General features: G+C 39.2%; 1 protein-coding gene and 1 long non-coding RNA gene across 2 annotated transcripts; one reads left to right on the plus strand and one right to left on the minus strand.

Annotated features, from left to right (window-relative positions):
* The first annotated feature begins 356 nt into the window (after positions 1-356).
* LOC132984582 (uncharacterized) lies at positions 357-76,506 on the plus strand. Its single transcript, XR_009674978.1, has 3 exons — positions 357-490; positions 1,154-1,312; positions 76,449-76,506. It is a non-coding gene; the product is annotated as an uncharacterized LOC132984582 (long non-coding RNA).
* syndig1l (synapse differentiation inducing 1-like) lies at positions 23,728-63,862 on the minus strand. The gene is made up of 4 exons (XM_061052371.1): positions 63,500-63,862; positions 55,232-55,904; positions 34,664-34,801; positions 23,728-27,073 (listed from the first exon to the last, which is right to left on the minus strand). Exons 2-4 carry the CDS (start codon positions 55,751-55,753, stop codon positions 26,915-26,917), a joined length of 819 nt encoding a protein of 272 aa, XP_060908354.1. The 5' UTR covers positions 55,754-55,904; positions 63,500-63,862; the 3' UTR covers positions 23,728-26,914.
* Positions 76,507-144,179: the final 67,673 nt, after the last annotated feature.

The raw sequence follows: 144,179 nt of genomic DNA on the forward strand, positions 1-144,179 counted from the left end.
CTGTTTACAGCCTCACTTTTTTCTCCCAGTGAATATTAGAAGAAAAACATGAGAAACATATAAGAAAACTTAGAGACTGAGTGAGGCTGAATTGAGAATCTACTTTTTGTCTCTTGAGGTGAAGAAGTGAACGATTTGAGCAGTAAATATTTCCTCTGGGAAGTGTCCAAAACTTTTTTTTGTCTCTGTTCTTAAGTTTAATATTTAATTATTTTTACTGTTTACTTCCTGTTTTATTTTGGCACTTAAGCTTCCTTCCTGCCTTTGTGTGTTTTCCCACCTTTGTGATTGAGTGCCTGATTGTTTTCCCCTGTGTCTGATTAGTCTCACCTGTGTGTTCAGTCTTTGTCCTCCACTCTCTGTGCTGGTTCATCGTGAAACATTGGATGTCGTCTTCATGGTACTCTTCAGTGTTTTCATGTTGGTTTTCTGGATCTTTAAATTATTTGGGATTTTTATTTATCATCTGCTGCCTGTGAGCTGAACTACAGTAAGCCTTTTGTTTGTTTAAATACACCTGACCGTTTGCTTTTGGGTCTCCTCCTTCTGTGTTGATTCCTTTATTTGAAGCCCACTAGTGATATTACATAAGCAGTAGTAAAACGGTGGATGAGGGAATGGTCTTGGACCAGTATGTCTGGTGTCCAAACTGATTTTTAGTTATGGTATATTAGTGCAGGTTCCCCACTAAATTAATGGTTTGAGGGGTTTCTTTCCTGATTCCAGTAGTCTGCATGTGGAAGTGCCATTTGGGAAGATACAGCAAACCAAGTTTTTCAGCAAATATGTGTTAATTAGATTCAAATTGTTCTTGATAAGCAGGTACCTGCTTCAGATATTAGTATATGAACGTGAAAACACACAGTTAGTGGTGTGAAAGGTTAAATTTGGCTGTATAATGTCAAGCTCTTTTAGAGATTAGAAGACTAGGAAGGCCTTTTTGTGAGGGCTGCACATTTTCCACAAGTTTATACGTTTAATGACAACTATTTTGTCATTAGATCTTTGATTGTTTACAGAGATTTTTAGGACTGGCTACTTTCCCCTGCTTTATATGTTTACATTGACCATCTTTAAAAAAAAAAAAAATTGTCATGACACATGGAAATTTAAAGCGGAACGTTTTAGTTCCAAAATGTTATTTCCGTTACAGCCGCTATGGGAGCCATAATGAGAATGATCTGAAGAGTGTGAAATGAGCCACATATTGTTTACTGCATTATAGGCAGGCCAGGAGCTGTTTCCCCCTCCAAGGTCCACTGTTGATAACAGTCTGTTATTGTGGTCCGTTGTTTAACAGTCAATAGAGCAGGTAAGTGGCAATGACTCGATGCATAATGCCAGCTGAGCTACTCTATGGCCAGTATCCCCTACACACTTTCCTCCTTCCTTCCATATTGACACATTCTTATAGCAATTACCCAGATAAAACAAATGTGCTCACAGCCTAGTCAAAATGATTACCTTCTACAATATCTCAAGGAACTTATCTATGGACACATCATTCTGCAGAGTCCAAGAAATGTTCATAATTGAGCCAAGGAGACAAAATTCTCGTGACATTTCAGTCTTAAGATTAATACAGTAGTCAAAAGATGTAGCTTGTAGCTTTTTTGTCTAGTTAGCACAAAAGGGGTAGCTGTTTCGGATCAGTCTTTGAAAAGATCATGCACTATGGTTGACTCGGGGAGAAAGAAAGGATGAAAGGATTTTAATTGTTATCTCCTTTTGTGAATGGAGAAATATAAGCTTGCTCTATTTCCACATTGTATATTTAAGTAAAAATCAATCTGAGCTGATTCATAAAAACCTACAGTAATTTGATGCATGGAGTTATTAAGTTCTTCATATACTTTTACTTTAGAAAAATCACCACTGCTCTCACTAGCGCACCTCTGCCAACCCTTTTCTGAGACCAGCTTTCTGCGAGCAAACAGCTGCCCCAGAGTGACTCCCTGAGAGAGAATTGTCTCCTCCCTGGGTGAAATGGTTTTCTCTCATCTTCATCAAAGAGGTAGCACATCTAAGCTTTGATTTTTACGGCAAGCCAACTGTACCAAATGCACATACGAAGCCTGCAATCACAGCTACCACTCTAAAGAGTAGGATCAGTGTCTGTGTAGTCTTGTATAGTTGGCTGGTAGATTAGACGTTCAGAGATCACCAGCAGAGGAACAGAATAGAGATGAGGCTTCTTATCAAACCATGCAATTAAAAAAGAAAAAGAAAAAGACAGGAACTTTTGATTTGATAGAGGAAAAGGTAGAGCTTGATTAACCTTAGAAGGAAAAAAACGTTAAACCATTTGCAGACTGGTGTAACCAGGGATAAGCCCCTGTTTGAGGGCAGCGAGAGAGTCAGCTAATAAAATGCATTTTAATCTAGATTTATCATGATTTTCCTCAGGGCTAATATTATTTGTACTTGCATACACTTGTAGCCCTAACACGCATTCATTTTGCTTTACTCATATGCAGTAGATCTTTTACTTTGTTTTGCACATTTTTCAAAATTGCCTTGACAATAAAAACATTCTTTATAACATTAGTAGATAATTTCTAAAGGGCTTCATCTTCAAAGGTTCAGATTATAACTCAATACACATCATGAAATAATTAAAGTTTCAGTCTATAGGTTGGTGGATGTTTAAGGCTTTGCGCAAGCACAGCTTTCAGCTAAAGGATAATTTAGCATGCTAACATGCTCACAATGAAAGGCTTTTATCTTGCAGTTATGTTAACCTTATAACAAGACACATTTATCTTGTGTATCTACAATGGCATTAAATAGTCGTGTGTTTTATGTTAACCACCTTAGTTTAGCTTTTAAACAAGCTAACATTTGTTAGCTAGTAGTTAGATGATGCGGTTAGAAACATTATTAGTTTATTAAGTGTTCATGAAAAGATGAATAGTAAATGGATCAAAGTGTTTCGACCTACCCTGCTTCGGACATGAGTGTTCACTCGATCCACATAATGAGACATTTCACTATTTTTTATTTATCTATTGACATAAATGCAGTTCTGTAAATGTGATGAGCTGAACAATGCATTTATTTAGCAGAGATTGGCATAGAACTACACATTTAAACGATGTGAGGGTGGCTTGGCATGCATGGATGTTAAAATGCCAAATGAATATGCAGGTTTGAGTAGAGCTGGTGTTTGTGCACTGTGCAGGATTTGAAATGATGCCTGTGCTGCCAACAGCTCTGAATGCCTGCATGAGCCCTACAGGCCCCATAGGCCACTGAGCTGGCTAAGCTGAGGCAAATATGGAGGTAGTGGCCCTGCTGGGATTATAATGGCAGCGTTTTTGATTATATTTTAATGAGATTATAATTAAATATTCGTGTCAATGTGTCTCAGTAATTGTCCCAGTGGCTTTCAAACTATATGGCTGCTCAGAGACATGTCAGAGCTGTGCTGAATAATCAGAATCCGGATGTATGAGTAGAGAAATCAAAGACAGTTGTTTACTAAGGATAGTCTTCTGTTTGCCTCTAAACTCCTAGAGCTCCTTTTTAAACTGAAAAGCAAACTTAGATCAGATCGGAAACCACCAAGGGGATCTTATTGTCTGAAACTCTGAGTTGGGCTTTTCTCGTGAGATGTCTTTTCTGTGATCCATCTGTTCTTTGTGTATCAGGATCATCTGAGGAAATCTGCAACTCGGCTTCATTAGGCTGTGTATTTTAAATAAGTATTCATTTATGCCAAACCTATGATTCAGGCCACTAAAGTGGGAGATGTCAGAAAACTGAAAAATCCTTTTTATTGTATTAAAATTATTTGATTACAGGCAATGAGATTAAACCACCTTACATATCCTTTAATTAGTTTTCAGAAAACTTGGACTGTTTGTTCACTAGCCGACGGGGCCAAAAGGCTCTAAAGGCCAGTAAGATTTCTTTCAGGACAGCTGTTGGTTCTGAGCGTCTGCGACAACATGGCTGAGATTTGTGGTGTCCTGCTGTGGTCTAGCTATCTGCCACAAGAGTTGTGTGTGGTTGAAGAGGTCATTGACCCTCTGACTCTGCCACTAAATCCACAGCTGAGATTACCGGCCTCCGATATCAGGCCCGAATGAGCCGCAGTTGAAGATTGCACATAAATCTCTGTGAGAAAATAATAAAAGGCTTGTTCTTCTCATCCCAAAGCTTTTTATCTCAGGGCCTGGAAAACACCCACACCATCACACCGCTGCACTGACACGCACATATACTTACATGCCAAGAATCAAGAACAGCTCGTGTTAAACGCACACGCACAGTGGGGGCTTATTGGGCTGCTGCATCTTTGCCGTGATAAAAACTCTAACAATAAAAATATATACAGTATTAAAAAGAAGTAAACAGTTTTAGACACATTTTTAACCAACAAAAATTCTGCCACAAAATCGAATTTGAGCATGTTCATCATCAGGATAAATTACATGAATCAGTGCACCGCAAAGGGGAAAAGTGATGTCTGTTAGCTGTTAATTTTTTATCCAAGTCTATGCCATCTGGAAAGCTACTGAGCAAATATTTTAAATAGTGAATCTAAGAAATGACAAAGTAAAGAAGCTCAACCCAACCTCACTCCTATCATCGGTGTCTCATGAAGTTGTCACGCTTTTGAAGAGCATGCACCGAAGGCATGCACTGCTGAGAAGGTCCTGAAGATAAGCCTGTAAAGCTTCACAAATGAAAGCCTGAGCAGAACTTGATGCTGAGTATATTGCCATATCACAGCTGTGCTCAGGATCACACAGACATGCATGCACACACACTTGACTGGCCAGTATGTGCCACTTGCAGCTGCATGAATCACACTGCATTGCAGCTGCACTCTTCACATATACAAGCCTACTCATGCATAAATATCACCTGGTTGCAGTCGGACATGCATACAGTATCTATTTAAACTGCAAAAGGCTGTGAAAGGTGTTGAAAATGCAAAGGAGAGAAATTGGCAGACGTTTCAGTAAAAACGATCTATACATGCAAAAGGATCACCTCGGATGAAAAGGTTGGCAAACAGTTTCCCATTTTCACATCCAGCAGAAACGCCTTCGCCATATGTACCATATGAAACCACTGAGGGAAATATCTTGCCCTTTAACTACTAAATGCTCTATTTTTAACAGTGCGTTGCTATCAATGTCTTTCTGGCTTTTGGTGCTGGACAGGTCGCACTTTAAGAAACTTTACAGCTGTGTCCATGTGGCTGTTAAAACACGGCCATGTGAAAGTGAATCAGAACTATGAACTTTGGACTTGGAACATCAAAAAGATGGCACAAAAGGTGTTCTCTGTAGGGGATAAGCGGAGGCATGCAGTGGCTTATTTCTGTATATTTGTCATAATTCTGCCTTCACAATATACATTAGTCTGGTGATCCATTGTCATTATAAGAATAATGATTTGTTCTGCCTTAAATGTCACAGGAAACGTTGCACTACATTAGTGGATAAAGGTACAATGCAGGAAGGCATTCAACGCTATTTTTAATTGTAGCATTCAAAAAAATATGTAGGAGTGATTGTAGATACAAAATGATGCTCTTTTAGAAAATGAACAAAAAGCAGACGAGGCAGTTTTATTTGTGTATCACATTTCACACACTGAGGCATATCAAAGTGCTTCTTCAATCAATCGGTCTTTATTTGTATCGCAACAAATCATTCAACAAGTGTTACCTCAAGACACTTTAAAAATAGAGCATGTCTAGAGAAGGAGTAGAAGATTATGAATGTATTCAAATATTCATTTAAAAAAAGTGTAGACAAGAGGTGTGTAGTTAAAAACTATTAAACTGCACCCAAAAACGAATTTCCAAACTCGGAATACTTGATAACCTCCTGGGGTGTATAAAGACACTGTTAATGTGTTTAATTCAAACACACACAGTGTGCTGACTTATTTCCTAAGCCTTATGTGGGTGGAAGTCAATCTGCTATTGTGAAGCTTCTGTTTCCATTTGAAACCAGGGAGGGCATGAAACTATGACATTGTGCTACTTCTAAAATTAAAGGAGCCTTTTATAACAGCACGATCTCCACATGAAATGTAATGTCTGCGTGCTCATATGAACATTTATCTTCGTGAGTGTGTGTCGGGTTCACAAATCGACATGTTTTTTTTTTTTTTTTTTTTCAAACAACATCAGCAGCCACCTCGTCCTCCCCCCGGCCCCCCTTCTATGTGTGCTCAGAGTCTATTGGGATCCAACAGAGTCAACAGATCCAGACAGATCTCCTCCCTGTGAGTCTGTCTGCTGGCTAATCCTCACACTTCCCATCCCTCCTTCCTAGTTAGATACGGAGTGAATGAAATGAACACGCACATCCCAGTCGATGCAGGCGCCTACCATTTGAAAGCGCGAGGCATCAAAGCGAGGCCCCTCTCTGCTCCTCCCACACTTTGAGGCTGAAGAGAGAGGTAGGGGAGGGGGCAAGGCGAGTCTCCCATGGGCTGCTGCTCAAATGATAGATTTGTACTGAAAGTGCTTCATGCTAGGAAGAGGCTGAAGGATATATTTCATCAGCAACAAAATGCATCAGTGCTTTATTCCCCAAATATGATCCCTGCTGTCACTTAAATAATGGAAGACCTCTGCAGGGCTCCAAGTCCCTCCTGATAATGAAGCACTGAAAAATACTCCAATACAATTATTTGGAAGGGACATTCAACACATAGTGACTACGTAGAAACTTAGAAATATCTTAACCAACAAAACCACTGCATTTAACCTCTTTATTTGACTGGTACGTCCTTATGTAAAATGTATATTTTAATGCATGTTAATGGATAAAAAGGATCTCTTGCCAACACAAAAAAACAGCTAAATGAACTAGTCCTCTAACTTCACTCAATCAAACCTGTCTTCATGTGTCCAAAAGAGTTGGTCAATGAGCTGAAACCAAAGAGAAAAATGGATCCTCATGGAGTGAGGATAAAATAATTGTCTGAGCCTTGTGCCTGTATAAGCACACATGTTGAAATACTTAGAAGGAGATTCTATAGGATGTCAATGTTTTAAGCTTGACTGCTTGTATGCCGGACTCCCAGATTTGCCTCATAGATGGTTATCTTTTAATGCACATTTTAGTGTTTTTGTAAAATGTATTTTGTGTCCCTGCCTGTGACTTTGTATTTTTGCTGCTGACTGTCTTGGCCAGGTCTCCCTTGGAAAAGAGCTTTTTAATCTCATAGGGATCAACCTGGTTAAATAGAGTCCACTCATATGTTTTCCATGATTCACACTCCCTGTTCCCTCATGTTGTCTGAAATACCTTGTTTAATGAGTTGCTAATTCTGACCAGAAATAAATAATTGTAAATTAAAATGTTATTCCTTCGGTACAAATCCAACAATTGAGGCAAAATTGCCAGCTATTACTTTATTAATCACCCAAACTCTCACCTGATGAAGACCATGGAGAGGATCGTCCTCAACAACCTCCGCCCCCTGTTGACTTCAAATCTGGATCCTATGCAGTTCGCCTACCAGCCAAACATCGGGGTGGATGACGCCGTCATCTACCTGCTGCAGAGATCCTGGACTCACCTGGAGAACACCGGCAGCACTGTGAGGGTCATGTTCTTTGACTTCTCCAGTGCCTTCAACACCATCCAGCCTGCACTGCTCAGGGGGAAGCTAGAGAGGGCGGGAGTGGACTGTCACCTGGCTGCATGGACAACGGACTACCTCACCAAGAGACCACAGTACGTGAGGCTTCAGGACTGTGAGTCTGACATGGTGGTCTGCAGTACGGGGGCTCCGCAGGGGACAGTTCTCTCCCCTTTTCTCTTCACCCTGTACACCTCGGACTTCTGTTACAACTCTGGGAGCTGCCACCTGCAGAAGTTCTCCGATGACACAGCCATCGTGGGGTGTGTGTCTAAGGGGAGCGAACAGGAGTACAGGCAGGTGATCATGGACTCTGTCGACTGGAGTGAGCTCAACCACCTTCAGCTCAACGCCAGCAAGACAAAGGAGATGGTGATTGACTTCTGCACCCCAGACTACACCGGTGAACATCCAGGGCTCGGACATCGAGAGGGTGGAGACGTACAAATACCTGGGTGTTCACCTCAACAATAAACTGGACTGGTCACACAACACCGATGTCCTGTACAAGAAGGGCCAATGTCGACTACACCTGCTGAGACGACTGAGGTCCTTTGGAGTGTGCAGGACTCTGCTAAGGACTTTTTATGACACTGTGGTGGCGTCTGCACTTTTCTATGCAGTGGTCTGCTGGGGAGGAGGGGGGCACAGAGAGAGACAGGAAGAGACTGAACAGACTGGTCAGGAGGGCCAGTTCTGTCTTGGACTGTCCTCTGGACTCTGTAGAGGAGGTGGGTGAGAGGAGGACGTTAGTGAAGCTGACATCCATCATGGACAACCCCTCTCACCCTCTGCATGACACTGCGGGGGCCCTGAGCAGCTCCTTCAGCAGCAGACTCAGACACCCACCCTGCAAGACAGAGCACTACTGCAGGTCGTTCATCCCATCTGCAGTCAGACTGTTTAATCAGACTCTTTAACAGCATCACCACCTCATGACTCATAAGTAATGCTACACACTGTGTGTTTTTTTAATAACAATAACTCTTTCAAGTGTAGTTACTGTGTAATTTTCCATTATTATATTTTTTTATTTAACTGATGTAAATATGTTTGATTTGATTTTTAACTTCTATTTTTATTTTTAAGAATTATATTCCCGTCCCCTGTTTTCTGGAACTGCTGTAATGCACAAATTTCCCCCACGGGGGATCAATAAAGTTTATCTTTGTCTTTATCTTTAGAATCAAATGATCCACATTTATATTAGATTTGATTCATATTGAATGATTTAGTCAATCTCGAGCCCTATTCAGACTGCAGTTTCAAGCTGCTATATTCAAGCCCTTGTGACGTTTCGCCTTCAATCTAATTGTCGTAAAGGTGTGATGAGGGAACGAAGTCTTCGGAGGTAGTAACAGGCATTAAAGAGGCGAGATGGGATCAGCTGAGCCAGCGGGGGAGTACAGCACTGTGTGCAGACATGTCTGACTGTGTGTGTACGTGGAGTTTTTACTGTGCTGTGCTTCCTCAACGCCCAAACACACTTTGAATACACAGACGGGGACACCAAAATCACGCCCTTGAGGAATCAATATGAATGAACAAAGACGTGATGAGCTGTTACGGCACTTTGTGTGGAAAAAGCAGTCTGAAAAGGGCTATTGATATGGAGCAGGTTACTCTAGGAAGAAGTGTGTCCTCCATGAAATAACTGTGATGTTAAACAGAGGTGTGACACTTCTCAACCGGCTTCTTTCTTCATGTATTTGTTGTTTCCTGTTTTTAATTTGACACCCATACTTCCCTCTTGTATCCAAAGCTTTTCTACCAGCCATTGTTTGTTTTCATCTCCAAGATTGGTCTCACATGACCTCCTCTCACCAGTAGATTTTAGCCTTTGTCTTCCTTTGTTTCTAAACCAGTTCCTCTCCATACCTTTACCCAACAAACTTGAGTTTTCTCCTAGTGCGTCAGTTTTAATATGGATCATGTCTCCTTATGGATTTTCATTTCCAACTGCTCCCTCTTGGACTACATCACATCGACAGTAAGGCTTTAGTTTTGAACCTTTTTGTTGGAAGATTTTCTTTGAATAACACTTGCGCCAACTGGTATTTCTGTTTCAGCATTTGCACCAAACTCTATTTGTGGTTGGGTACCCAAGCTGCCCGCTCTGCTGTTGCATGGTTCAGAACTGTCCAGTTCACCTTTTAAGATGGTTTTATGTAGTAGTGTCATTTCTTATTCTGTTCAACACCTGTAAGTTCATAATGTTTGTCTTGTGTGTACCTTGGCATGTATAACATACAGCATATCTGAGAAGCTCACAGCAGCTGTCTATCTGTACAAACAAAAACTCACAAGGTATGAGAAGGCTTTACAAAGCCAGGAGGTTGGGCTTCCTGCCGAGTCTTCAGGAATTATATGGCAACATGTGTTGCTAGGTCTGAGTCTTTGTCTTGCTCTGTAATCTCCTTATCTGTTCAAATTCAGGTGATCTTTGGGAGAGGCCTTTACAAGTTATGATGTTATGCCCCCTGAAAAATAAGGGATACATGATCATGAGACTAAAACATTAATATTTCCTCAGCAATCTTGTATAATTAAGGACATTTTTTTGTCTAAGGAGATTTTTTCCCTGTACGTGCTGGAGACAGAAAAAAATCTCAGACTATCAGGCTAAGAACGCAAATAAAACTCTACTGAAGTTTAGAATAGACAAAGAATCAAGTAAGCTACATATAATAGACACTTTTCAAGCATTTTATCCTGGAGAAACAAATTCAACCTGAACAAACTGCTTTTCGTTCATCATTTTGATTTTCCGTCTTTCTGGAATGCGCTAGAAATGATCGCTCTGACCTCTTTTCAACAAACAAGGATTTTGAAAGTTTACAAACTGCGTCATGTTGTTGTTATATCCGCAACTTAAGACCCATTAATTGGGAGTAAATCACGAGAAAATCTTCATCTTTCTTATTCGGGCTCATACTGCTGAAGTAATGCAGGGTGAAGCCTTTCTGTGACTTACTTTCGATGGTTGAACTGAGACTCACAGGTGATCCCTTAAGGGGTTCAGTTGCAGACATATCTGGATGGGCACTTTTTACTTCACTTTTGATCTGAACTCAGTTGCCACGTTGTTAATTGGACTGTATACAATGCAGCGCACGGAACAGGAAGTTTTGGCTGGAAGTCAAAAAAGACTAACTGCTGGCTACACCTGAAATACCGAGAAGTTCACTGTCACTCCCAGAGGCTACATTGTTGTGAGACTGAGCTGAATTGGCAGAGACAGATTATAAATTGACATTGATAGTTGTACTCAGACCTCTTAAATTATTTAATTTTTTTAAAGTACCACAGATTGTCATTTTAGACCATGCATTTCCCATGCAACTTGTTACAAACCATTAGAGTATTATCTTTTGACTTTCTTATAACATTTAACCACAGTGGTACTGTAAACATTATGGTAGGAAGATATCTTCAGATTGTTCCAGCTTTAGTCAATTAGCTGATGTGAAGATAGATTGGACTGATTAGACATGTTGTCATTCAGGGTCCACATTCATCCCAAGACATGAGCACACTTACAGAGTCTATGCAGTATAAGACACAATCTAATCTGTTGTGGCTGCTGTTGTGTATGATCACAGGCCCTCAGTTTGTTGGTGTAGAAAAGGGTTAGGAGCTAGTTTGTCTGATTTACTTTGCAAGTAGAAATGTCTGCAGCCTGACATTTTTTTGTTCATTTACTGCATATTGTGGCTGTGAAATAAAAGTCTGCAGATAGAGCAATATGTTTTACAATATATATATAAATAAAGTATACACTGGAAAAGTCAAATTTACTAAAAACATTACCATTACATTTATGAAAGAAATAAACCCAGCATGCCATTGATTGATTTATTCATCACAAGAAATAACCAAAGATAATTTAATGACACTTCTGCGTGTTGATATTAGCAGAATCACAAAAGAGCATCAGCGCTGATCATATCTCCCTTGTTTTTAAATGATGTGTTATGTCTCTTTTGCTATTAGATGTGTAAAAATGTGAATAAGTCAGTTCCCATTTAAATAATTTCCCGGGGCATTAATAGATGAAATTTCTAGATTGTATTGAAGCAAAAGCAATTATTGTAGCACAGTGTGATGTCAAAAAAAAAAGAAAGTGTTCAAACAGTTCAAGTTATTTTGCATTCAAATGAGAGAGAGACGCTGCAGGGCAGCCGGCAGACGCACATTGTAAACATTAAAACAAAACAGAAGAGACAAAAACACAAGATTAGGGATGTGAAAACAAACTGTCTTAAGTTGAGAAATACTTGAAGCGGTTATCTTTGGCTTCTTAGGGTTCATGTCTGTTTTTCCAACTGTTTCAAAAAAGAGCTTGCAGAGCATTGAGAGCGGAGCTGGTGTTTGAAAAAAAAATGAAAGCAAAATGAAAGGGTTTGGAGGGAGGGGATGGGATTTGCCTCTTTTCTCTCACTCTGATTAATTAGTTCCAAGTTATCCATGAAAGTAATACACTGATAAGGCCAGGAACAAACACAAGCCAATTACTAGCATTTTCCTGCAAGCTCCTGAACACCCGCAGCACTGATGGAAAACATTTAAGGCTTGTGGGCTGATTGGACAGGTGTTGTGGTTGTTTGCTAGTGCTCTCTAGCTCACGGCACATCTTTTCATTACCAAACCGAGTGCACACCCTTATCAAGCTGTTCTCATCGATGATGGGAGATGAGACCTCGCATAAAAAAGCCGTCTACAACAACAGCTGTGATTGAGGGAAACCTTGGGACCTGAGTTGCATCTCAAGCACCAAATAAAAACACACACTCATAGCAAGGCTAACATTTCCATATCAATTATAATTCTCTTCAGTATCTAGTTGCATATAGATTACAAAAGCTTGTCCTTTTTTTTATTGCTCTATACTGCTGCGATCCTGCTGCTGCAAAATCATCAATACATTGATTCAGCTGCTACCATGCCTGTCAAGCACTCTTTGGCCCAGGGTCAGACTTTTTCTACAATAACTAAAACAGCTGGATGTTTCTGACCAGAGCAAAATTAAGAATTGATTAGCAGTTGGTTGGTCTGCTAATGCATCCTGTCTTAAACCACATGGTTTCAATCCTTACTTTAGATGTCCTTTAGCCCTTTTGACAACCCTCAAACCCTACAGAGTCTAAGAAAGAAAACACAGCTGTTGCCATTCTATATTTAAAATACTATCCCTTTGATCACATTCATGCTGCTGCCATTTCGCTCAGTCGATAGGCTGGAAGTCGTTAAACGCTAATCACTGGCACCAGAATTATCAAAAAGTTACCTTCACACCCAGAGGCTAATCATCAACAGAAGATAAATAAATAAATCCAATAGGAATCTGACTAATAAGAAAAATAAATGTGTAATTTCACCTCTACCAGAAAAACAGAAATCAATAAGACAAGGTAGTGAGAATCTGTGGAGACAGCAGGCAATGTAAGATAAAACAACTTATTTGATAACTCATTGGCAACAATTAGTAAAAGCTAATATCAGCATTCAACCCCTGTCTTGCAAACATTACAGTAAATTAGTGTTATTCAAAACAACTGTAACATCAAGGTATTTATGCTTCTCTATTATAGAGCTTTTAGCTAGATAAACTGTTAGCTTGTAGGTCAAGCTTATATTAGCTTGCCCTACATATTTAGAAAGCTGAAGTGCAAAACTTCTAGTATCTTACCCTCACGTCACACATACTGTGCGTGCTGCGGTCCATCGGCGCCACGGTTTTGCGCGACGGACGTCACGCGTTTCTGGAGCGTCAGCGCAGTGGAGCGCAAGATAGAACTACAGGAATAAAGAGAAGAACGTGCAAACATGTTGCTATGTTTTTCTAAGGATTATTTGTTGTTTGTCCGGTGCCTGCATTGACGTAATGTCGATAAAGGGAAAATTTGTAGTCCGTATATTGTGTTTTATTTTGAAATTGGATGCTCTGTGCATTTCCTTGTCTGACTTCCTGTCTGGGTTTTCATATTCTGTCTGGCTTGATGCGAACCTGCAGCGTATTCCGTCGAAAATAGACTTGCGGCGTATTTGAAACGCAGCAGAGCGTAGTGGCACTGCTGGCACGCTCTGGAGACGGACCGCAGCGCCCGCTGTGTGAACACAATGATTGACTAGAATGGCAGCGAACTACGCCATAGTGCGAGGCACTGACGGACCGCGACGTGCACGGAGTATGTGTGAATTGGGGGTAAGAATGATGTTAAAGAGCCCATATTATGCCCTTTCTGGGGTTCGTATATTTAATCTATGTACCTACTTTTGTACGTTCACAATAGCTAAAGTTCGAAAAAAGTGTCTGTTTTCATGAACTGCTCCTCCTTGCTCCCTCTCCGCTCTAAGTCCGTCAGCTACGCTTTGCTGAGCCCACACTGTTAGACCCCACGTGGGCCAAGTCTGCTCTGATTGGTCTGCCGATCTGCTCTGTCGTTATTGGTCAGTTGCTCAGCACGCTTCTCAGAAATTTCAACATGAGCTGCAGGGCTTGCCACAACGAGCCAATGGGCTTAGATCAGTGATCTCACACTGACAATGACGCCACACTGACAAATTTTTATCGAGGGGGGCTAGAACCGAGCGTTACATGCGGCTAATGCTACAGCTAACAGGAGGAGGAAGGAGAAGCTGCGTTTCCGCGGACTTGGAATTTTTGCACATAGATGTGACTAAACATGCACAGGACACTTGGAAAACACACCAAAGGGCATATAAAACCAGAAAAAGCATAATATGGGACCTTTAAGGGCTTTTCCAATCATATCATGAAACACTATGGAACAGAAATGTTAATTAGGAAGAGGTTGAGCGGCCGTCTAATAGGATATTAAATATGGGGTTTTATCTTGAAATACAGCTCACTTTCCCATTGGATAACCACTATCGATTGTCTTGTCAGCTGCTGATCAATCACAAAGTGGTAAAATTCTAATTTTTAAGACTTGCAAACTAGCTGTGCGACATTTCAGCTTCCCACACTGAGCATGAGGGAAATGGCTTCAAGATGAATACAGTGAAAAAAGTCAGAGCGCCTCCTTTAATGCAGGTGGATCAAAACACCTGACATTTAAAGAGCAGATATAATCTCGTCCTTGTCATTATTATCATCCGTTCTTGTAAAACATTATAATCAGGCACACTCGTGCACCCAGCCATCAGCCTGTTTTGCTCATTTAAAAGCATCTTTTTATTTCTTCCTGTTGTCTAGGTGCGTATGTTCCCAAGACATCACTGACGCGTGTCTACAGCAGGTCTCTTCCTTCATTGCTCGGGGTAAAGGAAGTATGTCAACAAGAAGGATTAATTTGTCACCTGGAGTCGAGACTCGTAAACTTTGCCCTACCCTGGGGATGTCAACAAAGCCTTCGAGCAGACCGGCCAGCCATTAGATGGGGCTGTCATCGGCAGATAATTGACTGTCAATTAAGGACATAGACAACAACGTGGGAGTCAGCAGGAAGGCAGTAAATCACTACCTGTCCGTCAGACGGCCTCGCCTGCCCCTGACTTGTCTTCATTCCCTTCACTCTCTGCCTATGCGTCTATTTTTCTCTTGGACATTCGCTCGGTTCCTTTTGAAGTAACCTGCTCTTTCACTTTCTCTTGTATTGTCTCTTGCCAACCTTCCTGATGGTGTTCACAAAATGTACAGCAACGTTTTGTGTCTTCTCTCGACCTTTCTGAGGAGTGATCGCTCCAATCGCCATGTCAAGCCAACTGAGTGAATGGTCCCTTTTTCTTCTTTTTTTTTAAAGGTCTTCCCATCACCAGCTGACTGTCGCCACTCACGTCTTCCTTTCTTTAAAGGCCAGGTTACACGTATTGACACGTGTACATAGATAATCCTCTTTTATCTCATCAACGTGAGATCTGAATGTGTTGTTGTGGAAACTGCATTTTTCTTGGTAAGCTCTATTGAGTTGGTGGCTTTTGGCTGTGCTTAGGAGAACAAACACAATGCTGGAATGCAGTCTTAAGTTAAAGAGCTTTCCAATTAGAGCAGCTTAACAAATTTGCAGTACAGTTGTTGTTCCCCAGAAATGAAGTTTAACCAGATATTAAGCTTTTTTTTGTCGTTTTCATTATTATTTGACCAAAATGAAGCACTGCTGTAAATCATAGAAGCACTGTTAGCCAATCAGACTGTTGCCTTCAGCTGTGAATATTGAGTTTCAATCAAGCACACCCAAGGAATCTCTTGATTCTTGGGCCGTTGCTGAGAGAACAACATAAAAAGTAAGAAATCTCACCTAAAGCTTACAGGACATACATATCTGATGAGATAATGGATGTGACTATCTGAAACTTGCAGACACTGCAGGGGTGGACTCTCGTTTAAAATGAGAAACTATAAGTCAGGTACAGCAGAAGTTGAGTGGCAGCGGCAGGGGATGTTCCTACAGAGCTGGGTTTGTTGTCGAAGGTAAAGACAGTAGCGAGTGTGTTTCTGTGTGTGGGTGGCTGGTGCATTATTCAAAGTGTTATGGTCTCAGTTTCATGTTGCAGACAGTATAACTGCATGCCATACTGTAAGGCCGCATCTAGTCCGCAGGGAGAACTGTGGTAAATCTCGCTCTGAGATGCAGTTAAGTAAATCAAGCATGAGAACAAGGAAGACAGGGAAGTGTAGATGAAACTCGTATGAGGAATCGGTGTGATTGTTTGGCCGGAGTGAAAAATAGTGGTCAGATTTATCACTCGAGAGCAACTGCTTGTCATCAGTCTTCCACTGATTGACATTTTAAGACCATTTTATGGTTTAAAGATTATATCACACATTGCATTGTCAATTAATGTCTGTGTTGGTTCTCTGTCATCCAAGTCATGGTAAATTGAAGCTTGATGCCAAGGCAACCGGACTTGGTTGAAGATCTTGAAGACGTTTCACCTCTCCTCGAAAAAGGCTTTTTCAGTTCTAAACTAACTGGTGGATGGAGCTAGAAATGTAATCGTCTGTGGATCATTAGCATGCTAATGATCAAGGATGGTCACATTGGAGTTGTAAGCCGAGTCGTTGACCTCGTTTCACTTAGAGTTGTTAACACCCCCAGTCGGCTGTAGGTTTATAGGGTCACATTTTCTAAGGTGGGACTGGGGCTTCAGTTGTTTTAAGAGAGAATTTAAAACAGCATTGTAGATTGGTGCTAGACGGTTTCCTCAGACCCCCACCTGTGTGGCTTCCATGGCCAGGAAGTGCACCCTGTCATCTTTAAGGTTGTCCTTGTCCTTCAAATGAAAGTGGACAGCAGAATTCTGTCCTGAAGAGCTGACTCTCCTTAGCATGCTAAGGCAGACAGCATATCTCCTGCTGGCTATGTTAGTTTATAAACTGAACCGCCAATAATTATAAAATACATGTACAGATACGTAAAGTCGCACAAGAACAGGAAAAAGAACAAAATAACTGACATCACTCAGTTTGGAGTCATTTACCTGCAACCTTGACATTCAAAAGTCATTTTTGCCTCGAGATATTCAATCCCTCTCAATTAACATGTGCAAATTGACACTATACAGTAATAAAAGCAATGGATGCCCATATTACCCCTGCAGTGTTTCACTGCTTGAGGCTAACCACTGACTTTGGCTCTACCTTACCTCTGCCAGTGTGAAAGGTCTGAGCCCCCTTTTAACTGCTGTGCTGATTCCTTTTTAATGTTTCTCTTAATGAAGTAGCATTTCTAATTCCACATGTGACACAGTAAGACTGGTGCGTCTGTCGCCCAAACCGGCATGAAAAGCTTTCATTTCATGGACACAAGGATGAGTCTAAATCCTGAGCTTTTTATCACCCATGTGGGGGGAAAAAAAGGCGCTTTGAAGGCAGTTCCTGAGGACCAGCATCTGTCACCAAACACCTGCAGCTCATCTCCGAGCAGGTTGCTTTGAGTTGTTCATTTTTTTTTATGTTTCATCCCCTCCCCATCCTGCCCTCTCTTTGTCCTGGGGACCAAAGCTTTTGAATTCATGGACAGTCGTGACTCCTCGGAAATGTTTATTAGACACACACACACACACACACGCACACACACACGCACACACACACACACACACACACACACACACACACACACACACACACACACACACACACACACACACACTATGGGGGAAACAGCAGATTTGTTTTCACTTTTTCTAAAACATGAGCTGATGTGCTTTTGCCACAGGCAACAGATTTAAATAGGTGTGTATTTTTCCTGGATGGTTGTACGCAGTGGTGATGAAAGAATGTTAATCATCTGTTTTTGAGGAATGGATAATCTAAATATGTTTTAATGTGCACTCCTGTTGTAAGACACATTACGACTTTTTGTTATTTAAACTGAGATGAGAAATGTAGAGTTATTAAAAGTTTTCTTTTTTCCCCCACATGTTGTGTTGTAGTAGCTTAATGGTATGTCCTTTTTAGGGCACACTCACCCTAGACAATACATTCCATGCCCAAGCACACTTGAGCCCAAAAGTCCAGTGTGTTTCACTAACGTTACTGCTCCATACCATGCTCCCTTGCGTGGATACAAGAGGTGGGCTTTGGCAGGGTACGGACGCTCATGCACGAGCACAAAGGTACGCAAAGTGGACATGATGAATAGCCTAATGAATGCGACAGTTCCTCTCGACAATAATTTTAAATGATGGCGGCAAAAGGTCCACATTGGTCCGATGCAGAGGTTGAGTGTTTATTTGAAATTTAGGCAGATGGGAATATTCAGAGTCAGCTGGATAAAATCCACAAAAACAAGGAGGTCTTTGGTAAAATCTGTGACGTGATGATGTATGTACAAGAGGTAACCATGCTAGTGCCCGGTTAGGACTGGAGCAATGTTGATAGGCTGAAAGATAGTACATTTTAATAAGTTGTCTTCGCTGTAGATGCAATTAAGTGTATTTTGTTACCTTTGGCCAGTGTTAGGCAAGCTGTTCACTCCTGCAAAGCAATAGTTTCACAAATGTGCCATTCTAACGGCTTGAAGGCACAGGCTGAATAATAAACTGCTATGAATTTGTTATTCACAGTGATAACTGCTTTGTTGTTTTTTTTTGCCTTATCTTATCTCCCCCAAAAAGGAAATGTTCTCCTCGGCTGCCCAGCTGTTGCCTCTGACCGGCTTTGAATAGCTGTACATACAGAGATTTCTCTGTACTATCTCATGTTTCCCCCCCTGACTCTGCTTTCCTTTGTTTGCTTTTGAGTTGATAAATAGATCTTTACAGAGGTATCTGGCGCTCTCCTGAGGGCTTCAAAATCCATAAAATTAGTTCAATCTCGGCCCCTCTTTCCCCTTTGCTCACAGACAAACTGACGAGTGCAGCAGCAAGATAAAAGCCGGAGTTATGTGAAAGCATTATTATGTGAGCACACTTTCATTGCATTTGAAAGGGCTTTCCTGGAAATGCTCTGCCTATACAGTTTGAGAGGTGTGCAGAGTCATGGATGAGAGAGAGAGATTTCCCTTTATGTGAGAGGTTCTTAGTCAGACCTGCATTATTCACCAGCTTTAACAGCCTGTAGAAATACTGCTGCTGCAAGGTAAACATTGTTTCTGATGCTATACTGAGAAAGAGACTGTAAACATGTGCAAATTACTCTACAATTTAATTCAAGAGATCGTTTGAACATGCAATGGAAAAGTCCATTCCCAATATAGCTTCCACATGATTTATTATGCAACCTCTGTAAACACATGCTGCACGTGAATACACAATCTGTAGGCAAGGGACAAACCTTTTGGTGTCTGACTACAAACAGAAATGAGAACACTTCCGAGTGGTATTGTTCATTAGCAATCAGCAAGTTTTTCACTGTAGGCATGATAACGTTCAGTTTGAAATTGGAATTGTTCAAAACAGCAAAAGGATCACTAAATTGGATAAGGTTATCTCGTCTTGGTTTTCATCTGGTTGGAACCCCTAAGTTTGTGTTGTTAAAAAACCTTGGAGTTTGACTTGAATCATTTTGATCCTGAATACAGTCAGGATTTTCCTGATCAAGGCACGGGGCATGGATTCTGTCCGGATAACAAAAACATTTTTTACAATGATGTTGATATTTAGAGATAAAAAAAATGTATATTTTGCATTTGATTAGACTAAATATTAAGTACTTCACATGTCTTTCAGTTCCCACTATTTCTCATGAATATCTGACCAAAACATGATTATCTGGACAATACAGAACAGTCCTGTAATCAGTGTTATTCAGCAGGGACACATCTTTCTCCACTTCACTGAGAGATAAGTCAAAGCAAATACACACACACACACACACACACACACACACACACACACACACACACACACACACACACATGCAATACCCAGTCTAAATATAAAGGCTGGATATTAAAGGATAGGCAAGGTACCTACTCAGTGTGGAGATGGAAATCTGTTTTTTTACCAGAGGTTTTCTTTCCACCGGATTGCTTTTGTGTTCTACAGCCGTAGCCTTTGGGACTGCTGTGGAAATGGAGCCTAAAGAGCCTGAGGCCTGGCTAGTCCTGTCAACTGAGATGAGAACATTTAGCAAGCATAATATACATTTGCTGTTTTGTTTTTCTACTGGTTTTCAAGCTTTGGAAAAATGTACCTTTTAGCAAATCTTTGCATTTCAGATTCACAAGATGAGGTCAAGACCAGCAGTTTTAATTATCGCCCGAGTCATTTTAATAAAATGACCCCCCCCCCCCCCCAAAAAAAAACAATTCTACTCCCAAATCTCAAATCCACATGAACAGGTATGTACATATTAAAATGATTCACATTGTTTCTTATATTCTGGCTCTGGGGAGTGACCTGAGTGGGAGGAGGATGCTTGTTTGTTTCCTACTTTCAATTTTTCTCAGCCTCCTCACTGCTATAAAATCCTTATAGGTTTTCTTACAATATATCTCCCCAAATAAATATCAAAATAAGTCAAAGAACTTTAGAATCTTCAGATTACTGAGTGTATCCCATGAATCTCTACCAGGAAGGGAATCCTCGCAAATTTACAAAAAAAAAGACCTTTAACATTCGTTAAAAATGATGACTCTTTCAACTCCCGTCTTCATTTTCTGGTGTTAAAAGGGTGTCAGCTCCATGTCAGTTGGAATTGAACAGAGTCAATGTCTACAGCAGTAAGAAAAATCAAAAGCAAGAAAAACAGAAGTGTGAAAAATGAGGCTGTTTGCGTTCACACATAGCCTAAAGACCCTCCTGGTAGCCAAATCTCCGGAGTTTTTCAGGAGATTTCCTTATGTGTGAAAAGGGTTATGCAGACTTTTTACAACGCAGCTGGTATAGGAAAAGTCTGCATAAAGTTGAGCTGAGTAAATTTTCTATTTGCATACATGCCCCTCACCTAGACCATGTCTGTGAATTGTGTAAGAGTTAAGTGAATGTGTGAAGGAGGCAAAAGAGTGACATTTGCTGTGCTTAAATTAAAACCTAAATTGTACCTCATCCACCTGGGAACAACACTTCTGCAAGTTGTAAAACTCTACTGACTTGCATTTTTTGTCATGTGTGGGTTAGTGTGAGATTGTGAAGTGGAGGTTTCCAGGAGATTGCACCACCCTTGAGTGAAATACAATAACCAATCTTGAAAACTGTGCTTGCATGAAAATACCTTAGTTTCGTGTTGTGGCTTCCAGTTAGAGACACGAGTTGAGAGATTAAATCACGACTGATATCTCTCCCTCGATAATCTTTGGCATGATCCACTAATGCAGGCGAGAAATAGCTGTTGAAATGATGAAATCTGACTCATCCACAGATGAGAAGAGCTGGGGGAGTCAGACTTTAAGCATTTTTATTTTAGTCAAATGTAAAAAAAGCAAATGATTATGATGATTCTATTTGTTACTTTATTATGACAGACCCATTCCTGATCAACTTCACAAATCAGTCTTAAGGAGATTAATTAAATCCCTTATGCACAAATATAAAAGAACACCAGAGGATGAGCACATTTTTTTTCTGCTCCTTGTCTTGTATGCTCAGTTTTTTCATTGAACGCTGAGAAAAACAACTCTTCTTTTGATCTTAGTGCTTATTAATTCTATCTGCCTGTGTGTCTGGCATCAAACATAGCCTGTTTAGCATACTGTGGTGAAAAGAGTGGAGTGTTCACTTTGTTTTTGTATCATACGAGCGTGTTCACCCCAGATGACTAGGAAAGCATCTCAACATTGTCCAAGTTGCTGTGTATTAACCGACAAAGACATGAGCTTGTGACTGACTCTTGTAGTGAGAGCTCTTTTACAGCTGGTGCTGCAGACACACCCACTGTCATTATGCACACTGGCACAACCCAGCCACCTTAAACCTCTAAAAGCTCAGGATCAGCTCTCACACAGAAGGAATCAGCTGCCTGTAGGTTTTAGTTCCAGTCTATATAGGGCGATTCTATAAAGACGATATGTTGTTGACCAGTGATGAGGATGTGTTGCTATATTGAAGGTGAACAAAAGCTACATGAAGTCCTTGATAAATGGCACAAATACAAATATAACACAAATAAAAATGTTTGTGATGGAAAATAGGGACATAGTAAGATTTAGATACCGAATAAACTGGTAAAATAACTAGCTAAAAAAAACAGTTACATACTGTATTATAGCACTGAATAAAATAAACTGTTGAAATAACATAACTGTTGAAAAAAACTAAATATTGAATATCAGTTTAACCTTTAAAAAAAACAGAAAGCAATGAACAGTTAAATGATTTATCTGTACTTCATTGTTGTTTTTCAAGCCTAACCATAGTGTTGGGCTCTAGCCTGAACAGGCTCCTTGCCCTTCTTCTGTATTCACAGTCCTACTTATAACATCTCTCTTCAGACTCTCCTTTCTGTTTTTCCCTTGTCTCTTTTCACATGTGGGTGGGTATGATGGGTGGTTGGAGCCTGCATTAAGCGGGTTGGCTCTGGGACCCAGAAACTCACTGTCCAGCCTTCAGAGGTATCCTGGGACTAACTGGACGAGACACCTCTTGAATGGAGGTTCCCATTTGACAACCCGGTGATGTTGTCATCACAAACTGGCAGCTCTCATAAACAGATGCTGTTTGGGTGCGATGGCAACTAAGGGCCTTTTCATTTTTTTTATTACACATACTTTACTCATCCCTGAGAGAAATTCTGGATTACACTCTGTTATTGAAAGACATGCTTTACCCACACACAGTTTTGAAAATTTAAAAAAGAAAAGAAAACCCCAAAGTCATGAACAATGGTAAAAAAAAAAAAAAATCAAAAGCAAGTAGCAATAAAAAAATGTTTAGTTTATAAAACTGGCAGTTTAATGTAATGAATAAAAAAATAATATCCACTAAAAGTATTGAAACAGTTGAAATAATAATCTCATTTTAAGATAATACAGTTTAAATAGCTTGATCTAAAAGTATTAGATGAAATAGTTAGCTCAAAGTAATTGGTTGAAACAGATTGAGACAGTTAGCTAGAGGTAATGAATACAAATTTGAAAAGTTTGAAAGTAATGTGTAAAGTGTTCACATAGTAAGCTAATAGTAAAGGTTGAAAAAGTTAAGTCCAGTTCATAATTCATTCATAGGAAAATGTTTGGGTGGAGTCCATCGAAGGCTTACTCGATCGTCTCTGAAGTATGTTACACCAAATACGGCAAATAATTGTTGATCCTCGTTTTTTTAGATAAGAAGCCTTATATCTCCATACAAACCCTACGAACTAATAACCATAACCTGCCCCGTAAGACTGAATGAATGAGACTACCCTGATAGTATAAATACACATAGTGAAATGTCAGTTTGTCCTGTGCGTGTATTGTTCAGTGTGTGGAATGGTGAGTTGAGTGTGGCTGTGCATTCACGCTCGGTGACTGTGATGGTGACAACACAAAGAAAAGTGTACTTCAAGCACTCGGCTATATGAGAACACTGCAGCTACAAATTTCAGAGCTGCTCCTCCATCGCTTTCTGGCGAAACCACCTACACTCCATGACTCAGTGTGTGTTTGCCTGTGCTTTAAGGACAACTGAAGCATCTCAATTACTCAGTCAGTTCTCTCAGGATGTGAAGGGTTTGGAATCCGAGTGTACAGCTCAACGTTACATAAACCACAGAGAAAAACAATCTTTGCTTTTAAGAAAGGCCGTCCTTCCTTTCTGATTTATTGTCATTACATTTGAACATGTCTTTATTTGCACTATGTACATGTTGCCTTCACACAAGATAGGAAAAAATATCCCAAAACATAACAAAAAAAGATGTTATCTTCTTTAATCCGACATACAGGGAGCATAATCACCCTGGCATTGAGGAATGCATTCAGCAAACATCATTGTTGGGTGAATGTGTACATCAGCTCATCACAATGAGAAGAAAATAACAGCATTGAAAACCCTTATACTGCTGTAACACATTGCACGGTTGCCAGGTTGCCAAAGAAGCTGGATAGAAACACATTGTTTGATTGACACGCTACATAACACAAAGCATGTTCATCATTATCAGCAATAATACGCTCTCCAAGTGATGAAATGAGTTTTTCAGTATAGTTACAGTGATGGTCGTGATGTGTATGAGCGCTGACGTAGTTGCTCACGAGCTACCACAGGAACATGTGGTGAAGAAGGATCACATGTTATAAGGCCAAAGAATAAAAGTGAAATAACAACGTTCAAATGACCAGGACCCAGTTGTTTTAACCCCCCCAGTTTAAATTAAAACCTCAAGATTTGAAATCAGGTTGTTCAGAAGAAGGAAAAAAGATAACAGAATTGAATAGGATCAGTTAATCTTGTTTTATATTGGATATAACCTCCAATTTGTGTTTTTTAAAACATCGGATGGGGTTGGGATTATTCTGATTCAATAAACAAAAATAGGGTGGTAAAAAAAATACAGGAATTTTCTTCCCATAAGGATGAATCAAAAAGATGTGAAGCAAATAATATTTGATTTCGAGCAGATTTTAGAGGATCTTTTGGTTTGAGTGGGTTTTTGCTCCCGCTATGGACAACGTATGTCGGGTGAAGTCCTCTTTAAAGCGTTGGTAATCCAGATTTCTTTTATTGCTTCAAAGTTTGGATCTGGAAAAGGTTGAGCCAATCCAGTTGTTCTTTGAAAGCCTGTGGACAAAATGGCACTGGATTAACTGATCCTGGACAGACAAAGAAATGGATTTCCACACGTTTGAATAACTGGGCTTTGTATTCTATGAATCTTAGGGTAGGATTTAAAACAAATTCCAACAAATCAATAAAAATTCAGTTTATGATTATCCAAGTGCCTTGAATTAAAACACAGCAGGATGTTCACCTCTCCAGGCAGCCAAAAACAAAATCTAAAATCTGCAGTTTAATTTAACTGCGATGCACTGGAAACTTCCTGATCGGGGGAGAACACGAACAATGTTCACTCTTCATTAGCACAACAGATCAAACTTGCATGTTTGTCTTTTTTCATAAAGCAGAGGATGGGAAAATGGATTGTTTACTTGCAGGGTGTGACAGCGACTAGCGACGCCAAAAAGTGTCTTATTAGTGAAATGAATGCGGTTGTGCTATTTTCGGGGCAAAGCTCCAGAGAGTACACATTCCTTCTGTAAAAAGCCATTACGCCGAGCTAATTGTGCACCATAAATGTCAGGTATGACTAATGCGGGACAAGTGCAGAGAAACTAAGTGTAAAATGTCACCCCGCTAGGCTTCTCTGCTTGAAGTAGAATCTAACTATTCATTATCTATGATTCAAAACTACAATCAGAGTGATTTAAGAAGCCCTTCATACTGAGAGTAAATGTCTCTGTAGTGCCTTTCTATAACTTGTATTCCTTAAATCATGGGGAACAAACTAAAGTTACAATGAAGTGTTGTCTTTTTCAATAGCTGATTTTGGGAACGTAGGCTAAAGTATTTTGCAAAATACAAGCCCCTTCCCCGCCTTATCAATTTTAACTGAGGCTTTTTTATGATCTAAGAAAAACATTTTCTAAACCTGCTCAATCATGTGTAGCAGAACACTCCTCCCCTGAAAAGAATAATTGATCACAGCTAAAACCTAAACTGTCAGACTGCAACACTTTGTTTATGTGGAGCCCCAGAGGGTATGCAAGGCCTGCCTTTTAATGACATTATCTACCTGATTTATAACTTCCTCTCCTATTGTTAACGGCTGATGTTTCATTTCATTGTGTAACCAAATGCTATGCTTTCAGGGGAGAGAAACTGCACACCATATCCCCAGGTTTTTTTTTTTTTTTTGACCATATGTCCACTGGATTCCTGTGCTTTATTTCAAAGGCTTTAAATGAACATTATAATGTGTGAAGATTACGCTGGCTTTGGACTGGAGGGAACATAACAAGACAAACATAAAGAAAGGAACCACATTTTCATGGACATAGGCAAACCATATCAGGCATGAGCAGGTTGTGTGTGATTTCAGGACACGTCTTTGAGGGATGGACGTCAGAGGGAAAATTCAGGTCCGAGTCTCCGTTGAGGTCCTTTAAATTCATGCCAGTGCACATTGTTCAATGAGAAATGAACAGCATTTGATTGTTTTGATGGTTCTTCTCCTTCAGAAGTGCATTCTTCATTGATCAAGATTACTGGATTTATTTTTTTTAAGTGTTTCCCAGGAAATAAAAGCAGTCCTTTGTTATGATTTAAGAAGCTGTGCGGCAGTCAGCCCAGGGACAAATGCAGTCTCGGTGTTTTGAGTTGATACGGGAAGCTCACGGTCTATTAAAGACGGCCCTGTGTGGCAAACTGTGACAGGAAGAGACAGGACTCCACAGAGAGGCTACGATTTCAACTGGAGCGCAAAGAACAACAACAAGGACTTGGTTTGAGAGTGATTTTGTGTTGCTTTCTAACCTTCCTCAACCTTTGCTTTTTAACAAATGCTAAAGAGTTATTGTCTCAGTCTGTTCTCCTTGATTCTTCTGCCAGGGATTTGGACGATGGAAATCCAGCCAAAGTTAATGGGATGCAAACTGGACTCCAACATGGAATACTTGCATTACTTAAACTGTTTCTCTGTATCAACAAAAAACTTTGTCTATCCCCAATTCCCAGTCTTCTCACCCCCCAGCTTGACCCCTCTCCAGTCAGTGCGTCTAATCTTGGCTGACAGAAGGCCTGCAGGGAGAGAAAGCTGGAAAGAAAAGAAAGGTGGAGGAGAAAACTGTACATCCCCGAAAAAAAAAAACTTTCCCTCGAAGTCGGCTGGAGCAATGCCGTTCCCAAGAGAGGGAGTTGTTCTCCTTCCTATGGGCTCCCCGGAGGTGTGTGTCGAGGGGAAGGTGCAGAAGTGCTATATGTGTCCTGGTTTTGAAAGGTAGGCGATGAGAGCTACCACCACTCCCACGTACACGCCGGTGCCTATAGTGATGGAGAGGGCGGCGAGGAACAGAGCTCGTCGAGAGGCGATGTTGGCCAGAGGGAAGTCACCTTTGTTCACTGCCTTGGTGGTCTGAAGGGGAGAAAAATGTAAGAGAAGAAGAAAGTCAGACCGTTTAGAAGCACCTCAAGAGAAATAGTGACCCATTTTTCTAAGGAACCATAATTCGGAAGCTGTCTGTTATTTCTGTGGCAGTGTGAATAAAAAAAAAAAAAGGAAATGCAATTGGAGGATGGGCCAATTGACTGAGCGGGAAGGCTTCACCCAGGAGATCTCATCATGCATAGCAGGACTAAAAAATGTAATTAGTGTGAAAATGTCAAGGAGCAAAGGTTACGGTCATTTTATCTGCTAGCACTGAGTGATAAATGACATGTCAGGGAAGCAGATTTATCATAATCCCCCTTAAACAAACCTCAAGAAAAGGTCCAAATAAACGAGTTTTGTTTATAGAACCGTATTTGAAAAAGAGATCACATAAGAACTGTGCCTAAAGGTTAAAGCTAAACATTTAAAAACCTATATAGGTCATTAAATAGCTCGTTCATGTTATCTCATTGCTTTGTTGTAGAGGGTTTTTGAAAAAAAAAATTTCTCTTCAGACAACAACCCCCCCTCAGCCTGACCCAGTTACTGTGTATTTAAGGTTATAGTGCATTCTAACAACCCTCTATAGGCACATATAGATCCTCTCTGGTGCTGTGCCAACCTTTCTGCTTAAATAACACTTGTTTCCCCACACAGGGAGTAACCACTTAGTCTAGTTCTAGTTTCCTATTCATCAACAGCAAGTTAAAGCAGTACATTTTACACATGTCTTTTCTCAATAAAACATCCGTCTTGAAATTGTAAATAGTTAGTTTTGCCCTTTAACAGGTCTTTGTCTGCATGGAGTCTACAGATGACTGGTTTGACTCAGTGGAAGCCCACAAAAACAAAACATTGTTTCTTTATCATGTGAACTCTCTGAACTTAAAAAAACTTATAAAAGCATCGACCGCATCGAGCTCGTCAATTAGACGAGACGCACCATGTTTTCCTCCTTTGCTCCTTTAAGTCAGTGGCCCTCTTGCCCTGCTGTTTTCCTCCTCTGATGGCTCTCCTAAGACTTGTCTGTGCTTCAAAGAGGCACAAAGACACACTTGCACAAGCTACACAACACAGACATCACTCTGAACATAGAACAACCCACACTAAATGAAGACAAACTCACTTTATTTTATTTTCATTTTATCATGTCAAAGTTTAGTAGATCATTTATAAATGGATTGAAAATACTATTTGATCATCAAGGATGTAGAATATCTCATTTTTATTGATGCTAACTAAATAAGTAGTCAATGATTGTATGTAGTATGTTTAAAAAAATGATTTAAATAAGCAGGAATTTAAGTTGTGATTGTATCTTTCGTACGTTCTGGTTGTATATTACTTGGCTGACAAACAGGACAGTAAATAGTGGTTGAATAAGACTTTCTTTTGTATATTGAGCATATTGTTGATGTGCTTATAGAGCTGTTAGTGCTGTCTATCCTCTAGCTATCCAACTTGCCTGCCAATGGAGTATAGGTAAAGGGGAGAGAGATGTCGACTTGGATTTTCTGTTTTCATTTATAGCTGAATAGAGGTCAGCACTGAAGCAGAAAAGACACACACACAGACACACACAGCAGTAAAAAGTTTTACAGCACTTGAACGTTGTATAAGCTTTTCTATTTGCCATCTCCATTGTTCCCTCTCCAAAAGTAATTTCCATTTTACTCCAAATGCCACCCTAAATGAATCTATTATTTCTAATTAATGAGACTCACTGGCGTAAACAACTTATTCTGCTGAGTCAGAATTATAATTTATTGTACCTCTTACACAATGACATAAATGCATCCCAGCACATTTAAGGATGTCCTGTTGAGTTAATGACCTTCATTATTATGTTGCATTCATTCAAATGATTAAGGAGCTGATGTGTAATTCATATGAATGTGATGAGGCTGGCTTCAAGGTCAGTTTTATACCTCCAACTACGAGTCCAAGGTCACCTTTTAAAAAAAAATATGTACCATTCTTTTTGGAAGTGAGCTTTAACACATCTTTTCATCTTTTACATCTCTTATTCATGTCTGAGTTTTTTCGAGGTTACGCCTTGCAGTTCGGTGCATCATCTGCATAGAAGCGGATTTCCTATCTAACAGCGGTATTGAATGAAAAACCAACACTGAAGCAAGACTTAAATTCTAAACCTTTGACTTTTCTCACAAGCACTTAGCCTGTGGATAAAAGTGGCTTCAATTTGGTTCCATTTTTGGATTCCCAACCTTAGTCATCATAACAGAATAAAAATGGAGGAGGATTCAAGGAGTCAAGCTATTACTCTTCCTCACTGAGAGGAGCCAGCTGGTTCTGGTACCAAGCCTCGCTGCTGCTTTCTTCGAATGTGTGCTTTGTGTCGCTAACTGAAGTGAAAGCCTGAGGTAAATGTAACACTCACTGAGACCAAAACTCCCTGTTGGAGCACATTCCCCTTGAGGAGCTGAAAGACGTCACGTTACCTCATTTGACATTGAGATCCCGAACCAGAAGAGCAGCTAATAAAAACTGATGTTTAATGTTTTCTGTGCTTCAGAAAGGCTTAAATCACATAGGAGTGTAACAGCGAGTCTTCGGACATCAAGTCTGTAACCCAAAAAAGTCTATATTAAAAAAAGGAAAGGTAAATTGCAGCCCACATACAGGTCAGCCTTTTTAAATAAATGTGCCAGCCTTTTGCCTTCTATACAGATGTTTTTGTTTATTATGAATATATATTAACTCTCACCTTTTCAGCCATACACTGTACCTAGTATTATGAAAAATAACCCCTTCACATTTGCGCTACAGAGACAGATCATCCCCATCAGACAGAAAAATCCAGAATGATGACCCAAATAGTAATTATTATCATCTTCATGGGATGTCACTGAAGTCATTTTCAACAAGTCATTATAAAAAAAAGTACGTGTGAAACAAAATGTAACAGCTTTTTCCTATAAAACTGTAGCAGGAGCCACAGCTATGTCCCTCATTTGATGGACACTGGAAGGCACCTCATTCTAATGTTTTATTTTTGAGTTCTCTATCATCTTGTTCAATTATATATAATTAAAGTACAAATATTTGTGGATCCATTTTGGGCAACTTGGGACACCAGAGGGCAAATCAATCCAAAGAACAAGAGACCTGTTAAAAGAAAGTCATTCTATACTTAAGGGCTTGTGTTTCCAAGTGTATGTCCAAATAAGAAATATTAGTGAAGGAATTTTTTTTAAAGTGACACAGGTGGATGATAAATACATTATAGACGGATTATTCTTAAAGCAAATATTTCTTGTGTGTTCCCAAGTGAAATGATCCTTAATGTCATCCCAAAGTCAGTAGTGCTCCATGTGTAGCCTTAGTATGCAAGTTGAATTAGCAGAACATTGTCAATGTGTTTTGAGGATTAATGTGCACAGTAAGCATTAATTGTGTATTTCATATTGAAGTATGCATGCGTGGTTATAGCATGTATCATTCTAACTTCTCCAGATATACTAATATGTTTTGTTTTTTCTCTATTTCTGCATCTAGGGTTTTCATTTTCTGTACCAGTGTAACCAGTTCCTGATTGCAATGTTGCATTCTTTTTTTTTTTTTTAGTATTTGGACAATTTTAATTCAATTAAATAGTTTCTCTTTACCAGAAAAAAAACACCTCTGCATCTCTAACCACAGCACATCTAAACAAAAAACATTTTTTTCTTCAATTACAACTGAAAAAAGAGAGGTCATTCCATTTTTGGAAGATTAGCACCGAGAAGCTTTTAGAAGACCACGTCTGTGAGACAAAGAGAGCCTGCAAGAGAAAGAGTCTTCAGCCAAACGCCTCAAAAGGTCAAGAAGTAAATCAAGACAAAGCACTTGTAATCAAGACAGCTTCCATGTCAATACAGTAATTATTGAAACAAAAGCAGCATTATGGAGGCCTTCTGGGAAATCAGGTTTGCTTTCCAAACTTGACAGAACACATTCTCCTTTTGAGGATGTATTACTCCCACTAGCAAGGTCCTTCTGAGGAGAATATCCTGAATAGAGTCATAATGTGACAGCGGACAGTTTTATTCTTCCCATCACTGGCAGGAAACAGCGCTGAAGTACACACGCTTGTTATTTAATTCCTCCTGCCAAAGCATTTGTAATTGATTTATCCGTCTTTTTCTCCCTTTCACACGAGTAATTAAATTAAAGCGCGTCATGGCTCTCCTTGAGGAACACGAAAATGAAATATAATAAGTCCACAATGTGCACTAAAGAGATGAAGGTGTGCCTATGTGGTTCTCCGTATAATGCACAATATACGTCAATGTGGGGATCTTTTCCTTGACTTCCCTTGAGAGGGAAACGGTTAGAAGCATTAAGGCTTTATCTCCACAACCTTGACAAAATGATTGAAATGTGGTGTCATAGAGAAAAAAAGATAACATCTCAGACTTAGCTGCATGGAGAGTTATTGGATGTGCTCATGGAAGTCAATTCAGTCCCCTTAGCAGGTTTTTCTTTCGCAATAAACAACACATTAAGCCCCGAATCTCTGCGCCTCTCTCTCTCGCTCGCCGTCTCTCAACCCGCTTCAAACAGACAGGCGTGCAAATATATATAAACCATTCCACAATAATTAGCTCATTCATTTCCATCCATTATGATGACTTGTTTGCCGTGAGATAACTTGAGGGGAGTCTTATTTGCATAATCTTGAAAAGAATCGCTTGCCGCTCCTCAACTCTGCATTTTCCAGCACAGATGTCTTGGAGCTGAGAGAAACATTTATCAGCATCTCCAAAACAAAACACTCACCCTATTAGTGGCAATAATTGAAACTCAATTCTGTTTCCCAATCAAATGCTCCGAGCTCATTTTCCCCGGATACTCACGCTATTTTAGTCATTAGCAGTTTTGTGTGTTTGCGTGCGCGTGTGGGTGGGTGGGTGGTAAACGCTGAATTCTAACACTGTAAAGCACTATTTACCATAAAGACGTTACACAAAATTAAAGATGTAGATTTTGGCAAATAGGATATAAGCAATTAAAAGCAGAAGATAAATGTGCGCCTGTCGGTGTGTCTGTTTGTATGTGTGTGTGTGTGTTCATGCCCTCACTCATTGTGTTCTCTCCTTGGGAAGCTATTACCCATCTCTCTGTTTGACTACGACTGACCTTCCAGTGGGACTAAACAAAAACACTATTGATCTGCCGTCCTCAGACTCCATTACAGTCGCTAACCTGTTTGTTTGTAAAATGTCCTCGGAGTGAGTGACAACGCTGACGTGTGATCATTTCTAAACTTTTCTCCTTGGCTTGTCCTGCTGCTCTTGTCTAATCGTATTATGCATGAGTACAAAAGGCAGAGAGGACTAACAACTAAAAACGATGAAGATGAGCATAATGGGCTGAAGTTTTGAGGATGGTAAGCCCGAGGTACATACATGAGTACAGAAAAGTATTCATACATAATCTGTCTTTTTGGGCAGGTTTACAAAAAATCCCTATATGACCTAAAAGAAATTGTCAATACTGCATGCGTTGTTTGGCCGATCCCCCTAATATTTGGCTAAATATACATACTTAAATGGGGTAGCAAATTGCGCTATAAAAATAACAAATTAAGTGTATTTTTTTTAAATGTCAGAGGTTAGAAGGTGAAGATGAATATGGCTAATGCTAGGTGATACTCCCTCGCCCTCAAAATTTGGCTTCTCAAAACTCTCTCTCTATAGTTCCTGCTATTTTTTCACTTGCTTTTAAATAATTGAAGCATTCCTATGGTATAATGAGCTTTCATTCTGTAATAGTATTCATGTCAAATAGTAAAAGAAAGATCTTTGATCAGGCTTTATTTTTGCTCTGTAGCTCAGCACAGATATCTATGCTCTGCTTTTACTACGGACAGTGCAGAAGGATGGAAGTTAACACAGATAATTCAATCCCAAACTGTGTTCTAATAAAAATGTACATTATCCTCATGCTAACTCCTACAGAATTAATTCATTTAGTCAGAGGGCTCCCTGTGCGACTGAATGAAACCAAGACCAGTGAAGTGGGTTATTGAGCCATAAAATGAAGCGATCCCAGACTCCCACCATATCTTTTCCTGACAGCTCTTCTGGACGGTACCTTCTAAAGGACGGAGATTGGCAGGAAAGTCATCCATCCCTAAACGCAGCCATCACTTCCCCATAATTACCCAGGAAGAATCAAATTAGCTCCTGACAAGATAATTCACTGACTGCCTTAATCTGCTGCCGACTGCTCACGCCAACAGATAAGATGGCTAAATGTTTTTTGATATTTCAAAATGCAGGACGATTAACTGGAAAGCTCACGAATCTCCTGCATATGTGTGTACAGTGTGTATTTACTTGCACTCTGAATACAAACACTGCATAGCCTATACTGTATGTGTGTGCTACACATGGCCTCTAAGAGAGACAGAATTGATTAGCAGCAGGGCACATAGCGATCCCTTCTGCTCTTTGACTGACACACCACCACCGGAGATGTTTTCTAACAGTATTGAAAAGAGGGAGGTAGTCCAGCTGGAATCAATTAGACAGCCAATAAGTGCTGTTTGCCATTTTCTTCGGCTGAGAACATATTGGAAAAGCTTCAAAGTAGCAGGATTGCGTTTGTCCTGTCTGTCAAATTGCACTCTAAAACCATACAACTACTCTTTCTACACTCATGCACTTTTATCTTCACATCAAAATACAATTTCTCTGGCAAAGCAATACTAATTTCAATAGCCTTGATTTTGTGAATTTGCAAATTTGGATGCCAATCTCTCACCCATACAGGGATTAACCATGCAGGTAGCGTTTTTAAACGATCAAATCTTTAAACCACAAATTGGATTCTTTTTAATAACCGTTTTAGATTTAACATTCAAAGCTGTGTTTGTTGATAAATGGCAGGGAGATGAAAAAAACCCTGAAAAACAGCTTCTTTTAAGATAGTTTAAGCAGAAAAACTATGCTAAAGTCATCAAAACAAAGACTTTTCAGAGATTTTTTTGTAGTACGACTTAGAGAATTGTCAAATAATATACCTTCCGGACCATAGCCCTTTCAAGGCTGTTAAAAGTGTGTGAAAGCTCATCACCTTTAATTTGTCGCCACACCTGTAATTGGGTTCATCTTTAATCCCCCTGAAAAACACCACTAGTTCAAAGTCGGTCTCTCATCTCAGAACACTTCCGATGTTAGACTTCCTTGAAAACTCTTCCGAGAGGTGTCTAAGCCTGTTTGCAGGGCATCAAGCAGCCATTACAGATCGGCCTTGAGTTATTGATGGGTAGCTCAGTAAAAAGTGGCCTTGCGTTGGCAGCAGGACAGTCAGCTGTCAGTTCTTTTTTATGTGTGATAGCCCTTAATCTGCCGGTGATGAGTCACACAAAGAGCTGGGTCTGTGAGAGTGTATCCGTGTGTTCCCATGCCAGTAAATTCATCGAAAATCATTTGTTTGGGTGGGAGGAAAGACGCACCTGTTTTGTAAGACCTTGACGAAGAACCACTACATCATTTAAAAGCATGTGTGAAAGACAGAATGCATTTGTTTATATATAAATAAAGATATTTGTGTACGTGTTCTCACCCCCTGTGAGAAGTAGAACGCTGCAATCCCCAGAGGCCAGAAACAGCAGAGCATGGAGAAGATGGCCAGGCCCAGGTGGTCTCGAGGAGGGACGACGATGAAGTTGTCCTCGCTCTCGCTGTCGCTGGAGCAGTCCGTCTGCACAGAGAACGGAAACAGGGTCAGAACACACGCCCAGTTTGTACCTTATACATCGGAATAAGGGGTGATGTAGTAGAAGTGCAGTTCAAGTTAAAGATGACATTCATTCATAAAACTATGCTACCATTCAATTTAAGACTATTTCTTCAACAGATTAACTTGACTTGAATTAACTTGACTTCCAAACCTTAAAGTGTAATGCAAAACGTTTTATCTAAGACTGAAAGCACTCCAAAGTTTATACTTCATATTTGGCTACAGCCAGCAAGGAGTTAGCTTTGGCTACATTTGTATAATTGTAGGAAAATACCTCACCTTGTTTTGTCAAAGGTAATGCAAACCCAGCAAAAATGAACCTCTAAAACATACTCTATCCTATGTTCCATCTTATTCATTAAGTCGTTTGCATGTGGTTATTACTGAGCTGTAGAAAGGAACATATTTTTATTTAATTACCCATTGGCAGAGCCAGGCTAGCTGTTAATCAGTTTCCAGTCTGTGGGTTAGCTTAGCTTACTTGCTAAAGCTTAATGTTTTGCTTGCAAACATGTGGGTTATATACAGTATTCTTATCTAGGTATTTGAAAAAATCATTAGTCATTAGGTAAATTCTCCAGTTTTGTTCTTCCCTTCATATCAATCCATGTAAACATCTTGTTTCTATACGGTGAAAGCTGCAGACGGTAGTCTTAAGCTTAACATGAATACTGTAAACTTTTGAAAATATGCTAGAATCAGTTTTAGTGCTAGGTCTTAGCAAGAAAAGGAAAAAGTATATTTTTCACTTTGTCACCTCATTACAGTAAATAATAATAATAATTTAAAAAAGTATATATATAGATATATATATATGAAAATAATTGCTATCAGCATATACAGTATACATAAGTTTGTTTCAACAGGTCAACGCATTCCTTTATTGGGCTGCTTAGTAAGTCTGTAGACAGACAAGTGAATCGAGAGAGATTTCAAGGTAACAGATGATAAAAACACCACTCCTCCCCTGTACAACAACCTGTGTGCAGGTATAGAGGTGATTTCTAAGTCGACTGGGAGGAGAAAGAATCTGCAGTCAGTGAGAAGGAAAAAGACATTTGTGTAATGGGAAACAAAACACAGACGAGTCACTGCTTCCTCATAATGTCACAGCTCGTATTCATGAACTTTTGGTGATGGCCCATTACTTTCTCATTAGTTCGGAGATATGCAGATTCCTACATTTTGGCATCTAAACAACAGATGGCATTAGAAAAAAGCCACGGTTGAGAGTACTCTCCATTTCAGATATAAAACCGTTATGAATCTAACACACCTCTTCCCTCAAGCTTTTATGAAACTATTTCACGCTCCATGCAACATTCCTCACATGGAACTGAAACACCTCTCGGCAAAAAAGAATAGACGTCCAAACATCTGCATACTGTTAGGAGGGTTAAACACTCTCGGGCCTCATGCTAGGCAGACCTTATCCATATTAAGAGTCTTTTTTTTTTTATGACCGTACTTTGCCAAACAACCTTCAACATACATAAACTGTGCATGTCCCCCCACGACAAAGGAAAGACAAAGAACAGAGATTTATTTTCCTCTGAGCCTGTAATGAAAAGAAACCACAGATTGAGGCCATGGTTTCAATGCGAGCCATTAAGCTGCATCCTTCACACATCATCCTGTTTGAAGGATGATCCAGCATGAGGGTGGAACACGACAAATAAATGAAAGGAATCAAGGCTAACAATATACTGTTGTGTCAAAGAAATTGAGTTTAATATTAAGCTTAATATTGCGATCATGAAAGGGGAGAAATCAGTCATAGCAGAAAGGCAAATGTGGTAGCGAGCTTTCGTCAGATAAAAACATTCAAGATAATAATCTGACAAAGAAAATTCTTTCCCTACATTTTCTTTGAACATTTGGACCTTGTGCCTTCATGTTTTCTTTATTCTTGGAGGATTTATACCACTTAATCCCTTCCTTTTTCTGTTGATGCGCTGGACCCTAATGAATTTAGACTTTACTTTCAAGGATTACATATTCTCTCTCTACCACTGTTTGATATCAAACAGGAAAATATAGAACCACAGTTTTTGATAATACGAGACCTTCAGAGTGAATGCATCATGTCCTGAGGTTCAGTGTGTTGGCCTCAAGACTGGAGTGGGCGTACCCACAGCTTTGTTACTAGACGGAGCCGTTGGTTTTTCAGAAGTTGGTGTTGTTGCTCTAAAAATGAAGACATTTCAGTCTCTCTTTCATTGGGCTCATGATTCCCTTAAGTCTGGAGGTTGTTGGTGTTTTTTTTGAAGGAAGTTTATTCTGTTTTTTTCCACAGCGTGGACTGAACCCTTTTCAAATGATGGATCATTTCTGGCTATTGTTTGAATTAATTCATATTAAAATCAACAATAGCTACAGCCAGTACTCTTTTTCTTTGCAGCAGGAAAGCCAAGGATCCTGTTTTGTTTATCATAATGTTGTACGTTTGTTTATGGTGACATCTTCACCAAACATCTGGAACAAGGTTGATCATTTGCAAAAAGCAGAGCCTGGCAGGAAACTAATACAAGTTGTTGCTTTCATGGTCCTGTTTTATTCATCACCTAAAACAATCATGTTAGCTAGAACATTACATGAAAACGTATGTAATCTTAAGGTTTTAAAGATTTTAGGGGTATGACACATTCAAAGATACACCAGAAAATGACATCACCGTGAGGACAAAATACCAAAGACGGCACTGTATGTATATTGCAGGTGAAACTTCTGAAAAAATGTTTCTGTAATTAGGAAGTGCAAATAATGAATGGAGTGTAATGGATTTACATATTTGATGTTGTGAATTGTTTTGCATTGGCATTTTCTATGTTTATTCAGCAAAATCTGATGGAAAAAAAATCTGCTTAGTATTTTTATTTGAGATAACTTATGTTTTATTGACTATCATAACCTTCTGGCTTAGGCCATTCACATTCTGGGCATCTGAAAATAGTCATGACAATTATTATTCAGCAAAATATAAATGTAGGAACAGGTGGGGGACATTTTTGGCAGACTTGTAATTGTAAGATGATACCATGTTTGAACAAAGAAGGACAATGCAGACTTCCTGTCTTTGTTTACACCTGGAGTTTATTTATTTCAGGGAGAAGATTACAGTACATTGTTGGTTCTATTCAAAGTTGAATGGGTGTTGGGAATGCATTCGCTTTGAGGGTTGAGGCAGGTTTCATTTAGTTTTAATAACATGCAGCTCTTATAGTCATGCTGCCTGATGGATGAAGGGGATTAGAAGGTGGATGGTGGAAATGTGTGGGGGCCCAGCTCACTAATGATAGGGGCAACAGTGGATTTATATAATCCAAAAATAGACTTCTGCAGGACAAAACTAGTTTAATAAAATACAAAAGTGTTTGAGCAAGCAAAACCTTCCTAAATGATGTCTGCAACACAAGACAACACCACTCTGTGCTGTCAGGCTTTCTAATGAATCTGTTCAAAGCTGTGAACACGGGGCCCTGTCATGATGATCGATACATTCTCATTCTCTTCATAATGTAATGCTGAGGGAAAAAAAGGTCATAATACATGAGCATAATGCATGCTACAGTCTGCATAATGTCATGCTGCCTTCATGGCCTAAAGCAAGTGCTGCAATCTCTGCAGAGCCAGGCCTGCTCCACTTTGTGCCTCCGAGCTCACGGACAATATCTGTACTGCCTCCTGGCTGTTTGGGGAATGAAAACACACATCATCATCCAGGGATCCCGGCTGTTTGGTTGGCTTAGGTTTATCAGGGAAGAGAGGAATTAAATGGGCGAAGAGGAAGTCAGTCAAGCAAGCTAACAAATATGTCAACTGGGGGAAGGTGTGCTTGAAGCCTCTTGTACAAGCGGATACATTGGAGGGTCATTAATCAAAACCTTTCAAATGACAACATGAGGGACAAAGCGGATTAAAGCAGGCCCCCAATCCCTCCGCTAAGCCGTCTCATGCAACAATAATAAGATTATGATCAGACATCAATCTTTCATATTTTCTCAAAAATGAAACGCAAAGAACAAGGGCTACGACCATTGCACACACAAAAAAAACTTCTCGATCACTGACAGGCTGAGAAGCTGTAAAGTAAACACAAGTTTGTTTACCATTTTTGTCTGACTTTAAATGAGTGTGTGTGTGTGTGTGTGCACTTGTCGTCATTTGTCCCCCCCCCCCTCTCTCCTTTACGAGAAATACCTAATGACTATGCATGCCGGTGCTACTATCAGAGCGCAGATATGTCTCGCGGGGCGTAAATCCTGTCAACATGAGGCAACAGGCTGACAGGTAATGAAGAGCTAATGGATGGTTTCAGCACTCTGCCATGACAGCAGAACCAAGAGGAGGGCTTGTGTAATTTATTTGTTGCCAAATTGCCTACGCAACACACAGGAAATGTGCCCCTGTCCACTTTTTTTAACCCCTGCAATCCATCCCCTGTTGACACATTTCTTTGTGTGCGCAGATCATGTCAAGTGAAAGTTGTGTCATTAATCCTGGAAGGAAGGTAATTCTGTGAAGATGGCCTGAAGTGCTTGTCTAATATACCGTAGACATTTATTTTATTTTATTTTAGATGCACCAAAATCTCCAACAATGTAAATAAAGCATCACAAAGGAAGTGGCAGATTCTGTTTATTTTTTACCCAACTGGGACACTGACTAATGCAGGGCTAGCATGAAGTTTCACACACACACACACACACACACACACACACACACACACACACACACACACACACACACACACACACACACACACACACACACACACACACACACACACAAACACACACACGGACACACGGCTCAAGATAATATATTTAGCCATTCTGTCTTATCTAATCATATCTACTTTACTTCCATTAAAGTCTCTAAAAGATGTATTTATTGTACTTTAAAAGTATCACAACAGAGTGGCAACATTTAAATCTTCCATGCTTACTTCTTCAAGGACTCAAAGACGTCACAATTGAAAGTGTAAACAAAATGATATATGTGCCCCATTAAAATGCAAAGAAAGCTAAGCCCAAGTGGTTGATTTTAACACAAGTCCCATCTCTGACAAAGCAAAGGTTCCAACATAGTTTAGGATTTTGGGGTTATCCCTGAAGTAGCCAATCAGACATCAAGGGTTTGCCTGGGATACCCCCTGGATCAGCCACTGTACACAAGTCTATGATCAGGGTTTGAACATAGCAGTAAAATACAACAGAATTATCAGTCAACAAAGCCGGCAAAAAGACATGAATCTGAATAGAGGATTCTAAAAGCACATTAATAGTATATTTGTTGAATTTCAACTGTTTAAATAATGTAGTAAAATAACTTTTTGCAGATTCTGTCATATTAGTATTTCACTGTTTCAGCTTAACTAAAGCAGACATTTTTTTTTAAGCTCATTGTCCTTCTGGTAATCAAACTCAAACTGTCACATTTCCTCTTTCACGTTTATTTGATTTGCTATGTTTGCAGATTTGTTTCATAAGTGCTGACTTGTTGAAGTAGATGCCACAGAGTAAACATATTTGTACTATACATTGCTCTGCTAGATTAATACAACCAACGCAATCAATAAGTCCAGACATAAACTATAAAATCAGAGGTCACATCCTGGAATATGAAGTCTGCTTTTGGATCTGATCAATGCGGCTGCTAGTCGTTATTTATAAAAGAGAGAAAAGGAGAAACAAGAGAACACAAAATAACAGGATGAAATAAACTGACCACTCTAAATTAAATAAAAAACCCAGAATTGTTTCATAAAGCAAAACCCAGAAGTCATGATTACATAAATGAATTGCTTTGCATTGCAGCTAGACAAAGGTGAAATACAAATAGGGGTCTGGCTGCAGAAACTACTCCACAACCAAAGGGAATTCAATTACTTGGCTGAATGCATAAGCAAAGTTAATGAGCAAAGCCATAAAAGATGCAATACAGCACAAAAAAAAAATTTCAGCACATTTACAGTCATGCCTGATACAGAGTAAAAAAAACACAAAAACTATACCTGATGTTATGATTGCTTTTGCAACATTGTTTTCTGTGTGAGTGAAACATTTAAACGAAAAAGGGAGCAGGCAGAAGTCATTATGTGTGCCCTCATAATGCTACCCTCTCACTTAATTAGATTTCTACAAAAGGCGGAGCATGTTTGCTTTGCATAAGAGTCATCAATGGGTCATTTGTCCTTCCTGTCTGTCGCCAGGCGGTTCTAGCCAAGACAATATTCAGTCGCACCCTCTGCATCCTAATGCAGCATCAGTGCAATATACGTGTGTGTACCCGTGCTCCAGATGGTTGTGCTTCGTTATAGGAGCCAGTGGCCACAGATGGTTTTGACTTGAGTTTTTGTAATTTATCAGGCAGCAGGATAGAGAGCCACCAAAGGGTGCAGCATGTGGAAAAAAATACAAGCATTTTGATAAGACTGTCTAATAAGACTATGTGGTTCATAAAGAGCCAAGGGTTAAGAGGTCTCCCACACTCACTCAGGAATCTCAGATGGACCCTCAGACACAGAGAGTGTGATCACAATGATAAGAGTCTTATCAAGATGCAGTCCTCTCCAACATGTATTAAAGTCATGAGGGGAGGGGGGATTGTAGTACAAGTGGGGATTTAATGAACAAAATATTTGTTGTTTTTCTCCTCCCTTCTGTCCCAGTAGCCACTTGTGTGGTTTGTAATTTAGCACAGTGTAATGAGGCTATGACAAGGAAACACTACACATCACACTTAGTATTCACATGGAGTTCTGTAAACAGGTGGAAATGCAAGAGCACAACTGTCGCATGGCAAAGACATCCGAAAGAACAAGACTAAAATGTTCTCAAAAGAAACCAGAATATCTCTCACATATTTCATTACATTCATAGATGTTCTGATATTTGCCTTTTTTCACAATTCACATATTAAAAGCAGAAATTGACATGTTTTAATAACATGCAGCTGGTTCAAAAAACAATATGTCTGATAAGCTCATGTCTCAATCTGCACACTGTTCAGGGGTGTTTTTTTTGGGTAACTCATCTGTTTTGATTTTATGAAGCATAAGCATTATTCATAATAAGGCACATAAATGACCTGATTGACAAGCAGGCACGCTGTAACTGTTTGTTAAGAGACTTGAAACCCGCCTCAGCTCCAGCTCTCAGCCTGTCGATAGAGTGACTGAAAGTTAGGTTGAGAAAGCATTACCAGTATGGCGACCACCATCCATGGGACTCCAAAGCCCCTGCAGTGAAAGATGGGTGACGTCACTCAGGCTTCGTCCATTATTATCTATGATCAGTACACAATTTTGCCATAATTGTTTTTGCAAGTGGCAGCCATAATAAATCAATATGCTGTTTAGATATTTTAGAGAAGAAGAAACAAACCAATTTTGGCAGGATTACAAATAGTGCTATCAGATGGGTTTACTGACTGACATGCTCACAATACCTGGTACTGAATTTTTCAATTAAAAATATCAAAACAGCTTTAATATACTTTAATATAAATGTGTCTCTTTTTAAACATTAAATTCAGCCAAAAACACTTTCTAATAACTTAAAGGCTTTATATGCGATTTTTCACACTTAAATGTAATATAAATCAAGTATATCCTCTGAAAATAACTCTGTGAGTCATGACTGTCTACAATGGGTGTAACACCCGAGTCCCACTGTCTGTGATGCTTTCAGAGTTATATCTTCAGATTGTTGACATGCTGACTCCTCCCCTCGCGAATAAAAGTTGTTTAATTGAGGGACTAGAGAAAAGAAGAATAACATACTGTGCTCACTGCTTAACTGCGTTTCTAGATCAAAGCTCATTTCAGGTAAATTTACAAGCAGTGTGAAGATACGAGCATAATAAAGATCGCTAGCATTAGCATGCTAACACAACAATGCACTGCGGGTTGCTTTGGTTTAATGCTGGTGCTCAAGGGCGACATCTGCTGGATCACAAAATCGCATATAAAGCCTTTAAAATAGAAAAAACAAATGTGAAAATAGAAAAAGGTTACAAGAGTAGATTTAAACTGTAATCCATATGTCGGCACAGAGGTCCGACTTTATAGTTGCAAAAATCAAATAAATAATATTGTTAGAGCCAAAATGCATTTTTTTATGGGTCGCATTTTTTCTCAGCACGAAACCTTTGGTTGCAGATTGTTTGTATTTAAGCATGTAATTCCAACACTGAACCGCGGGCGGGTAGACCCTTGGCTTATGGTGGGCAGAAAGACAAGGCTCTAGGGGCCTGATTTACTAAGATCCAAATTAAAGAGTACTAAATTGCGTGTTCGTTTCAACAAATTGCACGTTTGGTTGGTGGGCGTTTTGCGGGTGATCTACTGGTTTTGACACCAGGTGCAAACCTTGTGGAGGCGGTACTATTTAAGTTGGGTTTTTGCGTGTTCTACTGGTTTACGTCATGGAGAGTTTGGACGGAAAGCAGGATGACTGCAAGCGCAAAGTAGGTATCAGTGGAAGAGCCATTAAACGTACAGTATTTTCGAGTTATAGCAAATAAAACTGAATATTACAAAAAGAAAATTTGGCTTAGAAGAAAACCTCGGCATTAAACAGGGCCTCTCTTTTCTTCCCTGCATCTTTTGAATGAATTGTCATACATTGCGCAGGAGGTGCGAGCTGTCTCCTCTGTGGCGCCCAGGCGCGACACTCTGCATATTGTTGCGCACAAGACAGCTGAAATTCTTTAGAATGCAGAGGCTGTGAATATTCATGTAGTTATATATATAGTTAAATCATGGTGGTTCCTGCTGTCATTCCAAACATATTAACATGCTTAACGCGATCTGTATGCCTTCTTGGATTGTGCTTATGTCTCCTCCTAACTACAATAACAGCAGCCTGTTGTGCATAACGCTGGTCTCCTGGGTTAGCACGTTCCTTTCAAAGGTGTTAAATACAGACACCGTCACAATCACCGCAAATTTTGCCGGGCTTGGTAAATCACAATGCGTGTACTTGCTTCAGTTCTTTGCATTTTCTCCTCCCAGTATTTTGCATACTCGGGCAGAACCGCCCCATATTGCATATGCATTAGGGCAAACATACTAAATGGACAATGTGTGTTGTTTTGCTCATATGAAAGATGCAATCCTCACTGCGCTCCGTAAGTAGATCAGATAGCACTTTTTTTGCTGGTGGCATCAATCATCGTCTATTGTATTGTAAATTGTTTTGGATAAGTGGAATCCTCATATCACTGACATTATCATTATTGGAAAAGTTGAATAAATGGATCGACATATCCAAAATGATGACATGAATTCGACATTAAATTTGTTCAAGAACACACGTCTGAACTTGATCCAATTCACTCCTCATCCCTCAGTGGCCTGTTAAGGACAATATTAAGTGTGTTTGAAATACGTCATATCAAGCATAGTGTTGCAGATGGTACCGGATAGAATAATCAAAATAAGCTTTGATATACGGTATTTATGCCCAACTCAAGCCATCGCCTTTCCACACAACAGAAAAATCATCAATGCTCTATACTTCAGGGATTTCTTCAATAGCATTAGCAAAACCTACACCATCCTACATGTTGATAAAGTGCTCCTCTGACTGAGACGGCAGCTCCATTAGACTCAAGCTGCTAACATCTATAATTTAGCAGGCCCTCCATAAGCCTGAGCATATAGACATTTAATACAATATTATAAGTCTGCGTTATATATTCACACCCCGTGAGAAGGTGACCTGGCAGACTAGTGTGGCTAAGAGGCTGAAGAGCTCCAAGGTATAACTGCCCACTGATTATATGTACATCCCCTCCCTTTAGTTTTTTTTTAAAGGTAAATCCATTTTAATCCAACAGACTGCTGACAAATCTAAACATGTCTGTTCCTCTAGAACAGCTCCGATTTGCAACATGTAATCACCTTCAAAGGGCTGATACTCCTGAAGACCCACTGAACTAGAGAAGCATCTCTCTCATTATTCAGTTTTCAATACACTGAGCAGCCATTGAGACACTAAAGAGTCACCAGTGAAGCCTGGCAGAGAGATAACACTCTTCTTCATGTCTTCTTTGGTAACTTGAATTGCATGAAAAAAATAGGGGGAATAAATCAAAAATTATTTATTTGCCAAAACTCTTTTTCCTTACATCAGTCATTCTAGCCCGGAATTTTACATTTCAAATTATGAACACAAGGATGGGACAGCATGTCACAAAATAAAGGTTCCATGCAGCAAACCTCATTAACTGTTTGATGATGGTAAATTGTAACGTACAGTATGGTAACACATTTAGATTCACATGGATCCAAACACACAGTGCATTACAGCCAGTTATCAGTATCGCTTAAAGAGGGCAGGATGGTAAATAATGTTAGGTTTACTGAAAATTTAGAGGTGAAAAGGTTGTAAGGTGTTGCATATTACTGTTAACTAAACTCATTTAAAGGACTATTTCTGGAATATGAATTATTGAAAGAAGATTCACCCTAATAGAAGATTCTTGTAATGTTTTTTTCTCTAGTGGTTATTTTAAATAATGATCAGTTAACTGGTGCAACAAAAATGTATGGATTCCAACAAGTCATTCTGTTAGAGAGAGCTAGCAGGCTCTAATTCTGTGTTTTCAGATTTGTGTTTAGTTTGGGGCTACTTGTACCTTTAAGTCTCCACTGTATCATTGAACTACTTCAACAATGCAACATGTTGTGCGTCTTAATTCAACATGCAAAATATGATCCCAGAGAAGTCTTGGGTTGTCAGTATAATTTGTCAGAACTTTTTGATGGATGTTTAAAAAGCATTAGCACCATTCCCCCTGGTCGGGATGTTGGATGTGGAACGGGGTTTTGTGCCCGACCAGTTCTTTCATTTTCTTAAACAGTCTATTCGATATTAACACCCACTTCCCTGCCAGCTGTGTGTGGAGGTGTAACAGCAGCCTCAGATCATACTTCTTATTCTAGCTGTATTTTCATTATTGACACAACCAATGGATTCTAGGAGAGAAATATGCATTAAGATTTCAGATGCAGACCTTCTAAAATGAGTTATAAACACTGGATTACTAAAAAACAGAATACCTGCTACAGATGCTATCTCCCACTCACACTGGGCAGACAGAAGGAGAGCGGAGACAACCAATCAACCCTGTATCAATCACTGTAATTGTGACAGAAATCCCTCACCAGTTTCCCTGGGAACATTGCCAACTCTGTGTGCACGGTTAAAGAGCTGCTGCTGGTGTTTACACTGAAGTCTCTGCAGTGGTGGGCGGATGAGTTTTTCCTCCACCACTCTGTTGAATATTCACAGTACAATGAGTGATAAACTGTCTAAATGTGACGGCTGTAAATCTGGAATTAAACACATTTAGAGGCTGAACTGCCTGATCCTCCTTTGCACCATTATCATGGATTGATTCTCATATTAAACCTCCTAGTTTAATGTGATGTTTTCTTTAATATTATTTTTGGTGGGTATTTTGTTTTTATTGGATAGAAGATTTGCATGTCAATGGGCATTTCCTTTATGCAGGAAAACAGTCTGTGTGGGGCAAAAGAGGTGACACACAACACATCATATTACAATCCCAGAACCCTTATGGACACCAAATGATGATTTAGCTAGTTTATTGACAGAGATCTGCACGAAAATGCAGCTAACTTTTCGCTCTAAGATATCTTATCTCCACTCATTTTGATCCTCAAGATCATTTGTGATCTGACATGCATGGAAAAAGTACTTCTTGGCCGGTATCATTTATCACCAACTGCTGGTTAAACCGGAAACCCTGAAAAGATGGCCATCACTCCCAGAGGCTATGATGTTCTCAGATCATGCCAGATAAGTTCCAAGATTGACAGCGCCAATCATGTAACCTACAAGCTAAAAAAATGTCTCCACTGTTCTTAGTAAATCTATTCATCCCAAATAGTTAATAGTCATTAATGACAGCACTCAGGTTGATGGAGTGTTTAGGGCTCGGACCTCTCTCCTGCAGCTTGTTAAAAAATGGGAGATCAATTAAATGGACATGTTCATAGCATTGCACCAAAATAGATGAATGAATGAAGAAATGAAATTCTTGCCAATGCTGCTATGTATGAATTTGAATTTTGCCGGCCATTCAAGTAAAACGAAATAATGTCCTACTAAATTATATATAAGCTTTACAAAGACTATACTTGTACAAATAAACGTAAGAAATTCTGCAGGGCTAGAACAGTGCAGACACACTACTACTCTCAAGGCCGCATTTGTGTAAGTATTCATATGATTATATCAATACTGTTAAAAATAAATCTTATCTAAGAAAAAGATTGAGAACCACAGCTATATGAGATCTAACAGCAGCTCTGGATAATGTTGGTTACTCCGTTCAGATCACCCCTCAATGTGTGGGCTGCATGAGATCCGTGGATCATTCACTGTATACATGGAAAGTAAATGTGTGTGTTTGTGTCAGTCAGGTGTATATCTTGGGTCTCATTTTTGCATGCCCTGAAATACTTTGAATACGATATTAAGAGAAGAAATTCTGGACTTCACTATTTTCTAAACCCTGGTAACGGCCCTGCTTGGAGGATTCTTTCGTCTTTTTTTGTCTGTATTTGATTTTCAGAATTGTTTAATCACCTTTTATCCATTCTGGGATCAGGGATAAGGAAACAAGGATAAGACACAAGGGTTATTTCACCTTGGTAGGTTTACAGAATTTATTCAGCAATTTATATGGTTATGTCCTTGGATATACCACAATTTCCAGTGAGTGTAGTTTAGGATTTCCATAACTCAGACCGACACACCAAACCATTGGAAAAATATCCTCAGTTAGGAGAGAAGAGCATGCTTTAAATCCATTGGACAGACCCGCTTACAGCTGAATTGAAGTGATCCGAGAGACCGGTTTGTCATTTACTGCTTAATGAGAAATGGGGATACCTCTGAAAGATTTCACTGGAATATATGACACAGGCTCATATCGGGTGCTGGACCCTTCTGAAAGGAACGATATGTGTGCAGTGAACTGCAGAATGGCTACATTTTACATTTAATGAAGACATGAGCGCTCATGTCCCCTCAGATTTAGTAAGAACAGATAACGCCTGCAATAAACCTGGTCTGATCTAAACTGCTGCAGAGGTGAGGTAGAGGGCAGTCAGAAATATTCTTATTTTAAAACTAATCATTTTATTGATTTCATACCCAAGCCCATGATTTAAACATGCCACTGACTGTGCTGAAAGCGTTCAATCAGAGAAACAAAAAGAGGCCATTTTTATTGAAATGTGCACATGGGGCAGGATTGCCACATGCTCAAGTTATTATCTGACTAACAAATGTTCTGATAAATGCAGATTTCTTGCACTGGGGATGGTGTAACAGATGGTAGACAAATAGAAAAAAGCCGGTTTCATCCCTCAAGTGCTTTTTTCATGCAGGTGATTTTTTTTCATGGATAAATGCATAAACCCCAGTCTCATCAGCTGGGGTGCTTTAATCTCAAAAGTTATAACCCTTCCTCTACCAAAATATCAAACCCAATATTTAAGACAAGCATTGCTGATATCAATCCTACGTTTGTTTGTAAAATGCATTTCACCTACATCTCTGTTTTTAGTTTGTATGTTCAGAGGTGAACTCTGTCATTCCAGAAATCCAGAGAAGAATGTGGTCAAGTGTGAGGCATTTCCAATAGAGCCAGACTAACAAAGGGTTTCGTGGATTTTGACTGATATTAAATATCAATACTGCGGGTGATGCATTAATAAATTATATTGCTTATAATTATATACTTTACACCCATTCACAATAATATGGCACGAGCTGCTTTCTTAAATATTTGATATTAAACACAAATAGCATATTATATTTAGCATTTTAATTCTCTGCTAACAAATTATATTATGGATCATTGTCTGATAGACAATAGAGTGTTTAAAATAACATTGTTTGGGTACAGTCTACTATTCAACCATGTGATGTAGCCATGAGCATTGTTTTCTGCATTATTTCTTTAAAAAACACAAACAATACTGTCAACACACAAAAACAGAAAACGTATACGCATACACTTCATGTAGCAGCCCGACATCACCGGACCAAACTTTGATGTCGTTATATTGAATGACACGGAAGAGGATTAGGGCCACTGAGGTTCTGACTTTTTTTTTTTTTTTTTTTTTTACAATTCTGACATTAATCTCAGAATTCTGACTGTTTTTCTCAGAATTCTGAGAAAAAAAAAGTCAGCAGCCCAAAAAAAGTCAGCAGCCCAAAAAAATGCTTTTCAGTAGCCCTAATCCTCTTCTGTAGAATAAAGACTTCTTAATTGAAATAAAACTGAGCCTGTACTTTTTTTTAAATTTCTGAATTTACAATAAAAGAAAAAAATAGAAATAAAAATGAATCTTAATTTTTCTAGAAATGGTGTTGTTGGTCAAAAACAATAATACAGAACATGATTGTACTCTTGGAATACTGAGAGGAATCATTGGGCCAAACAAATACTACTACTTTTGAGTTCAATCAACTCAGTATTTAGTTTAATAAGCATCCCAACAGATTGGCTGCAGACGGCTGTTCAACAGTCTGGTTCTGCTCAAGGTTTCTGTCCGACTTGCCACTGTTACTTTGCTAAGTGTTGCAAAGAGCTGCAAAGAGTTGTGCTCATGGTGGATACATGTTGGTTCTCTGTAAATACTATAACAGACTATATTCAAGATCTGCTCTTTATGTTAATCGGTGCTATGTAAGTCTAATTGATTAATTTATGTATTTTTATTTTTATATAAAGTAAGTAAAATTAACTCCTTTCTTTCTTTACTTCTAGCACATTGTTGTATTCTTATCAACTCACCGAAAACATAATGGTTGTTTTTCCAAGGGGAACCAAATTAAATATTTTAAAATGTTTTTATTTTTATTTGTTTACTTTGTCTGTAAACTCAAGGTAAATCGATTCCTGCTGGTTCAGTAACCTCATTGAGTTCCTGAATCCGAGGCTTCCACAACTAATAACAAATGAATGGTTTTTAAAAAATGGATAAACCTTGCCCTTCCTTTTTTTCAACCATTTTCTTGGCAGTCTCCTCTGTTGTAAGATGCACTCACTTTGTCCTATGAGTCCAAATATAGAAGAACATGATCTAACTTCTGTCACTCACAGACGATCAGGTTCAAAGAGACAAGCAGGCAGCATACTGTCTTCTCACAGCCAGAGCTGTTTCTCTGCAGCAATGCATCAAATGTCCAACTAATCAAAAAAGACTGAGACATCACTTTAAGGTCATTTGCAAGTTTTGCAAGTTTTCTGACAACTCCGACACCAAGACCAGAAAAATGCCTGCATTCCATCGTACACTCTCTTTAGTATGACAAAAGCGGACAGTTGTATGTTCTGTTGTTGATTTTTTTTTTCCCTCATCACAAACACAACCTTTTTACCCTTTTACCACTTGGCAGACCCCCAGTGCTCACTGTACATTTGTTCAAGCTTGAGCTGATAAGAAGAGACCAGATTTTCTGGGTTGTCCAGCAAAGAGGTCTCAAACATTGCAAGTGTTCAGCTCTGTGTTCGCTGGTCAGCCCGATGGCAGATTTTGTTTAAGCTTTAATCTTCTTCATCAGGGCAGAGTGCACTGATGTGACCCTGCAGCTGAGAGGGATCCAGTGTCTTGCTTTTGGTCACTTCAGCAGGCCTAATGCTTATCATCATGGAGCCTCTTTGTTCTGCTTCTGTTTCCCTGATATTCTGCTCAAACGTCAACACAAGTTATTAAAGAAAGGGAGGAGAGGAAGAGAGAAAAACTGTCATAATTGTTAGGATGCACAAACACATGATTTATCAACTAACAAAGGAAGTTGTTCTTTTGAGATTGAAGGCACGAAAAGCCTCATAACAAACAGAATTAATTGAGCAGAAATCTATTGAATCAAAACAACAATTTGTAATTAGATGTTTTCGGTGCACAGACAAAAGTCGTTTTTTTCCTTTCAGCTACTCAACTTTAAAGTAAGATTAAACTTATCCTCTTTTGAGGCTTTTATTAATTAACAAACCCATTACATTTTCTTAGATCTCCTTTTCTACAGTTTATCCTTTTTCATTTTGTTTTAGACGAGTTCTGCCAAACCCTCTGCTTTTATATTGTTTAAGTTAAAGTCAGGGCGCCTGTAGGCTAAGGGTTAATGCGCTCGCCCCATATACGCATGCTGAAGTCCTCAAAGCAGACAGCACACGTTCAAATCCGACCTGTGGCTCCTTTCCCGCAGGTCATTCCCTACTTTCTCTCTCCCCGGTTTCTGACTGTCCTGTCTTTAAAAGAGGGCATAAAGGCCTCAAAAATGAACCTTAAAAAAAAAAGAGGCAAAGCAAAACGAGAGCATCTTGTTACCACATGGAGTAGATGACCTTTAACGAGTTTTTGAGGATTTAAAGCTTATTATTTAATTCCAGTATCGTACCTAACAGCTGGTGAGTAGTGGCGTTCTTCCATAGCAGGCTGTACCTCTAAAAATCCTTCTGTCACTTTATGAAGCCAAGTCTAACAGAGGCCATGTCAACAAATAATAAATCTGGTACCTATAATATACCAGGAGCAGATTACATCTTGTATTATATTGACAAATGTTCTGCTCTAGAGAGAGACGTGTTTTGGATTCTGGAAAAATGTGCAAATCTCTATGAAGTCTCAGTTTGTATTCAACTTTTTGGAACTGTCACTGTTATTTTCTCATCTACTTAAAAAGTAATGATGAAAACATCTCAGACAAACAATATAATATGCATTAATAATGGCTGTTTCATTCCACATTGCAGAGAATTTTTGATGATTATGGATTAGTCCTCAAACAAGATTGAATCAGGCAACTGGATCAGTGAGGAACATAATTGAAAGGGACACAAACTTTTTTTTCCCCGGAGAGTTTTGTGCTGAATCAAGAAAAAAACATTACACCTTACTGATTCATTTTATTAAATCAATACAATTCATTAAGGAGAAGCTGCATATAAAGAAAAAAACGGAGAGGATAGACGGAGATTTAAACACAGAAAGACGTGGAGTGTGAGAAAGGAGCATCAGCTCAGTGTCTTAAAGATGTCCCTATAGGCCTTGTTAGAACAAATTCATGCAGCTGACTTTCAGCTAGAAGCCAATTTAACACAATGCTCATATATGTAGAGTCAGTTATACAGTTATTAATGTGGAATATCTTACCTCATCTGAGGAAAACCAGATCATAAACTTATCTCATTTACTTATTTTGTACCTTCAAGGTCTCCATTCCGTTACACTTCAGCAGACATCACATTAGACTGAATAAAAACAATATATGCACAAATGTACTTTACTCACACAAGCAAATGATGTAATCATAGTGATTACATCACTGATGTCAGTGATTAAAATGCCGGTGTGAACATGTTTTAGTGTCAATGTGAAGACATCTTTGAGCAGTGCTTTATAAGTTAAATGCGATGTGCACGGTCAAAAAGCAAAAAAAAAAAAGCAATAGCTTTAAAAATATCATTAATTACAGTGTGATACAAAATGCTAGAAATGTAGCCCTCTTATGTGACATGCACCGGAGCTAACAGTTCTTTAAAGTAACACCAAGCCACCTACAACTCATCAATCAAAATAAAAGACATTAGACGTCATGCCATGCAAAAGAGAGTTTCTCTTTTCGCTGTTATTGAAGGAAGAGAGACGCTCTCTATTCCTAAAGGAGATAGTTTTCTCAAATCTTTCTCTCAAACAATGCAGACAGACACTCGCACACACACAACTGCTGTGTAACTCTAAAATACTGAACAGTTTAGATTACACCAGAAAATAGCCTGTCATGTACCATCCTTTTGTCACACTCCAAAACTCATCCCCCTGTGAGGAAGCCTTTACTATCTAAACCAGTATGTCTTTCTTTCTGTCTTTGTACCTCCACAATAAAGAGAAAAACTGTTTGAAGAACAACTGAATGTAGTGTTGTAGTACTAGACTCACACACGCCCCAATGTGCTGAATAGACGATGTCTATTTGCATTGGAAGAAACATAAACTTAGTTGAACTTCAACACATACATTCATGCAGAACCACATTCAAGTTGAATTTACATTTAATATTAGATGGAAATGAATTCAATTAGAAGAACATATCATTAACCTTGCATTACTGTTGTGTAATTAAGAGCATAACAAGTCCATAATGACACTTTCTGACTTACACAACTGATAGGTTTACCCATCCTGTATCATTTAAACAACTATTAAAAATGTCATTTCTTTTATAACCAACAGCAGCCTCAGGGTGTTTAGAATTGAAACCAATGCCCTCAGATAGTACAGAGGCCACAGGAATGAGGGGATCAGTTGTTTTAAGCTATGTCCGGTATGTCTTGTTCACCCGCCGCTCTCTCACCAGAGATTTGGTCAAGCAGGTGGTGAGTTTGCTGTATACCTCCCACAAGTTCTCTAAGATCAATGCACAAGTCTGAATCTCTATCTGTAGAACAAATGATGATTAACTCAGTCATTCACCAGCAAATCAGCCAGAAGCACAGACTGTAAGCTGCTTTCTTCTTTGAGTCTGCTAACCCGCTCGCTCCTCTCCTAAATATTAAATATGCTCATTTCTGTCTCAAGAAAACAAACATGGAGGAGGCCAAATGCCAAACTCCAATCAAGGCAGTTAACAGACCAATGGGTGACATCATGCTGGCTATGCTCACCATGCTTGCACACGCTGGCATGTGGGCAAAAAATACACTTTTCTGCTACAAGTTTGATGCTATTCATCTAATTAACAGTTGATCACAGTAATGTTTAAAGACATTCAACAGAATTAAGCACAGAGCAGGAGGCTAAATATTGCACAAATCCAATGGTTCATAAGATAAACAATTTTTACAAGAGAGGTAATTATTTAAAGGCAGCTTAAGGACACACATCTCAGATAACATAACTTTTGTTTGTTTACAAGACAACTCCACAGGGACACCTTAAAGCTAATTAGTGTTGAAACCAAAGGAAACCACAAAACTACATTTTGCCCCAACCTGCTAATGTATAATGCCTTGGGGGAGAATTAAAAGGAAAGAGTGTAAACACTGAAAATAATTTTTACATGCTAACTGAAAATTCAGTCTCAGGTTGCATAATAAATACATGAAGAGCTGAGCTGCCTGTAGCAGAAGAGCTTTCCTTTATGAGGTCTTTGCATTGTGTCAGACTGTGGGCAGGGGGGTGGAGCTGCACTTTGTGGTGTCAATGGTCTGCTGCTGGGAGGCTCCATAATGAGTCCCACTGTGTATATTCCTTTTTATATCTGAAAAAACAGCCGTGGGGCTTGATGATGCTTTCTGATGTACTTGTTCATTTGTGAACAGGAAGTGTGTGGAAATATATGAACAGTATGGTTATGTGCACACTTAACCTTTGAACGGCTATCGGGAGCCCTCAGTTGGAGCATTACTTTGTTTCTAACTCACCTGATATCATGTTTAGTGCTTCTACAGAGGAGAAAAAATACATTGGAACAAAAAGAGCAGCTGGAAAATGTTTGCTCTCTAGCATTTGCATATCCCCTTTATCTTACCGCAGCAAGCATGTTTCTGGTCTATATTTTTATTCACAATGTGAAAACCAACTTTCTCTCTGAACACTAAAGCCACCTATATGTACCCATGTCACGTTGCGTCTCAGCAGCTACATGTTTATCACAGAAATCCAGGTTAATTCTGGTGGACTTGCGGGTGTGTGGCAGTCAGTCCATTAGGTCTTGCAGGCCACTGGTCGAACTCAAAACCCTATTCCGCCCGCCCAATCCCCTAAATCCTCTGGAGTGCTTTGTACTATTGGCGATGCCAGTTGAGAGTGAAAATACTGTGGCTAATGCTGTAGCACTGTAGCACCTAATATCCCCAGCTGTGGCGGGCATGGGCGGTTTATTATTATCTAACGAATGAATTTTTAGAGTCAGGAATTGAGGCCAAGGTCAGTGGATTGTATGGGATTTGTGGTCAGTTAAATGCCAGTCTGATTCAGGCACTGAGCCCAAACATGTGACGATACATGTGTGCAAACAAACACAGCGGGGAAACAAACGTTCACATAAAATGCACAACAGGTACCCCCCTGGTTTAGAGGAAAACATTACAATCACAAAAGTTTCTCCATGACCCAGGAGAAACTTAAAATGTAATTAAATTCACCTGTATGGGTTTCTTTAGAGAGTTTGAGCGTCCTTGACAGTCCATGCAATGTTATGGATGATGATGCAAGCATCCAGCTCTCGGTTACGACCGCATGCGTAACAGGTTATTTAAATCGGATCTTATCAGCCTCTAATTGAAGCCTTCCTGCATCATTCCTTTGATCTAAAGCCTTTTCTCTCTTACCTCATACTCCACATACTCCTCCTCCTCCACCTCGTAGGAAACGGTTTGGATCTTGACGTGTTCGCCATCTTCCAGCAGCTTGGCCTGGGGATCCTCCGTGCCAGGCGTGTCAGCCCCTGCCGTGTTGGATGCCTCCTTCGCCTTCTTCTCTGTGAAGGTGGTCTCGCAGCACTCGCTTTTGTATTCCTTAGCTTTGATGCTGCTGCTGTCCTCCTTGTACAGGATAAAATTTGGCCTGTAGAACGCCTCCACCGCCAGATGCAGAGAGGTGGCGTCCAAAAGCTGCTGGGATTTTATCTTCCCATTGGTGTTACAGCTCCCTACGCTCCCTACGTTGCCATTACTCACTTTTCCTCCCCCCTCACCTACACCTCCTCCTCCTCCTCCTCCTCCTCCTCCAGCAAAGTAATTGATAATATTTTCCTGGTACTGGTTATTTGGGAAGTCGCCCCCATAACCGTTGACCATGTGCTTACTGTTTTTGTCCAACAATGGGTTCTGGAGCTCACTGAGATTCTCCATAATAACCAAGGCCTAAAGATGAACGGGTGGTGCTTCTCTGTGATGTTAGGTCGTTAGATTTAAAGTTTCAGGTGGAATAAGACAGGATGTACTTCTCAGTGGCACTGCTGATGTCAATTAAAGTGTGTGGATGGCATTCAGCAGTGGGAATCTGGAGGGGAAACAGAAAAAGACAAATTTCAGGGTCAATTTATGAACTTGAGTAAAAATGTTATTTGACATATACCAGCAAGTAACAGTTTACCCAACACTTGCTCACATAAGATCAAAGTTGAGCCGTCGTTCCTGCGGCTGCTACAACTTTTACAGCATCTTGCCTGTCAAGCGCTGCACCCACAGATGATTTAATTAAGTTGAAATTGCTTCCTCACTCTGGATACAGTTACACACACACACACACGCACACATGCACACGCACACACATGCACACACACACACACACACATGCACACACACACACACAAGCTTAGATACCAGAGTAATGACAGCGATGCATCAAAGCACGCCCCTTCACATTAATATAATTTGCTTGTTGTTAATATTACACAAAGCTCACAGGGCAGGAATGTGTCATATCTGTATGAATTAATTTATGCTGACATTAGTTTGACAGGTTGCGTGTCACATTTCTTTTGTGAAGAAAAGACAAAAGTCAAAGTCAAGACTTGACTTTAACCATTTTGAAAAATAGGATAAATCTGCAACATACAGCAATGTGCTTGTTAAGGGTGCATCTCACTTTTCAAGGGAACTGGAGGTACTGCTGTGATTGGTTTGATTGATATTCTCCCAAAACACCCATATAAATGATAACTAAGTAAGTAATAGAATGTTTTGGGTCGTATACACTGCACAAAGATAGCAAAGCATTTAACCATCAAAAAAAGGGGTTGGACACACCCTACTGTAAATGTACTAAAGCTCACACTTGTTTAGACCATGTGCAACAGGCTGAAAAGAGCCCTAACAACGTCTTTCAGACTGATTTTTATATTATCATTAATTCCCAAAAGAAGTCAATCATAAGAAGGTAATCTGCTTCTTTTAGAATTTAAATATTTATGGCCATTACTCACTTCCAGAATTTAGCACCCTCTGAATGAGATTATCACACTCAAAAAAAAGAAATTGGGGCTGTTTGCCAAAAAGCTTCCAACTATAAATAAGAATACAAAGGGGGGGATCAAGCATATCATTTGCTATTTTTCAAACAGCAATTCCAACAAAACTGGCATTTAAAATGCATAAAAACCCCATTTACAATAATGTTAACAATGTCACTGTATGACACACGACAAACGTTTTCATCATAGAGTACAAGACTGACCGGCCAGAGAAGCTGCATCAGTTTGGATCTCATGCACACCAGTTCCCTCTATCCCCCTGCTCTACACATACAGAATGTATCAGGCACACATAATGACGTAACTGTCGGACCTTAGACCACTTTCCTAAACTATAGATCAAATACGACCTACATGGCTTTTTTCCACAAAGGTGGATACTGTTTGGTGAACACAAACAGCAAGACCACTTCTAATTTCTAACCATCAGTGTGTTTGTGCCCTGTTTAAGATTTATTTTTGGGCTTTTTGGGCCTTTGTTTGAGAGATAGGACAGTGGATAGAGTTGGAAATCAGGGAGAGAGAGAGTGGGGAATGACATGCGGGAAAGGAGCCACAGGTCAGATTTGAACCTGGGCCGCCCGCTTGGAAGACTGCAGCTTCCATACAAGGGGCGCGCGCATTAACCACTGCGCCACCAGCGCCCTAGATGTGTTGTCTATTAATCCCAGTTTGCTCGCTATCCGGTAACCATTTTTTCATCTCCACTTGTCAGTGACAGTTAAAGCTGTTTCATTGGAGCTAATGCCAACATACCCGACTTGTTTAGCCAAAGCTGGTGCCATCGAACTCAAATATTATTTTTGCTAGCAATGGCTAACATTAGCCAAACTAAACTATATCTGTAGCTCCAAAATAACATGTGCTGGGTTTTGTTCAGGTGTTTTTTTTGAAAGGTGTTCAGTTTAACTCAACACAGACTGGGCTGAACAAAAGATGAGATTTCATGGTTAAAACTTCAAACTATTCTATACAGGCCTTTGGGTAGAAATATTTGTCAAAAAATTTTGACACATAAAAACACACCAACAAGTGAAAATTGTGCAATTGAGAGTGCAAAGGTGTTGAGATAACAATTGTTATAGATCAGGCATATAAAACATAATGAAACACAACCATACAAAAAGACACCAACTGGCACAGGTAAGCCATCATTGATGAATCCCTCTTATACTCATGCTAACTCAGCAGTGAAAGGTAAATAGTTGCTCTGGGGGATGCTAAAACATAGAGCTGATTATTAATAGTCTTAAATTAGCTCTGGAATGACGATCTTCTTTACGTTTAACTAAAATACAGTTTTACAATCAAATTATTCACTTAACCTCCAAGCTATTTCCCCTAAAAAAAACCTGAACTCTCTGCTTCTCCATTGTCACCCTTAACCTCTGTCTGATTAATCAGCGTTTAAAAAAAGGAACTAAACCAAAGCAGATTATTTCACTGGTCTTGATCCCAATGATGTTTGGCTCAGTAAGTGCACTACTGTCAAATCAAATAGATTGTATTTCCAATTGAAGAAGACAAGATTATGCATAATGGAATATAGCATGTTAGAATGGGATATGGATGATAGTTTGTTAGTTAGTTAGTTTCGGGTTCTAAGGATAATAATTGTACATAAATCTTCTCACGGATGATTTATGTGTTTTCTTTATCATTTCGTTTATCTCGCTCCACAACATCTGCTTATTTATAACAAGCTCACAAATAAATCTAAAATGTTGCTAATGTATAAGGTCAGACACTCGTTTGAAGAAAAAAAAGGAATGCAGTATCTACAAGAGTTCTTCCATTTTCAATAAATCATCATCTCTTTCTCTCTCTCATTTCCCCTAACGTAGGGTTCATGTTTGCCACACTTCATGTTTTCTGCCCCATGAATAAAATACGAGCCTCATGCTCCCAGGCTTCCTCAAGCGCAGTAAGCACCGGACAGTCTGCAAAGTTTTCACGGTCCCTCCCCCGTTAGACTTCATGCGTCTGAATATGCTGACACCGTTCTTCCACACCAGAGCGCCCTTTGGTCCACATGTAGCCCTGGGGTTCGCAAACTCATGCAGTTTTTTTTATTAATTGACTAAAATCGTGTGTACTTACAAATTCTCATGAAAAAGTAAATACCAGCAGGTGCTGAGGTTGCGGTCTAGTAAGGATGCTGCATGCACTGCTAGTTTTCTGGTTTTCAAGGGAAGGATGGCCTCTGGCGTCTGGCTTACTGGTATTTAAGGTGAGCCAGACGCCAGAATGCCGCCTTAAAATACTCGTACCTACCAACACCAAGTGATCATTTGTAGCTGAAAATTAGCTGCGACCTCCTGGGTGGGTTTGATGAATAATGAAAACTGATTTACAGGACATGAACTGACTTCACTTTTAAAATAAATTTGTACTGCTTTCAATTTATCGGTTCCAACTGGGTGCAAAGACCACTCTTACGTAATTTTCCCTTGAGTCTCTGATGTTTTTTTTTAAATGTCAGAAAGCATTTTTTTCCAAATCAAAGGAAAGCTACTTAAGTTAAAGGGGCTACAAATAGCATTTTAACATCAATAAATCACTACTTCATTAATACTGAAGCTCCAATGTCATTAGCATAATCCAAGAGACAGTTAGCAAGAGGACAAGCTACTTCTGAAGCTTCTACGCCGCAGTATAGATTTGGAAGTGGGATAACTCAGTTAAAAGAGGCACAGCCTTAAAACTAAAAGATAAAAACAGCATGTTGCTATTCCAAAGTGTCTCACAGCGGCTGATTGAAGAGGCTTGAATAAAACAGATTCTAATAATCTCACTCTCTCTGACTTCGTTTTAGATACAAAGGCTGCCAGGTAAAATTTAAATAACGTTTTTAGTAAGTTCCTCCACTTTTTTTAACATGCTATTCATGACTTCACTCCTCCATACACCACAGATCTTTAAATTTATATTCCAGCCAGATTACTGAGATCGTTTGAAGTGTCTCTTTGTAACTGGCCCGAGTCTGTCCCTTTAAGTGTGTGGCTGATGGGTAATGTATGCCATACCATGTTTTGAGTTGATGCTCCACTCCAGTATAGGTACGAGTATGTATATGTCTCGTGTGTCTGTGAATATAGAAACACGGTTTGGAAGTTTATACTCAGTCACCTTTACTATTTTGCATGCCAAATTAGCCTGGACTTCGTAACCTGCATTAAACGAGCCAAGCATCGGTCCTTTACTTCACTAAGGGACGACGGAGCTGACAGAGGTAACATCTTTTAATCGTTCCTCACATGTTCCACTAAACTAAAGCACTGTCGAGTCAGCCTTTTGTTCTTCATCTCCCTGAACAGAACTCACTGCCTATGAATGTAAAGCTGGCAATCTCTTTTGGTATTATTAAAGAAATGAAGACCAACATTTTTTATCTGGCTTTTAATTTGGCTTTTTACAATTTTACATTCCTTTAATTTACTGATATCAGTTCCTGCTTTTCATTGTAGTATTTTTTTTTATTGTTTATTTACTTTAGAATTATTTTTATTTTACCTTTCTCTTCTTGATTTAGTCATTTATAATTTCATCCATTTTCGTCTATTTCTGTCTTTATGTCCAGTCAGTTTTTTGTCCTTTGGACATCATGTTTGTGAGTATATGATAGGTGTTAGATAAATAAAGCTGAAAGGGGCTTAGTCCAGTTAAAAATAGCATCTGCATTGACTAAGAGAACTACTTCAATATCACTTTTCTATGAATTTGTTTGAATTCCCCATAGTTATCGGATGTGGCAGTTTCAAGTCCTTCTAGGATAATTTGGCAGCATTTAAAACTTTTTTTCCCCCTTATTCTTCTCCTCCTCAGGGGTAAAACATCTAGTGCTGTGCATTGGTTATTCTGATGTAGACTGGGATGGACCAGACCAATTGAAAAGTACGTAATTTTGAAAAAGAATGAATAGATATCGGTATCCTCTGCATAAAATTAGAACGCAGTACCAGATGATGTCCTTGACAAAACAATAACAGGTGTTGTCATAGCATTTCCTGTTTCTTCTGCTGTAACACTTCTCTACAGCACAAAAGCTACAAGCTAGCAGCGGATTACTTCTGGTGTCATTACTTGCGGCTGCTCTGTTAAATCTTTTTGGTGTTGTCATGCTTCCAAATAAGTTGCTGCTGCTGCATGATGGTGGTGCAGGGTAGGCTTTGCTCTGGTTAATGGGAATGTAAGTGTGTATAAGCCGTTTTAGTCCAAGCTGAGTAATGTAGGACACTTCAGAACCAGAGAGGATGAATGTCATTGAATAACCACTGCTGTGTGTGTTTGTGTGTGTGTGCAACATTTGTTTGTGGGCGTTTGTGGTCTGTGCATGTGTGGCTGTGAGTAAATATACATGTCTACGAGTAGGTGGAGTTGTTTGGGAGAGAACCAGAGTGTTGGGAAGAGAGAAGAGAGATCATACTGATACGCGATTCTCTGGTTGAGTGCGTTTAAGGCTTGCTGGAAGACAGCAGTGGCCGGGAGGTATGAAGAGCTGGGAGGTACCGCTGAAAGCAAATGAGGCAGAGCAAAGGCTGTTGCGAGGAAAACAATTCAGCATTGCACAAGCACAAGGCCGATGTGCTGCAGTAAAGGAAAGCCCAAAGGTGTTTGACAAGGGGTCTAACAGATTAGCAAACAACCTGTAAGCATCCAGGTGCACGAGGATAAGAATGAGACATTGCTAACATGCCAGCCATGCTGATGTGTCTGTTCTCTGCAACCCCATTAGACTCCAGTCAGCACACTTTATTTCCCTTTGTCAGCCCATTGCCAATCAACCTCAGACCTCTGACCCTGAAGCAGAGAGTGGGTATTATCTGCCAGGCCTCGAGGCCAGCGGGGCAGGATGCAGCTGAATACCAATGTGTCTTATCTGTCGGCCATGTTTACCCACCCATTCCATCCAGCTTCTGTCTCTTACAGCTTTTCCTGGATATTTCAGTACGGTGCGCTCGACAACAACAACTTCATCTTCCTGTAATTTGATTTTGAAAGCAGTTGCTGGCCTATAATATGCATAATAAGGGAACGCCAGGTAGTTATAGATGATCACGGATACAGATTATGCGTGCATGGCAGAAAAAATCCCAATGCACATTTGTCAGTGAACCCTTCCTCTGGCCTCTGCACATGAAAGTCCACTGACAGATTCAAAGCAACGGAAACGGATAAAGTGAGTAATGGGCTTAAAAGCGTATTGACTGATCCTTTTATGGACTATTATCATCAAAGGAGACTGTGTAAAAATGTCATAATCCACTTGAAATTAATCTGAATCCTGCTCCTGTGTCAGCAGTTGCCACTGATACGCTGTCCCTGCTCTGTCTGCACGTCTATCTAAAGCTGATAAAACATAAACCCTGAGCAAAAGGAAGCTCCAGCTCTCCTTACATGGACCCTTGCGTCCTTGTCTCCTCTCGTGTACTGCCACACTCTTATCACCCAGTTTAGTGTTTTCCACACCTCTGTCAGATGATTCAAAGTGTTCATTGATGTGTGAATCCTCCATTGAAAACCTCAGCCACATGTGTTTAAATAATTCAATGGGACGTTGCTGTCAATAGCAGCCATGTAGACTATTACTGCTGTGGTTTGTTGTTAGAGAGAGGAAGGCACTGGGAAAGTTGTCTTCATTTTGTATTTATGGGAACACACAGGATTTAGATTGAGATTTTTGTCTTTGACAATTTGTTTCTGAAAGTATTTATTTGTTGATGGATAGATAGAAATGAGGGAAAAAAAACAGTGCTACGCAGTTAAGTTATTTTGTGGAATAATTTGAAGCTGTTTTTCAAATACCCCACTGTAGCAGTGAGTTTAAAAGCAGCCTCTCCCTGGGTAAGGTTTGTTTAGTCTATTAGGACTGCAGTTCAAGCAGCGATTAGACCTGACATCACTGGTACCAACCCAATTGTTGCAGGCAACAGGGATAGATCAGAGGGAGAAGGTGGAGATTGATAGCTGTGTGTGTGACTCTGTGGGTTTGTTGGAAAGGGTTTCAGCTCCTTTATGCATGCCTTCATTTTTCCAAAACTGCAAAATCTACAACCTGTCACAACCTTAATCAATCACTTAATTGAATGCATAGACTAAGATAATGCTTACAAAATACCATCAACCACTCCTTTTCCTCCTCTTTTTTTCCCCTTGGTCTTTGTTTACAAGGTGAAAACTGATCCTGACAGCACTCTCCGGCTACACATGGAGTGTGTTCACACATTTCTGAACACATACAAAAAGGCACTCATAAAGCAGAGCACACAGAGTGACAAGATGACTTCATTTCATTCTCCAGTCACAACACACACACACACACACAAAGAAGGGGAGATGGATTGATTCTCCATAGGACGCAGGTGGGAACTGTGTGCAGAGTTCTTCATCAACAACCGCACAAGACATACATTGCATTGCGACACTTTACTCTGGTTAATTCCGTTGGATGCTGAACATTTTGTTTAAACACATTTTACTAAAAATAATTTTCACCATTTCGACCATTATGATGATACGTTGAGCAGCTTTAAAACAATTACACGCGGTCAAAAAAAAAAAAAGCAAACACTGAACAAAAATGTGCAGTTTCTACCTTTAAATGGATGAATTTCTTTCTTACCTTTGAGTTCTTGACAATCCAGATATTGTTTGAAAGAAGCAAACACTCGCTTGTTTCCGTTTGTGCATTATGGCTGGGCTGCTGAAGGTGTCGCCCAGGGAAAAAGACATTTCTCCGACTTTCTCATTTTCATGAAATAGCCAATCATTTCTGGCGAACAGGTCTCCTCTCGACAGATGAAAAAAAAAAAACAACCCACCGCCGTCACAGCTCGTAATCTCTCTCCCCTATAAACACGAAGGTCTCCCCTCCCCAATAAACCGTTTACCTTGAGAGACGACTGAAATGTAGTCACCCTCAGAAAGTTAAAACAGCCTCAGTGGAAAGAGAGAGAGAGAGAGAGAGAGAGATGCGTCCTGGTGCGGGGAGGTTCACAGAGAGAGGCGCGGATGGAGAGAGGAGGAGTGCACTCCGATACGCTTCACGACGCGCGTAAAAATGAGAAAACAGCGTCCACTCTCATTCAATGCTTGTGTTTACTTTGACTGAATACTACTTTGAAAGAGGAGGTTAATCTTAGACTGGATTTTTGTTTTTCTTCAGAAAATATTCCCCAGGCTGCAGTATCCAAAGCCCCATCACGTAGAACGAGTCAATTACTGCCCGAGATCTAAATCCATCATTAAAACATGAATCGGAACCTTACAGAAGGCAGCATTAAGAGTTCCTTTCTTTGAATGCCTCTACAATTCCACTAATGTCTGTCGTGAGCGTTTGATTAGGCCTGCGTGACCACCCAACAATATTAAAGCACTTGCTGACATTTTGTGGCATACAAACTCGTCTCTTAACTTTTTGAGGACACTGAGGGAGAGCCAAAATAATGACATTTAAAGGACCCCTAAATCCATTTTCTTAACCAGCTTCTAAGCGTTACTTTGACAACTTTGGAACCATTTTGCTCATTTGACAAGAGAGATTTCTGTAGTTTCTGCTCACACTGGTTTGAAGGCAGGACTGTAGTGGTGACGTCACATGCTTTTGTCATATCAGATCATTCTCTCCTGGCTCCTAAACATTACCATGCCATTTGGTCAAACCACACCACCACAGGCCTGTTGATGCAGACAGGAAGATGCGCTGCTTGTCAACAGACAAGGCAGGCAACTGCTTGTGGCCCCAGGCCAGTAAGGGGACCCCAAGGGCTGACAGACTCTAAACTGTCATTGCCAATTTTGACAGTAGGAAACCTCCCCATCTGACAGCGATTACTCTTGTTGCTCTGCTTAGCATCTCATGCATTATTCCTGGGAAAACCAAAGTTTGTCAATAAAAACCACTGAAGGAAAATAAAGATGAATTATCTGTCTGGTAGTGAAAAATAAAGAGGAACAGCATTGGGAGACTGGCAGACATAATGGTGGTTGGAGGGGCCCCTAATTAGTTTTTGCCTAGGGCCCCAACAGACTCTAGAATCTTCTCTGTAGACAGGTTAAGTTGAACTGAAGAAATGTTAACAAGGAATGTTTTATTTTGAAGGGAATTTTTCATATTGTTACATATTTGGCAGCAAAAGTTTTAAGTTATCCAGAAAACCAATCAGTCGGTAATTTGGCTATAATATCATGAAAACATCAACACAACTGCCGGCTGTGACATTGCCCCTCAGCCTCCTTTTATCAGTAAAACTGCAGAGTCTGATTAATAAAAAATAAAAAAAAGAACTGAAAACGGCTGCCATTATCCTCTGCCAGTACCTGATAATTATACACCCTCCTTATAGAACAGACCCCACAATTTAGACAGACTGTAATCAACTTTCCATTAGTAATCCAGAGTGGTCCTCTTGACCCTACCTTATTTGGCAACCTCATCAAGCCTGATACATGACAGGAGTAAATTATGATAACATATCATTATGTACATTTTATGAATTTGAAAATTGTTTCATGAGCAAGTATGGATATTTCCTTTGCTGGACCTGTACCAAAAATGTCTTACTGTGTGACCCATAATTGTTCACAAGACCAATAAAATCAGAATTTAGAAATGTGAACGAGACAGTTTGACCCTGAAAACTAGGGCAAAGAAATGTTATCACTTAAATGGTAATAAAGTAAAAAAAAAAACACATCTTTGTCTGCAGGACCTAACTTGTTTGTTTATGTACTTTACAAAAAATCTATGAACTCTAATCAACCTTGACCTTTGAAGAAAAAATAACAATTTTGAGCACCGTTGCTTCAAATTTAAAGCGAAAGTACGTCAGTCTTTTCTATGTATTCCAATTTCCTTGGCTTGGTGTTGTTTTTATATTAACTTAAAATGCTAATGTATTAAATCACTCTCAGCATGTTGTACAACAAGCAGCCCTTGTCACTCTAATGTAATTAAGCAGATTACTTATATGTATACAGAGTTTCTTGGAGACAGTGTCGACAACAAACAAAGAGAGAAAACAAAACACCGACACATCAGGATGTGAGAATAAAGAACCAAACCTCATGTTCTATGTTGAAATGTTTTTACCCTTGTTTAGAAGTTCAAATGAGGCCAATCATATCGCACAAGACAGAAAATATTCCCCAGTTATCTCCCATAGAATTTAGACTGATAGGGAATTCTATTAGCGCTGTGTGGAAATGAAAACCGAGGAGTGCAGCAGTTTCCTGTGCTGAAGGACTCTGCTCCATAAATGTAGTGTCACTTTCACTGCAGTCATTTCACTGGCGTTTATATATTTAGAAATGTGATGTGATTATAATAAGCTCTGCCTGACATCACTGCAGTGGAATGATTTCATGCAGTTGAAAACATGCTGTATGTCTACATTTTTTGATGATGTTGAATATAAGGAGAAATATAAAATAAATATATATTGAAAGGCTATAGCTCTTAAATAGCTCTGGATTATGCTTCAGCTATTAAATGAAGGTGACTTTTTTAAAGGTTAAGACAGCCTTGATGGGGTTAATGTGTGGTTCAAGTACCTCGTTCAAGTGGATGAACTTCAAAGGTAGCAAAGAACATGGTCTGAAATCCCCCTATCATTATCTAGGATCTGAATCTCCTCTAACAGCTCGCAAGTGGAGTCCTGACCACAATCTTGCCATTTTGATCTTCCATGAAAAAGCTCCTACGAGTGATCCACAGTACTGACACTTTCCCCTTCTTTTCAAGTACAACATGTTGTGCTTTTTGAGCTTGAACTTGTACACTACATGAAGCAAGGTGGGGAAAAAAAGGTCAACAAATAGCCAGAGAGTAAGAGGGTCAGAAATAGTCTTGTAGCAGCATTGATCATATTTGAGGATGACCAGGGGAAGGCTGGGTGACAAGAGTGTTGGCACAAAGGGAGGTGGCTCTGACAGGCTGTGTAATAGCCATCGCTGCTCCCTACTCCATTTCAACATGTTTCCCCGTAAGGTGTCTGTTCCTACCTTGCTGAGTTCTCGTTCCCTCAAAAGTTCAAGTTTTTTTTTTCATATTGTCGTCTACTGTCTTCTTTTTCTCCCCTCGATAACTCGATATCACTGCAATCATATCTGACAAATAGATTCCGATCTACTGGCCGGCTGCACTCTGGACCACATCAGAAACCCATCAATCATAGATATCATGCACATCTTTCTCTCTTTGTGTTGAGCCCAGTTTGACCACAAAATCGGCTCTCACACCAAGGAATTTAGCCGAATCCTCCCCTCTGCTTTTCAGAGGAGGTCATTCAGCTCGGCAGGTCTGTCTTGCATCAGAGATGAGCCGCGAGATCCAATTTGTTTGTGCTGAGATGACTCCAATTCCTTTGCCACAGAACATTAAGGCTGCAAATTAATATCCCTGGGCTCAGCGGCTCACAGCTCTGTTTGGAGACAGGAGGCAGGCACACTGGGGGAAATGGCAGATGCATGGAGAGAATTCTTTAAGACCCCGAGGTACCTTGTCTTTTTAAGCCCTTTGTCTCTCCCTTCACCTTTTTTCTTGAATTTTTTTCCCTCATGGTTTCATCTTTTCACCTAAAGAGACCTTCTCCCGATTGAGATTAGGAGGTATAGAGCTCATCTAAGGTGTCGTGCTCTGAGTAACAACACCTGCAGTCACTCTTCAGTCACCTCTCGGCAGACATTCACAGAGACGATCAGATGGGAATACAAATATGCAGTAAAGTGAGAAAAAGTTTGGAGAAGACCTAACTTCTAGCCTAGCTGGATGATGGAAAAAGTCTCGATTTGCCTTCCAGAAAATCTTTAACTCATACATTTATATGATATATTTTGTTTGTTGAAGCCTAAGTATCAAAACAGATTTTTCTATGTGGTGCATGCAAAGAAATATTTTCACACACCCGATGGCTAACCACCACGTACGTTTGCATGCGTGAGAGGAAATAAATCTCCATGCCAGCAGGCAGCAGTAGTCCGCTGTTATGATATGAGAGACTCATTTTCACATTCATATTATAGGTAGCCTACTAATCGAGAATAATACTTACTTACTTACTGCCCTTTATGCCTACTGGCATGTAGGGCAGCAACAAAGGATCTCCACTCCTGTCTGTTTTGGGCGAGCTTTTGGATAGAACTCCAGGTCTGCTTCATGTCTTTCAGTTCTTTCTCCACTGTTCGACGCCAGGTTTCTTTGGGTCGTCCTCTCTTTCGTTTGCCTTCAGGTGTCCAGTGTAGGGCGGTTCTAGTAATGTAATCCTGTTCTTTTCGCATGATGTGTCCAATCCATCTCCACCGCCTTCTTTTTATGATGGTCTCTATACTTTCTTGGTTGGTCCGAGCAAGTAATTGCTGGTTGGAGATGGTGTTAGGCCAGAAGATACGTAGGATTTTTCTGAGGTTTCTTGTGTGGAATGCCGAGAGCTTGGAAAGGTCTTTCTCTGTCATCCTCCAGCATTCAGAGCTGTATAGTAAGGTGGAGAGAACACAGCTCTGGTACAACTTGAGTTTGGTGTTGATGCTGTACTTCGTGGACTTCCACACATTGTTCATCATTCTGAATGTGTTTCTTGCCTTGTTGAGTCGGCTTTTGATGTCATTGCCTGTTCCTCCATCATATCTAACAGTGCTTCCTAGATATGAAAACTCTTCTGTTGTGGGTATATTTACTCCATTTATTTGTATAGGTGGGGGATTTTGTGTGTTTAAGGTCATCACCTCTGTTTTCTTCAGGCTTATGTTCAGTCCTATTTGTTGTGCAAATCTGTTGACACAGGATGTTTTTTCTTGCATATGTTGGTGGGTATGGGAAACCAGTGCCAAGTCGTCTGCAAAGTCTAGGTCTTCAAGTGTTGTAAATAGTGTCCATCTGATGCCTCTAGGTTGATCTTCGGTTGTTCTTCGCATCACCCAGTCTATGACAGTATTGAAGAGTAATTCTGACATCACGCATCCTTGCCTCACTCCAGTCTTGACTTCAAAAGTGTGGTTGCTGTTTCCTACTTGGCATGTGAAGTTGGTGTAAAAACCCTTCATGATGAGAATGATTTCTTGTGGAATCCCATACAAACGTAGACTGCGCCATAAACTGTCCCTGTGGATGCTGTCAAATGCTTTCTCGAAGTCTACAAAGTTGATATATAGCTGTCTTTGCCATTCTGTGCACTGCTCTATGATGTTGCGCAGAGTAAAAATCTGGTCGGCACACCCTCTTCCTTTCCGAAATCCTCCTTGCTCTCTTCTGAGCTGCTTGTCTATTGCATCTGAAATTCTTTGTATGATGATTTTTGCAAGTATTTTGCTTGGAATTGACAAAAGGGTAATTCCACGCCAGTTGTCACAGTTTTTTAGGGAACCTTTCTTGGGGATCTTTACGATTACACCCTTTGACCATATATGAAACTTCCTAACTGCCAATTAGAGAGATTCCTCTCACCGACCGCGATCAACATGTCGATTGGCCAAAAAGAGGCCGGCAGGTTGCGACCAAACAGGCTAAACTACAAAGACTAGGGCGACGACCGATCACCGATGGTCCAACTAGGGCAGACGGCCGACGATCTCCTTGGTGTGTCAGGGCCATTAGGTCTCCTCTGGTGGTCTTTCCAGCCAAGAAATATTCTGCCCCCTAAACTACCGTAAATCAGAAAATAGACTTTTTTTTTTTTACTGATAAAACAAGCAAATGTTAGCTCATTCCCTTCGGAAGTGTCTGTAGTAGTTATTACTTTCAAACAAAGCCAAGCTGGATATTTATCCTGCCTCCAGTCTTAATAAAGCAAATCTAGTCAGCTTTTAGGCTGTTCATCAGCCCAGCTGTTGCAGCTATAGTTAAGCAAAGATGTAATATTAATATCATTATTCCTTCCTTACAACAAGGATGCTAATGATGGCCTCCCACAATATCTGTCAGGCAACACACAAAACAAACAAACGAGATACCACAGCTGTTATTGTCTTATAATACACTGAGAAAATTATTTTTGTGCTATACTAAATAAATGATGTGAATCATATTGTATAGATGGCCAAAGTTACAGTGAGTCAGTCAGAAATCATGTTGAATTCCAACAGAATGTATTCCTGACCCTCAGGCTAAAGCGTTGTCTCATGGCAATAATTGCAAGGTGGGTAGAGTCCAACCTTTGCTGCGTGTGTTTAATGCGCCTATTGCAGAGGAGCTGAAGGTTTGCATGCAGCATACTAAACACAGCCAGCACAAGGTAAACAAAAAGACATGTTTTTGTGGGCTCCCTCTGCCTTAAAGCCTTAAAGCCTTCCGCTGAAGGTTAGATCAGTAGGTAAGAACATCAGTCACATATACTGGATAGCATGCAGCCTATACACCCGGTGCTGCTGCTGTTTCTTAGAAAATTTCAAGCCAGAAAGAGACAAAGAATCAGTGCCTGCTTGCTTAACATCAACATCCTTCTGAATTCGGCAGACAAAGAAAACATTTTATTTTAAATTGTCGTTTAATCTTTTGATTTGAGCCTGAATGAAAGCACAGCAGTGATATAAATGAAACACCTTTCATTTTTGGAGATGGCTGTTACTTCACTTACACATTCATTATTTCATTAGATGTGACCAGTCAGAATGAGAGAAGTTCACAGCAGCATCTTCAGACGATGCTTTGTGCTCTCTGCATCACATGAAATGGAAAGTAAAAAAAACGCTCCAAAAAATAATCAAGCTGGAAGAGCAACCATTCTTCATCCTGAACACAAAATGCTTTAAAGGCACATTGAAGTTTTTTGTAATGATTTATTTTTCTGTTGAATATGAAGAGAAGAGCAGATTATTGGACAGAAGCAATGAGACTGTCAAAACAGAGACATATCTTCTCTCTAGTGCTTTGCCTTTTTTCTTCAAATACATGGCTACAGTTTGATCTAGAAGCCTCAATAATGCTTCTTTTCTTGCCCATACTCTTGTCAAACATGACTTGTTTGTAAGCTTGTCAGTATATGTCTGCTAATAGTCACTGACATTTTACTAATTAGCCTCCCTTTGAATCAATCAGGCCTCTCATTTTAATAATGTCTCGTCTTTTCTGTTGAGATTGACATTTGACTCACTTATTGACTTTACAAATTATGCAGTAAATGTTCATTTTCTCCCAGAGATCCGTTTGTTTATCGTCTGATAGGTTGCTTAAAACCTTTCACTGGTCTGTGTAGAGTTTGATAACCATCACACATCAGTATAAGTACTGTGTCTTAGTCCTATTAAGAGTGGTAATTACTCACTTGTGCATTTAAAGCTAATGTTAAATTCCTTTTACCATAACCTGGTTTCATACTGCAACTTTATTTTTTCTTCTGAAATTGTACCACATGAAGGAGTTATCCACTGCTGATAACCACATTAGAGGTAGGCTTTAAGGAGTTTGATTTCTTCTTTAAAACGGTTCGGATTAAGGACTTCTGGTGCATTTAAGTGGAAGTAGATATAGAAAGAAGAAAAAACAGCACAGTTTAATCAGGCATGCAGACCTTCTGAGTCTGAGATTAATCCTCAACCATAGTGAGTTGCTTATCAGAACATGGTTTCAGTCGGTTCTACTGTGCATAGTAATTCTTCACTGTCAGTTATTTTAATGAACTCTTTTCAAGGTAAAATAATTATTCAACCACAAAAAAAAAATCAAAGAAAGTGAATAAAGTGAACACGGTGTGTTACTCTCAAGACAGGTTCAGAGTGTTATTGTTAGTGGTAAGCAGGCAGTGGACTGTGGTCAGGGAAAATTATGCTGCTCAGGAAAAAGAACCTTAGACTTTATAAATGATGGCTGTAGCCACAGTGATGTCATCCATTGCTTTTCTGACTGTGTGTTATGAGTGCCATGAGTTTTCTGGAGCCATAAGTGCCCATATTTTGAGGAGAGGGTTACGCTAGAGAAAGCGAGGGTTTGACAAAGAAGAAGTTATCAAAGCTCAACAGACTATACCCCTGGCCAATTTATTAACTACTTAATTACTTAATTCAACTTTGTGTTTCCAACAGAATGAGATTCTATTTTTGGTGGTGACGGACTTCTTGTGTCTGACTATTTATCAAAGACGCTTGTGTAGCAGATTCGACACAAGCTTTTCCTTATCTGCTTTGAAAGAGAGGTGGTTGACCAACATGTAACTTTAAATACCTTCTTGTCACTATTATCCTCTGCAATTACTCCAGTGTCAGTGCCTCGGAGTCTTCGGACTTCAAGGCATCATAAGATCTTGAGCTGGCATGGATGCATTGCACCCTACTTCCTTTGCCTTGATTGCATTTCATATTACGATCATGATCTCATAAAGATCTTGTAATTATGAGATCTGTATCTCATAATTACAAGGAAAAATCTCATTATTATGAGATCCTGATCTTGTGATTGCAAGATAAAGGGTCCAGTTTTGTATTTTCTGTGGTGAATTCAATGTGCTTCCGTATTTGAACCAGGCTGTTAACATGTTTATTTTTGCTGTAAAATGGTTATTATAACATGGGGCCCAATGAGGATGTATCATTATTATTATTATTACGTTTTTTGGGGCTTTTGGAGAACTGCAGGGTTTTATTTGCACTTTAGCATTGGCGTCATTTTCTAACACCATAAGTTGAGACGAACATACAACACAGGGAAGTCCATTTTATGATGGCAACAGACAGAAAACACAAGGTGAAGTTGGCCTAAAGGTGGTTGTTTAAATGCCAATTTACTGTGCATATTGGTCTGAATGGTAATTGGCCTGCATTTTCACCGATAATACGCCATACAAGATACAGTGCAAAACACTATGACAGTTCTTTGGGAATAGATCCCACTGATGACTGCTCTCAGCTCATCCTCCTCTTTGATCAGAACCCTCTCCATCTCTATTGCATCACTGCCAGCCTTTGGGTGTCCTATTAAGCATCCCTCTCTGGTTCTTTGATTTCACCACCTGCCTGCGCTTGTTTGTGCTGCGCCCGACCACGACTGTTTCAGCCACCCACCAGCCAGCCTCACCCTTTGTGTGTCCATGGATTACCCCTAAAGACTGCGTCATAATCACACTCCCAGCCCGACCGAGGAATCTGAACAACAAACAGAGCCATTGGTGTTTGAAAAAGAATTTCTCAAACATATGCTCGGGTCTGCATGGCTGTAGCAGCTCAGTCCCTGCCGCAATTAATTAAACTAAATGTAATTATCATAATGAAAATATATGGCATAGACAGTGGCACAGCTGGGTAGACTGTGCCTCTCTTATTATTATATTCTAAGTCATCCATTTTTTTTAAATTTGCCACGGTCTCTTTAATCCAGGGGAGATAGCTTTCAATTTCTTTAGAGGGATGGAAAAGCTGCTTCTTCAGTGGTTCAGAATCAAACCCTGTATACACTTGCCTCTCTCATCCAGCATGGTATCACAAAAAGCAGGCTGTCTCTGTGAATTCCAGGCCTAATTTCACCATCCTTTCGTAATCAGTCAAGCCTCCTGAGGTTGTCTCTGACTTGATCCTGGAAACGTGATTGGCAACTGTTTAATGAGGACCTGTGTACCTTTGATTATAGTCCCTACTAATGAACAGGCACAGCATGTCAGTTTTGCCCTATTAGCAGGGAATACAGTCCGTGGATAATCAGTAGAGCAGCATGTCCAAATGCCAGTCAAAGGGCACCCTAGACATTTCATGCAGCTTCCTAAGGAACATTCTCACCCACAGTTCAAACTTTTAGATGTTATTTCCCCAGATTAAGGCCATCTGCTCTGTGTAAATGCCTGGAACATATGCTGTGATATTATTATTGTTTTTATTGATGCTTGCACAACTAAACCCCACACATCAACAACTTTGCTGACTTCTTCCTTCTTTTTTTCCCCTGTCTTGTCTTTTCTTTCCTTTGATCATCTGTGATATACAGGTTTGTATTTTATCTTGCACTAGAGAAGGCAGGGCAGAAGCTGTTGAAGAAGAAGTTTTTGTTTAGCAGTGGTCTGAGTAGTCCGGACAGGTTGATGTTTAGATTGGAGTTATTTTAAGGATATTGTTATGAGTAAATATAATAGGGCTGTCGAGAGATTACATTTTAGTTAACTGTGATTAATTGCATTTCGATTGGATGTTTGCAATTCCATTACATGCATTTATGAATAAAAATTGATGAGACTTTTTCTTGAAATGTTTGTACTGTCTTAAGCTGAGAGTGCTTTACTTGCTGTTTGAAATTAACCCTACTTTTATTTTGAAACAAAAGTAAGGACCTTCTGGTAGATGGAAGGTAGAAGCATTTATTCAAACATGGGCAAATAAACTTGTTACAGATCAAAAACTAAAGGAAAACGGCTCAAAGGAACAGTAAAAAAAGTGAAATGTTGTATGTCATGAGGTGGATACTTCTTTTGACTCTTTAACTGAGCTGTCTACAAGTTTTTTAAGTGAATTCAGCCATTCAGTGATGCAGCAGGGTCGTTCTTTTCCATCACTGTGACAACAGGAAGACTCTCTGGAGGCTTTTCTATAGTGTGCGTTAAGGGACAAAAGAGCAAGAGATTAATCACAATTCTAAAAATAATGCATTAATGGCCTTGAGTAAGTGTGATTAACTAGTTAAAGCTGACAGCCCTAAAATATAATCATATTAAGGGTTCTTTCTCTAAAATGTTTCACTCCTGACCAAAATGCCATAAATAACACCAATATTATTGCAAAAATAATCAACCTAATATCCTTAAATGTTTTGTTGTTAACTAACAGCTTGATAATCTAAGTAGATTTTTTGTGTTCAATCACATTGGGCTCAAAGGCATACTGGACATCTAAAAGTTGTTGATAACTTCTCACCACTTACTCCTCTGATGCCTTGCTTTAGGTTCTCCTTAACCCCTTTTTTCTACATAATCAGTGTCAGTGTCAGCAAGAGAGAATTGCTGTGATTTTAGTCCTACACTAAAAGAGGTAGGGACAATTTTGACTAAAAATACCATAAAGAGGTAACAATATCCATTTCAGTGTGTTTCATAACCAGCTAAAAACTCCTCAAAGGAGCAATACGTTCCTATTGAATCCATATAATGGCATAATTTGTTTCCTTGTATGCAGATGACACTTGGTTGTATTTGTCCTTATCATCTCTCATGTGTGTTACCTGTTTGCTTTTAGAGGTTGCCTGCTTCCTTCTTCCAGGATTATACTCTTTGCTTCAAACACAATGTTTTACCTCTTAACCATTGTTCTAATAATTGATAAACTTAACTATGATCTTGCTCTTCTTTTCCTTTTCTTTAAACAAATAAGCCTTTTTTTGCAATCAACACTTAAATTTAGAAGAGATTAAAACAGGACGTTTCCAGCATTTAGTTTCTTTTTTATAATCTTAGTGCATTTTGCTGAACAACTGTGCCTACTGAATAAAAGTTACCTCACATTCTATGTGACCTTGAAATAAAATCACACCTAATTCATTTTACATTAAGAAACAAACTTCACAATTTTGTAAAGGGCAGAAATGTTTTGGTTTAAATATACCTACATATTTTCGTGATGAATAAAAAATAGCTCTCTTACTGGCAAAGCACACCTGCCTTACTTTTCAGAACGTCAGTTATTGAACTTGCCGTCATTGTGGGCAGAGATCAGAGGAAACATCTAGATAAGCCGGAAAGTAAAATGAGGGACTGTAGGAGGAAAATTCACAGCTGAGTGCTGGAGGAGGCAGAGGAGTCTAATCACAGGCCAAGTCTGAGCTCTGAAACACACACACACACACACACACACACACACACACACACACACACACACACACACACACACACATACGCACACACACACACACACACACACACACCTGAATAGACAAGAATTACTACAAAGCAAAGCACATAATCATGATCATATTTCATTGGTCTCGAGCTTCAACTGCTCCTAGTGCCGAGCTCAATTTGACATTGGTACAAAATGTATGTATTAGTTTAATTTATAGATGGTAACATTTTAACCCACATATTCATATGACACCTGAAGTAGCTACATCTTTAAATACAAGTCATTAATAATGTATTTTATCTACACATCATACTGCCATAGATAACGTCCAATATTACAAACTTTGAAAGGCATGTCTTTAGTTATCCATTGATGTTACTTCTATACTGTTAGGTAATGCTGGCAAAAAGCAGATGAAAGTATATTACAGTTTTTATTTCATTTCTTTTTAAGAGTTTGCCTTTATATAAAAAGATTTGTTAACAATTAATGACTTTGCTAAAAACCAATTTGTTTAATATGGCAGAGTTATCACCCTCATTTCTATTCAAATTTCACAACCCATTCAGTCATAAAGTGCATTTATCTCTTTGCTCCGCTGGGTCCACACAGTTACCAGAGTTATAACGGCACGTCCTCACAACTGAATGATATCAAATATGGGGTTGATAGGAGCCAATGTGATTGTATACATATGCTTCTTATTAAAGCCCCAATTCAATTAAAGCCTCATTTATCATGCTCTCATATTGTCTAATCTCTTTGTGAAAGATATAGACAGCTAAAGGGGGTTAGGTATGGAGTAATGACTCTCTTTTCTCACTTTGCAGAAAGTGATGACACCCTCCAGCTCCTGAGATTATGACTGAATGACTCAGCCGGAGGTGAGTTTTAGTTCTTAAACTTAACTTGGAGTCACTACAGCGTGCGATGGAATCTGGCTGTCAAGGCCTTTTCTCTATAAATTCAATTAAAATGTCAGACTTTGTGTTGGCCCATGCATAACGCCAGGGTGTATTATATATTTTCCAGTCAGAGGAGTGGAGTGAGTGTGGGGTTGGGTTGGGGTGGATGGAGATTCAAGTGGTTGCCCTGTGAGTAAATTACTTTTTCCACAAAACAGCTTGCAACAAAGTCCACAGAAATGCTCAGAAATGAGGGAACAGCAGCCATCTAGTTTAATGAAAGTTTGCCTGAGCTCAACTTGCAATACAGTTTTTTTTAACTTAAGCGTATTCAAAAGAAGGCCCGCATTAATTAAGATTTACGAGTTCTCAAAGAGTAGATTATTTACTGGAACAAAAGGCATACAGTCTTTGGAGCTATTGATCAAAGCTTTAGGTATTTCTTAGAGTATTTTAATGTCATAATCTATCATAAGCATGTTTATTCCACTCCTTTACACCGATATAAAAGACTAGCATATAAAAATATAGGCGGACTTTAGATATAGACAGATGTAAAAATAAATATATATATAGAAAGATGTATTTACTTGGGACAGGCTTACTCAGTTGTGCTCATTCTGATTGCTGTTTGGTCAACATCATGATTACACAGAAATCACACAAGACATTTCATCAGAAAACCCATCCTTGATTATAAAGTCTGAATGTGCTCTCAAACTAAATCAATTTATTTTTCTTTTTACATTTCATCTTCGGTTCAGTAGACAGACAAAGACAAACCCCGTCTCATTGTGAATATTATAAATCTGCCAGATCTTACAGACGTGCATTGATTAATACAGCTGCCAAACCATTAGACCTGTCATGGTGCAGATTTATTCATCTGTTTTTTGTTTTTTTCTTCTGATAACAGTCAGATGGTATAAGTATTCCAGATGCAACCGGCTCCAGGTATGTCATAGATAATCATAATCATGATCCAACATTCTTTCTGACAACACATACACAGAATGACTCGCATTCTGATGGTGTATGAGAGAGCTGGATATATATCCATACAAGTCTGAGTCAATATCCAGAGCAGCCCTTAAAACCAAGGGTTTTTTCTTAACTATTTGATAAAGGTTTTATGTGTTACAGTTTAATTTGCAATTTGGATACATGTGCTTTCCCAAAATATTAAAATCTGAAAAAAGCTTCAAGTACGTCTCTAGTAGCATACCTGGAGCATTCAAGATTTAAGATTGCATTTATTTGTCATTTTATTGTTATGTTTCTGCATACATAAAAAAACAAAATGCTGTTTGATGATGTCCTCTGGTTTTTTGTTTTGTCTTGGTCAGGTGATATGAATGGTCAGAAAGTCCGCTTGTGGTTACTGTTGTAGGCATTAGACAGGTCACACAAGGGCCTGTGGCCTAGTGGTTTGCACGCCCCTGTACGGACGGCCCGGGTTTTCGATTTCCAAATCTGTTGACTTTCCTGTCTCTCAAATGTCATAGTAGGGCATAGAAAGCCCAAAATTGATAAATAAAAATAAATAAAAAAACGGTCAAACTAAGCTTTGGCATTAATCCAGGAGGTTAAGTGTTGACTTCTTCGGGAGGTTGACCTCACATTCAGTCAAATAGCTTGTAAAAAGCTTTGTACGTATGTAAAGCATGTTGTTACGTAACATATGTACCCTGGTTCGGGACTTTAGGACTTCAGTTAAGTGACAACGTATAGTTACTATAGTAGATACCCCAAGCCATGATCTCTTTCCAGAACTAAATCAAGTTCAGTTTTAGTTTCCTATCATAATCATCATGCTGGCCCAACAGTAAAAAAAATAAAAAAAAATAAAAAAAGAGTGACATATATTTCTCAGCAACCTTTATTTACACCGTGTAAATGGACACTGAATAATTACTTTTGAATACATGTACTGTTTATTTTGAATTTCTTACCAAATTTTGCCTTTTGAATGTTCCTAGAACAGAGGCTTGTACCGTCCAAAACCTTACAGTTTTCCTAGAAAATCCTCTTCTATCAGACCATTTCCTTATTACTTTCGACTTTGTCCTACCAGAATTATCTCTGCTTAATAAAAATGTGCTCTCTAGAAGTTTGTCTGATAGTGCTGTAGCTAGATTTAAGGAAGCTATTTCAGCTGCTTTTGATTTAGTACCGTGTTTCAACCCAGTTGGAAACTCTTGTGATAGCTTTAGTCCCTCTCAGCTAGTTCAGTTTGTTGATAGTGCAGTGGATTCGCTGAGAGTTACTCTTGATTCGATTGCTCCCCTAAAACAGACGGTTATCAAACGGCAGAGAATAGCTCCATGGTTCAACTCAGAAACCCGTACTCTAAAACAATCGTCGCAAAATTTTGAAAGAATATGGCGCTCGACCAAAATGGTAGAATCTCATTTATTCTGGCAGGATAGTCATAGAAAATATATGAAGGCTCTACGTCACGCTCGAGCTGCCTACTACTCCTCTCTAATCGAGGAAAACAAAGGCAATCCTAGATACCTTTTCAGCACAGTAGCCAGGCTGACAGAGAGTCATAGCTCCATTGAGCCTTGTATTCCTTTAGCCCTCAGCAGTAATGATTTCCTTAGCTTTTTCAACAACAAAATTCTAGACATCAGAGACAAAATTGGTAACCTCCTGCCCTTACCTGGTGCAGATACGTCTGATACGGCAGAAACAGTTCCAGGACCAGATATTAGTCTAGACTGTTTTTCTCCAATCAACCTTTCAGAGCTAAATTCAATTATTTCTGCATCGAAACCGTCAACCTGTCTTTTAGACCCAATCCCAACCAAGCTGTTTAAGGAAGTCTTTCCCTTAGTTAGCAACTCTATATTAGATATGATCAATTCGTCTTTACTGACAGGCTATGTACCACAGTCATTTAAAGTAGCGGTAATCAAACCTCTACTCAAAAAACCTACTCTAGAGTCAGGAACTCTAGCTAACTATAGGCCTATATCCAACCTTCCTTTTATCTCAAAGAGCCTGGAGAAAGTGGTAGCTAATCAGCTGTGTGACTTTCTCCATGACAACAGTTTATTTGAGGAGTTTCAGTCAGGATTTAGAGTCCACCATAGCACTGAGACTGCACTAGTTAAAGTTACAAACGATCTACTTCTAGCTTCAGACAGGGGACTTCTCTCTGTGCTCGTCTTGTTAGATCTTAGTGCTGCTTTTGACACCATTGACCATCAGATCCTACTATACAGACTAGAACATTTACTTTTATTACTTTGAATTACTTATTGAATTACAGGGACTGCTTTAAGTTGGTTTGAATCCTACTTATCAGACCGATCTCAGTTTGTACATGTTAATGATGAGTCCTCTATGCACTCCAAAGTTAGCCATGGAGTGCCACAAGGTTCAGTGCTTGGACCAATTCTCTTTACATTATATATGCTTCCTCTGGGAAATATTATGAGGAAACACTCCATACAGTTTCATTGTTATGCAGATGATACTCAGCTTTATGTATCAATGAAGCCCGATGGCACCAGTCAGTTATGTCAGCTAGAAACGTGCCTTAAGGACGTTAGGACCTGGATGGCCAGAAATGTTTTACTACTGCTACTTAACTCAGACAAGACTGAAGTTATTGTGCTAGGCCCTAAAAACCTCAGAGAGACTTTTTCTAGTGATTTGACTGTCCTTAGTGACATCAGCCTGGCATCTAGCACCACTGTTAGGAATCTAGGAGTTCTATTTGATCAAGATATGTCCTTTAGCTCTCACATCAGGCAAATTTCAAGAACAGCCTATTTTCACCTTCGTAATATATCCAAGATCAGGAATATCCTGTCGCAAAATGATGCAGAAAAACTAGTTCATGCATTTGTTACCCCCAGATTGGATTATTGTAATTCTCTTTTGTCAGGGTGCTCTGGTAAGTCTCTAAAGACTCTTCAACTAGTCCAGAACGCTGCAGCTCGTGTACTGACCAGAACTAGGAAAAGGGACCACATTACTCCTGTGTTGGCTTCTCTGCACTGGCTCCCTATACAGTCTAGAATAGAATTCAAGATCCTTCTTCTCACTTACAAAGCTCTAAATGGCCAGGCAACATCTTATCTTAAGGAGCTACTAGTGCCATACTGCCCCTCGAGAACATTACGGTCCCAGAATGCAGGCCTACTAGTGGTACCTACAGTCTCTAAGTGTACTATGGGAGGTAAAGCCTTCAGTTATCGGGCTCCTCTCCTCTGGAATCGTTTTCCAGCCGGGGTCCGGGAGGCAGACACAGTCTGTATTTTTAAGAATAGACGTAAAACTTTCCTTTTTGATGAATCTTATAGTTAGGGCTGGTGCTGGTGTAGACCAGCTCTTAGATATGCTGCTATAGGCTTAGACTACCGGGGGAACTGGCACCTTGTGCTCCTCTCTCTCTCTCTCTCTCTCTGTGCATATACAGTACATCATATTACTGCATGTATCTATCTGTAAATCTCAGTCACTAACCACCTACTTTCCTGGGAGCTCTTGAGCTCTCTTAGGCTCCTCAAGATCGTTGGTTGACGGCCTGCCAGAACAACAGAGTTGACGCTCTACAAATAAAAATTGATTGATTGATTGTTTGATACCGTCGATATATTTGAAGCGTAGGACCACTGTGAGTTGGGAACATGAACATGTGTCATTGACATTCATAAAAACCTTAAAAATAACACCAATATGGCCACAAATAACATGTTGTTTGTATTAAATATGACTGACAGTAGTAGATAGATTCTGTTCCATTTATTTAGTTATAAGGGTTAGTGTTAGTCTGTCTAGTTCTTCCATTCTGTAGACTTAATGAAGCCATATTACTTTACAAGTACATTCAGTGTTGCATATATTGCTGTGCAGTAGTTTTTGTGCCATGCATGCTTGTGAAGAATACATTGGGTTTAAGCTTTCTGAGTGTGTTCATATTTTTCAGGCACTGCAGCCTGATCTCTAGCATTTTCCCAAATCAGCACAATATTGATATGAGCAATCCGGCCAAAAATAGCATGATGTTTGTTTGTTTCAGTACACAACAACGCCCCACTCTGCTCCTGCCTTCCAAAATTCCTCATCCCTGAGCAAGTAGAGGCAATTTTCACTCCATTATTCTGTGAAAGGCTGAACAGGCTAAATGAAGAACAAGCCAAGCCATTTAAACGGCTTCACATGTAAGGCTATTTTTGAAACTGCACAACAGTGTGGACAAAATTGGCTTTTTAAGTCAGCCTGTTATTGCCTCTCCCTGCATTTGAACACTGTTTATAGACGCTAGAAATGTATATGAGGTTCAGTGTGTTGGGTTTTCTCACTCTCTATGGCCTCAATAACCACAATAGGCAGTAAAAAATATCCCATAAATTCTGACTTTCGAGGGTGACAGATAGAGATTGACAGCATCTGTTAGGATCAGCTTAGAATAGGACATTATGAGAGGCAACATATTTGGCATCAGGGTTTGATGTGTTTTGTTTTCCCTCCTGTCTGGGTCCTTGTGTCTTGCAGAGGCTGCCAATCTTTAAGAGAGGCCTTTTCTTTTGTAAACAGACATTTCTCTAAGGAATTGCTTCTGATTCATGCTATTTGAACAGTCACTCACCTGACAGTGATGTCACACTTCTTCTTTGTCTCTGTCTTGTTCCCAACACCAATCCAAATTATTATGAACATATTGGAACGTTTTGATAATGCAGTGCATGCAGATGAATGCAGATGCAGATGATGCATAGTAGAATGACTTGTAATGTTATTAATTGGTGATCTTCTTTCATTCTTTGTGTCCCTGCCAAATTAAGCATCACCATTAGAGCACAATAAATATTGAGTATTAATTGCCATGAAACTGGTCTTCAGCTGAATGCTCTATGATCGGGATCTTTTTCGTGGGTGATCATAACAGCTTTATTTTTCAGCCTTATATGTTAAACCCCCCTACATATTTTTTTATTTTCCAAAGCAAAATTATTCTAAAGCCAAACTAGACAACCAAGAGACCCTTTGAGTATAATGTTAATTTCCATGTTGTGAGTATTGACAGACTTATGCAGAAAAGAATGAGCCTCCAGTTTTCCTTGTCTAGAAATAAGACAGGAGTCTCTGAGCAGAGAGAGAAAATTAGGAGAGAAAATGTCAACTTCTGTTGTGTGCTACATTTGAAATGCACCAGAAATGTGAAGGTGAGGCTGGATCACGCTGATGCACACCCCTTGCAAACCCCTTATCCCCCCGCAAGACAGACACACATGCACACAAATACACATAAATGTGACGTAATAAACTTTAATTTTTTCTTCAAACTGTGGTAATTTAAAAAAAAAAAATGGAACCATTATTTTAATTGTTTTGAGAGAGTTTTACAGAATTCAGTAAGTCAATTTTAAAGGTAATGCAGTAATTAGCTACCGAAGAGGTACAGTTTGCCTGCAATTTTAAGCTGTTGCTTTCCATTAAAATGTAATTATCAAAGAGATATGCTAATCAACCAGTTTGCTAATTATGACACAACTCTCAATGTTAAGTGATAGTGGGAAAGAAACTTATTTAAATAAACACCCCATCCACATAAAAGGTTAGTCACCTTCATTAAAGCAACAAGTTATGAACGAGGTTATTTTCCCATTTGGACAGCTCGCCGATTGTTTTAATTGTTATATTAACATGAAGATGACAGATGGCCATGACACAGCTGACTTAGATATTTTGATGATTCAACGGTGAACTCTCATAGGACTCATGAAGCTGTTACAGACAGACATTATGATTAACATCTTTGTTAACAAATCACAAAAGTGATTTCCTATTGGGATAAAAAATGAATTTAAAAGATCAAGGAATTTGATGGTTGTGTGCACACAAAGGTCAGAAGAATTGACATTTTGCTAGATTCCTCTTACGCCAAGGTTCCATATCACAGACAGGCAGTGGTTTATTTATAGTGATAACAGATTATTGGTGCTTTCCTTCTATCTGTTGGTCCATCTGTGGATCAATTGCACAGGACATCCTCCCACTGTGTCTTTAATATACCCGGAGGCTTTAAATGTCTGCCGGGGCAGATAGCAAGAAATTCGACAAAGCTTACAAATCATGTTTAATGAAGGGTTGTGCTCCTCTCCTGCATACGCATCTTTTACTTTTTCATATCCACCTCCTATAATGATTTATGAAAATAAATGGAACAGAGATGAGTTGTCTGTATGCCTCTGTTACTATGTCTAAGTCCCTCACAACCACCCTCTTCTTTAATGTGATCTGGTATTAAAGGTGAAATTCAAGCAAGAAGAACAATTGTGTTTTTCTTTAAGGATTTCAAGCTTTTGTTATAAAGGCAGCACACTCTGAAATCTCTGACACTCTAAAAAACTTAAATCAATGGGTTGCTGTCATTTGCCTCTGAGACAGGCTGCATTATTGTTGGCATGATAACACAGAGCCTCTGGCGGATATTATTATTTGCAGAGAAAAGTGTGCAATTACTCATTAATCCATCTTACAGAGGTTTCATTTAAGCGTTAGAAAGAAAAACAAATCAAGGAACAAACTTGTAAGAGGCAATGAAAGATCATGAGGAAAATATCTCAGTGATTTTATGATATGTTGTATAACGCACTGTAAAGTAATCAAGAGGCCTTTTTAATCCTCAATCCTTACGCATGCCTCTGAGCCAGGGGTGTTGTAGAATTCAAATGCATTCATTGGGGTCAAAAGCGTCTGTTTTCCTTTGATATCACGCTCAAGTTCAGCTCAAATTCTGACAAAATATAATAGTTTGCATTTTGAAGGAAATCTGACGCATGTAATATTCATCTCGATTAATAAACCACTACAGAGACGACAGATTGTGGAAAATGTTCAAGTGACAGAGGTTGCTAATTGGTTATGAACATAGTATAACCTACTAGCAACAGCCAGGCTACGTCTAATGTTAGCAATAAACCGTAAACAGTTACAAACAGAGGTTGGGAGGCTTAAAATCAGGTTTCTAAAATGCCCAAAAGGTAAAAGTGAATTTCCCCCAAGAAGATGCTGTATGTTGTTCCAAGAGTCCGGTGCAGAATAAGAAAAAGCAGAATTTCCCATTTCCGATCTGACTCAAGGAACATTCAGCAGTAAACGTCTTGAGGAACATGTCTGGTAATGCCCAGTCGAAAGATGGAAAACTATTTATACTATTTACTATTTATATTCTCTGACTCTCTCAATCATTAGCCCATTTCTGGCAACTATCTTGATATCATTTTCGTTAACTTCTCTCTCGAGAAAAGCATACATTTAGTTTTGTCAGCATTGAGTACTAATCGCAGGTCATTTAGGGTATCCTGCAGTACATTAAAAGACTGCTGCAAATTTGTGGCTGCAAGATGTACGAGTCAGCCGCACAATATAGAACTGTATCATCAGCATAAAGATGGGCATCACAGTTGGATAGAGATGAGACAACATTGTTTATGTATATAGTAAATAAAACCGGGCCTAAAATTGAACCTTGTGGAACATCTTTTGTTACTGTTAAAAGATCGGAACAGTAGCTTCCTAATTTTACAGATTGTTGTCTATCAGAGAGATAACTCCTGAACCAATTACATGCATTTTCACTGAAACCAATATTACACAGCCTTTGCAGGAGCAGGGAATGATTCACACAATCAGATGCCTTAGTTAAATCAACAAATAGTGAATGTGTTGTTAGTAGTTGGCAATAAATATAATGTATTCACTTGATATGGTCCACTGTCCCTCCAGATTGTCAGTCATCATTCTCTCTAATGGTGGCCTTTTAATTGAAAAGCTGTGAAATGATAACAGTTTCTCTACTTTTATACATCTTACAACCTTGAACATGGCAGTTTGGCATTATTAAAGCATTTGAGCTTCCTATAACGTAAGTGTGAAATCAGAGAAAATTGGCCGCCATGTGAATATTGTAAATAGGACACATACTTGATGCACTTGCAATGTCTCAGAAAACCTTAAAGGGAACAAAGAACTACTGAGAAGGATTAAATGAATGTCTTACAAATGAACTCCAATCACACAAAGGCATTTTAAAACACTGTTCTTGGACAAGAAAACTTGCCATGTTTTATGTTTCACAAACTTTATATCAGAGATACAATAAATAAAAAAGACAAGATCGACACTTTTGGAATTGTACTATTGATACTGATAAAGCAGGATTAACGGTTTTTATGTGTGCATTGGTTTTTGCTATCTGAACTGTTGGTCTGCTTATGCCAGGCGTTTGCAGAGAAGTGACACTCTGTACTCAGCTTCTAATGAGCGTGCGCGCTATTGGACGCTGCACCGATTCTCCATCAAAGAGAATGATCATCAGTGGTGCACACTTCATTTACTTCCTCATTTCTCTTCCTTATATTCCCTTTGCTGCCCTCTCACTTGCTCACTTTCCATTTGCTCTCACCCCTCTTGTTCCTTCCTCCCTCTCCTCCTCCTCTACCTTCCTGCAGCTGCATTAGGACCACTCTAATCTGTGTTTGCAGGGTGTAAAGGGATGTTCAATGGCTTTTTCTCGTTTCCTGGCTGAGAGGGCTGTGTAATGTGCTAATGGACTCTGCGGCTGCTCCGGCCCACTGACCCCTGTGGGTAGAGCATGCGGAGTCAGGGCTCCCGGATGACACTCCTCCCTCTTCTTACTATCTGAGCCAGACAAAGTATAGCTTCACAGAAATCTTTTTTATAGTCGCTCACAGACTGGCCATCCACTTCTAAGCCTCCCAGGTGAGGGATGTGAACTCTCTCTGCTGAATGTGCCACTAATAGGTTTGGATAGACACGCTCTTTGACATAAAACTGTTGAGTACTTGTACATTATCAGCAGCTTCGTGGCTCTATAGCAGGCTATTTTGTTATGCTTGATATTTTTAGGAACAAAAGACAGATGTGTGCTGAAAGGGAGAAGGATTGTTTTTTTTAGATGTATTAACCCATTAACCCAGAATATTTCTTCTCTAGTGGCTTTTATTAATGTTCATCAATGACACAAAACTGGCACAATTATTCATAATTGATCAAACTTTGTGTTTATTTTTGTTAAATTACTCAATCATTATCATACAGAAATCTTGTATTTTGTGGGACAGAATGATAAAATGATTATTAATGGATAACCCTGACATATTAATGATGCAACGGATTCTCAATGAACAATTGTCTTGGAAGAATACGCAGGACACAAACACGAGACTGCACATTATATGAGAATCACTTTCATTTAGATATTAGAAGCAGCCCGGTTCTTCTACAGGACCTCATACTTTCTTACAGATGTGATGGTTTCTGAGAGAGGTATGAAATTCATAGATTGCTGAGCATGACGAGTGTCATGATTTTTACCTGCCTTATGTGTTAATCCTTTCTACCCAAGAGTAACTTTACATCCATGTGGGCTAACCAAGAGGTTAAGCAGTATGCAGTGCACACTGAATGTGTTTTGTGTCACATAGCCAGACAAGTCGGACTAAAGTGCTAATTGTAAATTGAAAAATGTAAGCCTGTAAATTGCTCAGTAGAGAAACACAAAACAAAAGATTGCACCTGTATTTTTAAAAAGCTACATTTTCTTGACTTGAATCAGAGAAGATGCATTCTGTTATTTAAAACCATGCTATAGGATTTCATTAATTTATTCTAGTTACAATCTAAATGTAGAAAATAATTGGGAGTAAAAACCAGATTAAAACAAATTAAATTATCTCATTGTTTTCAACCTCTACTTTATCACTGTTACTAAATAAATGTGACATTGTGGCAAAACCATCACAATACAGAATGTGTTGCAGTTTTGAAAAGTAAACTTGTTAGTACTAAAACAAAAATAAATCAAGAGGAGGTTTTTTAATTGCAAATATCACTCAACAAGACATTTAAATGGATTAAACTCTTAAGGAAAAGACAAACACCCTTCAAACAAATCAACCGAAGCACCACACTTAAGGTTTTATTTGTATGTCTTTGAAAACCTTTGCTCATTAAACTCGAGAATGTGTTGTAAACAATTCCACAAAAAGCTAATTTTCCAGGTTCTGACTAAAACCTGTGGGACTTGAAGAATTAGATAGAATGATTCAAGTGTTTATCTCACTTCCAGAGTGGCGGAGAAGATCAACCAAGTCTGTACTCGGAGTGTAATTTCAGTGTCAGAGGGATCTCTGATAATTAATCTGAGGGCAGAGTGATTAACTGAGTCCAGGGATTTGAGAGTGGAAACAAGAGCATGTGTGTCGATTATATCCACTTAATCTGGGATTTCTGCTCTTACTGTACTTTTCCTCAAATTCAACGGGGAGGCTGGATCTGTTTTTGGACAAAAGTTTCTGTTCAGAAAACTGATTTGAGATTTCCTATATGGTACCAGGATATTTACACTCTGTGGTACTTTCAGTATATAGACTAAAGAAGTCCTTCAAAAACCCATACAAGGAATCAAGGCCTGGGGCGCTGGTGGCGCAGTGGTTGGTGCGCGCGCTCCATGTATGGAGGCTGTGGTCCTCAGAGCAGGCGGCCCAGGTTCAAATCCGACCTGTGGCTCCTTTACCGCATCCAGCCCCACTCTCTCTCTGATTTCTGACTCTATCCACTGTCCTATCGCTCGAATAAAGGCACAAAAAGCCAAAAAAAAATCTTTAAAAAAAAAAAAAATAAAATAATAATCAAGGCCTCAAATTCCCAAACGCCTTTAAAATCCACCGACCTCAAAATTCCTGCTTATAAACAAATAGACCCCAAACATGATTGAAGTATCTCCTCCAGTGAAATAAATCAGTTTCTAGAGAGCTTGCACACGTCTGCAGTCCTGTCATCGATAGAGCAGGGGAAAATAACCTATCTGTACCAAAAAAGTAATGATGGATCATTACAGTGACCTGCACCCAGTTAAAGTTTTATTGTTGGAAAAATGCTTGCTGAAATGAAATGTAGGTGTTCTTTCACCTTTACAGCTTCCTCTAATGTCCTCATCACCTATAAAGAGCTGATGGAAACCATCATCACACTTCAGAGCTGGATTTCTGGCTGACTGTGCATTTAACCTTGGAACATCCTATCAGGACATTAAAAAGTACCTGCAGCTGTACTCATGCAGGTAGATCATCATTTTTAAGTTCCCAAACTACCCTGAAGAATGTCCAAACTATTTAAGCTCATTCCTAAAGCCACCCTGGTGACCACATGCAGACCAGAGAAGCAAACAGGGTGCTGGCAAACAGGAGCGGTGTGGCATTTTGAAAGATGGATGTTGAAACGATGATGATTATTTTTTCCATTCCCACCCCATCACAGCATAATGTAATCAATAATACTGACCATAGAGACAGTGTAGAACATGTAGAAAGTATCCCAAATGAATCATGAAAGCAGATCTACAGTTCACATTTCATCAGTTTTGGCCTTATGTAATTTTAAAATTCTTTACATTCATCTGAGTGGATTTTTAACATAGGTAGTGTGGTTTATTAAATCACAGTGAGCTTATAAATCTGCTCTTCCCAAAGTACCACATTCAGGCAAATTTTTTGGGGGAATAAATCCCAACAGTTATCTACTTCTCATGAGGTCATCATATTTTTCCTTTACAAGAATAACAGTACCGAACACACTGTCCAGAGTTTTTGATGATTTTTGGGAGGATAATTGTCTGCCACAGATCCTGCTGCTGCAGCAGCCACAGACTAACCATCAGTTAAAAATATATGAAGTTCACATCAGGACAAACAAACCCAGCTCTGTGTTGCAGGCCTCTTCTAGTTTACAACCATGAAGCATGAGGTCTTGACAGGCAGTAAACTCAGCAGTATTTTTGTCAAACTGCAGAAATATCAACTTCACTTCAGCACCACGGACAGCAAACACTACAAGTCTGAATTAAATCAGTATACAAGACTATTATACAACAACAAAAACACTGTATTTGACTTCAGTGGTGTCATCTTTCTGGTTATGCAAGGCTGTATTTTGTCTCTCACAGGTGCTTATTTGTATAGCTCTGTGAAGACTAAATTACACTATTTAAGTGTAATTAAAAGGCTTCTGATGCACTGACGTTGCCCAAACACAAAACTAAATACATGCTGTGGATGTCCACTCCTCTGTTTTATAGGCTTACTCTTGTGTATAACCCTAAATAATCATCAGAAAACACTGAAAAAGGATTTACCTTAACAAATCTGTCATTTCATTCGTTATATTTTCCTCCAGTTTACAGTTGTTAAGTCGTTTACTGCCCCTGCTTCCTTCACTAATTCAAAAACAGGACAAAGATCAATGTCAACATCATTTGCAACTTGAAGAACATACTTATTCATGTTAGACTTAATTAGTTTGTAACAGGTCCGTCAAAAACCAAAACATAAAAAAAAAGGCTGCAAAGCCACCTCAAACACTTAGCTGATGACGCAATGTCATCTGGCTTTACTGAATATAACCGTATGTTTTCAAGGCAGGATTTTTATTTTTATTTTTTTGATGTAAAAGGAAAATGAGAGAATAGAACATGATCTCATGTGTTCCTTTATGGTCTCCTTGGTGAGTGTGGGCACAATAACATCCAGCAAATCAAATGTCCCTCTTCCCCTTTGACTTGGACTTTTTCATTATCTCAGGCGACTGCGATTGAGCCCTCGGGGCTCTTTGCTTTACTCTGGCAGACATTAAAAGTGGCACCCAGCAGAACATTTTCTTCCTTTGAACTTCTCTCATTGACCTTGAGAGATAAACACATTTAAATTTTAAATGTGACAAATACGTTGACAATTAAAACTCTCATTTAAGCTCGTAATACATAATTCAAAAAAAGATTAAGCAGTACATTGTGGAAAAAAATACAAACTGACACAGTAAACAAGATGACTTCAGGGGGAGGGAAATATGTGCTCGAATAAAAACAAACCAACCATGAATGACTTATCTTGTTGTTCCATTAATTTCCTACAGAAAACTTTTATCTGCACTCAAATATGTATAAGTAACAAATGTATGAACTACACTTAAAAATGTGTGTGCCTCAATGCTGTTAAGAAAACTGTAAACTGAGGAAGTTTGATTTCAACCACAATGACAGAGTTAAGAAGGAAACCTGCATATTTTACACACCAAAAGCCAACGTTACTTAAATAGGTTTTCTATTTCTTTATCCAGTTCAGGATTAAGTCACGCTTAAAAAACTACAACAAGCTAAAGCCATCTCATAAAGTTGAGCTTAAATCTCGATAGATTTATGTTAAAGTCAGGCTAATAATCAAGCTAATAATACAGCTCAAGTCTAAAATCCAATAGATCTTGTTAAATCTGAAGCTGAATATTCAGATGAAATCAAGCTAAAATTAAAGTAAATGATGGGCTTAGTTAAAGCTAAAGTCAAGACAACAATCGAATCAAAAATCTAAACAAATTCAGGCTTGCTAGTCTTTCATTAAAATCAAAGTAACTCAAATTGAATACAAGCTAAAATTCAAGCTAAAGCAGGCTACAATCTAGCTAGCCTTGCTACAAAAATCTGGCTGAAGGACGTACTAAAGTCAAGTAATGTATGGCTCTAAATTATGTAACATCAGGTTAAGATCAAGCATTATAAATACTTAACAAATAATGACCTCTTTATGTTCTCGTGACATGTTTTACTATTTAGTGACTTGTTTATATTGTTGTTGACTTGACACTTTTTTTCTGCAATAGAAGCTACTGAGCATCAGTCAAGGATCATGGCTGCATTTTTCAGTGCCTCATACCCTCTTTCCTTTTGACCGCATTAGCTTTGTACATGTGTTGTGTCTCTTGTCTTTCTCTGTACTTTTTATGACTTGCTGCAAATCAAATTACCATTCAGGGACAAATAAAGTTGAAGCCTAAATTCAATCAGCTGAAGTCATTCTAAAATTAAAGTTAATAATGAAGCTAAAATCCTTTAAATGAAATTTAGCAATAAAAGAACAAGCTTTGAAACAAGCTGAAGCTAACCAAGCTAAAGTCGACCTAAAATACTCTGGCAAAAATGAAGCTGAAGTTCATCTAAAGCTGAGGTTCATATCCCACAGCAGTGAGAACGAGAAGGCAGACTGTAATGGTATGTTCCAAGTAGTTTCAAACAATCAGCTACAACCATGTGACTATATCACAGCCGCTGAGAGACCATCGTTACATAAATAAGATTCTATTAAAGGATGACCTTTACGCATTATTTTACCTTCACCTGACACCTCGTGGGAACTAACTGGAAAATGCAAACCTGTACTGTAGTTTCTGCGTCGTCCTCTTCAAAGTCACTTTTCACTCCCTGAAGCTGTTGTGTATCGAGCCTCCAGAGAGGCTCCCAGAGGTCTGTCTGCCCACAAAATCACCTGCTCCCCTGGGGGAGGAAGCAGAGCAGTTGCAGAAGAAAGGAGCCTGATCTCTGTCTTTTTCCACACTCGACAAACTCTGAATTTTGTTTGTGAGCCAGCTGAGCTTCATTAATGACATGAACCCTGGTTTGTATTTCAAAGCCTCTCGACAGACAGTGTGGCGTCCAATACGTACTGAAGAAGTATTCATTTTCTGCTTTTGATCATCGCTCTCAGCATTTTCATGCCCTCAGCTATTCATGCAAATTCACAACAAGTTGTATTATTTGCATTTCCAGATGGATCCCACATCTGTGATTAATGTAGGCTGTAAAGAGTTTGCTTCAAATGTTTGAATCATTTTGTGATCTTGGGTATTTATGCTGTTTATATCACCCCAAATCTTGAAATTACATCATGTCATATCAATTGAAACCCAAGCCAGAAATGTACTAATTAAATAACCAGGAATAGAATATAAATCTTACTTATATTATCTCATTTATGAGCCTTTTTTAACCTTGTGATAGGAAAATTATTTTTTACTGTCGAGGACATGTTTTACTCACAGCTCGCGTGAGAAATGCAACAATAATTTAATAAGTAATATTCTTGTTTTGTCTATACCGCGTGCATGGAGGTTTCTTATAAATAGCCAAATATCAAAGATACCCAGACCTGAAGTTTCCTTGACATTACTGTTGTGCAACGGGTTGAAATGTATGACAAAAAATAAAAATTAAAAATGTTTTCCAGCGCAACCTATGGAAGGGTTTACAACATACTTTGGAATCAGTCTTTACAAACTCACATTGTGCTGCCATTCATTGTTAAAAATCAACTTTACTTTTCTATGAATTTAAGAGGGCATCATGGGAATAAGAAAATATGTATATGTACTGTATATCAAGGAAAAGTAATAATAAAAAAAAAACCTTATAGACATAACATAAAATAAAGTGTAACCCTTAATATAAAGCCTTTGTTATATAATAACACACACTGACTTAAATAATGCACACTGACTTTATTCTGTGGTTTATATTAAAGAAACAGGCTCAGCATTCAAATAAAATAAAAACTTCTGCTAATCAACTTTTATCTTGCGGTCATCTCTGAAACAAGCTTTTACTCTTTTTTTAAGATGAAGCATCATCTTCCTCCCTAGTTTCCCCTCCGTCCTGTCTCTAAAAAGAGGGCCTCAGGGAACCACTGGAGGTGTGAGCGGGTCCTTTTAGAGGAGAAAATGGAGTTCACACAAACCAGCTGTCGTTTAAATTCTCTGAGGATCCGGCAAGAGATACTTTAAAAGTAGAACATGCACCTACAACTTTTATCAGAGGACGACATCTTTATTGAACAAGGATTTTCTGATAGCTTTTAAAGCATGGCTGACAAACAGGGAGGATGTTAAATACTAATCATATTCACTTGTTTCAAATAATATGTTAAGACAAACAGATTTTTTTAGAGCCTTCTTTCTGTTATGAAGTTGTGATTTGTCTGTATACTTTGTCATCCAAACAATGCACACATGTATCTTTTTAGATCCTCCAGAGGATGAAGTCTCTTCATGAAGGTTTTCTTTTTGAGGGAGAGCAACAGAGAATGTTAAAAACACATGTAATAGTTGAAATGAAAGACATTCCTCTTTACTTAAGAGAGGGAGAGTTGAATAAAAGATGCCGTTGGGAGGAATTATTGAAGTGGTATTATTTTCTGTTTTTGAGCTTAAAAAGATATCGCAGCCTGTGCATTTATCGAGACCATCTTTGCTTTTGGACTGTCTTGTTCAACATATCTTAACTTTATGAAAATGTGATAAATACTCAACATACTCATTTAATATAATAGCCTTAAGGTGAGTATTTACTATGAAATATATTGATAATGTAAATAGAAGATCATGTTAGATTAGCCATGCTTCCTAATAATAATTTTAAACAACAACAAAAAAAGAAACATTACAAACCCATGCTCTTCATTTTTGTCCTTCACATCTTTTGCCTGTAATGTTAATGGTGATAGTTGAAGTTGTGCAGAAGAAACCTGTAAAGCAGATTTTCAATCTGAAATACACCTCTGGACTTAATAAGGACAAATTTCCACATTTTCCCATTGATGTTGCCTGTTCATTCACTTTCAGAGAGGCTTTTTGAAAATGTTGAGGAGACTGAAAAATAAATTAAAACCTCCCTCAGTTGATTTGTTTGAAGGATGTTTGTCTTTGTCTTTAGAATTTCCTTTAATCCTCTTAAAATGTGTTGAGTGATATTTTCAAATAAAAACACCTCCTCTTAATTTTTCTTCTTTTTTTTAGTACCTTCAAATTTACTTCTCAAAACTGCAACCCATTCTGTATTCTTTTGGTTTTGCCACAGTGTCACGTTTTTTAAGTCACTGCTGCCTGGTCTGACAGTGATAAAGTGCAGGTTGAAAAACCACCAAGAGGCACTTTTAACAGGTGGATATGAGGTCCAACTAAAGAGGAATACAAAGAAGTTCAATGAGCGGCCTCAGACAGCTCAGACTTCTTTGAAAATATGAAAAGAAATTGTTTCTGCTTTCTAAAAAAAATAATCCTGTAACACCACTTTTGGTCCTCCAAATATAAGGCTTAGTGCCAGAATTGAAATGAAATAAATCTTATCCTCTAGGTCAGTGGTTCTCAACTGGTCTATTGTAAGGACCACCAACTCCTTCATGAAAATCGTGACCCAAATTTCTGATATTTTTTTCAACCAATCAGATTCATTGAATGAAAATAACGCAGTTTGGACCTCAAATGATACAGAATATGTGAAGGATTTAAGAGGAGGAACAAAACCAACATGTTTAAAATGAACTTCCTAGACTTTTTACACTTTCTTTTTCCTTTGACATGTTCTCAACCCACTGTAAAAAGCTCCACAACTGCAACCCACTTTTGGGTCCCGATCCATCAGTTGAGAACCACTGGATATGATTTAAATCATATCCTGGGTGGGCCCATTCACTGGACACCAGAGAGCCGCTACAACAATGGCGGAAAGTTTTGAAGAAAAGTTAATAAATCAAGTCTTCAACTACCCGCACTATTTGCCCTTGCATATAGCAACAAACATGCGTGCCAAACTAGCTTGCGACAAATCATCTCTAGTTTGGTGTTTTATGCAGTCTGATTTATGTGGTGCTCCCTCTAGAGGAATCCTCCAGTAACACGAGCTGTACATGTGTGAATGTATGAGAACATGTACGTTCAAGACACAGCAGGTTGTCTACGCAAACGCATGGTTCAAAAGCAATTACATGTGAGCCTCTAGGGTTTGAGTTAAGAAAACAGTCGACTTTGGTCCATCCTTCAAATCAAGTTCCTTGTTAGCTTTGACAAAGTACTGTACATAGGACATTAACATAGCATGTACAGTACTTCTCATGCTTAAGACTACATCCTCAAACACACATTAAGAGACAGTCAGTGTGACTGCAGCACCTGATGTTCAGGTGATGGGACTGACAGGCTGGTACGCCCCGGTGAGAGCCAACAGTGACAGCTTGATTGACTAGACGGGGGATGTAAATGAGCCTCTTGCGTGGCCCGAGAGTGTTAAGTGGCAGATTCATCCCTGCTGTCAGTTCCTTCTCAACCTCTCCTTCTTAATGCAATTAGAGACTTTAATTAACCCCGAGATGCTTCCTCCCATGGCTCTTTAACATCAGTGTCGCAGGCAACAAAACTGACAGACATACACTCTATACTTTTTCTTTGTTCAGTGTGTGTGAAGTCTTTACATAACCTCTCTGTTTGTTTCTCTTCTTCTTTCTCTGCACGTGTTTTCGTCACTCACTCAATCTTATATCTAATTCATGTGATCTGCCCTTGAATTCTTTGCCTGCTGAGTCCACCCTGTGGTAAGGTGCAACTTCATTTTGAAACAGGAGTACACTCTGGTGCCTGGATGGAGGGTGGGAAGTGGGGGGTTTTTTTTCTCCGGTGTTGGACTAACTGTATTTAAATAGCCTTAAAATATAAAGTAAGAGACATTTCAATCTTATTTAAACATACTTACTTGGTAAACGTCAAGCCTAGGCAGGTAAAAGCGCCTGTGCAGCTGTAATTGATGTGACTTTCCTAGAATAGAGTTCTTCTGTTCTATAATCACCTGGCACCTGTGATTGATTCCTCTGTGCTTTCCTGCTTCGACTGCTGGTAACACCCTCAACACCTGTCATACCCATCAGAACATTTCTGCCCACTTGTTAGTCTCCTAATGCTGATAAGATACAGCAGTTAAGTGTCATTGTAATCAAAGGAAAGATTGACTTAAGATTGTTTTTGTTGTCACTACCAGAACTTTAGTTTGAGAAGCGTTTGATCAATCTCAAAGACAATCTCAGTTTGTTGTCATGGGCAGTCAGCATGGTGCTGTCAAATTTGGGCCCATGTTGCTTTTCACATGATGCATTAAATGAAAGAACCCTGTGATGCACTGTGTCCATTTCTCAGCGACACAATATTTGCCTCACTATCATCACAACAACATACATTTACTGTGTAGGATATGTTGAGAAGACGATGAAAAAAGGATGAGGAAGACGTAGAAGATATTTTTAATCTAACTCTGATACGAGGTCAAACATTTAGGATAGTTTAAAACATTCAGAACTTATTGATTACCAAATCCGATAACAAGTCCTCTTAATAGGACTGCATACCACATACATTGTCCACAGGGGGCGCTAAAAGTTCTTCCAGTTACATTCAATAAGATCCTTTATGTTTGATATTCAGCTATTTGATTAATTGCTATGTTCTCTCCTATAACTGTAGCAAAATAACCATTAAGTGTGATATATATTTTAAAAATGTAAGTATCAACATCATTAAAAAAAAATATTATGACATTTTAGTTTTTCCTGAAATCCTGCCTGAATCCAGCCCTGTACACAGAAGACACCATAATCTGCCCGGTGGTGATTTTAGGGATAGCAGGTACTTTAAAAAAAATATTTATCACAAAAAATGAAGGTAATTATGTTCTGTACTAGTGGTACTTGTTGCTTTGTCATAAAACGTGTACATGTGTAATAGAGTTCATCTTTGTATATGTCCTTTAATAAATGGAACATGAATATGTGTGTCAGCCATCCATTTGTACCTGTTGTATCCCATCCAACGTTGGCAGCTTGAAACAAGCAACATTTGGAGGCCACAGTGAACTGGACATGTGGGCCATCCCTTCATGCCACCATCTAACAAGCTGACAAGTGGCTTTAATGGCTTCCTGCCGTGGTGTGTCTGCAGAGTGCCTCCACACCCACAGCTCCCGCGTCAGTGGGCACCAGATGGACGTCAGAGATGGGAGTTAAAGTGCAGGCTGGACCAAGAGCTCAAACCAAGCGTGAAACCTCTAAACATTTGAGAAAGAGGTTTTTCTTTGACAAGTCAGGCAGCAGAGAAGAGCCTCGAGAGAACCGAATGTACAGTATGATCTCTGCATATCTAATCAGATAAATGCATAGAGTGAGAAAATCCACCATCCTTAAGCTGCAGGAGGACTTAAAGCATCCCCAGAGATGATACTGATGCTAACAGCTCCAGGCCAGGTTTATAATGCCGGTTGTCCAGGAAAAAGACGGACCCATCATGCCAGCTTTCATGCTTATATACTAAAGTATAACATTATTTTATGAGCCATATCTGTGATGAGTTAATCCAGCAAACTGGAAGCATAGCAGGCCATTCATCAGTCTCGCTGTGTCTGGATGCTGTCAATCTGCAACAAATTGCCTTGTTAAAGGAAAATGATTAAGAGGGACAGGCAGACATGTTGCTTTCTGACAGATGTGGTGAATCTTACAGGAAATATTATCAAAGATTCAAAGAAATTTGAATGCAACAGAATAAAAGAGAGCACATTCATTTCCAATGCCCTTAAAATGTTCATGGGTTTGAAAAAAGTTATTTAAATTTGCAAAGCAAAAACCTTACATTGTAATCTTCAGAACAAATGAAGGTTGTTTTTTTTTGTTTTTTTTACACTTTTTTTCAAACTAGGCAGCCATGGAGTAGCATACGAAAGAAACAAATATATTTTTTAAGGCCACATTTTGCTATTGCGCTGGAGGAGCTACTATGAGGGCATAAGACACAACTTAAACCCTGGTTTCATTTATCTCATGGACACAAGATACAACTTGTTCTTCTTCATTATTATTATTTTGCACATGACATAGTGCATTTATACAGAGAGCTAACACTGCAGACTAGCCATACTCCGTTTAGCACAAAATAAAACTGCTTTAAGTACATAAGTTAAGTGATTGTTAGCTAACAAGGACACACAAGCTGCTAACTCTTTAAAAGGTAACAGGATATGACAACAAACAAGTATCACTATCTCTGTTAAAGTATGTAGTTTAGAACAACCCCCTCCCCACCGGATCGTGGGTTGGCGGCCTGCCAGAACAACCCCTCCCCCCACCCCCTTGCTCTCTATCCCTTTTCCTGCATCTTATCCCATCTCTCCCCCTATGCCTTTCCAAACCCGGCGCAGTCTAGGCCTGTGAAGACTGTTTCGTCATGAGCCGGGGATCCGGCCGAAGATTTCTGCCTTTTAATAAGGCAGTTTTTTCTTACCACTGTAACTTTTGCTGCTTTGCTAAAGTGCTCATGATGGATAGGCCGGATCTTTGTAACATAGCAATAAGTAAGGTCTTTTTACCTGCTTCTTGTAAAGTGTCTCGAGATAACACTTGTTATGAGTTGACGCTATATAAATACAAATTGATTGAATTGATTGATAGTTATGTATTTGCAATTCAACCTAACAACAGTGAAGCCAGGTATAGTCGTAATAGCAGGATCAGTATTTCATTGTGATCAGTTAGATAGCATTAAAAACATTGTTTGAAACCTTAAAATGACTGCAGATGTAAATTAGCTCAAAGCTAACAATGCATCAAATTGCAACATTTGTGTTGAATATTCCACGTGGTCTCTTTACAAATCAAATAACATTCTGTGTATCTTGTAACAATAGTCATACGGCTTATCTTTATCCTGGTCAGATCATCTCACTGCTGTGGGCTCTGGACGAAGGAGAAAAGGAATACTCTGGACAGCTCTACAGCTGCTGCCAGAAGCAGGATCAGCACCTTGGAGAGTGCCACAAATGGAATCTAGAGCTGCAGGACTGCTGAAAAGGTGGTAATTAATTACACCAAATCAATCATAACACTGAAAAAATTGCAACATGAGCCCAGGACATCATCAAAATGTGGGAACATATTGTACATTGTGCCTACTTCTTCATCAAGAAAGTGGGAACTAATTGTTCCTTAATCAAAAAAATCTATCAAAACACAGGAACAAATTTAACTTGAGCCCAGGAAATGATGAAAATGTGTGCTTTGAAATGAATTAGTCTTTAAATAATATTAGTCACATGGAAGATTGCCAAAGCAAAATACAAGACGGATGGTTCTGCATGTATTGTTGTGCACATGAATGTTACTGTAAATGATTGGTGAGTCTTGAGGGGTAAACACAGGCCGACAAAGACAAACAAAGCAGTCATAACCTAAAGGTCACTATGATCATCTTTTAGTTCATATTCCCTCAAATTTCACACGATCAGGATTCCCATGTATCCAAAATGTCTTCTTTCATTTTATAATCTGGTCTGGCAATGGCTTCCTTTGTTCTCTTACTTTGAAACCACTGCTAAAAACATAATTGGCATCTTACAGAGGGCTGAGACTGGAGGCGAAGCAATCACTGCAGGAAAGCTCCCTCCTCAGTTGAACAACACGATTTTGTCGATGTGGGAGGTGAAATCTAATGTTGATAGTTACTAAATAAAGAGACAGCATGTGGTGCAAATACACAGAGTGGTGTACAGACTATAATATTAAAGCAAATATTGACAGCAGTGGGATGAAGTGTGGGTTGAATCGAGCATTAAAATTCCAGCTTTGCCATCCAGTTGCAATGTAAGGAGAAAAATATTGATTTAAAAGTATTGCTTGGTCTTTATGACTGATGTTATGTACAACTTTAATACAATGGAATTGCTTTTAATTTGCTTTAATTTGCACCTGTGATGCAATTTACAGACCATAACTGCTAATCAATTTAATTACATGATCAAAATCAAAATGAACCCAAATTGATCTTTATAAATAAACTAGTGAACAGGTACAGTGGGAACATAGGTAAAAAAAAAAATCAACCATCACGCTCTGTATTGTAAATATGTAGAAACACAGTGTTGTCATGATGATGTGTCAGTTTCCTAGCAACTGAACATATTCAACGCTCTTCCTCTGTCTTCTTTTCTTTCTTAATGGGAGTTGATGACTGCAGCAAGAGCAGCGAACCAGCTTCTGATTAAAATCAGTCTACATGGCGCTTCACATGAGGGAGGAAAAATCACATGTCTGTGTCACATCTTCTCAACTTAAAATACACCCAATGTGAGATTTGTCAGCTCCACCACCAACACTCTCATCGGCAGTCTCTCGCCCCATTTGAGTTTGACTCGCTGCACAATCAGGAAATCCTTGAAACATGTAAAGGAAAGAAAACAGATTCCTGAGTGTGGCTGAAGTAAATCATTGGACTTACTGTACCCAGCGTCCTTCATTAAAAAAAAAAATGTATTTAAAGGTTTGAATTTTCTTTTCCAGTCAAACCAAGGTCATGTGAGAGTGAAATATTCTTTTCCACAGTGTTAGAAAGTTATTTTCCAGATGAAAACTGTCTTGTCAGATCATACCCTAAATATCTATGAATACTAAAAGTTTTTATTGGAAATATAAAGATTGAGCCAGTAGCTGGTTAACCATAAAGGCAAGAAACAAGTAAACATCTTCCTTAGAATTGAACAAAACGGCATAACTCCAAATATCAGCACATTAAAAACTAACTAAAAAGAAAACTGTTAGAAATAAAAAATCAAAAACAGAATGAAAAACAACTATGACTATTTCTGGGGAATAATGCAATTTTAATGAATGGGGAAATTGGGAAACACAATGTTCCTAATGGTACTAATGTTGACTCTGTAGACCCATTGTTGGAACCAGCATCATGTGGCCATTTGAGGAATTGGATTTTTTTTTTTTTTTTTTACATTGTTGGCAAAATTCTTAATCCTGGAGGTTGCAACTTGTTGAAACTACATGTATATTGCTGGAATTTAACTCAAGATAATTAAATAACTCTTTCTTTTTTTTACCCTTTTTGACCCTTCATTATCCTACTGCAGAAATAAAATTGGTTTCTAGTAGTAACTAAAATTCCCCACTCCTTCACTAACGCCTTAAATCTTTAATTAGGTAAAGAAATATTTACAGATTTACATAACTCTGTGTAAGTCCGCCAAGTGACAACCATGTCCCTTCAGGGGAGTCTAACACATTGCTTCTCTTACTGATTTCCATGGCAACCTCCATTGCCACCCCAGTGTGATTCTGGATCGCAGATTCAGTTTCACCCTGTCTGCCATCTGTCTCAACAATATGGAGGTTTGTTTTGGATTTTTACAAAAGAGAGAGAAAAGACAGCTTTTTAGGTGGAAGTAGGAGAGGACAGTGTTGGCAGAGCACCAGACAGATTCCCTCCACTTGTTTATGTAAATTATTCATACTCTTGATGCATTATGCATCCGCAATGAGACACACGCAGATCAAGCAGAACTGTTTAATGTTTTGTCTCCATGTAAGCAAGTAGACATTTGGCATAGGCATGGTCTGACTGAGTTCTGTCTAGCACCCATTCACAAGCTATTCTGGGCACAGAGCTCGGCAGAGGCTTCATCTGAATACAAAGACCGAGGCGCGGTGTGTTTGGTTTGGCCAAATTATAGATGTGTCTTTCATTCAACACTGAAGGTCATTGGAAAACTTTGGATGTAGTTTGTAGCCTGCAGTCTAACATGGTTACTAATTAGTCTAAACCATTGAAAAGTGTTTCTATGAGGATGGAGGACAGAACATTGAGGAAGATCTCCACCATCCATTTTATTCATGTTGGAAACATGCAAATACCTGACATGCTTTCACATTGATTTTTTAAATTTCCTTTGTTGAAACTATACTGGGATCTGTACACCTTGTCCTTCACACGTTCCTTCTCCCTGCTGGAGAGAAATGAAAAAGAGATACCGTATGTGGTATGTTATTTTGGGCAATGTAGTAACAGAGGACATCTGGTCTCTTGTATCTGCCTTAAGGAAGTAATATCTCGTTTTCATGTATCCAGAGTGGTCCTACAGTTTAACCAGTATGGCAGAGGGGGATCCAATCTAGGTTCCTGCATTGAGCCAAAGAAGTGTAAGCCAAAGTAATTCTGCTCATTGCGTTCTGCCCATCGTTGTTGTGTCGTGAGGTGATGATAACAAGTTCCAATCATTTTTTCAGCTGATTTAATCTGGCATTTGTCTTATGAAGAGAAAAACAAACACTTCAGCTGATTAAATTAAATATTACATATAACTCCACTCGGCTGTGGCGGTAATGCCGCTCACACTTGTGCATTCACACTCAGCTAACATATGGTATCAGAGGAAAGTGGAGAGTTACAGAGAAAGAGTCAGAGTTGGTTTTGCATGGAATGCTAGTCAGTCTATAAATCGTCTTGTATAAAATTAGCTGCTGTCACTTATTGTATCAGAATATACATATTTGTATGATACGACAAAGGGATGTGACAAACTGATGTGTCTTTTATCCTGGGACAAGTTTCTATTGTTGTTGTGTTTTCTTGTGTTTTCTCTTTCATTTTCTCGTTTTCCAGTTAGATTTGTTAAGCTTGAATTCTGATCCTTGCAGGGACAGATAACTAACATTACTCGAAAAGACTAAATGCAACTAACTTAAAATCAAATCCAATTCTATAGGGAAAAGGAGTTGTTGGTGGATCTAATTTTACCCAGGACAAGAATGTACTGCTTTAAATGAAACAGATTTATGGTGATAATTAGATGAGAATGTAGTAATGCCTAATTTCACCATTTGTCATGCTTTCCCAATTTCCATTGATAAAACTTTTTCAGTAATTGTTTTATTTAATGATGGAAAAGAACATTTGACAATGAATGCATTTCATCACAGTCTTCATTGACAAATTAACACCACTCCTTTTAGTGGTGTGAGGATTCTCTGTTACTGTTCAAACAGAAGAAGAAAAAATGTAGTTTAAAGACGACACTGCGCTTTCCGACATAAATTATCACCTCTGCTTAGAGAAAAAAAGTCAGACAGCTCCCAGTCCCCAATTCATCAGACTGTCCAAATACAATTGCACAGCCAGCCCCAAATCAAGCACACCATTTATTAACTGGAATCTCCTGGTGTCAGGCACAACACCTCATTCATCCTGCACTGTGCTGATCCCACAGGCCTTTTACTCCAGGACAAGTGGATAGATTCCCCCGCTCAGGACCTGTGGGGGTGCCTGGCACTTATTAATTGCAACTGTTTAGGTTTGGTGTAATTTTCTTGCCCGTGAGAGACGTCTTGAGGCGGACTGATCTTTACTGCTTCCTCTATTTACACTGGCAAAGATTTTTAAAGAGAGACTAGTGAAGGAATGCTATTTAACCAAGACCAATAAACAGGTTGTATTAAAACAGATTTAATTCAACACATCATCATGTTCATAGTTTACGAATGCTGTAGGGGCCTGTGAGTATTCTTAGATAGGATTTCTTAGTCATATCTTTTTTCTTTGGTAACGAAAAATCTGATTGTTTTTTTGTTTTTTTTAAATACAGATTCAGTCATACATGCTGCAGTTTTCTTAAAATACTTCTTGAGCTATTTTACAATATCACTTCAAGCAGCAGTCATGGTTGCTTGTCACCTTGAGGTGCACAGGTATCACGTCCAATGAATAGGATTTTGCATAAAGTTGGAGAAATCATGCTGTTAGAATTCTGTGGGAGCTCTTTAAGTAAATATAAAGAAATGACATATTGACTTTTTATGGATCAATTGGAAAAAATATATCAAAGGCTTAAGGGGAACATCAGGCTGTGCATATAGAAGCAGAGAACACCTAAAGTCAACAATGAACACAAGAAAACCCCATTACTGTAGCTGCTATACTACTTTCTGTCTTGATGACTCTGTCAAGCGCAGACGCATTAGAATGCAAAAAGAAAATGCAAACCCTTTGAGTTATGTTGAATAATGGTTGCAATTACAGCGTCTTTACCATTGTAATCATGACTCTGAAGTGCTTTGTCACAATTCAATACAATAAAAAAGTGTCTGGCAGGAGTCTGAGCAAATATGATGGATGCAGCTTTTCAAAGTTTTCAGAAACAAAATGAAAGTTCTAAATGTCACACAGGCCATGCTGCCTTAACTTTCTGTCTGAATACGTCTTCGACTGCTTAGAGAAAGCCTAACCATTTCGCTTTTACTAATTCATTCAAAGACTGTCGCAAACACTTTAACTTTATGTTGGTTTATGTAAACTAAACTGATACAAGGTTTGTATTGGGCGTGGTTATACAGTACATGGATATTTGTTACATCATTGAATACATGATTTCAATAATAGTCACAATGCAGCAATCCTGGTACACCCAGCTTTAGCATCTTAAAAGGCTATTTACTTGATTACTGACGCCCACAGGTGTTAAGTTTGGCTGCTGTTTCTTGATTTATGTGTTGCCATTTAGGTTTGTGTTAATATTTCTTCTCAGCTAATGTTGCTAATGAATGCTAGGAGCTAACTACATTATGGATAACATAGCATTATTTAGCTCACTCAGAATATCTAAATGTATTGTTAAGGGCTGCACTATGCTGATACAATGTACAATGTACTGATGTACGATTGAGACATACTTTGCAACCCCCCCACCCCTAAAAAAAGTATAAACAGCAAAAATTGCATTAAACAAAGATGACTTTCATATTTGTTTGGGATATGCTCATTTATACAAATCCTCTTTAAATTAACTACATCAAAACACTGTCAACAAAATGACAAAAACAGCTAGATGGGTGGCTGTTAAGTCGATATAGGCTTACTGTTGAGTAACACAAGAGCACACAGGTGCTTCATCGTATTTCTTTAAACAATCTAGAGGATTAACTGTGAGACCCCAAACACACCACACTAGCAGTCACTTATTCCAAGACCACAGTCTATTGTTGTTGCACAAACAGATGCTTCACATGTCTATTTAGAGCCACAAGCCAGCCTTACATTGACTGTCTCCTCCCTCTGTCCCGTTTTCTTCCTCTTTCTCAGGATCCCAACGTGACAGATATAAATGGAAATGTCAGTGGAGGAGCAGCCAATCCTCAGCACGATATAATGGCTGTTCTGCTGGGGATTTCCCGGAGGGGGCTTGTCGCTAACCCACATCCTCAATTACCCACCCTCCAACAGCCCCCCAGATGGTCCCCACACTGCAAACATGCAGCTCAGAAGAAGGGTTCAGCTCCAAAAGAGATCTATATTTCACATTGCAAATGCTCTTCCATCCTCAGGAGCTCTAAAATAACTAACCATGATATGTTAAACTCACCTGTTCAGGCACAAACAAGCAGGAATAAACACCACAGCTGCAGCTTCAAAGTGTGTTCTGTCATCACATTTGCCAATGTGTATCACTGATGAAACATTTTGGCCAACATCTCTCCCTCTGATGTAGATTTGGTATTCTCTCTTTTGAATGGATACTGGCAGGTTAAAATACAGTGTTTTTGTGCTGCTAAATATTAATGAAGACTGCAGACAGAAATAGAGTTCATATGGCAGCAGTCTTGGTTCATGTTGTTCTTTTTTGTGAACATGGACCTCTCGTGTCAACGAGGATGTTGGAACAGTCTAATGAAGAGGAATCGTTCCTGTCTGCTTCCATTAGCCAACACGTTGCAAAATCCAAGCTGTGAAATCCATCAAATTGCAGGAGGTAATTATGCATAGATAATCGCATCATGTACAGAACATTCTTACAAAAGCAAATAAATGCTTTCTTTATAAGATAGCAATACATTGTTCAACAAGCTAGACATGAAAGAGAACAAGCCTCCAGAGCCCAGGGAACAAGTCATTTCAAGGTTTTATGAGCATACAAGCTAATTGTAAGCATGGAGTATGTGCAGGATTTATTTTGTACAGTATGTCTTTGTTGTATGTTGCTAAGGAACCACACACAAGCTTCTGTAATGTGAATTTGATTACATAGCTGCATGTGTAGAGTACTCACCTGATGATATTCACACAAAACTACCAGACTGAAATATGCGAGCAGAAATGTGAGGCTTTATAAAGTGTGTCTTTTCCAGACTGCAGGATATTCAAAATTGATTCTTAAATCAGAATTTCAGACAACTAACCAGACCAAAATAAACAGATCACATTCCCATGTTTAAATAAAAAAGTACAAGGTTTTCCAACATTGAAAAATGGTTGAACTTGAAAATAAAGCAGAAGCCTGTTTTACTGCGCCAACACCGATGGTCATGCGTCACTCTGGATTAGATGTAGTTGTGTGACGTATAAAGCCTTGAGCATTCAGCACGTCCATAATAAGACACATTTTGAAAATCGCTTTGGAGCAATATTTCATAATGTGGAACTTAAGGCTGGGTGCCCTATGTGCACAGATGTGCAACTCATTACATATATCAAAAAGTGACTTGGATCAGATTTGACCAAATCTAAATTCATGTTTCAAGTTAGATTTTCAAGTTTGGAACCTTATAAACCTATCTCAAGCAGTTAATAATTATCCTCTCCTACGTAGCCATTTAGCCACAGTCCATTGTAACGTGATCTGATGCTACACCACCACAACAACAACAACAACAACAACAACACTTCCTTGTTACTCATCACATGTCCCGCCATTAGCCAATCAGAGGCTTACACTAAAGGCAAAAATGATGACAACCACAGAGGTAGATTAAATATAATTTGGTCACAGTTAGGAGCTACTGAAAATATTAAAACATGTAAATATATAAATAACAACTCGTATGTAAATAGTTCACTGTATGAATGTTAACTTATTTTTAACTTTAACTCAAAAATATGAATTTACTTCGCTTTTAAGAAACTCACATCCTCATACGAATAGCTCCAAACTTCTCCACTGATGTGGATAAAGTGTAGAGTAGCTGACAGCCCTGGAATGATTTAAGCCCTGATATTATTAAGAAAAGTAATGTCAAAGTAATATTTACAGACTTTAAAAGATAATTTATTCTAAAGTCATACAGAGGCGGAATTGTTTTCCTGATCACTGGGAAGTTTGCGAGTGACATCTTTTAAAAATGCTGAGTCACAGATACCTCCAGCTGAGCGCTATGTTCAGTCCTTTCTTTGTTAAGAGAGAGAGAGAAGAAAGAGAAGGTGAAATGGCGCCCATTTCATACACGGGTCTCAATGGCGTTAACACCGATGTAACTGACTGTGGCAATTAGCGCTGGTCTTTGTAGATGGCATGGTATTTGAAACAAGTCTTTTTTGCATATAGACAGGGGGGCAATTTTGCACTGAATATTCCCTAATTTACATAAATGCAATTAGAAAGGTGCACCTATCTGCTTGGTATTGCAATTTTTGCGAATTTCCCCATCCATGCATGCTTTGTGGATTCCATGCTATCCTGTACTCTCATTTGCAGGTTTAGCACCTGCAAAAGCAGCACAAACCCTTTTGTGGATCCAGCCCAGTGTGTTCAATATAGACAGCATGACTTAGAGTTTCTAATTACCTTAATTGTTATGCTAAATTAACCATTTTAAACTATTAGGTTACAAGTAAATTCATTGTTAGCATATGATGACATTTCATAGGTGCATGTTTCAGGGAACAAAAATAATATGCTGATTGCTGTCAGCTGTTTTAGTCATGCTGTTCAATCTTCATTTCCATCAGCTGTGTGTCCACCAGCTGACAGGTCACGTCCAATTATATTCATGCAGGTGCAGTGCAGCCATTATGAGCTGAAACATCTCACTATTACTCGGCTGATGCACTCATGCCAATGCTGATAGCAGCCCTGGCTTCCTCCACATTACAAACTAAGTTGCGGCTTGTATTTATGTTTATTTTTGGACTTCTGGAGATGATATGTGCTTACACCTCTAAAAAGTTTTTCAAACATCATTGAAAAATATACACTACACTACTTTGCATCTGCATCATTATCTTTTTAGAAAGGTCTCTGGTCCTTTCATTGCCATGTTTCACTCTGTCACTTCAATCACCCTTTCGCCACTCTTTAATGCATCCTATGAGGTCACCAAATGAGAGGATCTGTGAAATCTATTTGCATGGTAAGTCAGATCAAGTAAAGAGCAGTCGCAGGACCAAAAGTCAAGGAAAACTTTGGATGAGTCAATTCTAGGGAGACCTTCTGCCTCTTCCATCACTCCAACCCTGAAGTTGGGAAGGAAAGAGTAAGACCAAGCCATAGAAATGAAATCAACAAGAGTACATGGCTGGTTTCACTTTTGTTTTTTGGATTGGCAGCAATAAATGATATAAAGATTGACACAGGAAGCATTTGACAAATGGTTAAAGGGGGAAGTGTTATGGCTCATTTGGAAAAAGATAAATAAGAAGGCAGTGAGCTGTTACCTTTAGCCACCACTGGAATACTAAACCTTCAATTGGACGGTCACTTTAATCCCTTTGGTGCTGAATCAAGCTCAAGCTCTCAACGGATTGATTGCTGCTTGTAAAGCATAACAATATCAGGCAGGAGCAAACTGTTCAATGGAGATTAAAGTTTTTTATTTGTGTGTGTGTGTGTGTGTGTGTGTGTGTGTGTGTGTGTGTGTGTGTGGTTGAAGAAACCCAAGTCTCACATAACAATAAACATGCCAGCTATATCATTTTATTTTTCATTTGAAGCAGACACAACGCACAGGCACACACACACACACACACACACACACACACACACACACACACACACACACACACACACACACACACACAGCAATTAAATCAACCACTTCAAGCTGAAATGTATTTGAGTTTGGAGATGTAAAAGTTAAAATCCTAAACAGTTATATTGCTGCGCTAATTTAAGTGCAATAAGAGTGCAGGACTACCAGCTATTGATCTAAGACGTCCCATCATTTTAATGCTTTTGACCGTACATTAGACTTCAGGGTTATCAACCTGATGAAACCTAAATGTTAGAAATGTTACAGTATATGCCTTAAGAGGGACTCTATTGTCTAACAGAAGAACTGAGATATAATGTAACCCCCTTTGTCTGAATTCTTTCTTTATTATGTTGTTTGGAGAGAAATTACAGGTGAACACAAATTGAAAAGAAATGGCAAGCATTTTGTTTACTGTCTATTCTCCCAATACGCTAGGCTGTAATGTAATTGTGTTGAATCAACTCAGGATTGTTTTTGTGGACTTTTCAAGCAGAATTGGACTGTTTCCCTGCCTGATCATCATTCAAATGGGGTTTTGTATTATTAAGAGTATGTTAAACAAATGGGCAGTTTCCTTAAATTAGCCATTTTTCTCTTACTGTGCGGCCATCTTGGATCATACTGTAGCTGACCCTCTTTGTTGTGTCTCTAAGGAGTAGTATTTTTCTTTAATCAGTATTTGAAGGTCAGAGAACCATTGCCTTGAGAACATTCCTTAGTTTTTCATCTGTCAAAAAAACAGGAGACGACATTTCAAATACATATATATATATATATATATATATATATATATAGTAACTTGAACATTTTATGACAAGAACACTTTTCTACACACTGGCAATGGTCACCAAATCCAATAAATGTATACACTCCATTACAGAAGTTACTTTTCCATCAACACATTATCGACACTTTAAAGTTCATAAGGTCTCAATCACAGTCCAAGTCAGTGATGCTTCTCTTTGCTGAAAGAGAAAATTGAAGAAAAGCAGTGGGGGACCTCAGGCAGAAAAGGTAGAATAAACCGAGGCTCTGATTTGAGAAGTTCTTGGCCAATTAATACCAGGTCTTCCCTTCTAAAAATCAGGAGAAGAATCTGGTTGGGGCCATCAGCAATGATGTTCTATTTTCATTTTGTTTTTGGGCTGCTTTTGCCTTTCTTGGATAGGACAGCAGAAGAGGAAATATTGAGAGGAGAGAGAGGGGATGACATGCAGAAAAGGGCCGAGGTTGGATCTGAACCCACGGCCGCTGGGATGAGGGCCATAGCCTCTGCAGGTGTGCGACACAGCCGCTAGGCTATCCGGTGCCATGACAGATCCACTTTTAAACCTCTCACACACACATAATGGCTTGAGGCACTACTGTTAATTTTTTCCTTTTACATATATGTATGATTTGAAAACATCCATCAATAATGTACTTTAGGTGTTAGATAATAAAAGAAAAAGAAGAAGATGGAAAAGTTGATGGTGTTGAGCATTCTAGCTCTGAGGTATATGTTAGCTAGAATGCTACTGCTGACAGAAAACTAAAAGGAACAAACACAACTCCAGTCCTTGAAGCTGAAGAATGTCTGCTTTTTCTCAATCATTTATCGTCTGCTTTTTTACTCAAGGAAAGGAAAGCTACAGCATGTTTTGGTCAGTCTACGTGTCTCTACACATGATATACTTTAGCTCACGTGTGGTGGTCTGCTTTTTTTATATTTTTAAATATTGCAGTGCCTTCATGTTTGAAATTAAAGAGAAGACATCTGTTTTTTTCTGTTAGTGATGCAACCTGCTTTTTAAATCTGATTTTTAAAACTCCTGCAGTCTGAGCCCGGCCTTATAGTTACAAAGAAGAGGTAGCAGGAATACTTGATGAGCATTCATCAGGTTTTCTGCTTCTATAGTCCAGTTGTCTGTATCATTTCCTAGCTGTCTAAGCGTCCTCCCCTTCACAGCACACTGCTGAAAGCGTTCAAATGCCAGTGAGCTGTGAAGCACTCCATAATTCCATTTCAGAGGTGATTGGAAGCTCCATTCTTGAAGTGCCATATCTGCAAGGCTTCTACCTGCAGACACTCAAATGACAAAAGACATTTTCCACTCACTGCTTTTTGCCACAGTCCAACCTCCTTCTTTCCTTTTTCGGAGAGAGCCCAAAATCTGAGGGAAAAAGTGCGTCTGATGTGATGCTTTTTGATGACTTCACCTTGAAGGGGAAACAAAAGACAGGATTCATGCTGTCTCAAGTTGAGTCAACCATTGAATTCCTTTCAACTTTACAGAAAATGGCAGTCAGAGCGTTACAGAACTTACTTGACAGAAACCGCACATGCTCAAGTAAAAACATTTCCTCCCTTCCTCTTGGTTGAAGTAAAAAAAGCTGATTAATTTAGAGACTTATGGACAAATTCCAGTTTTTTGTTGGAAAATAGGCCTCTCCTCTCATGTATGCAAACATGATTTTGGGTCCAGTAATGATGGATCCAGCCTTTGTCCCATTTTAGTGCCAGGACTGAGACTTAATTTCCAGCTTTACATCCCATTTTCAATTCAAAGACTTGACTTTATCGGAGTTCCCCCTGTGCTTGCATAGGCTTTTCTCTTTGCTACTCAGAACAGTTAGGGCTATAAATCCTAACGCAGTAAAGGTGTGAGAGCAAGGAGACAGAGAGAGAGAGGCGAACAAAGAGCTAAGAACAGAGAGGAGGAAAAAAAGAAGAGACAGAGACAGAAGGAACATTGAATTCTCACTGGAGCATATTATGAGTGAAATGGAGGGGCAGGCTGTAAATTACAGGTGATTTGTGTCACGAGTTGGGGGATTTAAATCACCGGAATCAATGCTGAATGGGAGAGGAAAGATATTGCTCTGACCTAGTCAACATTACCAAGTGAGAGGAGAGTAGAGGTGGTGTTAATAGAGGGGCGGAGAAAAGGAGTCAAAAGAGCGAGAGCATGGGAGGAGGTCAGGAAAATGAGACGCATGATTTTTCACTGTTCTCGCTTTGTCTGATGGCAGGTGTATGCACGCATCATTAAAGAGTTAAGAAATGAGCGAACAGGAGGATATTTAAAAGACTCTCTAATGACCTTGACCAGGATTCTGAGCAGCTACGGACATAAGTGAAGGAAAAGAAGCATAATCCAGACTATTTACTATTTTTTTTTGATCCACCTGGAACTGAAAACAAGCATATCCTTTATTGTTCCATCCATATTTCAGTTTCCCAGTTTGAAAAAACAAAGTCTCAAACCAGCATGCCTTTCCTTCATTCCCCTCTTTACCAGACGGATATTTCTGAAAACAGATGGATGGGAAATGTAAATGTGTCTGAGTTTTAGGAGATGGCCCAAGAAAAATGGAAGTTTTCCACAGCTTGCACCACCGTCCATCCATCCATCCTGCTCTTCTTTTTTTTTCTAGCTGCTGGTGTTTGTGCAGAGCATGGCGTGACTTCACCCGTCTTTTACAACTGTTGCAATGCATCGCCCATTTCTCACCACCTCCCCAGCATTTGTATGACTGGAGATAATGACATGGTGCTCGGCTGGCACAGCGCCCAGAGGACTCTCCAACAGACCACCACACTGAAGCCCATAACAGTGTGTGGTTGATAAGCATAATTCTTGCAAATGCGAGATTATAAACACACCAGATTAGCATACAAGCATAAATCAGTTGAGCTGATGTCGCTGCAGAGGCTCTTTTTGAATTAAAAAATGCCAAATTATCTCCCTTATTTGCATGTTAAATAATTGAATGCAGCTTTCAATTTTTAATTATAAAACGAAATTTGGATGCTATCTGTAGTCCTCATTTCTGTTTCCAAAGCTTGTGAAGATTTACAAGAGAAAGCTTGCTGCAGTCACACAATCCCTGCAAATGAAGTTGAGACCCTTAACAGCACATCAGCATGGGCGTCTCCAGATGGTGGCCTCAGGTGGCATGCCCCCTCCCCCTGAAATATGATCAGCCAACCCAGTTGCCACCCAATATCCTAAACTATTGATTGGCTGTCTAAGGAATTAAGTTTGGTTGAAAAGGCTGCTTGTAGCATTGGTGGGATTTTTAAAAAGCCCAATTTTACAGCAAAAATAGCTTGTTTGCTGCCAGGTACTAGGACTGCACTGTGCCTGGGGCTAAAACTTTTTATATAATTTATCAGTTTAAATTATACAAAGCCAACAGTTATGTATGATTCGGGGCATAGTCACTCTGAGTGACTGGTACATACTTCTGCCTGCTAGACAACAACTCAGCAAAGCCAGTTGCTGAACATGACCTCTTGGCAGTAGTGCTGTTGGTGCCTTGGACAGATTTCAAGTAAAACCTGAACAAAAAATCTGGCCTTTTGTGTGCTTTGTGGCATTATAGCCGTCTAAGAAGTCTGTGTTCATGCTTTTGAACGTTATGTCTTGTTAGCTTTTTCAGTGTTTACCATACATTTATGTAGTTGTTGTCTAGTGCATGAACTTCCAAACTCCATTCGATCTGCAGAGTCCCTCTGCACCTTTAAGAAAAAGCTAAAGACCCAGCTCTTTTATGAATACCTACTAACTTAATGATGATGGTTTCGATATCATTGATGATGATGATGATGGTTGTGACGATTGTTTTTGTTTGATAACGATGACTTATAAGATGGTTTCTATACTGATTAGAACTCTCAAGAACTGCCGTCAATGTTGTGCTTTGCCTCTGTGCAATGCCTGTCAGCACCTGTGTGTTCAATCAGACTCAAAGCTGATCGTTTGCTCTTACTGACATTGTTCCCCTTTTTTCTAGATCCTTGCTTGTGTTGTACTTACTCTCTGATGTACGTCGCTTTGGATAAAAGCATCTGCTAAGTGAATTGTAGAATTGTAGAATATGAGTCTGGATTTTTGTTGTCATTTCCCTAAGGTGGACTGTAGTAATGAGCAGACAATTTATTTTATGTTACCTTGTATATGATGTTCACTGATTCCAGCGAGTAAGTGGAAAGTGTGCCAATTCCACTAATTCTCTAAGCTTCTTTATTTTGATATATAAATAGCTGTGGTCACTCATCTCCATAAATAGAATCTCCTTCTGTGAGAAACACAATGCTAAGGTAGCTCATTCATCATCTTATAAATCAGCTTTTGATGTTGACTGATCAGCTCTTAAACTTCACTTTTTCCAACCTCTCTCTCCTCTACGGGAACACCCTCTTATACAAACATGGTAACGTCTGGTTTAAGAAAACCAACAAGGCGTTCAAATTTTGAAGGATTCAAATGCTGCTGTCGAGAAACCAACTGCTGACATCATGGTGGCAGCGTCCAAATCATACTTCATTCCACTCCTGCATATGTAAATGCCACAGGTGGGCCACCTTAATCTAAATAGTCTGCCCACACCCCTGCACATCAGCAATTAACTGGTTCACTCTGTTTTATCTCTCTCACCTGTCAGGAAGAATGCAAGGGGGAAAAAAGAGTCAACCCGGAAATGAATAACAGGGCAAAATGGAGAGAGTCATCTATTGCTGGTGACAGAATACTCTCAGACTAGAGATAAGAAAATCCCATTTGTTGGAAGTGGCTACTCAGCACTTTTTCAGCCTAACACGTTAACAGAGCAGGTCGGCCTGTGGGTCAACATAGAGATAATGCTGCTTTGATGTCGGAGGGAAAATTTGTAACAGGATATTGTGGGTGTTTGAACATAGTTATCTATTAGTAACGTGGAAAATGTGCTGGAGCCGCTGGCTGATTTAATACTATATAATATGACATTACAAGATAAAAGGCAATTAGAAATGCACTTTAACTCTAAAAATGTCTACTGTTAAAATATGTCAACATAAAACTGGTAAATTTGTAGATATTTCTTACCACTATAGTTGCAACACTTCATGGACTACTTCACTGTGTTTTCAGGGTTTCTATGATCACAGGCTGCAGTCAGCTCAGCTATCCCCATGGACAAGTCTTGGTTATTAGTTCTTTCCAGGCTGCAGGGGGGAAGAAGAACACATTTTATGTTGTTGCTCTCTTTGTTTAACCAGCACTCAGTCTGTGTGCAATACCTTCCCCATGATGTTTCCGTACACATGAATATAGAATTATATGCATACATTTAATGCAGACTTAGTAGTTTTGATCAGATTTAACAAATTTTTTTGTGCGACCCTTTACCTCCTCTACTTGTTGGGGCACTTTGAAGATCACTTTGGCAGTTTAAGTCTCCATTTATCTCCCCTATGTCTGTTTCTCTTTTAATTACTGGCCCTTGAATCAAACTGAAACAATTAAAAGAAGAGTGTTTTCAAACCACTCCATCTAGATAATAGATGGCCTTGGAATACAAACAAGCTAACTTTCTACAAAGTTTAAAAGCAGACGTTAATTGGGTTGGACTCATTGAGATAATTTTTTCGTTAAAGGGGATGTTGATGGTATTGAATAATTTTCGATCTTATATTGAACAGGGTTGTTTTAGCATGGGTTATTATTCTATACAATACTCATATAAGCTGACGTGACCTATTCAAAGGAAGAGGGAGAGTCTTTGGTGCCACTTTCATCCGCATCTCCAGCAAGGACTGGTTTGCCTGCTTTCATGTGATCTACATTGACTGAGACATGTGATAAGTAATGGGAGAGATGCTATTACAGATGGATCCTAAATGAGAGACAAAACCTGACGTCTCAGATGGGCTGCAATGCAGAGGAATGGCATGAAGTGAATGCAAAAGAAGGCTCAGTACAGTACAGTTGTCAGAGCTTGATATATTGACAACGTTACTGTACAATCTTGAATTTAATGTTGGACGTGTTCTCAGGTGCTGGCTTAGTTTTTTACATTATGCAATGGGCTGTAATCTTAATTAAGCCCTTTTCCAGTCAGGAAAGGATTGAAGGATTGAGTGTGTGTGTGTGTGTGTGTATGATTTTAAAAAGGATTGCTAAATATTTAGTTTCATATCAGGGTAAATGTAAATAACTTTAGTGATAACTTACTGTAACTGTCTATGCCATCATAAGGTTGTCAATTTCATTAGTCTATTGCTTTGGTTGCAGTAAAATATCTGGCTCAACAAACTATGTAAGCATGCTAACAAAAAACACTATAATGTCGACTTAAATTTCATGGAAGCATCCTACCATTCAGGGCCATGTCCAGAATTTTTACTCGGGTGGCCCGACATGTTCAAATGAATAGCATTTATTTTCGCCTGCACTAATTATATACACTACTTAGGTTTTGTACAAAGGGTAGCCACAGACTGTATAAAACAGTCAGTGATGTTACCTATTGGTTACTGAAGGGGAGTTCTGAAACCCAATGATGGTGGTCACCCCTTTGAAAATACTTACTCTCAGTCAACCCAGGTAATATACTGAGATAATTTAGGGATGAGGCGAACTTTGGGGTTCTACCAAAGCCAGGCCACCCCTGGACAGCCCTCTGGACATGCCCATGTTGTCAATGTGAGTATAGTCCTGTACAAAAATGCTAGACTCCCCGTGGATATTTCTTCTTTTTATATGGTTTATATGGATTCAAAATGATCTGAAAATATAAAAAAGGGTTTGAGGGCTTTACTATGAAAAACTAGCTGAGGTTATTACATGGGTATCCGGCATATGTCTGCATATTGGATTGAGTTGGTTTGTTGATCAAATAGAAAGAAGCCAAAATAAGTCCATCTGAATTTTAGGTTTTAATAGGTTAAAAACTTTTGGGTTCTCTAATAAAGTAAAATATCTGGTAAAACCTTCACTTCAGCTCACCAGCTTTCTTTCATGCAGAAGCTCAACTATCACAGAATGACCTCAGTATCATGGATCTAACTCAAGACAGTAATGCTTAGAATTCATACATGTAACTATGCATCAAAGAAACAACACATTGCCAGCTGCCCATCTGCAGACTTAATAACAGATGTTGCAATCATTTCAGCAAATAACTGGTTCCCTGTGTTGGATGTAAATATTTGTAGAGATTGGAGCTGTCTAGTTCAAGCGACTGTTCATTACTAGACATGTGGGTGTATTTCAAAGTAAGACTTTCAGACTAAAACAAAACATGCAAATCGAGCAGACTGAAGATCATTGAGTGGGCGTGGGGATCAAGGACAATGAGAACACAGCTCTTTATTATGTTACATACTGTATACAGTGTTTTCTTACTTATACATCTTAATATAAACACAACATGAGATTGAAGCCAATTGAAATAGTAAAAGGCAGATCTAACACTAGGCCTGAACTATTTTAACTAAAGTCAAATTTTGCTCTTTTGAAAATTACATGTCAGTCACAGAAGTTAAATGACGCCATACATCTCATATTTGCCAGTCACCATGGTTACATTACACGAAGCAGCATGAATGGTGCTGGCACTTGAAAGAGGAGACGGCACTGAATCTAAGTGAATGCAGGAGCCAGACAAAGCTTGAAATGGGAGTGAGAGAGTAGTGCTGAATAGGATGTGTTTTAAAGAGGAGGAACATGTCAATGACAGGAAGAGGGTGTAAGACCTCTTTGACAAGAAGCACCTGCAGCATTGTGCATGGGTTCAATGACACAGGTAAGGATGATGTTGACTGAAGCATACTGAAGGTCTACTATATGTTTACCAGTCTCTCTGTCACATTGTGGCATTGTTGATGGACTGAAAAGCTCCAGTGTATAATACAAAATTGGGTGTAGTGGCAATTTCTTCTAGCGTGTTATAAAATTGTCACCTGAGTAATAGGCGCAAATTTGTTTGATTCTGATGCGTGTCTACTTAAATATATAGTACTCATGGATCTGTGGTTTTCATTTGATTTCTCAGTTTATTCACTTCAGTTTCCACAGAATTCCAAAACAGATTTAATATCTTAATATATATTAATAACTTAATATCTCAAAAAATCTTAACTTAAACACAATCAAAAACATTTGCTGTGTAGCTTCACAGTGTAGTGAAGATGATCTCATTTTCTCACCACCTGTGCATCGCACTCACATTAATTACTCAGCTCCACCCATAACACAAAATACCTGCCAAAAATATGTTCAAATAAATCCATTATTCAACATAAAAAGCAATACAAAATTTCACTTTAAATCAAATACTTCCCGTGAATAAATACTTATTTCTAATTATCAAAACTATATGCTTTATTAGCACCAACTTAAATCAGACTTCTCAAATTAACCTAGATTAAAATGGCTTCAACAAATCCGGCCCTAATTATAAGGCAGGAGGAATTATAATTAACTTTCTACAATAGTGTATATCACACTGCTTACATTAACAAAGGAATTCTCCAAAACTAGATAACAAAGTCCTATTTCATCACTTTCATAAAAATTAAATTTCATACACAACAGCTTTTTATTCTTCTTCAGTCTTCTTCATTCTTCCTGGAAAGACAGTTACTGATAGTCATTTAATTTTGTTCCACATCTGGCGCTCCTAAAGGTTTGGTAGATACTCCATCACCCACCTTTTCCAAAATAAAAGGGGTTTAACAACCTTTGCTTGCTGTCACGGTGGACACATCCACTTTTTATGTACAGCATTGGGTTACACTCCAAGGATTTTGATATTTGTTCTGTTTACAACAAATATGCATGACACCAGAGTGTATTACATCAGTCATGTCATTTTGCAATGTAGGATAAAAAACTACATCCACCCATCAATCCATCCATGCAGTGCTGATGGTTAGAAAACCATAAATTTAAGTTAAAATTGTTCATAATAATAGGAAAGCAATGACTTCACATCAGTAATTTTTTGTGAGTTTTGAAATGGTCCAATATGTATAAAATTCCCAAGGATACTGGTCTAAAATAAGGACATAAGAGAGCAAGAGGATGGGAATTATCAGGTTGCCAAATTGAAGGATTTTGTTGTTGTTATGAAATGTACAGGATTACACTAAATAGACAACACTGGGGAGATGCAGCTCCCCACTTAAGCCCCCGAAAGAGTTGTCTCAGCATCTCAGCCAAAGTCCCCCATTATTTATCAAATATAATAGAACGTAATATTTAGACTTTGTTGCCCCCTTATTTACTTCTATAGGTGTGTGTGTGTGTGTGTGTATGTGGGTGTGTGTGTGTGTGTGTGTGTGTGTGTGTGTGTGTGTGTGTGTGTGTGTGTGTGTGTTGATTTCCTTTTGTCCGAAGGTAAAATTTGTTTCTCTTTTCACAACATGCTTGCTGACATTTTTCATTTTACACCAGGCTGATTGTAAAATTGTATGCTGCTGAATATCCTTGAACCTATATTTAGTATTCCTTTCTATGTTATGCTGTATGGATGGTCTATACTGCAGTGCCTCTATTCCAAAGTCTACACTTGCACCAAACCACCATCAGTAAAGGGCAACTGATGACAACAGCTACATCAGCAAAACAGATCGATCTTCAAAGAACACTTTATATACTCTTTTTGTTTGATTTTCATTAACAAACAACCCTGGCTCCACTATGGGGCCAGAAATGAGGTCTTCTTGGTAGATGACACCAGAGTGACCTTTGAATCCTGCATATTGGAATGTAGCTGCTTTTGTACACACTCAAGCCCCTGAGAATGAAAGTTTGTGGAGCCCAAATACTGAAACAACTTTAGTGGAATATTGACTCTAACTTTTGTTTCTGCAGATATGGGAACTTTGAATTGCTTTAGGTCAAGGAAAGTGGAGACAGTCAAAAGTCAAGGTCAAAGAACATCAAGACCCCCTCACAATGACTACTAATGCGAATGTGTTAAAGTTGAGAAAAACATACAGTGTACTCGGTACTACTGAGTGAACTTTAAATGGAAAGTGTGCAAACAGTGCCTGATATTGATAGAAAACTGCCTCTACATGCCTTTAACTGATTAAGTAATTCATAGCTTTCACGTGACGTCACACATGGAACCGCCCACCTGGAGGGCAAGAAAGACTCTCTACGACTGTACGCTACTGAGAAGTTACTGGTCTCTGTTACCCCCTACGTGTTTTTATCTGTTTTATTTTAAAAAAAATTCAAATGAAATACAGTTGTTGTTTAATGTGATACACTAACCGACGAGCCCGAGTTTTGCTTCTACAGAATTTAATCTGAGAAAAAAAAAACAGAAAGGAGGACGTTTGTGGATTAATCCAGTTAGACCCTCCGCGGCCCCTGTGACGGAAAACATCGGATTTCTCCTCATCCTGACATCAATTATAGGTTTGACTAAAGCTAAATATTCCTGCCGTTAACTCAAATTACTGCCCCAGAACACTAAAATTGACAGCTGATACTATGGCTAGCTAACGCTAACTAGCTAATTAGCACTCACCGATGCTTGAATGATGAGGAATTTCTTGCCCTTCACTTCTCAAACAGCATTATCGACCCAGACCGATCAATAATACATAAAGCTGCCTGTATGTTTTTAGACTTTCATCCTACAGCGGTGTAAGGAGAAGGATTCTCCTCTAAATATCAGCAATATCACTTAAGTGACGTTCTGATGTTACGGTTAAAAGAGTGACCATGTTAACTGATGACTTTCAGATAACGCGACTGAAAGTGTCCTAACAAAATGCCTCTTTGTTCCGTTTTTGTATTATCATAATGTCAAAATTACTTATTAGATATGTTTAAATGAAAGCTAAACAAATAGGCTTTCGTTAGGACGTGTAACGTACGACAACTAGACTCACTCGGCTGACAGTCACCAGTTAACATGGTAACTCTTTTAACCGTAACACCGGCACAGACTTTGCTGTTTCTTGCGATATAAATACTGTCCCGTGTGCTGTTAAAGTATTGCAAGTGCCCCAAACTCAAAGTTTATCTTAATATCTTAGTTTTGCTATGGTTGTCAGGTGATGTAAACATGTGTCGTTTATAGGAGAAGTGAAATTAAAAGCCTGTGCTGCAGTTGTACAGGGTTTTCAATGGTGGCCGTTACTTTCCTGAGTGTTTTTTGCCCTCCAGTCTTCCGCGCTGATGACGTCACTGAAAGCTATGAATTCATACTTGTGTGTTTTTAGTCCAGAGTTTCAGTGATAGTTTTGGTTGAATGTTTTTTTTTTAAATGGGGATGTATGAGGTACTTGTTAATAAAAAAGATATAGTACATGTTTGAAGACAAGGACCTTCACAGGATCAAAGCTACAGTATGTACTGTTGTAGATCCAGTTATGAGAAAAATTTGCTTCGGCCACTTAAAGATTCCTACATATAAATAAACACATTTTCACACATTGATCAGAATTCATAGGACCGTTACTGATCCAACATGCATGTGTCCTAACTGCTCTGATTGGGTTTAGGAAGCATTTTGACTTATTAATGTTCACTGACTGATTGAATTGAATCATTTTCAAATGGCATTCTGCCACAAACATACAGTTCTGAGCTTCACAATATTCATGGTCACATGCGCTGTGTGTAGAGCCAGTCCATCTAGCTGAGGGAGATGCCAATCAAATCATGATCTGCACCACATACAGAGTCTTGATTAGTGGCCTTTACTACAGGGTAGCAACAGGTTTTGGATCAAGGTCCTTTTAAGGTCCTTTTATGGCTATATTTTTTTCTCATGACTTTTTTGGATCCTGACTGAGTTTTGTGCCGATCTTTAATATTATTAATGCATTTCAAGAATTCCAGACAAATTTCCATAGGCTTGGATGAAGGTTTGGAACTGTTCGCCATAAATGCATTATGGCTTCCCGGTGCAAGTGCCCCCCTACATGCAGCTGGTGCCTTGAGTTTGCCACTCCTCACAGCAGCATAAACATATGACACATGAAATGTAATGCCCTGTGCCACTGCAATACTCCCCGTGTGTTATAGGCACATGGATCCTGCTGGTTTACTGCTGTAGTTTTTCAATCCACTTCTTTTTTAGCACACATTCCCAATCCAGCTGGTCATGTAAAAGTTTAAATTGTGACTTCCTTTCTGTCTAAATTATCTCCAGGGCAAGCTGTCCACAGTGGCTGAGGGCTCTGCTCCAGTCTGATCATATTTCACACAGCCAGTACTGCGGCTCAGGAGCCTCCGAGGGTTCTGGGTAAGAAGGCGATTTGGTCCCCATAGCTGGTGATCTGAACAGAGGGTGAGGATTAGCGTCCAGGATGCTGGGACCGTGGGGGCGCTGTCGGGTGGGCGGGAGCATGTGAGAGCACGCTTATCAGAAAGCAGGCACTCTGGTGTCAAGGTCCCATCATCACCAGAAGCAGAGCATGAATGAATATGAGGCAATGTTCATGAATATTCTATTGAGTGTTATCTTCCTCTTTCAACTTCGTTTTTCACTCTTCTTCCCTCTTTTTCTCGCAGTCGCTGATTTTCTCTCCGCCACGCTAATCTGCCACTTGCTCTTGCTCGCTTTATCTCCCTATGTCTCTGTCTTTCTCTCTTGCTGCGCTATGTCTTATAGGACATCGGGTCCTTTACCATGAGGGCTAACAAGCGCTCCCGGATTATATTTAAATTGAGCGTGTCATAAGAGACTTCTGGAGACTGGCACAAAGCTCAGAAAAGACAAGCACTTTACCACAGAGCTCTTACTGCAGAAACAGAACTTACAGCTTTTAAGTTTATCTTTCTCTAAAAAAAAGTTGGCTATCCTCTCAGTAAATCTTGGCACCAAACTCCAAGTGGGATGCTGACAAGATGGAAACCAATTATGCTTTTTTTGCAGTAGTCACAGGAATTATGCATGGTTATTTTCATAGTTTTGTTTTTCTCTTTGTTATTGCTTGGAGAAATGTCCCTTCACCATACAATCACAAAACTGGTTGTGCAGTTAGGGGCTTCCTTTTTCGTTCTTTAGTTTTTCCGTCTGGTAGACTCAAAAAAGAATGTTAGCATGTGAGTCATAATGCTGCTTTGTCCAATTGTAGTTGGCACAAGGGCCCGACCAATGGTGCCATGGTCTGTCGGCCGTAAAATGAGCAGAAGGGCATGGCTTTGAATGTCTCTTCTACAGGACCCCTGGGCACGGCTACAACAATCAGTTGCGAAATGAAAGTGCAATTGTAGGCGAAAAGGGCAACAGCACTCTGGCAGGCACACAGAATGAGACGGTGGCCCCTCCGGACCACTCTCCGCCTGATCGCTCCTGGAGTTAGACGGATCCACATAAAGGTCATTGTTTGGGAAGAAAAGAGGAAGAAAATAGGTTTGTGTGGTTGCTTTTTAACAGTATTCAAATAGATATGATATTGTTACAGCTAAATTATTGTGATATTTCGTAAAATGAAGCTTAAATGTTAACAGGAGTCAGGGCAGCTCTGAAAGCAGTTGTTCCAATTTGGCTGAAGACATGGCTTTTTAAACAAATGGGAAAAAGATCAACAAACCTTTCCAAACCATCTACACTTTCTTGGCACATTCTTATTTTTACAAAACCTTGGCTTTGAACACTAATCCCTAGTTATTACAATAATTATATATCATTATAATTACCCAAATCAACAGTGTGGAGTTTGTGAACATAGAAAAGTGATGTGACAGTACAGGGCTTGTCTTTGGAAACAACCAACACAATCCCAAACATTGGACTCATCTTTTGCTTACTTGTGATGTAGTGGAGGTAGAATATAGTCAGTCTGCTCGGAGGGTTGGTGGGAGTCGATGGATGAGTCAGCAAACAGCAGATTTTTAGCAAGGAGATCCGGGAGCCTCAATTCCCACGTGAAAATTATGTTCACTGTTGACTTATATTCAGATATTACCTTTGTCTCAAGCAATGCAACAAACCTCAGTTACTTTGTATACAATATGTTACGTTGTGCATCCGCTTGGCAAATAAACCATTTATGAATGATTGTTAAACTTGCAGAACTGTTTGTTTTTAAAGCATGTTGACTATTTATTATAGCTTACTTTGGTAAGGAGCCATATACACGCAAAAATCATTTGAGAGTGGTACCAAGATAGTCATATTTTTAGGCTTAGTGTTTAAGACCAAGCTGATGTATTTGAGGAGTTAGGAATTAGAATGTGTTGAACTCCTTTCCTGTACCAGCTAGATGAGGAGCAAGTCAGAGGTTGATGAGTGTTTCATCTCCCTCAGTTTCCTGCAGCACAGTGGGGCCATGAAGACTCCTGCCAGCTAAACACCACATGTCCCATCACTCTATGAATTGAATCCACACAATCTCTGCATTCCCTTCCCACTCTCTCCCTTTTTACTTTACTTTCCCTTCCCACACACACTTCTCGCAAATAATAATCAGCCATCCTGCTCTTCTCAGTATTGGCTGAAAAGCAAAAGGAAGAGAGCAAACATGCCCTGGCAAAAGCCAAATCAAAATCAAAGATACACACAGGAAAGGAGTGATGTGTGTGTGTGTGTGTGTGTGTGTGTGTGTGTGTGTGTGTGTGTGTGTGTGTGTGTGTGTGTGTGTGTGTGTGTGTGTGTGTGTGTGTGTGTAGGCAGTTTGGGGATGTGGGAGTGTTATGAATGAAAATACAATCATGCAGCAGCTGGAGGTAGAGAAAGGTGATCTCTCGTGGCAGAGGGGAGCAGCCAGAGAATTAAGGTGTGGGGAGGAGAAAAGCAAACAGCCATGAAAGAGCAAATCTGCTGTAATAGTTTCAGCAGCTGAACTGATTAAAATAGGGAAGTGATTCAGACCTGTCTTTGCTCTGCAAACACACACTGCTGAGTGAACTTTATTAAAGGCAGTGTTTGAGTGGCAGAAAAACAAAGGAAAATAACCTTAACCTTTACATGTGGGAGGCAACGCATAAATATTGAAGTATAGAAATGTATATAGGAAGAGTCTACAGGTAAGCTCATCTATAGTGCTGTACTTAGCATAAAGCTACCATGCTTTAAAAAAAAATACCACTGGCTATACTTTTACCTATGTAATGTATATTGCTCAGTAATTGCTATAACCCACTTATTAATAAGCAAATATGAAGTTCTTACCTGAGCTAGAGAAAGTTGTTGTCATTGTTGAAAGACGGATAGAGCCAACTTGCAGTATGGTCAGGATGGATAGCTATAATAATGAAGTAAAATGGGGCTCCAGTCCAGTGTAAACAAAAAGTCCATTATTTGAACCAATACAATGTGCTGTTTTCTAAATTTAATCAAATAGTTTCCATTACAGAGAACAAACCAAGTCCCGAGAACTGGTTATGAAACAGACTGAAGTTAATACTGATGCCTCTAAACAGGGGAGGCATCTACATTACCTACAAAAGCAAAAGAGACCATGAAGAAGAAGAAATATTAAATCTATCTTTACATCTGTTAAATGTCTGTTATGTAAGCTATGTTGGTACAATTTGACAGTTAAGAACAACAGGTGGTTATTTTGTCTTCAGAAAACACTACTTGTATAAAGGATAAGGACGGACAGGATCAGCAATGAGGTAAAAGGTACCACTTTGTCCACAGGGGGCGCCAAATTGACATAAAACAAATGTTCCTCCCAGGAGCGTTAAAGTAACAAATATCTGAATAAACTGAAGTATCTAAAACATTAAAAAGCAGCAAAGCCATCATCATTCATCAATTATTGGCTTGTGCATATTGTTCTCGAAAGTGTTATTTTGTGACATTTATCTCTGAAATTAGAGGCAAATGTTCCAAGTGTGAAACCTTTTTCTCAAGGTCTGAATTGTGTGGACATTGTTGCAGACAGTCAGAAGCCCCAGAGAGCTTTTTTTCTGATGAGCCGATTTTTCTTCTTGGAAGCCATGCAGAAAAGTTCAATAAACTCAGCAGTTTCCAAAATGGCATGTATCCACCGCGGGGGGAGGACTGAAATTGAAAGGCAGCACACAATGGCCTGAAAGCTTTGGGTCGAGCGGGGTGAAACCAAAGCTCTGTGACAGCTGTGACTGCAAGGACACACACAGACACTGTCTCTGTGTGTGCGTGTGTCTAAAGAGAGAGAAAATGAATCCACTATCTAGCCCGCTAATTCGCTCCATGAAACTCCATTCAGCAAGAGCTCTTGGGAGCATTTCTGCCATTCCCCTGTAATTAACACTTTACCTGGTGATGAGCCACCACAGCTCTAGCGGTAATTTAGCCTTAATGTATGCACACAGTGATACACATTATTCTATTTAAACTGGAACAACACAGAAATGCAATTATGAAGAAACTGATGATAGCGTTTCCAATCAGAAACAATTTGACGCAGCAAGTGCAATTTTCTTTAATTTCATTCAATAAGATGCAGGTGCAGTTTCCGACGACAGGAACCTTTTCATAGTTCTATGAACTGTTGGAATCTTCCCTCTTTTTTATTGTTTCCGGACCGCAGGAACTATGAACTATTTTAGTTCCTATAACCCTGATTAGAGGAACCTTTTTAGCTCCTGCTTCGTGGTAGGTACTCTCTCATCACAAGAGGGACTTTGAGTGACGTACATGCACGGGATTCCATTCGTTAGTGTACGTTGATTGGTCGAACACAAGAGCCAATCCAGTACCACCAACCACCATTTTTTAAAATCCTACAGTAAACGTTATCAAATAACAGTGGCCTAAATATCAGTTGAAGAAGCTCTGTAAATCATAAAAAAATGGAGAGTAACACGGAAAAATGGACCGACAACGAAGTCCAGGCGTTATTATGCATTTACACGACGGAGGAAATCCAACGGGATTTTGATTCCTCAAAGCGGAACATCAAAATATTTCAAAGTATCTCATGCCAGCTCGCTATATTGGGTATCAGCCACACAGCGAAGCAGTGCCGTGAGAAGATCAAAAAGCTGAAACAAGATTTCATAAAAATCAAAGACCACAACAACCAGAACGGATCTGACAGGAAAACCAGCAGGTGGTATCCTACGCTTGACGCTATCCTCGGCCACAGACCATCATATGCCGGTAATGCGGGCACGAAAGGACTCAGCAGTGGGGCTTTTAGAGGCTATCGCCAGCGGCAGCTCTGGTAGCTGCAGTCCGCCGTTGGAATCCCCTGAAGAGGGTAAGAGGGGTAACCCTGACTTCATAAAACGTTATTTGAAAGTAATAACAAGGTGTTGCTTGCCTAAGTGTTTGCTAGATCTAGCACCCATCATCACCAGGCAGTCTGTGAAACAGCTACCTAAAGACAGACTATCTTAAATATGCTAAATGCAATACAGGTTAAAGACGAAGTAGCCTAAATGGATAATAGAGACAGAAATATATATTGAAATAGTAAATAAATGTATTGCAGGCTGAAAACTGGGTAAATAAATGAAATACAGGTTTAAATGTTGGTTAGAAAAGTAAATACAGAATACAAATATGCCAAGGTAGGCTCATATTAGCTGCTATGAGCACTTCGAATAGCTTTTTTTTTAAAAGCTAAAGAGCACTTTAGGGCAGCTAACTTAATTAAAATGCTTTTTTTTGTAGAGATTGCACCAGAGTCCTTCGTGTTGGCCGAAAACAGCTCTCCCAGCAGTACTCCTGTGGCCTGCAGCACCCCCAGGCACCCTAGCTCTCCCCGACCTGCTATACCAAGTAATGGAAATGCATTCTTGTCAAACTGCATGTACACAGGCTATACCTGTGAAATTTCATTATCACTGTAGTTATGTGTTTGATTAAGATCACTTTAGTAATATTTAATTACCGGTATTGTAATTATCATTAATTCACAACACAACTGATTAATATTCTCCACCCCTCTATTTTGTTTGTTTGTTTTGCCAGGAAAGAGAAAAAGGGGTGACTCAAGTGTCCTGTGTCTGGTTAAGGATATGCTAGAGTCAGAAGAGGAAAACCGCAGAGGAAGCCAAGCTCAAGTCCAGAATCTTGTGGAAATGCTGAAAGAGCAAAATGAAAGAGAGGCTGCAGAACTTGCCCAGCTACGAGCAGAGGCTGTAGAAGCAAGGCGCCAACAGGCTGCTTTTCAAGATGGGCTTTTGACCCTCTTGAACAGGCTTGTGGCAAGGGCACAAGGCCCAGGTCTTCTGCACCCTGAATGGGACTGACCCCTCAAGTGTTTTTGTTGTTTGAAAATAATTTCTGCTCAATTGTATTACTTATTTATTAACTTAATTCACTTTTTTTATCAACCTATTTATTCTTTAAATTACCCTCTAACTTATTTAATACTTACCTTATTTATTAAAATGAACTAATTCACATGATTTTTTGACTTATCTCTGTATTTTTTCTATATAACTTATTTATTAAGATATTAAATAAATCAAAGTTCTGTTAAAAATAAATATGTTAGTTGTTATGTGATAAATAAAGGTTTGTGAGGAAGTACAGTTTACTGTAGTTATATGCAGCCACGTATATTACAGACGAAGTCATGAAAGAAGAAAAAGCACACAAACTCAGGCTCGATGAAACTTTTTTGTACTCATGTTACATAAATATGTCTGTGAAGCTTCAGTGTGGTGGTCAGTTAGTTGTCAGCCAAAGGGTTCAGATAATTCATCAGGGTTGCATACACTTCTATTCCCTCAGTCTCTGCCCCAGGTGGCAGTAGCACATCTGGCTGGGGAAAGGGGAGGAGGTAAACCCCACTCCTCTGTCAAGACTGCAGTCATTGCGCTTCTGCAGACTAGGGGTGTCAACGGTTACAAAAAATTGTAAACACGACGTCATTTTTTTCGTGTATACGGTTAACCGTTTTTTTTTTTTTATAAAAAAAAGTGGACCGCAATCGCGCTATACAACCAATGGAGGGTGCGGCCGCTTTTCAGAAAGATTCCTCCGCATCACTGCTGCCACTCAAAGTTGTCAGACAGATACAAAAAGTAACACAGAAAACTTGGCATAGAAGTTATACGAGCAGGGTATGTCTGTCCGTGAATGGCTCAGTGCGCATGTGTGTGAGTGGGGGGAGCGAGTGAGGAGAGAGAGAGAACTAGGCGAGTGTGTGTGTGTTCGGCAGGTGTGTGCGAGAGGCACGTAATGATGCCGGGGACCGGAGCAGAATAAGCAGGAGAAATCAGAGTCATGATGTTAAGTGTATGTACAGTTCAAGCTCTGCGAGCGTCATAAACGGCCCAGTACCTCAAAATAACAAGCCGGACTCTCTGTGTCTGTTTACGCCTTGCTGCACTCCAGCGAAGTGACGGGGGTTAGCCCCGAAGTTGAGGACTACAACTTCAGCCCTGCAGCAGATAAATAAGTCTCCCCTGTGCGCCCTGACCACGGTTGGAACACGAAGCAGGAAGGTTAACACTCCGCTTAGTTAATATGCTTAAATTCAGCGGGTTGTCTCGTCTGATCTGAGGTCGTAGTCGAATGGGCCTGACCCTCGGGACTGCGCAATCCAACATTTATCACGTGCATTTGTGAGCGCAGTAACGTTGTCAAAGCGGAACATTTGTAGCTTTATTCATCTCTAAATAAATAGTGTCTCTAAAACATTTTAAAATAATAAAATAAAAAATAAAAAAACAGTTTTCGTTTACTGATTTTTCCTAAACGGTTATGATTTACAAAACCGGTTACACGTGTACACATGCACACCCTACTGCAGACATCTCCACCTTCCTTTCAGCCGGCCGAATGCATTTTCAGCCACAACCCTCGCCTTGCTTGTTTTGTGGTTGTAGAACTGTTGTTGTCGTGCGAGGTGACCATTGTCTTGAAAAGGCTTCATGAGCCAGCTAGTGAGTGGAAAGGCAGCATCTCCTAGTATGTAGTGACCAACCTCCTGCTCACCGATGTTCTTGTGAACCTGTGAAAACATTTTCCCCCTCTCAGCCAGTTCCCACAGTGCAGACAAGTGCAGGACTCTAGCGTCATGCAGACTGCCAGGTTGACCAGCATAAATATTCCAAAATAGTCCTTTGCCGTCAACTACTGCCTGCAAAACAAAGGAATACCACCCCTTGCGATTTAAATATTCTGTGTGGTATTCCCATGGAGCTAAAATTGGAATATGTGAGCCGTCAGTAGCCCCTGTACACTGTGATAACCCCCACCTTTGTTCAAAGAAAAGAGACATTTCTTTGAGCTTCTCTGCATGAGGCATCTTAATTACCTCGGGAAAAAGGACTTCTTCCACAGAGGAGCAAAATTCTTTCAGGCAGTTACAGGCAGTTGCCAACACCAAACGCGCAATACTCCTGTATTCTGTGTTTGTGGCTAGTTTCCACAGCGCGACCGCAACTCTTTTTTTTAGTGGCACAGAGAGTCGATCATTTTAATCCACTTTCTCCATTACAGGCTTAAGGCGGCGACATATATATTCAAATGTTTCTCTTGACATCCGGAAGTTTTCTATCCACTGCTCTTCATTCAAATTTGAAACAACGGACTTCCACCATTCATCCGCTCTCCTTTTCATCCAAACGGACGGTGCACAGCACTGTGCCGTTATCCGCAGCAATGTCTGAAACAAACACATTTTTGTGTTTCACTTAAGACTTATTTCTTCACAGTATTGTATTACCGTAAAAATAATTTGAACATACAACATAAAAATAAATGAGCACATATTACACTATAAGCAAACATAAAAGTTACCCGTCTGCAGCGCTCTCGTCTCCTGTCCGCCTCAATCGTGTGAAGCGCTGCCAACTTCTGAATAAGTCGTCTCTTCTTTGCTGTCCGTCTTCTGAGTCTCTCAAATGCTTTTTCTCTTGCACGTCTCCTTTCAAACTCAATTTCATTCATGAACCCAATCACACATAAACAGCTCCCACCACGGTATCCTCCATATTTTCTGTTGTGTCGCAGGAATGACGTTGCTATAGCAACTGTCTGCCGGCTTACGTCACCATAAGATTCATATGAACCAGCACCATGGCGGTGCGAATGCAGACAGAATTTAAGTCCCCATGGTCAGTAGTTCTCAGGGAACTCCCGAGTGGATAGTTCCTCTTCAAAAAGTCCCCAGAACTGTTTGGTCGGAAAACAACTCGGTGAAGAGTTTTGACTCTCAACAACTCATCTGAAGCCCTCTCAATAACAGTTTCTGAACCAGTTTGCATTATTTGTTAATTGTTTGAAACATTTCACGTTTTTGCCTGTTCTTAAGTGTCAGTCTAAGTGGACACATTTTACTATGGGGCTTTATGACTTACCTGAGGAGCTTGCCTCCGGTGGCCACTTGAGAGATTGCAGTTTTTGGTATTTCCATGCTGGCTTCATTTCTCAGACCTGGAGGTTGCAGCTTGGTAAAAACACACTTCCAATTTTTCTTTTTTACTTGAACGTGAATTGCTGTTTGAGATCCTCTGGCAGGAACTTTATTACAGTCCCTCAATCTCAGCTTTGACTAAAACTTTGGTTTCAGGCTTTTGCTGTTCAGGGTCCTGAGCTTTGGAATTCCCTGTCAGAGGATCTCACATGAGCAAAGTCTGAGTCCTCTTTGACACCATAACTGAAAACTTTCCTTTATCTAGGGGGGGTGTCTCATGACTGGAGTTCTGTCTAATTTTATTTACTTTATTATTTTAGTGTCTTGGTTTGCTTGGATTGTTTTTACTCCTTGTATTTTAATGTCTGCCTGTGTGGAACCTTGTAACTTCGGTTTTGGTGCTTTATAAATTTGGTTATTATTATAATATTATTAATACTTACCAGGCTTGACATTATTCAACAATATTTTTAATTACACAACGTGCAATCATAAGAGTAATGATTAAGAAGCCTTATTATTAATATCACAATAATGTTGGTAATTGGATCAGATGTCACATCAAAGGAGGTTTCCTCACTGGGTTTCACTCCTAAATCTTTATTACTTATTTTATTATTCACTAATGAAGTTTAAAACTAAACTGTTTTTTGTAGGAAGCAATTTGTTTATTAGTAAACTTAGAAAATGTTATAAAATCTAATTAGTAATGTTTATTGTCCCACCTATATGATGGAGTGACCTTACAGAAAAAAAAAAAAAAAAAAAAAAACAGAACATCCTTCCAAGAACACAAAGACTCATACACTGATACTGTTATGATGGATTTTTGTTTTTAATAGTTTAGAGCAAAATGATGCAACCAGAATACTGTCAGCTACAATAAACAACAAAATCTGAAATCATCTTTTTTTTTTAATCAAGATTAAATTAAATGAATATATCATGAAGTCAAATTGAATATTTTTTGGCCAATTTAGAGTCTCCAATTCACCTGAGCTATAGGGTCTTTGATTGTGGGAGGAAACCGGAGCACCCGGGAGGAAACCCACGCAGTCACAGGGAGAAAAGTCCTCACAGTCAGTACCGCAGATTTTCAAGCAGCTGAAATGCTCTTTGTCCTTTTCAAGGCTCCAGAAACATTTCTTCTAATCTAGCTAATTGCGATTTCCCAGAGCTCGATATCAAGGAGAGCTGGGTCACCAAACAGCCGTTGATGAAAACATCATATTAAGGTGTTCAAACAGGGGAGGAAAAAAACAACATACTTTAAAAGTGGACGCTTACAGAATACTGTGACAAAGCAGTGGACCCTATTTTTCCAATGCTTTTAACTCAGGGTTGGATTATCTATAGTGTCACAGTATTCTGTAAGCATCCACTTTTAAAGTAATACAAATCATGGTCAGCAAGTGGAAAACATTTAGCGAAAGAAAAGAAACCAGATACTTAAAATTAAAATATGATTTGGTGTTTTTTAAGGCGATTTTATTTCAAGCAGAAAGTACAAGGCCGATTCAACTCATTTTAGCTATTGACCAAAGTAGCTGGAATTGAGATTTATCTTAATAGTACTTCTGAGCTCAATCCAATCTGTTTCATCCCACCAATTTGTTTTTGGTATTTCTCAGTGTGATAAGGTTTAGCAAAAGCCAACCACCCGAAACAGCATCCAATCATTTTGCGTCAAGCAAAGGTCATTACTTGATAAATTGAATGCTCTGCTCTCACAAATGTGAGCTGAATAAAGTCTTGAAAGAGAGCTTATCGTGAAACAGACTCTTGCTGTGCGGTCTTACAATCCTCATTGTACTTTCAGAATACCAATTTTCCCACTGACTCGTCCTCACAGCAAAAAGCTAAATCTCGTTTTTTTTCAAAGTCTACTTGGGCGATAGAGAGGCTATTCTGAATGTGATATCAACAGAAATATCTTCAAAGTTGTTCTTAGTCATGGACTGAAATGAGATTTTGAGAGCATTTAACCTTTAACTGTAGCTTTTTCTAGTTTTTCTCTTTAATTTTTATTTTTCTCTCTTTGTTGTTTTCTTTTTCTTTCTTTTTTTGCTCCCTACTCGTCTTCCCCTCTTCATCTCTTTGTCCTTTATCATAAATACTTTACTAAATATTAATGACGCTCCCAGCCTTATTCAGATAAAGTCATGTCATGGCAATATAGGTGTGGCTTACTGTAACATGGTTATGTGTTTTCATGCTGTCTACTTCACTGCATACATAATCCAGTGACCCTTTGTCCTTTTGAAGGTCAAACAACAGTTTGATTTGCCCTAAACGTATTAAAAAATGAATAAGATCAACATAGTTATTGTGCATAGATATGCGTGTCAGTTATGAGGCTGTCAAATTAAAGTACTAGTTCAGCACCATGGACAGCAGCAGTAAGCACATTCCCAAAATTCAGTGAGTTCAGACTATAGGTTCACAGATAAATAAAGTTTACAATAGCAGTTTTTTTTAAACATCTCTGATAAAAGCTTAACATGCCTCTGTTTCAAGTCAGTGCTCTCTAGTTGACATGACAGTCATAAAAACTATCATATTATTCATGAAAGAGTTATTTTAGTAGTTACGTTTTTTTTAATGAATTAGAAAAGGAGAAAAAGAAAAAATAATCTCAGGATTGCATCATTTACAAGACTGATTATCTCTCTGTATTCTTTTAATGCCTGAAACCGCTGCTGCAGGGTGCGTGTCAGACTATATGACTACTTTACAGCACACTAAAAGAATATATAAAGAAAGCTTAGTGTTGGATGAGTGCCAGAAAACATGCCTTTTAATATACAATGAAGACTTGGTATTTGGGTCAGTGGTATTGTAGAAACCAGTCTCTCTGATAAAATCACTAATAAAATCTCACAAAAAACTATTTGTGTACTTAAAATGCAGAATTTAGTCAACATAGCTTGAATCATTTTCTCTAAACCCCTATCCCCCCTATCATTTCACATGGAGTTCATAGACCTTTAAACAAAGCGAAAGCCCTTTTGATCTGTAATCACACTTTCTCCTCCCCTTCTACATTTTTTTCTTTTTTTCTTCAGCATTCACATAAAGATCATCAGACATAAAGGTTAAGAGCATCACAGAGTATCACTGAAGCCTTGCTCATAATGAAACCTAACTGAGAGCCAGAAAGGGTCAAGACCAACACTCTATCCTCGCCCTCTCCTCTCCACAGCCAACCAAGGTAAGTGTGTGTGTGTGTGTGTGTGTGTGTGTGTGTGTGTGTGTGTGTGTGTGTGTGTGTGTTTGCCCTGAGGCCAACCTTAAGGGATACACACACACATACCCAAACACAATCTCATACAAAAAGGCACACACACATCTACATGAAGTCCACTGATGGCAGTAGTAAGGGTGGGCGATGGAGTGTGTGATAAAGCTGCAGTCTGCTCCCCTGCAGAGACAGGTCAGAGATGCATGTTTCACTGGTTCAGTTAATGACCTGCCGCTCTACCAGTGCAGTTGCCCTATCCGTCTCTACTCTACACCTTCTGTGTGTGTAGCCTAACAATGAACTACCTCAACGTGTGTGTGTGTGTGTCTGTGTGTCTGTGTGTCTGTGTCAGAAAGAGAGAGCAGGTTTGTGCATGCATCAATATGCGTGGCATTTGTGTGAAATACAGAGACAGTAACACAGGCGGGAGAATGTCAGACAAAAATAGGCGAGTCAATTGATTTTTACAGATTGCCCATGACAACAGCAGGCTTCGCCATTACACAGGCCCTCTCACCTGTGGCTGTTTTTTTGGGTTGTTTTTTTTAATGTCTGAAAGAGAAGGTGACAAAGTTAAGAAACTGTTACAAAGGGAAACATTTTGGATCTTTAAGCTGAGGTTTACTAAGCCCCCATGAAGAGCTAGACTATGTCCCATTTCTGTAAATATATATATGCTATTGTGAGATGACTATCCACCTTCCTTTCCCCTCTCTCCCCTCATCCCCTGTACCCTCCCCTTTCCCTCTCCTTCCTTTAATCCATCCCTTGTCATCTCTCCTGTCTGTAGGAGATTTGAAGAAAGGTGCTTTTGCACAATGAGCTATTTAAGATGTCTCTTTTTTGTTTTCTAATTCGTTGTTTGTTGCTATTGATGTCAAAATGCTGTCTTACCCACTGCTGATCTGTTTATGTGGGAGCAGACATTTGATTTTAACACGCCCTGATGAAGACTTGAAAGTTGAAACACGTAGGCGTACAGCCCATATGTTAAAGGCTTTTTAATTTCCACAAAGCAGTGTGCTTTGAATTTTTGGTTATGACTTATTCACTATAAAGCAGAACACAAGTCTACCCTCTCCTGTTTTTTGGCTTTATGCTTTGTTTTATTGTTGGACATTATGGCGCTGTGTATGTGTGCAAATGTGGCTCATCCATAAGTGTGGTCACAAGAAAGTTTGCTGTGTCCCCCAGCACAGTTTCAAAGGCATGGAAGAGATACCAGGAGACCAGCTTTAACACAAGGAGAGCTGGACAGGGCTGTAGAAAGACATCAACCCAACAGCAGGAACAGTATCTGTTCCTTTGAGCGAGGAGGAACAGACCAAGTACTGCCAGGGCAAAATTACCTCCAGCAGGCTGCTGGTGTGACTGTTTCTGACTGTTCCTGTCAGAAACACACTCCATTAGGTTTGGCATGAGGGCCCGACGTCCTCTCGTGGGACCTGTGCCCACAGTTCAGCGTCATGAAGCTTGATTGGCATTTACCGCAGAACACCAGACGGCATGTAAGCCAGAGATGGCAGCAGGTTCACGCTGAGCAAATGTGACAGGTGTAAAAGAGTCTGGAGACACTGTGGTGACCGTTAGGCTGCTTGTCACATCATCCAGCATTAACTGTTTAGCTGTAAACCAGTGATGGTCTGGGGATGTATATCCTTGGAGGGTCAAAAATACTTAGAGAGCAGCTTTAAACCATAAGGAATAACCATGCTTTATAGAATAACAAATTATATTGTTTAAAAAACATTTGTTCATGGGTATGGATCCAGTGTTGAGTAAATATGGTGATGGTTGCATTCTGTGCATTGTTCCCTTTCCCGAATGTGTGAGGGAATAAAACCACATTGTTATAGTTTGTGTGAGCAAGAGCAAGATGAAGACATGTACACAAAACCTGCAGAGTATCTCATGAATGCAATACTACTGTATGCATAGTCTGGATTTGTTCACCATCAAACAAGACCTGCCGTAAAACAAGAGCCACTACATGAAATTAGATAACCCAAACCAATAGAGCTTATCAGAAATCGCATGTCAAAACAGTAACTGAATCATGTGATAACATTCACAGGACAAGTTATGGTTGTCAAGTTGCAGCAACATGTCTAAAGTATGAATAAGATGTGAATGTTTCAATCGGTTAAATTATTAAGGCTGCACACATATTTCAACAAAATTCTAGACATCAGAGACAAAATTGGTAACCTCCTGCCCTTACCTGGTGCAGATACGTCTGATATGGCAGAAACAGTTCCAGGACCTGATATTAGTCTAGATTGTTTTTCTCCAATCAACCTTTCAGAGCTAAATTCAATTATTTCTGCATCGAAACTGTCAACCTGTCTTGTAGACCCAATCCCAACCAAGCTGTTTAAGGAAGTATTTCCCTTAGTTAGCAACTCTATATTAGATATGATCAATTCGTCTTTACTGGCAGGCTATGTACCACAGTCATTTAAAGTAGCGGTAATCAAACCTCTACTCAAAAAACCTACTCTAGATTCAGGAACTCTAGCTAACTATAGGCCTATATCCAACCTTCCTTTTATCTCAAAGAGCCTGGAGAAAGTGATAGCTAATCAGCTGTGTGACTTTCTCCATGACAACAGTTTATTTGAGGAGTTTCAGTCAGGATTTAGAGTCCACCATAGCACTGAGACTGCACTAGTTAAAGTTACAAACGATCTACTTCTAGCTTCAGACAGGGGACTTCTCTCTGTGCTCGTCTTGTTAGATCTTAGTGCTGCTTTTGACACTATTGACCATCAAATCCTACTACACAGACTAGAACATTTACTTGGAATTACACGGACTGCTTTAAGTTGGTTTGAATCCTACTTATCAGACCGATCTCAGTTTTTCATGCTAAGTCCTCTATGCACACCAAAGTTAGCCATGGAGTGCCACAAGGTTCAGTGCTTGGACCAATTCTCTTTACATTATATATGCTTCCTCTGGGAAATATTATGAGGAAACACTCCATACAGTTTCATTGTTATGCAGATGATACTCAGCTTTATGTATCAATGAAGCCCGATGGCACCAGTCAGTTATGTAAGATAGAAATGTGCCTTAAGGACGTTAGGACCTGGATGACCAGACATTTTTTGCTACTTAACTCAGACAAGACTGAAGTTATTGTGCTAGGCCCTAAAAACCTCAGAGAGACTTTTTCTAGTGATGTGACTGTCCTCAACGACATCAGCCTGGCATCTGGCTGCTTTGCTAAAGTGCTCATGATGGATAGACCTGCTCTTTTGTAATGTTAAAAGACAAAGAGTAAGGTCTTTTACCTGCTCTTTTGTAATGTTAAAAGACAAAGAGTAAGGTATTTTACCTGCTTTTTGTAAAGTGTCTCAAGATAACACTTGTTATGAGTTGACGCTATACAAATAAAAATGTATTGATTGATTGATTGATTGACACATATGCTTCATGTATGCACAACAAATATAATTGAAGCAAAATTGATATTATTTTAAACATCATGAATATGACTTTGTCCTCTGATAAAGGTCACTTAATTGCAGCATTGTCTATGCATATGACTTGATAGCTTCCATGGTAACAATGTCCTGCTTCTAAGTGATATAAATTGATTACATATGAAAATGCTCCTCAGGTTGTTTATTTTTAAATACCTAGATTGACATAGCAGTCAGTTATTAATATTCAGACAGAGTCATTGCAGTTTCCAAAGGTGGACTCTCCTCCCTAGTTAAAACAGAGAACAGCTGTATTTCCATTTTATAAACATTAGACTAAACAAATGAAGCCCATACAAGTAGTAAATTAGCATTTCGGTTCCCATCATCACTGCCGCTAGTTTTGCAGCTCCTCAGGCGTCATTGTGTTTCTGAAAGTGAATCGATTAGGAATACATTTTCAGAGCTGAGTGAACAGGCACAGGAGAGAGCCCGGTGATAGTGGGAATCGAGAGTGATGGGATAACATGTTTTAAATAATAAACCAGCTTAAGCATGTGTTTTTCTTTTTATTGACAGTCGTGAACAACAAAGCATCTGCCTGCTGATCTGTTGCATGGACAGTTATTTATAACTGGGCTTGGAGGGAGGTTCAACACTTCAGAGGAGACACAACAACTTTCTTTGTAGAGCAAAGACTCAGTGAGAAATGTGTGGTTTCTTCCATTAAAGTACATGTGACTGAAATACAGCACAGCACTGGTAACAGAGAAATGTTTTTTTATGGGCTGATTGCAATTCAAAGACTTGCATTGCTGCTGCCTTGAGCCATTTTTCATTAAATTAGTTTTTCCATTTAAATTACCGTCTATCAACAACTCATTATACCAAATATTTTCTCACATGAAAATTACTTTATGTTAAAAGTGAATGATTTCTGCATAAAACAAGTGATTAAAATTCTTCCTCTGAGGCATCTGTTTAAGACGGCAAACTTCTGACTCCTCTTTCTTTTCCTTTTTAGTTTTGATGTTTTTTTCTCTCTAAAGGACTAAAAAACAATTTTCCCATTTATTTCATCAGAGAGACAGTTAAGTGAAATGAACCATGTATGGCAAGGACATGAAAGCTAAAAGGTAATCCAATTTCCATTAAATGTGATATTCTTAAATTCCCCCGCAGACCTTCTGGGGGAAGCCATGATTAGAGACCGTGAATGCATGTCATTTTGTTCCAGGATTTATAAAATGAGACCTATTAATAAATGTGGGTCTGGGAGATTACTCGTTTCCCCTGATGCTGACTTCTGGAGCCTGCAGAGACGGTTGTGGCAGGTATAAATGAAAAATCAGCATTCAGCATTTGACAGCTCCCAGTCAATCCTCATTTTTTTGATGATATTTCAAGAATGTCTTTAACAAGCCTTCCCTGAGAAGAATAGGACACAGGTGATTTCATTTTTTTACAAGCTAAAAACCACAGAAAAGATCCATTCTATCAACACTATTTCTCTTAGACATAATTTATTTCTGACATTTTAACCCCACAATACAGAATCTTTATTGTGCTTTTGTTATGCAGTGAATGTCACACACTTATCATTATGCTTAGCATTGTGCAGCACCTAATTTGTCGTTCAGTGTCAAAGGCGCTGCTTGTCAATAAGCAGAGGTGCAAACTCATGAGGGATGAAAAAGGTGACATGGATCCAAACCTCCTTGGGGGTGTCCGGGGACATGCTCCCCCGAAAAGATTTTTTTTAAATATCAGCTTTAAAATGTGAATTTACAGACGATTTTAGCATTCAGACCGACTAAAGAAGCAGTGCAAACAATAAGAAAAACACAATTGCTTGTCGATATCTATGTTCTGTTTTAACTGTTTTGATAAAGCTTCAGTGAAACATGAAGAACCCATGCTCCCAACCTTCAGTCCCTTTTTATAAATGGGATGAATTTGCAGAACAGGGCTTACCATGTTCTACTAAGGGCTGATGTGAAGGGCAGTCACTATGCAAGTAGCTCTCAGAGCAGAGTCTGAGAGAGCATCATAATACAGTCATCAAGTATGAGAATATTTTCTCTTCTATCATTAAATATGTAACATTATCAATATATTAAGCTGATGTTTTGCTCCTCCTGGTTTTCATTAAGTTTATATTCCCTCTGGCATTATTACATTTGTTTGACCAGCTGTCACTTTAATGTTGCCTGAGATAATAATGAACCAGAAAGCTGTATGAAGTTACCTTCAAGCTAGCACGCATTTCTCTCAACATCTTTACCTATGGCTACCAAACGGTAAATATGATCAGACAGGATGTTGAACAGAAAGGCTGACTTGCTAGCCAGACTTCAAATCTTTCCACAGTGTTTTCAAACTGAAAAATAACGTTATGTAAATTAGCCATGTGCTGCACATTGCGACTCATTTAATCAGGTTTCATGCTTCTTGCGGCTGGCGAGCACGGTCCCTGTGAACGTCGAGTCGTTTCATACTGACTGCGGTCAGAGCGTGAGCCCCAGACCAGTAGGGGGCCCTAAAGTAGTGGCCGAAAATGCACAAATTTAGCAGTGAGGGAAGGAAACCTCCGTGAGCAGGCCTCACTCTGTTGCCCTGCTGAACACTGGTTGGTGGGCCTCCCAATAGATTTTTGTCTAGGGCCCCAACTGACTCTAGAATCGCCACTGTTCAATGGACAGGGGGGCACGACAGCAAAAACTGCCCAATCAGCAGAATTTCTGGCATGTTTGAAATTGTGGTAGAGTGACTGCATACTCTCCCACAGTGAAGAGCTGTTTTCACAAACTTCAGGGCATTTTTTGCGCCTGTGCAGATGAAATCACCTTGACACCAGTAAGCGTGCCTGTTTAACGTGTCTTCAACTCATCACTAAATATATGACCGGGAGAAACATTGGCAGGAAATTGCTCTGGATCTCCAGCTGACAGTTTCTATAGAAACTAAGTAAGCTTGTATTTGTTGGTATTGCAGATGTTGTTGTGTGTTTGTGTGTTTGTGCATGAGAAGGCAATAGCTTTTGTGCAATGCTGTATTTGAGCTGTGCATTGGGAGAACAGAAATTCCCATAGATTTGACTTCAACCTCCGTATGTGGGAGTTTTCAAAGGAAACTTCACTGAGAATGTTAATGCTCCATCCCGATTTAACTCGTACAGTGTGAGCTCTCAGGTCGTGCCCGACAATCGGACCGTTCAGCGTGAGCACATACATTGTGAGCAATGTGTGTGTGTGTCGTCAATGATTCAGTTGTTACAGTGTGAGCTGGCATTCCACCACAACATTTTACAATCCTATAGTGTGCGCCCACCTTACCGCAGCATTATTGGGGTCATTCATCAAAAAGATTACCAAAATGTTTCACTGAAAAAGGGGACATTTTTCAAAGAGTTTGCACAGGCACATGCATGCACACAGGAACAAATACGCCTGAGAACTGAACTCACCATACAGTTAGATCTCTTATTTATATCCTGCTCAGAAAATTCTTCCACATGTGTTGACCCCAAACAACACAGTTAACATACTAAACTCTGTTGATAAAACCGTTACCCATAATGGATTGTAGTCAAAGAGTAAAAGAGATGATTTGTATTGAGAGAATACAATTCAGTTTCCATTTGTCTCTGCATTCAGTGCCCCATAAAAAGTAAAATGATCAATCATTTTCATCCTCTCTAAAACATATTTAAATCTTAAACAGTGTATTTAAAACAACCCCCTGGGGACTTATGATATTTTGAACTATGTAAATGTAGATTGGTTGACGTTAGAGTTAGTTGAAAAGATGATAATATTTGTTTGTATGAGTTTTTTTGTATGAGACCCTGAGGCCTGTGACAAAATGTTGGTACTTAAGGAGTCTGAAATGAGAAAAGGCAGAGTGCTGACAGCTCTTTGGTAGTTGGAGATTTCAGGAGAGATTTATTTTATCTCTGAACAAAAGACATGTTCATTTCTATGAAGTTTGAATAACATTCACAGATTTAATGTTCCTGTTAGAATGCATTGTAACATCTTTGGTAAACTCAGTTTTCATCAGTTCAAAATGTCTATCATTCCAATACTTCAGTATATGAACTGTTTGAGATAACGTTAAAGTAAGACTGTCTCCATAGAAAACTTTTGAGAAATGATTTATGTTGCTGAATACTTTAAGATTTGTATTTACCCTAACCCTACCCTATGAAGTTAACATTCTGCTCAAACGAAACCTCCCAGCTTGTAGGAAGACAGAAGACTCATAGTTATGAATAAAATTAGGTTTATTATATAGCAGTCTGTTTGGGGATAAGTCATAATTATCGACTTTAATCTTATGTTGATTGACATCTTAACTTCAGCCTATAATTATTCCAATTTCTCTGCTTCAGAAACTGTTGAAAGCCTTTTCTGTCTTTTTCTTTTTCCAGCCAGTTAGAGCTTTTTCAAGGCAGAGGGTTAATTTGTTTTATTTTAATCTTTCTTATGTAGGTGTTTGGTTGATGGCTGCTGTGCACACATTAGGATGATTCATAAGAATCGTTAACAAGCCAGCTCGGGATTTACAGGGAAAAACAAGTGTGAGACAGAATACTGACCTGGGTAAAATCTGCATAAATAACCCTGTGGGATTTGTGTAAATGCTATTTGGAGAGGTGGATAAATGGAATTATATGGTTGATAAGTGTCTGCACAAAATGCTGCTTTAAATAAATCCAAACTCCCACTTTGAGCTGCAAACCAGCTTTTCCTGGCTCATTGCCATTCTGCTGCCCTCTCAAACAGACTCAAACTCTCCGTAGCCTTTGCACCGAGACAAATAGCTCCTGCAAATTACCTGAGAACCCTCTGCCAGTGATTGCCTGTTTACACTGTGTGCCCAAACTATAGGCAGTGTTGATAGATGCACGGTGTGTTGAAGTTTCGCAGCAATTTGGACTGAGGAAATATATATTTTTGTGATGTCTGGAAAGAAGTAATAATGCTTTTATTTGTTTTTTCAATTATAGATAATGAGGGGTGAAAATTGAGACTCCTTTTTTCTCAGAATGTTATTATACACTATTTAAAATAAGAATGCCATGAAAGTGAAACGTTTGTTAATGCTCGCGTGCGTGCATGCATGCGTGTGTGTGCGTTTGTTCCTGTGTGCATGCAAAAGATACATCGTGAAACACTAACACAAAAGGCATAACCAAGGCTAAATGTGCTTAAAATTCAATCTCAAGACACCCTCAAAACACTTCTTTAAGCTAACATTAAAGGACACTGCTCCATTTAAAGCAATACAGTATATCCTTAATCCATCAACAATCACACACTCTATGTGAAATATTGAATGATTTTGCCTCCAGGCACTGTTTATGAATTGTTGCCCTCGACCCCATCAGTTGTTCCAGTTCCCATCCCCTACACTTGACATTTTTCTTGACATGTCGTTTGATGACATCAATAGGATAATGTTGCAACACTGGCTCACTACATGGAAGGAATAATAAACCAGATCACATTCTTCCTTTCTCAGGGAACACAACATACCTTTGAGTTATGTCTCCTCCCTCTCAACGTAATGACACCACCATGATGTGGCAACAGGTGTATGGAAGTATTCAAGCTTTATTTTCCAGTCAAAGCATTTTGGTCACATATTAAGGGTTTTCGGATTCTGATTGTTATTTAGCATTTCAGTAGAGTCCTCAGAACCGAGCAACATACATAATATTAGGCTTATTCAATGGCTCTTACTCCTTCACTGACATTCTGTTCTTCAACTTTACTTCATTTATCCCATATCATCATCATCATCATGATCATCATCACCATCATCACCATCATCATCGCCATATGTAAGCATGTACATATGCATATACTTATAGGATTTAACACCATGACCAGGTGCATGTTTTTTTAAGAGAGCAATAGCATATTGTGTTCCCAGTCTGAGATGGGAACATAAAAATACAAATTCTAAATGATATCCTTAACATATATAACCAATGTGTCGACACACAGGGAAGTGATGGTGCCTCTTATGTATGCCTATACAAATCTTCAAATTGAAGTCTAAACCAGTCAGAGGCAGGAGAGTTGCTTCTCTGTAGAAAAGAACTGCCGATTGTTGCAGTTGCCAAGTGTAGAAAAGATAAAAGCATGTTTGACCTTCTCCGTGTCACTGTAAGACAGGAAATACTTTATTTTGGAGACAGTTCCTAGCTAGAATAACAGGCCTCAACAACTTTCATGACCTGCTCTTAAAAGGAAGATTCACTTCAAACATGATACCTGGGTTCTAAGGAGGGGATTCAACACAGGCACCTAAAGAGTCTATATACCCAGTTTAGACAGATACGTGCTCCTTTTTGTGTTACTATTGCTTCTGATGGGTCCTTAAATCATTTTCTATTACAAAATTAAGCAGTGGACTTTGGTAAGTATGGTCAATACTACTGACTAAATAGGGAGGGTTGGTGAACCGGGTTATCATCTGCATAAAAAGTGATAAGACGCATTATGTTTGTGCAATATGTGACCTGTTGGGAACAGATAACAGAAAAAAGACAGGGCCAAGAAGGAACCCTGAGGCACTCCTCAGACGACAAAGCAGGGATGTTTATAATGGTTTGGATAAAAAATGTCTACATGCGACAACAGACATCATCAGATTTGTACAATGGCATCACTACAATCTGATGCTGGTTCC

The sequence above is a fragment of the Labrus mixtus genome, chromosome 12 (genome assembly GCF_963584025.1).
Source record: "Labrus mixtus chromosome 12, fLabMix1.1, whole genome shotgun sequence".
Lineage (NCBI taxonomy): Eukaryota > Metazoa > Chordata > Actinopteri > Labriformes > Labridae > Labrus > Labrus mixtus.

What these genes read in the sequence shown, in the direction of transcription:
- syndig1l (XM_061052371.1), bottom strand. Translation starts at nt 55,753, where the DNA reads ATGGAGAATCTCAGTGAGCTCCAGAACCCATTGTTGGACAAAAACAGT. An exon ending in AGGAGTATGTGGAGTATGAG is followed by an intron (nt 34,802 to 55,231) that starts GTAAGAGAGAAA and finishes TTCTCTGTGCAG; the next exon opens with ACGGACTGCTCCAGCGACAG. An exon ending in CGTTCTACTTCTCACAGGGG is followed by an intron (nt 27,074 to 34,663) that starts GTGAGAACACGT and finishes TCTCCCCTTCAG; the next exon opens with ACCACCAAGGCAGTGAACAA.